At 32.7% G+C, this 122,136-nt stretch overlaps 7 protein-coding genes, 1 long non-coding RNA gene and 3 pseudogenes across 9 annotated transcripts; 5 read left to right on the top strand and 6 right to left on the bottom strand.

The window, feature by feature from the left end:
- The first annotated feature begins 22,370 nt into the window (after positions 1-22,370).
- Positions 22,371-27,077, top strand: LOC114367678 (thiol protease aleurain-like). The gene is made up of 7 exons (XM_028324872.1): positions 22,371-22,743; positions 23,854-23,969; positions 24,737-24,810; positions 24,905-25,169; positions 25,631-25,762; positions 26,219-26,354; positions 26,705-27,077. Exons 1-7 carry the CDS (start codon positions 22,440-22,442, stop codon positions 26,740-26,742), a joined length of 1,065 nt encoding a protein of 354 aa, XP_028180673.1. The 5' UTR covers positions 22,371-22,439; the 3' UTR covers positions 26,743-27,077.
- Positions 27,078-29,192: 2,115 nt separating this feature from the next.
- Positions 29,193-34,780, top strand: LOC114425703 (protein FIP1-like). Its single transcript, XM_028392650.1, has 14 exons — positions 29,193-29,335; positions 29,427-29,514; positions 29,645-29,753; positions 30,613-30,662; positions 30,847-30,913; positions 31,123-31,195; positions 31,868-31,923; positions 32,435-32,531; positions 32,766-32,847; positions 32,973-33,035; positions 33,420-33,479; positions 33,719-33,811; positions 33,889-33,951; positions 34,392-34,780. The coding sequence occupies exons 1-14, from the start codon at positions 29,280-29,282 to the stop codon at positions 34,503-34,505; spliced, it is 1,071 nt and encodes a 356-aa protein (XP_028248451.1). The 5' UTR covers positions 29,193-29,279; the 3' UTR covers positions 34,506-34,780.
- A 1,444-nt stretch (positions 34,781-36,224) lies between these two features.
- LOC114368099 lies at positions 36,225-48,044 on the bottom strand (annotated as a pseudogene).
- A 5,733-nt stretch (positions 48,045-53,777) lies between these two features.
- On the top strand, positions 53,778-57,170 carry LOC114367953. Of its 2 annotated transcripts, none has more exons than XM_028325232.1 (9): positions 53,778-54,297; positions 54,399-54,648; positions 54,793-54,845; positions 55,288-55,324; positions 55,415-55,480; positions 55,650-55,754; positions 55,846-55,999; positions 56,098-56,174; positions 56,787-57,170. In XM_028325232.1, exons 1-9 carry the CDS (start codon positions 54,188-54,190, stop codon positions 56,847-56,849), a joined length of 915 nt encoding a protein of 304 aa, XP_028181033.1. In that variant the 5' UTR covers positions 53,778-54,187; the 3' UTR covers positions 56,850-57,170. The 2 variants fall into 2 exon arrangements, with proteins under 2 accessions (XP_028181033.1, XP_028181032.1); XM_028325231.1 differs by having other exon boundaries at positions 56,095-56,174.
- Positions 57,171-59,754: 2,584 nt separating this feature from the next.
- LOC114368098 lies at positions 59,755-61,978 on the bottom strand (annotated as a pseudogene).
- Positions 61,979-66,090: 4,112 nt separating this feature from the next.
- Positions 66,091-72,208, top strand: LOC114367405 (O-fucosyltransferase 35-like). The gene is made up of 2 exons (XM_028324584.1): positions 66,091-66,784; positions 71,800-72,208. The coding sequence occupies exons 1-2, from the start codon at positions 66,515-66,517 to the stop codon at positions 71,926-71,928; spliced, it is 399 nt and encodes a 132-aa protein (XP_028180385.1). The 5' UTR covers positions 66,091-66,514; the 3' UTR covers positions 71,929-72,208.
- A 7,965-nt stretch (positions 72,209-80,173) lies between these two features.
- On the top strand, positions 80,174-81,812 carry LOC114367404 (O-fucosyltransferase 35-like). Its single transcript, XM_028324583.1, has 3 exons — positions 80,174-80,333; positions 80,577-81,050; positions 81,125-81,812. The coding sequence occupies exons 2-3, from the start codon at positions 80,590-80,592 to the stop codon at positions 81,327-81,329; spliced, it is 666 nt and encodes a 221-aa protein (XP_028180384.1). The 5' UTR covers positions 80,174-80,333; positions 80,577-80,589; the 3' UTR covers positions 81,330-81,812.
- Positions 81,813-83,455: 1,643 nt separating this feature from the next.
- On the bottom strand, positions 83,456-87,173 carry LOC114368976 (MOB kinase activator-like 1A). The gene is made up of 8 exons (XM_028326278.1): positions 87,036-87,173; positions 86,865-86,947; positions 85,611-85,659; positions 85,391-85,499; positions 85,048-85,141; positions 84,468-84,601; positions 84,190-84,353; positions 83,456-83,761 (listed from the first exon to the last, which is right to left on the bottom strand). The coding sequence occupies exons 2-8, from the start codon at positions 86,888-86,890 to the stop codon at positions 83,690-83,692; spliced, it is 648 nt and encodes a 215-aa protein (XP_028182079.1). The 5' UTR covers positions 86,891-86,947; positions 87,036-87,173; the 3' UTR covers positions 83,456-83,689.
- Positions 87,174-89,039: 1,866 nt separating this feature from the next.
- LOC114367359 lies at positions 89,040-89,565 on the bottom strand (annotated as a pseudogene).
- Positions 89,566-95,377: 5,812 nt separating this feature from the next.
- On the bottom strand, positions 95,378-97,125 carry LOC114425759. The gene is made up of 2 exons (XR_003669278.1): positions 96,233-97,125; positions 95,378-95,642 (listed from the first exon to the last, which is right to left on the bottom strand). It is a non-coding gene; the product is annotated as an uncharacterized LOC114425759 (long non-coding RNA).
- A 6,523-nt stretch (positions 97,126-103,648) lies between these two features.
- Positions 103,649-105,009, bottom strand: LOC114367620 (uncharacterized protein At2g29880-like). The gene is made up of 2 exons (XM_028324804.1): positions 104,574-105,009; positions 103,649-104,480 (listed from the first exon to the last, which is right to left on the bottom strand). The coding sequence occupies exons 1-2, from the start codon at positions 104,928-104,930 to the stop codon at positions 103,830-103,832; spliced, it is 1,008 nt and encodes a 335-aa protein (XP_028180605.1). The 5' UTR covers positions 104,931-105,009; the 3' UTR covers positions 103,649-103,829.
- Positions 105,010-122,136: the final 17,127 nt, after the last annotated feature.

Genomic DNA, 122,136 nt, shown 5'->3' with positions numbered 1-122,136 from the left:
AAGCAAGTAATTTGTACTTTTTTTATTGTTTTTTCCTGCGTGTTTGTTCTTCAGATATTGAAAATCATACTTGGTTGGCATGCTTACGACCTTAATTGGATTGGTTTCTAGAAGATGTAGATCTTACATGAATTAATTCATCTTGTTGTTTATAAAATGGCAAAACATCATTTAAATGAATTGGACGGATATGCATATTATTAACAACCAACACAAGGACTTATAATATATAGGCCTGGCATATCTATGGGGTTACCATCTGAAAATGCTAGTGAAGGGAAATTGGAATGAAAATATTAGAGGGTCCACCAAATAAAAAAAGCCTAAATAGATATTGCAATTTGAAAGATGATACAATTCTATAAGAGATATATACTAGTCATACTTTTAATAATATATGATTTAGAATTGATGAAGTTAAGGAAATTTCAAATCTTCTAGGACAAACCTCATTCCTATGTTTCTGACTTTTTGGTTTATAGTGTACCAAGAGGGGATTTTATATATCCCTTCCAAATATTTTTTATTAGCAAAATATATATATATATATATATATATATATATATATATATATATATATATATATATATATATATATATATATATATAATAGGGGTATAAGGAATATCCAACCACATACGAAATAAGAAACACTACCCAAGAATAGGTGCAGTGGTTACAGTATATTTGTTTCATCACAGAATAAATATCGTGTAACCACCTTTGTCAAGTTCAAAATACCCATAAGATTACATGGCATAACACCCCAAGACCTTCAAAACAAGCACGAAAACAGATGCAGAAACCCAGCTAAGAATTCTCGAAGAAGCAGATAGAAGAAATTCTATATATCCCTTCCAAATGAAATTTCCATATGTATAGTAAATTTCCCCCTTTTACATTGTTGTTGGAGAGTGGAAACTACAAATAAGTCAACTAATATGGAGGCTAGGAGAAAAAATGTTGAAAATAAAACACTCGTGTGTATCTCTCTCTAGGCTAATACCACCTAGCGCGTAGAGCGGTTGGTATAACCGTACGAAGCAAATTCTTATAATTTAATAAGTGGTTTTGAGTTTACATTTAGAAAATAAAACTACATAAACAGAAATTTTTTGTTCTTGATGGACGATGGTCCAAACTAGTAACTATCTTAACTTAAATAGGTTAATCAGACATAGAAGAGAGCTCGCATCTACTAAGCCTTTTAATTTTAGTTACACACAACATTGCTTTTTTTTTTTTTTTTCCTTCTGTTTTTACACTAATCTTTCTTTATATTTAAAAATATCACATTGACGTTTTCTTATATGTTTTACTAACACTCTTTTAATATTCAAAAAACATTATACTGACATTCTATTAATTTATACGTTACATTAACATCTTCTACAAAAGAAAGTTTTGTAATAATTAAAAAATAAAAAATATTTATGTAATTTTACAAAACCTAACAATATAATTTTATAAAAAAAATGTCTTCGTACGTGGCCAATTGTAAATATAAAAGTACAAAAATAGGATTAATCTCAAATAAGTGGATAACCTTGTTAATTGCATGTGTGGAGATAAACAACTAGATTAGGGTGGGACCAACATGTAAATGGAGGAATCCGTTTTCTATTACTCTTTCCATTGTTTGGTTGAAAAATAAGTAACGAGGTTGGCATCTTCCAAATAACTTGGGCTCTCAAACTTTGTGTGCGTTGCAAGAGAAAATTTAGGTGATGGTGAAAACCGCGGTGTTACATAATACCAATCAAAACGGTGTGCCAAACGAGGACAATTCCGTAAACACGGGGAGTACGTTACGTGGGGCCATTCCACGTGTCATCATTCTGTGCATTATAAAGTCAATGAACATGTTGTGTGGTCGTTTCCTTAAAAATAATATATATAAAAAAAATTGATTAATTAATTAATTCCATAAAAAAAATAAAAAATTGACGACTTTGTCGACACTGACAATTCAGCGTATCACTTGGCATGCAAGGGAAAGTAAACTGAGCGGCGGAATCACAATAACATTAAAGAAGTCCAGAAAAATGGATAATAATATGCCCTAATAATGTCACTGTGTTATTCTATGAAGTAATTAACATCTGATGTGGACAGTTAAACAAACTGTCGCAGAAGCTGAACATCAATTAAACGAGGGTTAATTTAATTAAGCTAGCTTGGATAATGAAAGTATCTAGAAGCCTTTTTCTTTTTTATGAAAATTAAAGTATCTAGAAGCTGAAATTTCCCTATAATGCAATTTGATCTTATGTACCTTTCATAGAAAAAAAATATAGGCAGTGTGTGTATGGATGTATATAATTGATTAACAATTTAAATTTTAAAATTAGTCCAAGATTATACTAATTAGCGGTAATGATCACATTGCGGATTATGATGCATTGGTTTATCTTAATTTTTATTTGATTCAATTAAAACTCATAAATATATATATGAGACCAGATTAACTTGATTTGTTAATGCAATATATACATGTTAATATTATTTATAATTAAATTATAAAATTAAAGAATATAAATTAAATTATAAAATTAAAGAATATAAATTAAATTAGAATATATTTTATACCTTATAGTACTATCTTTATTTTTATTTATAAAACCCAAATTAAAAACAATGTCTTTTTGTATTCCTTTTTCATGAGAATCAAACCATAATAATGACTTTTTCATTAATTATTTTTAATTTAAAATACTCATATACTAACAAACAATTAGACTACATAAAAAAAAACAATTAGACTGAAGAAACCGGTAATAATGAAAAGAATAGTTTTAAAAAAATAAAATAAAAATTTAAGACAAATTTATTGATCTATAAACTAAATTAAGTATTTCCTTTAATCCTGATAAATAATGTAATTGAATCTTAAAAATAAAAATAAATGTAACATTTTTAAAAAAAATATATCAATATATATCATGTTATACGTAGATTATTATCTATATATATATATATTAACTCGAGAAGTATTCTTATTAACAAATAATTATTAAAAAAGTATAAATTCATCAATATATGCATATAAAGGGGCATACCCCTGCTAGTGCATGATGGGTTATTACTTTTCCCATTTACATATTTTGCTTTCCTTATTTTTTACTGTGACAAATCACTATATAAAGTGGCATACCCCTGCATGATCATCCAACTTTTATGATGAACCTCATAACTTCTAATTGAATATTTATGTATCTGAATGTTGGTTTACATGTGAGACATCAGTATCTTATCATTCGAAAATCCATCCATCGACTACAATTAAGATTAATAGAAGAGGTTCGAGCCATAGTAATAGCTAGTTAGAGCAGTATTTTTTTTTTTATTCCTTTTGGTTTTTATTTATTTTGATTCGTTAATGACACGAGCAGCATGATTCACTAGGTTTCTGATCTACCAATTTCATTTGAGAATAATTTCCAGCTTTTAATAATAAAAAATTATATAACTTTACTTCTTTGTTTTCATTTCTTTACCCTTTGTTCCTTGTTTAAAAACAGATAATAATTTTTCCTTTTAACTTTTATCTTGAAATGAGCCTTTGTTTAATCCCGTTTCTAGGTTCGTTTACGATTTTTTAGGTTTATAATTTAATTTAATATAGGAAGACACATAATATAATAATGAAAATAGTGAAATCATTAAGTAAAAATTAAGAAAAGTCAAAGATATCATAATTTTCTTTTATAAGTATTGTTAAGAAATTAATAAAGCATTTTTATGATCAAGTAAAATAAAATAACATGTTTGATCCATAGATGCTATTCCTCAATGCTCATCGATCAAACAATTTGATTTTCTTTTAATATATAATTAATCTTATAAATAAAAACAAAACAAATATGCAAACAAAATTACCTACTTATGAAGTATCTGTCTTATCTTGACGACTAAGAGGAGAGTAACTTTTGAACATTTTTAAGAGTAATTTTTGAAGACTAATGTATCATAAAATTAAAACAACAATATTATAAGATTTGTTTTCTCATGAGATCAACCACACTTGTAAGATCACCTTCATTTTAATATGGCACACCCTTCACATCATATTTCTTCACCCTTCCTAGATTTGAGCCACCCCTCCCCTCTGACGGCGACAATATTTTTTCTCATTTTTTCATCTCCTTTCCTTATCAACTCATCATTTCCCTTCATTTTCTCCTCTTAATAATTAATAGCACCATAATATATGAAGGAAAGTGTGTGCGGGAGATAGTGTGTTATGAGCAGAGGAAAGAGAGATAACTACACTAAGCTAATATTGGGAAATGATTTCTCTGCATTTTATTCATGAATGAACTTTCCTTTTATACACGGGTCTTACATTGCTAAGGCCTACAATGCCAGCAACTATCTTGCGATAACAGAATAACGACCTAACATAACTGTCTAACGGTCCCTAACTAATTGGTATTCATGCATGCATCTGAAGAGTCTTCCTCCTTCTTCCTGCTGCTGATGCTATCATTATCCCACCCTGGGAAAATCACCTTGTCCTCAAGGTGATGGGATGCAGAAAATAAAACTTGAATCCCAAATGAAAATGGGTGAAGGAATGAGTGGCTGAAAATTGTTACGGAGACAGAGCCATTTGGCAGTTACGAGAATGACGAAGATGATGAGGAGGAAGGGGTGGTCGAGCTCTTTGCAGCAGCTGGAGTGCTCCTTGTGGGCTCGATGATGGTAATCCTGCGGCGGTCAGAGGACACGTGGGAGTTGCTGTTAACAAGGAGGGAAATAATCACAATGGGAAGCGGACCCGACAAGGTTGTGGGGGACGACTGTATGGGTGTAAAAAGTGGAGGTGGCGGCGGAGGCGTCGTGGCTGGTGGAGGTGGCGACGGAGGCATCATGATTGGCGGAGGTGGTACGGTCGTGAATGCGGTGCACATGTGTGATGGAGTTGGCTTGAGCAGGGGAGTCTGCGGCGGAGGCGGCGACGGAAAGGAAGATGAAAAATGTGGAGTGAGATTGCAAGGCAGTCGCTGAAGAAGGTTGTCGATGGTGGTGGCCAGGGTGTCGATGGAAGCGGCGAGGTTGTGTTGGCTGAGGGTAAGTTTGGCTAAGGCAGCCTCAAGGCGGTCCTCGGTGGTGGACAAAAATTCAAGGTGGTGTTGTGGGTGGTAGTGGAGGGTGGTCTTGCAGTTGTGGAGGGCAGCCATGGAGGCTTCGTACGACAGGTAGTGTGGATGGTGGTAGGCGGCCATGGGCGCTTCGTATGGTGAGTGGTATGGGTTGAGGTAGTGGAGGGTGGTATGGCAGCCATGGAAGGAAGTCATGGGCGACAGGTCGGACCAATTGTTATGAGCAGAGGAGAGAGAGAGATAACTACACTAAGCTAATACTGGGAAATGATTTCTCTGCGTTTTATTCATGAATGAGCTTTCCTTTTATACACGGGTCTTACATTGCTAAGGCCTGCAATGGCAGCAACTATCTTGCGATAACAGAATAACGGCCTAGCGTAACTGTCTAACGGTCCCTAACTAACTGGTATCCATGCATGCATCCGAAGAGTCTTCCTCCTTCTTCTTGCTGCTGAAGCTAACTAACTGTCTAACGGCTATTAGTTAGTTAGTTACGAGATGTTAGTTTGTTGTAATGGCACTGCAAAGTAGTTACGCATTGTAGCAGTTCAAGCACAATTGTATATAAAGGCTTGGCTTACATGAATAAAAAGCAGAGAAATATTCCAAGAAAGCTTAGTTTAGTAGGAGGGACCTTGACCTCGAACCAAGGCATTTCATCTTCTTCCTCTCGCTCATAACATAGTGATGAGCAACACCACACTGGATTTTGTGTGCAATCTTCGCTGCAATGAGATGCATAAAATGGTGGTGTCTTTGTACTATCGACTAGGGTGTCTGGTGAATGTGGGGGAGTAGGCAACTCTAAGCATTAGGGGCGGAGTTTCAGGATTTGATTGTGGAGACTGTGAAACTTGTAGGATCAAATGTGAAAGTGAACTAACCAATCGTAAGCCCAACGAAGAATGTGACCTGAATCAATTGATGTGTAAAATATGTTTGCTATGAACAAGTGTAGCTTATGCACTAGTATCGTGAATTTTAAAAGTTCAAATATTGTATCCTAGAGACTAATTATGTTCTCAAATAATTTAATTTACATAAAACTAAACATTTTGGATTTTATGAAAAGTTGAAGGATTTGTGTCAATTATTTTGGCATAAAGCAATATTCTAGAGCAATTAGAGATAGTATAATGAATTTATCAAATAAAAAGGCTTATGGTTATGATAAAATCTTACAATTGAATTCCCTCAATTTTACGTTAATTGAATTCTTAATGTTTATCCATTACTTGTTGAAATTTTAGAGAATCCTTATAAAATATCAATAACTGTTAAGAACACATTACGTTAGATTAGCACGAAGAGTTTTAGGAATACCTGGATTCATAATGATTAATCAACAAACGCAGTGGAATCTGAATTCGTAGGTAACCGGTGGCTTCATGGTTCTTCCTCAATCGAAACTTTATTCCTTAATAGGACTTTCGTAACTCTTCAGATGGGGAGAAGAGAAAAACCATATGTGTTAGCTCGGTATATTGGGGACCATAGCCTTTTTATAGCGTATTAACCTAATAGGATTTTCATTATCTCCTAATGGGCCAACATTGACATCTACTGATTTAAGTTCATATCATCTGATTTGGTTGTCTAACGGACTCACTTAATTTGATCACATAAAATAAAACTCACTAATGATAAATATCTAATATAATTATCTTATAATATTAGCCCACATTAATTGTTGGAATAGAAAATTCCAACATTACTTACTTCTCTTAAGGTTGTTAAAGAGATTTTGGCTAAACACTTTCAAGAGTCTTTCTCTTACTTTAGTTATAATTTGATAAATTAAGAAATAAATTACTAGGAAACATAAGCCCATAGAGAATGATAATAAAAAAATCTCTAAAATGTGTTTGATGAATCATCATTCTAAAAGAATTCATTTGTTCTATAATATTTCATTATGCATACAAAGCTTATCACAAACACACAAATAACTAAAACATAGATTGACAAATTCTAATGAGAAATTAAGCACAATAGAGCAACATAATTGATTAAATAAAGACAATTTCAATTACGTAAATTTGTGATTCATCCGAGAATTATATCATAACCCTAGAAAAGAGAGATTTAGCCAACAATCGGCACAAACAAACAAAATAATAACCTCCAACAATCAGAAGCCCCCACAATTTTTCTCACATTCTTTCCAACCCAAAAGTGCTCTCACTCTATGCCTAGGCCACCGCTGTGTATAATTTTCATGAACAGGACAAAAAAGATCTTGAGAAACTTAATTTCTCTATTTAAGCGCGCCACATGGAGACAAAATTACAACCCATACAAAATAACTGCGCGTGTACAAAGTTGGGATGTGTAAAAAAATACCATGCGCCTACAAAATTACTTAAGTTGTGACAATAATACTCTTTTGTTCCTCCAAAAAATTGAGTTGCTTAAGTCATCCCTGCAAAGGCTCGCTTAAGCCAACTTTGCATCTTCCCAAATCCATCTTTAGAGCTTGAATGACGACTTTAATGCTTTTGAAACATCTCTCCAAATTGTTTTAATTCACATTCTCGATCTTCTCTTAATGATTTTTAGCTCTTTTTCACATGAAACCTCTTAAACACCTCTTGCCTTAGACAAGCCAACCACAATCAATGATTTTTGCCAATAAAAGTGTGCTACAATGAATCAAATTGACATGAAAAATCATTCAAAAACACCATCGAATCTCGATTTATCAGCAATCCAAACTTAAACTTATCTCCACCAATCAAACTCTAATCGAACGCGGTGGAGTCGCGACAACCACCAACCCACTCCCACAACTTTAGGGAGAGCTCCTCTAGTTAGGCTTGCATAGGAAGATGGTGCGCAAGGTGTGGAAGACCAAGTTCCCAAGTTAGGCTCGTGAGGATGAAGTGTTTCAGCTATCATTACTTGGACTCTCTACAATACTTTTGTAGCATATAGAGGATACACAATTTCCTTGTCAATTTACAATAATTATTTTCAAAGAAGAAGAAGATGAAGTTGTTGGAGAGGATGGAGTTGATAAATAATGGATAGGAAAAAAACCTTGAAATCTTGAAGCCGAAATATGACTTGGAAAGAGGGATTATGGAAAGAGGTTAGGAGAAATATGACTTGGAAGGACATATAGTTACAAGATTAATCTAGACGTTTAATATTGTGCTTCATCGTGGACCGCTTGTTAAGATGGTCCATCGTAACATTGCTCTATCATCTATTATACACAAATTAATTTCTTTTCTATCTTTATTTCTAATGAGATGTTAACTAAATAGGTGCTGGGGGTGTCCAAATGAACGGTAGAGATGAAAAATAACTCTATCATTTTGGATTAACTTGATCCCTCATCTTATAAATGAATGGTGAAGATTCCCCTCTTTCACACACACACTTTTACTTAGTTTATGGTAGTTTAAAATTGCTACAAATAATATTTTTGATTAGGGTCCATATTATGATCCATTCATAGAGTGAAAGAATTGAAAAAAAAGAATGAATTGAAATGAAAGTTTTGAATTAAAATAAAGTATAAAAATATGAATTTCACATTATTTTATTATTCATTTCTCTTGTTTTTTACTCGTACAAAAGAATGCACTTTGGATATCACAATTCAACACAACCAAGGACTCTAGCTAGCATCTCTCTAGCAGCAAGGCACTATCTATACAGTCAACTCGTTTACACGTTACCCACATGAGAGAGTGACGAATAAGGCTTGCTACCTCCAAATATGAAATGTCACTGCATCATCTAGGGGTCCATACTGAAATAATTTTCCTTTTTTCCCCAAGTAATATATTCGAGGTTGAAAACTAACAAATACGTAAAGTAAGAAAGTAATATACTCACCATTAATTCTTTTAAAATTAGTTAAGATTATATCAATCGTAAATATATATATATATATATATATATATATATATATATATATATATATATATATATATATATATATATATATATATATATATATAACAATAGATAAATATAAATTGTTATAACCGTTCCTTATTTTTATTTGTCCATTTTCCTCTAAAATGTTTTTACATGTTTAAAAAAAATAACAATAATCATATACAAATGGAGAATTAAAAAATGAAAAATCTTTAATGTGATTTCCATTTTCATCTAATCAATTTTATCTTTTTCTTTCACTTCTACACACTCTCTTTTTTATGCACACTATCTATAAGCATAATTTCATTAGTCCTCAAAGTTCTCATTCAATTTTCGTTTTTAGTTGCTTTCAATTTTTCTCTCTCATGATCCATATTTGTGTTTTTTTCTTTTTCCTATTATTTTAGTGTTGTTGCATTCTCCATTTTTTCTACAATTTTGATCAAAGGTGCTTTCCTTAATGACAATTTTTTTGGTACTAGCACATTTTTCTGTGGTCCTTCTTCTCTTGTCCTTCTCATCACTTTACGTATTTATACTTATTTTTCTTATTCTAACTCATTCTTACACATCTTTCTATATTTTATTTCTTTTGCTTGTTACTAATTATTTTTTTAATTAATTTAACAAGCCTTTCATGGGATATGCAGTTGAAAACTATCATTGTCAACGAGGAGACAATTTATGGAAAAAGGAGAGGGAAAACATTTTTTTAAAGCCCAGATTATTGTGGTTTTCCTATGACCAATTAATTATTTTTATTTTTAGTTGTGCTATTTAGTTTGTTTTTAATTTTTTTCATATGGAGTGTATCATTCATTGAATAGAATTCAAAAATTGTAATTAAATTATTGTAGTATATTAATTTTTGACACAATAGAACAATAAAAATGTGAGCACAAAGACGTGATAGGGCATGTGTTTCCATTAGTATATATAAGAGGAATCTACTTCAAGAGTAACTCTTAGAGTTACTCCTCATCCTCATTATTCATTTTCTTGAGATCTAATGGTTAAAATTAGTTACTTATTATAATTATTAGATCATGGGAAGATGAATGCTGAGGTTGGAATAAGTGAATCCTTCATCTTTCTCATTTTATATATTTACATATTAGTTAAATTTTATTATAATTAAATAATTAATTATCCAAATATTTTATAACTAATGCACTATTTCATATTTGTTATCCCATGCTTTTTAGGGAGATCCCAAACAAGATTAACCTAAGTCCTATTTTGATAAAATTTTCCATAGACATTTACAAGAGAAAGAGAAGAGAACAAAAACATAAAATAAATTGACCTTCTTTCCCAAGCTAAATAAACTTATGCACTTCAATTCTTAGAAAAGTTAAATAAAAGAGTTTTCTTAAAAATTAAATGTATAAATTAATTTTACCTTGAGATAAACTTAATTCATTTTATATTTATATTACTTTGACATTATTACTTATAGAAAAATTTATATAATCTATATGACTGGTACTTCCCAGTACACTTAATTTGGTGAATATTATAGTGGAAGTTATATATCCGGTATTGTATCTTCAATTTCTATGCAATTGTTCATAAATGAAAATGTTGGAGGCTATAACCCACTAAAGGTTTTTCTGTTATGGTTATTAAGGGTTTTTTATTTTTTGGAAACAACATATTCTCATAGTAAAAAATTATGAGATTAATCATCAAGCAGTAAAGATGATCGAAGTGGATTTTGTCTCACCCATCAAAATATTCTTCATATATACAATCAAAAAGTCAAACCTGTGTGAACATACTTAAGAAATTCGGTTAACTGGAGTGATGTTGTTACTAAGGTATTATTAATACCAGGCAAGAAAATCCATTTCAGCATGCACTATTGCGCTTTGCATATTTGCATAAGCCATCAAGTCTCTGGCACCTTATTGCACCGCAGTTGATAAATTTCCGAAGCCTATCCAAGTTGCAAAGGGGGACAACACACTCTTTTTCAACAACTCTTTGTCAATAAATTATAGTCCACTTTGCCGAAGCATTGTTTGAAAAGACATATAACTAAATGTTCCCTATAAATTTTCTATAGAAGCTTTGACCAGAAAGTCAATGTATATTTTTTTACTAGGAAAAAGTCAAAGTTGATATATAAGACCAACGTTTGCTTCTTTCAGAACGCCCATCATTATGTGAGGAATTGGAGAAGACTCGTAGGATAAACAGTTGCTCTTAATTAGGAAAGATATTTGTAGTCTATATAAAAAACTTATTTATTTTTAAAGGAAAATATCATCCACTAATCTTAAATTTAGTCTATATAAAAAACTTATTTATTTTTAATCTCTATAATTAATAAAATCACATTTAACAGTCCCTAGTAAAGGATAGTTGTAGTCTTTTGTAAAAGGCTAAATTAACGTTATTTTTGTAAAATATGGACACTAAAAAAATAAAATCAATACCCGTGATATTTTCAAAAGTCAGACACATATAAACATAGAATTTTTCTTCAAATTCATTGGAAAATTAATTTAATTTAATTTAAATTGGACGAAATTTATTTAAAAGTTAAATTCATTTAAGTCCATTTAATTTCGTTTTATCAAATCTTGTATAAAAGTTAATATAATATCTAGCATCCGACGAATTAGAAATAGAGTGGACCCTTTGCTTGAAGTCCTTGCTCTACCAAGATTCAGCCCAAAACGGGTAGCCCATTAACAACCCACACCACCCAGCAGCTCAGGACCTAAAAGGCTAAAACTAAATGAAAATATTAGGGTTTAGTCTTTGCAAATTTTTAAGTAATTTTTTCGTCCTCGGATGTAATTTAAGTGATTTTTATACCTACTGTCACTTTCTCATTGGCCCATTAGTGAGTTATTATCTTCTTAAGATTTTTAGGGGCTAAAACCCCCATAAAATATAAAAAAAAATGTCACAAATTTTGCATCTCTTTCCTAACCTTCTTTATCTTCTTTCAAACTCTTAAACCCAATAGCCAAAACATGAAGAGAGGGAGAAACAGTGCGTGGATCTTGAGAGAGAGACCTCTGACCAAGGGCGGAACCATAAATTTGGTTTATGGGGGCCAAAAAAATTTATATAATTTTATTTAAAAAATGAAATTTTTGCATGCAGAAAATGTTAAAGAAATTAATATATTATTATATATATCGAATTTCTTTCATAAATAAAAAATATATATATAACTACATTAAGTACAAAGGTAAAAAAATTAGACAGATAAAATAATATATTTTAATTAATTATATATAGGTACCTCAACATTATTAACATTTTTATTAACACTTATAATTTCTCTTTATCCCTTTTGAAAACATTAGATTATGTTAGGGTGTGTTTGGTTTGCATTTTCATTTTCTGAAAACTGTTTTCATTTTTAAAAGATTAGAATTCTGAAAATATGTTTGGTTTGATTTCTTGTTTTCTGTTTTCATGAAATAAAAATACTAAAAATTTATGATATATTGACTTCTTGTCATTTTTTATTTTTAAATTTTCTTAAAACTACATTTATTGTCATCGCAATTTCATTTTACCCGAAATGAAATTTTTGTTTTCAACACGAGATTTTATTATTTTTATTTTCTGGTTGTTTTCTGTTTTCATTTTCACTGAAAATGTTTTCAGAAATCTAACCAAACATATTTTCATCGTCATTTTCTATTTTCAGTAAAAAATAAAAACGGAAAACATTCAAACCAAACACCCCTTTAATTATCATACGTATTTCTCTTCATTTTTTTTATCTTTCTAGTATCTTCTAACATAGTATTTTTTGCATATCATTTTTCTATAATCTTATTATAAATTTTAGGGGATCATTTTTATGTGGGGTCTGCTTTGCACATCTCACCAAATTACCAATCTTGTTTCACATGGAGTCACCTTTGTTGATGGATACAATGGGTATAGAGAGGAAAAGGGCGAACCGGTGAAGAAAAGGATTGGATTTCAATTGGTCACTTCCGGTGCATTAACTTTGGAGCGTACTATTACGGATTGTTATTCAATCAATAGTAGGTTTTTCATTTTTTGCATTTTGTGGTGGACTAGGGATTTTTAATCCCCAAAAATGTTTTTGAAATTTAAATTAAACAACATAGGTTCAAGATATTTGAACATGTGTCTGACTAAAAAATAATAAATTTTATAATTATCACATCATTATCACTATCATGTTATTATCAAATGTCAATTAATAATATTTATTAAATATTTAACAAAAGACTGAAATAAAAATTTTTTAAAACGAGAATACCTAAAAAAAATCTATGCGGAATTGGGATTACACCTATTAATAAATATTTCTTTTATAATTATTAAATATTTAATTATTTTTTCGGCCCTGATCTCTTAACATATTTCTTTTGTTTATATTAGGAGCCAATTTGAGAGCTAATTGACAATAATTTTTTATATAAAGCTATTTTGGTGGAGCATATAAATGAAGGGCAAAAAATCCTCTCTTGAATTTCCACATACTTGTTAATCAATTTAATTTGCAGCGGTTTGCTGATTTAGCTGAGAAACACGGTGATAAATTTACTGGTCTCGAGACATGGAACTGTATGGTTGAGTTTCTATGATTTGATGGATCATGAAAATTATCAAACAGAGGACTGATTTTTTGTTTTACTTTAATTATTTAAGTATCTACAGTGAATTCTAAAAAAAATTTAATAAATAATAACTTTTATATAATTATTTGTTAGTTTCACAAATAAAATTATTATTTTTTATTTATTTCAAATGATACAACAAAGAAATACATGTGTTTATATTTTATAACTCAAACATTTTTTTTATCAAGTTTTGAAAAAAAAATTGATCTCATAAGCATAGAAACAATTAAACGAATCACATAGCAATAATCTCACAATTCAAAAATAAACATATTAAATATAATAATAATTAAAAGTCATCAAATTTCTCAACAATTATATATAATATATATAAATATATTTATAATATAATATTAATAATTAGATATATAGATAAATGAGACTTATAATAATTCACAAACTATAATTAGTAATAATTGATCGAAAGTCATACAAAAATATCATTCTTATTATTATTATCAGAAGAGTTAATTGTGCATCAACATTGCTTTCTTTAACTTGATTTTATATATATATATATATATATATATATATATATATATATATATATATATTTCTGGTTTAGTTAGCAGATATTCAACTGGCAAGCAAGCAGAAGACTCTCTTTGAAAGTTTGCAGGCAGGTAATGATGCATTGAAAACCGTACAAAGATGTTAAAAATTTTATTATATGGATGAAACTGCTAAATTTAAAGCTTATCAAGATTTGAGCATGACTTTACCATTGTGTGCTTACTCTTGCTGCTTTTGAAAAATGATTTTCATGTCTAGATTCATTGTACCAAGATTCCAAACGAAAGGGACATAAATTGTTATATATGCTATTCAATTTAACCCTTTTTCAAATAATATTGTACCTATTTGCTGGAGGAATAGCATTGACATATCGAACTATTACGAAAGCTGAACTTCAATTGGTACACTTGGGTGGTCCAAGCATAGGTTATATCTTTTATAATTCCACAAATCTTCGTTATCCTTTAGAGTTGCTTGTACGACTATAACGCTTAGAAGAATCAATACAACTTATGATTCACAGTTATGATACGTGTATGCAATAGATAAATAGATAAATAACCTATATATGTAAAATACATACCTAAATCGATATGCACAAAAAATCGTAAAACACCGATAAGTATAAATTGCAATTTTACAAATTCAAATTAAGAATATACCTCTTAAATATTACTAGCTAAAAGCAAAATAAAAATTAGATAAATCATTGTCATCATAAATTACTTCTAATTACCTATAAATATAAATAATATGAATTTTATTCCTTGCATAAATTTATGAAAAATAATACTTCTATATTTCTATATTATACATGTTTCTATACACGTGCTTCAATGTTTGATATGTAACTCTATTGTATTTTCAAAAGTTTTTATTAAAGGTTTTTGAATATTTCACTGACACATCTACATATTAGTTTGGATGCAGCAGGGACTATGACGGCAAGATAATATCGCGAATGAAAAATTATATTTGGACACTTGATTTAAAATTTTTTTGAGTGTGGTTGGACGAGTGAATTTAAAATATTAAGAAATTTTAAATTTTAATAATTTTAAATATTATAATTGCATTTTTTTTATTTTCAAAATTTGTGTTTTGATAATAAAAAATTAAAATTGTGAGGATAAAAGAAAATGAGTCACTGAGAACTTAGATTATAAAGGAAATACTTGAATATTTTGAAAGGTTCTTTTATGAAGAGAATTTTAATTTTTTATATTTTATAAGAAAATTAAAATTTCATATTTTTAGTTCTTTAAAATTCTGTTTTAAAATTTTAAAAATTTAAATTCTTTATAAAAAAATTCATTTTAGATTAAAAAAAATTAAATTTGATAACTTAGTTTCCTTAGTTAAAATTTTATATCCAAACGCACTCTGAGAAAAACAAGGAGATAAAGAGAGAAATAATTGAAATAATACATAATGAGTCAGTTTATTTAAACTTATTTATTAAAATAAGTATTTATTTTAATAAAATAAATAATTTTCTGTTTTGTTAGTTATTTGTCTAAATTATTTTTGTTTAAAAAAGTCCAATGATCTATTAAATAATTTTATCTTATTTTTTGGTTCAGTTTAGTCCTTTAATTTTTTAAAAAATATTTTGATTATTTTTCTGTTTAAAAAAATTTAAAATAGTCCCTTTGTTCGCATAATGTTAATATCATTAATAGAATAAACATATTAATGGTTAAAATCACCACAAAATGTAGGTTTCTTCTTTCTTCTCTTCCTCTACACCTCCACCACCACCCACAACCACCGTGCACCCATTATCACCACCCACAACCATCGCACACCTAACCACGACAACCAAGCCATACATCACCACCATCAACTAGCATGACACCATCTTCTCCCAAAATGTTGACACCACCACCATCAACTAGTGTGTCACCATCTCCTCCTAAAACGCCAACACACACCCAACGGCCACCATAGCAACCCAAACTATGCAACCTCCAAGCACCATCAAAACCACCACATCGGTGCACCATCAACCTTAGTCGCCTAGATCTGTCCAAAACAACTTAGATTTGCAACCTCCAAGCCATTGTGCCACCTTCAAGAAGCCCAACAATGCCAATCATGACCCAACCATCCCCAAAAACACCATCACCACCTAGATCCAGCCAAAACAACCACTAAAAGAAAAATCGTTATTACTGACGAAATATTTCCCATAGAATGTATTTTGTCGGAAATGTTTGAATTACCAACGGAATTTACCAAAGAAATGTCTTCCGTTGGAAAATGTTTGAATTACCGACATGATTTACCCACAGACAAGTTTCCCATCAGAAAGTATAAAGTATCGACGAATTTTTACCCATTTATTTAATTTTGTCGAAAATTTAAATATTACTGACGGAATAAGTGTTTTTCGGAAACTAAAATTTTACCCAAAATTAAAAGAATCCAACCCTAACCAAACCCTCAATCACTTCCTTTTGGCAAATTTTGAAAGCTTTCACACTCATGGTCACACCGCTGTCACACGAGCTCCACCACTGTCACACCGTCGTCACACGAGGTGCCCAGGCCTCCATCATAGTCATCCTCTCACGTCACACCTAGGTTGCAGTCGCACGCTCACTACCGTCGCACATCGTCGCGCCATTCTCTCACCCACATTGTTGTGCCCTCACCGTCGTCGCCTACATCGTCGCGCCCATGCCAGCTGATTAGTGCTCTTATTTTTAATTATATGTCAAACTCTTTACTTTGCCTTTATATGACAATCGATGAAGGTTCTCATTGTGAATGTATGAATACATGATTTTGATGATGCCAAAGAATAATCAAACAAGGTTGCGTTCAAGATTACTTCAACAAACATTCAAAGGTTAAACATTGCTTCAAGATTAATACAAGGTTGCTTCAACAAACAAGCATTGCTTCAAGATTAATTCAAGATCAAGTTTTGCCTCAAAACAAAGTGTTTTCAAGACATTCAAGACTGTGGTAATTGATTACAAGCAACGGAACTCTTAAAATTCAATTTGAAAAGTCATGACCCTTCGAAATATAACCGTGTAATCAATTACCAGAGTCCTGTAATCGGTTTACTAGTGAAGAATTTTAGAAAAAACTTATATACTAATTAGTATATATTATAATTAATATGTACTAATTATATGTACTAATTAGTATATATTATTATATACCAATTAATAATATACATACTACTTCCAACAAGAAAATAACATATACTAATTAATAAATCTTATAAATAATATATGTTATATCACTTATTATATACTGATTTTTTTGTACTGAAAAAAATACTAATCTTTTCAATAATAAATACTGTCACTAATTACTACTATAATTTAACCGAAAGTGATATATATACTAATTAATAGATATAATAAGAATAATATTTTTAACATCTTTGTACGATTTAAATTTAGCAGTTTCATCCATATAATAAAATTTTTAACATCTTTTAATTTGAAAAGTCATGACCCTTCAAGATATAATTGTGTAATCAATTGTCAGAATTCTGTAATCGATTACCAGTGAAGAATTTTAGAAAAGACTTTTTGAAAATACACATATCTTCAAACCATTTTGAAAAGACACGAATGACCTATATATATGTGTGTCTGACTTCGAAAAGCAAGAGAGAGATATTCGAAGAGAATTTCATTGCCAAATGCTCTCTCAACAACTCTTGGGCAAACACTTACAAATCTATTGAGAGTTCATCCAGGAATTTTAAATTGTATTATCATCTCTAAAAGAGAGAAATTTCTCTAAGTTCTTTAACTTGTATCATTCTTCTCTAAAAGAGAGAGAAACATTCTTCTGTACTTCAAAGCAAACTATTGTTAATCAAGAGACAGTGAGTCTCTTGATTTGTAAAGTTTCCTGAACACAAGGGAAGGGTATCCCTGGGTGGTTCAGAAGTTGTAAAGGGATTTACAAAGTTAGTGAAAATATCAAGTGGGTTACTGAGTACTGGACATAGGCACAGGGCGTGGCCGAACCAGTATAAAACTGAGTTTGCATTTCTCTCTTTTCTTATCTCAGTTATTTTACTGTTGTTTACTTTGTCTTGCATATTTAAAAGAATATTGTTAAATTGATTGTTTCTTCTTTTTCTTCTATATTCTAAGCCTATCATTTAGAAGGGAGTTAAAAGTTTGTTAGTGAAAAATTTTGAAACTCAATTCATCCCCTCTTAAGTTATTGAGTCTACTTGTCCAACACTCATTTTAGTCTATTATGTGTGCCATGAAGAAAATGGAGTATTACCTAGTCAGTATATCTATTTTTTCATATTTATACTTCTTTAGTTTAAATTTTTGTTTTGGATGGGGTCAAGGCTTAATCTCTATGTAAATGGAGCTTAAGAAATGTTTGCTAGTACATAGAAAAGATTTTTTTTTTCTTTTTAAGTTTGAACAGTCAAGAACGAAATTTATACATAACAATATTGGTTACTTATTACTACAGTCATGTTACTTATTTAATTTTCAATATATATATACATGTTAAGATTTGCAGTGTCATTCTTTGGCCACACTTATTGGATGTTTCTTAATCTATAAAATGGTGGAAAATGACGCACGTTTTAGGTTCAACATGCAAGGCGATCTTGATTGGCATATTACTATGTGCTAGCAAACATTTCTCTTTGATACATTCTACATTGTCCACTGTCACTAAACTGATCTAATAACTCACTACAACCTATAATCATAGGTAGAAATATGGTTTTAAGCTATTGCTAATGCAATTGTTGCCCCTTCCCCCCTCTTCTATGCTCTTGTTCTCCTTAATGAAATCGCGATTGATCTTGCTATTACCGATTGCAACTATTTCAAGACTACACGTGGCTGAAAATAAAACTAGCTAGCAGCGAAATCCTAATATCAATCACCCGCATCTGTATCTTTGACTGAGACTGAAAATAATTTCTTGCAAAATTAAAAAATAATGACAAGTTCAGGACCTAATTGAAACAAAAAAAATGTTTAGAAACTCAATTAATTAAAAATTCTGTAAAAGTTCATGGACCAACAGATTAATTGAACCTTAAAATTACAGGCACTTTGATTAATCTATCAAAGAGATATATTAATTGAAAACAGATATGATGCGTGTGTGAGAGAGGAGAATGAACTGCACTTTGATGAAAAAGTGAAGAAAGCATGAAAAATATGAAATTTATGAAATGCTCTAAAGTTATAATAATAATAATAATAATAATAATAATAATAATAATAATAATAAAATTAAGTAATTACACAATTTACTATTTTGACAAGAACAGAGACAGAAAGTCACTCACACTGCTATCGTCATTCCCATCCTTACTTTATTTAGTTTCATGACCCTACATTTATGTCTGTGTAAATTTACACACTCATTTACTTAAGGAGTGGAAAGTGGAAACTAACATACTTGTTTGCGGGAAATGGAAAACAATAAAGTACTTCTATGTTATAAATTAGAATATATAATTTGAACACCGGAACTTTCATTTTTTTAGTCCTCCATTTAGGTTCTCCCATTTGGATGTGCATTTCGGTTCATATGTTACTTTTGATACAAAATTTAATCTCTCAATTATCTTCATTTGATCTTTTTAATTATACCTTTAAATCTATAAATTTTTATCTCTATCTTTAAATTAAATTTTAATAATTTCTTAAAGAAATTGTTAAAATTTAATTTCTATTATGAGAGGATGGAAGATGACAATCAAGTTTAATAAAGATAGAGGGAACCATTCTTTCTTTTTTTTGACGTTCAACCATTCTTTATTCTTCAATGAAAACCTTTTTAGGCGTTTTTCTTCAACAATAGAGTTTTTAGGAATTTTCTTAACCTTTAATATTTTTTAATATAACAATTTCTTCTTTTATTTTTAAGTTGAATTTTAATATTTTTAAAAAAATATCAATAGTTAAAAATAATCATGTATCACAATATAAATTATATATCATAAATTTAAAATATAATTTATATATTAAAAATAATTATTTTTTATGATTTATAGTTTATATTTTAAAAAATGTTTACGTGTGATTTTGAATCAACGTATCATTCTCTTGACTTATATGATAAACACAGATTTTAAGGAAAACGGTGAATATCAACTTACCCTCACTAGATTCAAGCTCCATTTCAATTATTCTTAAGCTCCACTTCAACTATTCTTATACCTCTAATTGTTCTTTAATTATTATGTCATTTGATTCTTTTTAGCCTCAAATTGATTTTTAAACTTTTCCACATTCTTATCAATTTTTTAATTTAAGGTAGACATGGAACTTGGTTTGCTATATATATCTTCCTAAGGATATTTCTTTGATAATATTTTTAGCTTCCTATGCAGTAACGATGCTTGAAAGAAAGTGGAGGTGAATATTATGCATGTGGATCAAATTGTAAGGGACGCCTTTATGGTATCAGAGATCTTGCTCATACTTATAAATGTGGAGATAACAGTTTCATGCAGCATATGCAAGGATCTTGCAGTCACGCTCAAGATTCAATGAAAATCAATCGACTATGGAAGGAATTTCGTCAATCAAATGAGAAGATGCATGTATTTCAATCACTTATATTTCAGTTCCTATTACCTGAAGCGTGGAACATTATTCATCAACGTCAACAACCTGACCAACAACAATAAGAGAATGACCAACAACAAGAAGTCGATCACCAACCAGATGGCCAATAGCAACAAGACGATGACTAGCTAGATGACCAATAAAGGCACTCTAACACCAAATATTTTAATTAATGACTTAGCAACACTTGTTACAATTGACATATTAGACATTGTGCTATCATTTTGGATTTATTTTGAATTTAAGTGAAATTTTTTTATCATTTGTTTTGGATTTATGAATGAGTATTTCATTAATTACATGTATGTGTTAATTTAAATATAGATGTTGAATTATATAAATGAAAAAAATATTCTTAATTTACCCATGTTAAATGATAAAAATAAAATAATAAATTTTTAAGAAAAAAAGGAATTATCAACAAATTTTATCAGTGAAATATATTCGTCGAAAATATGGAAATGGACAACACCGACAAATATATCCATTAGAAACTTTCCACGGATATTTTTGTGGGTAATTATCGACAGATATTTCTGTCAAAAAGTTTTCACAGATAAATTTGTTGGTAATTTCCTATGGATATTTTTCGTCGGAAAAAGGTTGTTAGTATTTCCGATAGATATATTCATCGGAAATTAACGATGGACATAACTTTCCATCAGCTGATATTTCCTATGACTATTTTATCGATGAATTTTGTTTCTTCAAAAATCCATCAAAAATATTAAATTATCGATGAATTTTGGGAGTTACCGGCGAATTTGTGCCGTCGAAAATACCTTTTTTATAGTGTACTATGCAACCATTGATAATGGTTACTTAAGTTACCCACCTAAATTTGGGTCGAGTGTGAGCAATCCCAAATTAGAAGATGAAACAAAACAAAAACTAATGAAAAAGAAAGAGGTTTCGTTGAAGAAGGAGAATAAAAAGATGGGAGGGGAAAATGGTTTTGCTATTGATGTTACGGATTTTGGGGAGGGGCGGCCTTTGAACTCCAAACGGTGTCGTTGCAACAAGTGAGTAGCAGCGAGCGGATTTCCAAAACCGTGAGATTCCATGATGGCAACAATAACAATTTTGATGAGAAAGAAATTAAGAGCAAGTTTCGATGAGAAAGAGATTAAGAGCCACCCTACTACTATTGCTTCCAAAGAGTGTGGTGTGAAGAAAATGATGAGTTTCCAAGGTTGCTGGGGTGAAAGGGAAAAAAAATTACTTTTTAATGACGTTAATATTAAATGAATAGAAGGTATATTTTGAACTTTTTTTTTAAAAAAAATAAAGAATCAAAATAAACTTTCTAAAAGATAAAAGATTAAATTGAATAAAAAATAAGATAAAAGATTAAATAGGTGATTTGACTTAGAAAATAATTTTATTTGTTTAAAAAAAATTAGAAGAAAGAAAAAATAAATTAAATGAAGTGTTTTTTTTATGGAATGAAATGGAGTGTTAATATAATATTATTGGAATGCCTAAATATCATAACTCAATCAGAAATACCACGTCATTGAACACATCAGCAAGACAGCGACCTCTTAAAAATATCAAAACCAAGAAGACAGGATGGTTACTGTGGTCCCGAGACAAGTAATATTTAATCAATACAATGCTATCATACAAACATAACATAACCCCATTGAAGATTCCACAACAGTGGGAGGGAGATCCAAAAAGAGAGAGTGGAAAAGATGGCGCGGTTGATCACAGTGGTGTGGTGCGCGGTGGCGGTGCTATTATGCGCCGCGGCCGGTGCGTCGTGGGTGGAGGAGGCGGCGAACCCGATACGAATGGTGTCTGGCGTGGAGGCGGAGGTGGTTCGGGTGATCGGGGAGTGCCGGCGTGCGTTGAAGTTTGCTAGGTTCGTGAGCAGGTTCGGGAAGAGTTACCAAAGCGAGGAAGAGATGAAGGAGAGGTACGAGATATTCTCGCAGAATCTCAGGTTCATCCGCTCCCACAACAAGAAGCGTTTGCCCTATACTCTCTCTGTTAATCGTATGTCTTACTTACTCTTTCTCTTCTTATTGTTTCTTTCTTTTCCATTTTCTGGACTTAGATTTTTATCTGACTGTGTGATCGGATTCTCATAGCTAATCGAGCTTGTGACTCAAAGTGTTGACCCTTCACCTACTTTTTCTTTAAATGGAGTATCCTCTAGTTAAGAGATTGAGAAATCCTCTACTAACATTTTATTTAAGGCACAAACATGAAAATGGAGCATGCATCTAATCCTGTGCTTAAGAGATAATATAATTATATGAGAATCATACCATTCGATCTTATCTTAGTTACCGTTGACCTACCATGTGCTTTGGGTGTTGAGAGAAATAATAAAAAAAAATTGGACAAATGTTAAACTTGTTGATTTTTTACACTGTGATATAATTTCTTTTACACTGTGATATATAATCATTAAAGTCATAAAAATAATAATGTTTTATATTGTTTAGAGAATGAAAGAAAAAAGACAATAATTATTTCTTTTAATTATTTGACGGAGAAGTTAAAAGATTAAAAAAATGTAATTATGTTAAATAATATTTGTATTTTTCAAATATAATAATATATAGATAGGTATATGAAGAAAATTATTTTTCAATATTTATTTTATCTCTGCATAATAAGAGAAAATTTTCTTGTATACATACTCACTAGACCGCAATCCGCAGTTTAAAATCTTGAATTTCATTATCGTTATTGAATTAAAGAGTACTATTTCATTACGAGAGTTTTTTTATTTTAAGAAAATAAAAATCTCTGCTTATTTTTATCAACAGTTTCCAAATCAAATAAGTCATTTCTCACATAACCAAAATGAAAATATAAAGCACTTACTTTATTTAATGGGAAATTTCAATAGTTTTTATTCTATCTTTTTAGTTTAACTTTTTTGATTGATTTTCTCGAAATCAGTAATCAGAAATCATCATGAAGGAAAAGAAAAGAAAAGAAAAGAAAAAATAAAAAGCGTGAACTTTACATTTGTGAGTTGAGTGCTCAAGTTTGGTTTTGGTGTTCTAGAAAAAACAGAGAGAGGGAGAGAAGAGGGGAAAGGTTTTTGGTTTGAAACAGGTTTTGACATTATTTATTTATCTTATGAAACAGATTTTGCTGATTGGACTTGGGAGGAGTTCAAAAGACACAGACTAGGAGCTGCCCAAAATTGCTCTGCCACTCTTAACGGCAACCACAAGCTCACCGATGCTGTTCTTCCTCCAACGGTATGCCACATTTTCAAAATTCTACTTTAACTGTATTGTTCCATGCAACAAAAATTTAAAAAACTTGTAAATGATCAAAATAGCAACATCTCATGTTCACTGTCAACCCCTTTTATCACAACACATAAATGTTTGACTTTTGACACAAGTTTAGCAGTTACTTCACACCCTTACAAATTTGTTCCCAACGTCATTTCAATGGTTCCACTCGATAGAAATTGTGTGTTCCTCGTGGAATATTGGAAATTAGGGTGCAGTTGTTGGGTAACTCAACCCAGGCAAGTGTAAGTGTAAATGTGAAGGTCCACGTTGAATTGAAATGATGGTCTTCTCGTGTAGTGTCTAGTTCACTTGTACTGTGTTCGTGACAGAAATCTTCTAGTGTTTTACCTCCTCTTATTCCCAACACAGCACTATCTTTTGTGTGATCTCATTTTATTTTTGATAAGAAAATGATGCTCATTTAATAATGTTAGAAACTAAAATAACATATTTGTAACGTTAAGGACTAATTGATACTTGTGAGTTGAGACCAATTTTTGTCTGACTAATTGATGGTCATTTAATAATGTTATAAGCAAAAAGCACAAGCATTCTAAAAATAACATATTTGTAATGTTAAGGACTAAAAGTGATGCTTGTGACCAATTCTATGTCTGATATTAAGTATTTTTTTCTATTCAATACTTTTTTCTACAAATTATTGATAGGTATTATAGAAGACTATAGCATTACTCAAATTTGTATTTCATTGACCATGTGTACAGAAAGACTGGAGAAAAGAAGGTATAGTGAGTTCAGTTAAAGATCAAGGCAGCTGCGGATCATGCTGGACATTCAGGTTATTTTGGACCCTGAAAAATTCTTTGGAATGAATGAGTAAGGGACAGTGTCTAATTTTTCATGATTCTAACCGTGATATCTTCGTAATGCAGCACAACTGGGGCTTTAGAAGCAGCCTATGCACAAGCATTTGGGAAGAGTATCTCTCTTTCTGAGCAGCAGCTAGTGGACTGTGCTGGCCCTTTCAACAACTTTGGCTGCCATGGTGGGTTGCCATCACAAGCCTTTGAGTACATTAAATACAATGGTGGACTAGAGACAGAGGAAGCATATCCCTACACAGGAAAAGATGGTGTCTGCAAATTCTCAGCTGAAAATGTTGCTGTTCAAGTCCTTGACTCTGTGAATATCACCTTGGTACTGAATTATCTGATTTCTACTCTAAATGAGTTGGGGTTTTCTGCTTTATGTATTCATAGTTTTTTTTGTTACCATGATATTGGTGTGGAGTATCCACCGATTTCGTTGATGATTAATTTTCGCTGGAAAACCCGGATGATCACTTTTAGTGGTATCTTCTCTCCCAATTACGTTTTTGTTTCATCCAAATGACTCGAACCTCAAAACTTGCTTAAGGGGATTAAGTCCAATACCACTCGGACCAACGACTTGTTGGTTTATGTATTCATAGTTTAACATCAGCGACAAAATAACTTGTACTTTATCTTTAAAAAAATGGTCACTAAATTTTGTTACTAATACAATGATTTATTGTAGTGAGACATAGCAGAATCAAATCTTTCTTGGTCTCACTCTGACACCTTGATGACATTACATGAGATTTTCTAATTCTTTTTTATTCTATGTTTTGTGTACAGGGTGCTGAAGATGAACTAAAACATGCAGTTGCATTTGTTCGGCCAGTTAGTGTGGCCTTTCAGGTGGTGAATGGGTTCCATTTCTACGAGAATGGAGTTTTCACTAGTGACACTTGTGGTAGCACTTCCCAGGTGAGTTCTACAAATAATTACCTGGCTTTTGATAATCAAGTCTAGTGTCTAATAGAATTTTCAAAACAAAATAGTTTTCTACAAGTTTATGCTTTGTGACAATTTATATGGAAGAGGAATGTTGTGACAAACACTTTTTAAGAGACTACTACGGGTTAATATTTATTAAAACTACAAAAGCATGAGAGAGACTCCTTATATAAGAAATGGAACCCAATAAAACGGCTTTGTTTCTTTTTAAAAAAAAAACAGTTAATAAGAAAGAGTGTGTCGCTAGCATTTCTGTTACATCAAATATATGTGGTATTTTTTTTTTAATACATCATATGCTTACAACTATTAGCATCTCAAATGTTAGTTAATTGTTTGGATGTGCTCGAAATGTCCTAGTTCCTTGTATTTTGCATGTTTATTTTGGTAATTGAAGAGACATTAAATTCCGAATTTGTTTGGCAGGATGTGAACCATGCCGTTCTTGCTGTTGGATATGGAGTTGAAAATGGTGTCCCATATTGGCTCATAAAAAATTCATGGGGAGAAAGCTGGGGTGAAAATGGCTACTTCAAGATGGAATTGGGGAAGAACATGTGTGGTATGTATACATATACAACCTCCCACTTACCCGAGAAATTATTAGGTGATCCTGTTCCAATCAATGATTATGCAACACATTTAAATTTCTCCTACAGAACCCTGCCCCCAACAAATACCAAACCTAAAAATAACTTCAATCAATTTCCCTTTACAGGTTTGATGATTGGCATAGTAAAGGGCTTCAGATTTTAAAACAAATGAACAATTGAAAATTCTAAATCTTTAGTATCTTGGCTCAACTTTGGCTTGCTAGAGTTGTTGATAGCAAAGTTGAAATTATGGGTTTGTAAAGCTTAGATGAACCAATTGCATTTTGCAGTATTGATTTTGGTAATTGTTTATTTTCAGGTGTTGCAACTTGTGCATCTTATCCAATTGTGGCATAAATTGCATAACAATATGGTCCCTGGTGACTACCACCTTGTCATGCTTCAGAGTTTAGAGCGTATTGCTGATGCCAGTATTGATGAATGATGATTAAAGATAAGTGTAATTGTATGATGAAAATTGCTCCTAGTTGGGTTGGCATGATGTATAAAATAAGCTAGAAGTTGTTGTAAATCACATAAGTATATTATGGCCTTAATTGTGTGTATCACAGACATAATAACGATCATATATTGATAGTTCATAGTTACATATTGTATTGTATTGATGCTCCCGCTTCAAATATCAGTTATAAGATAGCATTGTCTTTGCTACTTTGCACTATGCAACATTATTACTTCTTTCGGTTTAATTTATTTGTCACTTGTAAAATATGTTAGCATCTCAAATTATTGTGCTTTTAAAGTATTAAAAAAACATTAACTTTTATTATAATAATACCCTCAAGAAAAAAATATACTGATTGATGTATAGTTGTAACTGTACAGTGCAATTAATAAAGATATTTTAGTAAGAGAAAATGATTATTTTACCATAAAAATTGATACAATATTTTTTTTAAAAAAATGTGTGCATTACTTTAAACGACAAATAAAATGAGAGGGTGGAAGAGAAACATGTAATATTAACACTTAAAAGGAAACTGAACTTTTTGCTCGTTTGCTAGTATCGATAGTCAATTTTCTTATTAGGTTAGGCAATTTCAATTAGGTTTTCAGACTCTTTTTTCAATTGGATTATTAAATTTTATTTGTTTTTTAATTAAATCCTTTTTGTTTAATTACTAAAAATTAATCACTAGAATCTAATTAAAGAATAAATACAAAATCAATATTCTAATTGAAAAAAATTGATCACAGACCTAATTAAAAATTTCCAAACAATTTAGAGATCTATGGAATAACTTAAAAGTAAAATAAAAATCATAAAAATATCACTTGCTTATAAATACTAACAAAGAGTGCATTTGATACACACTAAGGTACAACATAAGCAGATCAATATAGAACAAATACTTGAGTAACAAAACATTATATATATATATATATATATATATATATATATATATATATATATATATATATATTATTAGGTGGGCAATGAATAACACAAACAAAATAATTTTGAAATTATTAAAATATCTTTTTAATATTAATTATCTTAATAAAATTATAATATATATATATATATATAGTATAATTTTCCAATTGATGATACAAGAGCATGAAGAGTTCGGGTTGACTACTTCTAGTCATGGAAAAATATCACAAAATGTTATGACCCAAAGGTCACAAAAGGTTCAAGGGGTTCAAATCAGTAATCACCTACTCTCCCTGACATGCCATTTTCTAATTTCCCAGTTAAAATATAACAACACAACAAAAACAACTAAGAAAAGGTTGAAAAAGAGACTCCATAGTCTTGTAAACATAAAAAGACTCCATAGTTTATGCTATAAACACAAATAGTTGATCCAACCCACCCAAGGAAAAATATGATAACAACATTGATAGCTTAATAAAATGGTGAGATCAATGGCTTTCGTAAGGTAAAAAAGGGAAATAATAATAAATGGGGCTTGTAGTTGTTAAAGGAATCATAGCATGAAATATGTTTACGGATATGTTTTTTTTTAATTTGATTTACTATGTTGAGTAAAAGAGAATTTCATTTTAATCAAACAACTCAATTAAAACCTCAATACAACTTTCCAACATAACATTTAAAACAAACAACTACAATTTCAGTCCACTCTTACAAGGAAAATAGTTGTCACTACAACAATATGAATATAACACTAATAGAATCATTTGTGAGAAGTGAGAACAATGCTACAATCTTTGAATGTTCAATAACTGGTGCACATGCTCGATGCTCGATATGTGAATTTAGGAGTAGATCATCTAGTGTCCATTATCATGTATACAAACTTTTCTTTTATTAAGTGACCTAAAACAAAAGAAAATTCTTATTTATGTGACATGATAAAATGGTGACACGTGACCTCAAGTGACATGACCAATAAAGAGTTTCTCACTTAATACACTCAACTTAATAACAAAGACAAAAAAACACAAAAGAAAAGAAATCAAGAAACAATTTCAAAAGAACAATAAAAAAATCTATAAATATTATAAAAATAATGATCCCATTTTGTGTCAATTTTTTTTAACATTTGTATCCCCAACTATTAGAAACCATCACCATTTTACTTAAATTTCCAACGGAAGTTACATTCTTTTAAAACAAATCATTATGTAAAAAAAAATTATACATACAATTAATTTTCAAGTCCAGTCTATAAGCATGAAATGGTTATTTTACACTAATATAAATAAAAAAAAACACAAAATTGTAAAGACCAAAAGTTTATTTGTCATAAAAAAAAATAATGCAAACGAAATGAAAATAGTCAACAATTAATTATTTTTTTAAAAAAATTAGTATTAGGTAAACCAGACATCGTTACAGTTTTGGCGAGGGATCGAAGAACCTCCGTTCCGTGACTGAACCCTCTCTTCTCTTCTCTTGTGCGATGGCAACCGACAGATACGCTTCTCCGCCAGCTACATCGCCGGAGGAGAACGCTCTGTGAGTCACACACAACACAACGCTCTTCAAATTTCTGTTAATGCCGCGATGCATAACATAATTCATAATTCACCTTTCGTTTTTTTCGTAGCTTTCTCGATATACTACACGAAGCTCCTCTTTTCGCTCATCGCAAAGCCGCGAGGGTTATCGGGAGCGTTTTCTACTGCATACTACTGGCAAGTTCAAATAATTCTAATTCTGCTCCTTTGGCAAAACATGTTATCATGATGATTTTGATTGCATTCGAATTTGACATTGATTGTGGTGTGAATTGGTTTTTTTTTTTTTTTTTGGTTTCCATTTTAGGCAGGTTATGCTACTTTGGCCATTGGAGCTCACTGGATATTTCGTCCAGTGCAAGGACTCATCTCTCCCGTGCTTTGTAGTTGTGATGTTCTGCTTTTGCTGTTGACAGGTTTGGAACTGTCCTCAATTAGGGTTTTCTTGATTGTTATCTCTAGATAAGCTAGCGTGTTTACTGAATGTGTAAAATAAATCAATGCCTTTTAAGCTTGTTTAAACACTCTTTCTTTACTTATTGTGCTAAGTTTTGCTGCTGTTGTCTCCACTGAGATCTTCAGAAGAATGCTAAAATTTCCTTGTTATGTCATGGCTACTAACCAGTGCCTAGTTGTAATTTAGCTTTTTTCCTAATGAGTGATTTTATATGGTGTAAAATTGTATTTCTGGCTTTTTGGAAATATAATGGTGAAAATCAAACTTTAAACACTATGGATTTTTTGAGAGAGGAGTTAGTGATAAGGAGAAAAATTATATGACTTCACAAGTAATTTTCACTACAGCCATTTTTTCTGGGATGAATTTGATGACTACTTTAGAGGATGGCTTGGCAAAGTGGAAATAAATATGAGAACTACAACTTAACTTCCCTTTGTGCCCCCTCCCCCAAGGAAAGAATAGTTAGGCCAAGATCCATCACTGCTTGCTGCATGCTTCACTTTGAGTCCCTTGATGTTTTAGGAAGCCCAAATCAGATCTCTATAGAATACTGGAAATTTTTATGTATTAACACAGCATTAGTAGTTAAAATTAATTTTCAATTTAGCCATCTTGAGGTTTGTTAATAGAATCCAAACTCGAGTGCAGACATTATTATTATGTATGTATAAAGTTAACAATACTTCGTGTAGCTAAATAAATATTAGTTTACTTTTACTAAGCATTATTATAACCTATAAGCTTCTGCTACTTATACTTAATATTCAGTGCCTACAGTTTTATTATGTTTAAATGCCATATTTTTACTGTTTCAGGAATCTTTCAACAATACCTGGTTTATCAAGTGCAGAAGATACGCTTGCAGGTAATTCTCTTAATGACAAGTACTTCATTTTCACAGCTGTTTCTGAAAGCTCTGCAATGGCATTGGACCTATAAAATAATATAATTACCAATAAATTTTTGTTGCAAAGATTGTTGAAAGCTTTGGTTTGGTGGTGATTTATTGTTTGATTGTATTTTCTTTTATCACCAACGTTATTTTTCAGGGCTATTATAGTTTCAGTCAGAAGTTGAAATTTATTGTCCGCATACCCTTTGCTATTACAGCCTATGGTATGTATTTCAGTGTTTAGACTTTTCTTTCAAATCATACTTAATATATGAAGTCAGTTGATATATATGTCATAATATCAAGAACCAACTCAAGCCCAAAACATAAATTGTTAGGTGGAGGCACGTGAATGTTTTGATATTTTAACAATGTGGATAGTTTATATTATTTGAGTTGTTAATTATAATCTGAATGTTCTCAATAATGTCAGGAACTGCTGCAATGCTACTTGTTATAGTCTGGAAACCTTACACTGGTTTTCTGTCTATCTCTGCAATATTGAGGTATATTCTCCATTTGGTTATACTTGTCCATTTTAGAAATTTTTCTAGTATAAATTAACTTGAATTAAAAAATGGTATACTAACAGGAGTATGCCACTTCTAAATATGAACTACATCCTTAATCTGAATCATGTTATCAATAATAGGTGTCAACTATAGGGAACAGACATTGAGGCCTTTTGTATGTTTGGTCAAATGAATATACTAAACCTAAACCCTTGCCATTTTAAAAGTGATTTATCTAGTAGATAGGGAGGTTCAATATATTTCAATTTATTGAGTTTCTAGCTGCAGTATATATGCTTAGTAGGAGACAGAGAGCTTGATTGACACCTTGACATTTTACAGCTTATAGAATGTCTTTACCTCCATGTCCCCTTCCTCTTGTCTAGATGTGTTAACAGTTGAACTTCTGACATGGCCATGATTTAATGAAATTATGTTATTCACAACTCGCAATAATTTCCTCAAAGATTATTTTATTGTAATTTAAAAAAAAAAATGCTATAACTCTGTTATGCTTATAATCTTCCACCTAATGATAAATTGTTCACTATCATGTGACATATTTCTTTCCTATGCTATTTTTCTTTAGAGAAGGACTGGAAATTAGTTGTTCACGTTTTTACTCTACCAAGATAATTGTCTCATTTTGGTTATTTAAAACTGCAGGATTATTATGGTAGTTGAAGCAGTATCTGCCGTATGTTTTATGAGTCTTTACATTGGTGAGTTTAATATTTTATTTTTGGTAGGGGGGAGGAGGAGACGGAGCTACAAATTCCATTTATGATTTGTTTATACTTTATATTGATGGAGCTAAAATATCGCAACAAATTTAAGAACATTTAAAGGGATATCTTGAATCTTCAGGTGCTACAGCCCCTATTTGGATTAAAAACCTGGGCAAAATGTATTGATAGATAGTACTTTTGGTATAGATAGTTAGATACTATTATATTCAAAATTTAAAAGAATTTTAAGAAATCTGTTTAGAAAGAATTATAGGGATGACTTATGCCTTGTGGGGACTGTGGCCCCCACCTATCCCCCATTGGATGAAAAAACACTAGAAAAATGTATTGCATTCTACCAATATACCCTTTTAATTTAAAGTTATTATTGATATGTTTTGCTTAAATTCACCACTTTTATAATTATAAGATCTCTTCTTCGTATATAGTAGTAATAGAAGTAGTTTAACCTTGTCCTTTCTAACTACATTTTTGGTGCAAACAGGTTACATACACCAGTACAATTCATTAAACTCACATCCAGATGTTCTGAAGTCCTTATACTCACCACTACAACCATCAAGTTCTCTGGAGGGTCTAAGGCAAACATTTTGTAATTTAGTTTCTTTTTTTTTAATTTACTTCATGACATAATATCCATGTTTGATTTTCAAACCCAAAAATGAAAAAGAAAAAAAAAACTGTTCTGCAAACTAGTATTTCTGAATGCATGATGGTCTACCTTTATGCATGCCATTTATTAGATTACATTATGCCAATAGCACAAATCAAACTGTGTGTTCTTTGATTGTGAAGAAAAAGCTTTGATGCAATAGGTACCATGATGGTAGGCTCTCTGATCAGCAAATGGCTTTGCTGCAATATCAGCGTGAAAATCTTCATTTTTTGAGTGAGGAGGTATACAAAGATTTGAAGCACTCATTTACTGTTGATTATATAACTTATAAATGATACTTATAGTGTAGACATTCCACTAATTATATTTCATTTAATTAGTTCTCCATCAATATTTGGTCTTGCAGATTCTTCGATTGCAAGAGTGTCTAAGCAAATATGAGGGAACTGATGATCGGAGCACACCACAGGTAATAGTTAACACGGATAATAATGCTTACTATTTTTTTTTGGGTGAATATGGTACTTAGTATTTTATTCCTTTCTGTTACTTCAACAGTGATCCGAAGGTAGGTTTTTTCTTCTTTTTTTTATCGTACCAAAATTCTTGAGTCAATGGCCTGAGGCAAGCTTCAATTCTGTTCCACTTTTTTTAGGCTAAATTACAAGGAACTGGGCTTGAATTTTAACCAAATAACATTTACATAATTATAAAGCAGTTTGGCTAAACCGTAAGAAACTCATGAACTAGCTTGACTTGTCAAAACTCCTAGACTCAATATTGGTGTCGGTAAATATTAGTTGTTCCCTCTTCATTCTTTCCTTTTTTCGGTAATAAATTGCTTACATTGCAGGTTGACCTTGCCCATCTACTAGCTGCTCGTGATCAAGAGTTACGGACACTTTCTGCAGAGGTAATTACTGTCTATTCTAGTGTTAAATGTCTGTGCAGGCAACTAAATGCGGTCATCTTAATGTGCCTTTATCTTGTAAATAACAATTCCAAATGAACATTTCTGTAATGCCTCGTATAATGAGTCATTTTATCCTTTTGGCAAAATGTTGCTGGTTAGTAACCCCAAGTTTAGGAAATCATCAGATATCATTCAACTCCATCTTCACAAACCAAAACGATTCGCTTAAAATTTTTCAGATGAACCAAGTGCAATCTGAGTTGAGGCTTGCCCGTTCCTTGATTGCTGAAAGGGACTCAGAGATCCAACATGTTCGCACGACCAACAACCAGGTATCTCACTGGATTTACTAATACTGAAAAGTGTATGTGCTTTGACTGCAAGGTGCTTACAGTAAACATCCTAACAGTATGTAGAAGAGAATGAAAGACTAAGAGCTATCTTAGGGGAATGGAGCACCCGGGCTGCCAAGGTATTTATTATTCATATCTGCAATAAATGCGAACAGCTACCAACTGTTACAATATATACTCCATCCGGTCTTAATTTATAAGCAAAAAAGACATGTTTCACACTTATTAAGAAAATTAGTTAATTTTATTAAATTGTGTCATTTTCAATTAAAAAATAAACATTTTCTAAACTATATTTCATTGAAACTTGATATCAAGCATAAAAAAAAGTCTTTGACCTTAATAAATGAAGAATATTTTAGAGAGAATCTCATTAAATAAGACATAGGTAATTAAGATTTGTTTATATTTAAGACACAAAAATAAGAAACATGCCCAGTTCGTGTTGAGCATTTAACACTACAGTATTATATTCGAGACCAGAGGTTGAGTACTTCGGTTGGGTTTTGTTGTTGTGAAAGTATATTCTGCTTAAACCTTTTATTATCAATGATTAAAGCTTGAGCGAGCACTGGAGGCTGAGCGGATGTCAACTCTTGAATTACAAAGGAAACTTTCAACGCTTAGAAGTCAATCATATACAGCAGATGAAGCAAACGAACTTGGAGCTTAACTCACTTGCAGGCAAATATGGAACATGCCCAGTTCGTGTTGTTGAGCATTTAACCTTGTTCTCACAATTTAAAAAGAACACTTAGACGTGTGTCCAAGGTACCGTCACTATTGTGGAGAGATTCAATGTACATATTAGCTTCAAATAGGGTTTTATTTTTGTTAAGAGAAATTCAAATTGATGTAATTTAATTGAGTTATCGTGCGCCATTGTTCTCCATTTTTTGCATCTGCCTTCAAAAAAATTATAATTTTAATCTTCCTATAATTTCTAATATATAATTTTGGTCTTCTATTTTAAATTTTTTAAATTTTGGTTCAATTTTTAGTTTTGCATTTTTTGTTGAATCCTAAATCTAATATATTCACTTAAGATATGATAAAAAGTAATTTATTTAATTAAAATAAAAAATTATAAAAATAAATTTATACAAAATCAAAGAATGATCTAAAATTATGGATTTTAAAATAAAGAATCAAAATCATAAAAAAAAACTAAAATTATGAATTAAAAATTATTGAAAGACCAAAATTACAATTTACTAAAAAAATATATTGTGTTTCATTAAAGGAAGTTAATATACAATTTGACTCATTTCATAAATCAAAAACCAAACGAGATGCAACAAAAATTATAAACCTTGTTTAAAGAAATGGTTAATGGAGGCGATTCGATTACGTAATCAGAATGGTCCAACCTTATGGGTCGTGATGGTAATTATGCCTATATCAAAATGATTATTAACATAGATATAAATGCCATCAAAATACATAGTAATTTTAATGCGTGAAAATAAAGATAATAGTTACATAATTGATTACAGGGTTATAAATTACAAATACTATTAAACGTGATTTTTTAATGAAAAAAACAAGTTCAATTAGATTCTCCATGTTATGCTACTAAATAGACAATATAAGTTATCTCACATTTGTTATTGTAGCTACATATTTAATTAATATAAGATATTTTTTAATTTATATGATAATGTAATATTTATTCCATATAAATATTTTTAATTTGTATAATAATGTGGTATTATATATTTGTCCTTAACACATTTACTCTTAATATATAATTATACGAATTAAAAAGTGTAATATAAAAAAATTCCAAGTGATTTGAGTGTATAATACATGTACAATAATTTAATAATGAGATATGATACATGTACAATCATTCATACATTATTTTATGTGTATCTTTCTCTACCATATCATTTGCTATATTTCAAAATTTTCTCTCTTCTCACTTTTCTCCCGTTCTCCCTCTCTTTGTTGTAAGATTTTGTTGTACAAGTATAATTTCTCTTTAATAATTTATAAATTCAATAGTATTTATGTTCCCATAAACAGAATAAATGAAAAAACAAACGGGAGGCGACATAATTTATAAACCTTGTTCAAATTTGAAAATGGTTACTGGGAGCGATTCAATGAGGCAACGAGAATGGTCGTTGCTGAATGGTGCTCAAAATTGTTTACTTTTAAATTTTACCATCAATAAACAAGGGAAACTATGGCACCTGCGACATTACAAAAACCACTTGGTCCATGAGAAAAAAGGCATTACACAAAGAATGCTGGTGCACCCAACATTAACAATGAAAAGATAAAAATATCCCTTATGGATCAAATTGATCCGTAAGTTAATTTTTAAGACTTACGGATCAATTTGATCCGTAAATATTTTACGGATCAGGTTGATCCATAAGTTGATTTTTAAGACTTATGGATCAAGTTAATCTATAAGGGGAGAAATTAGCAGGAATATTTTTGTCATTTTCAAAGAATGTTGGATGCACCTAACAATACTCTTACACAAACCACTCGATTATATGGCCCAAGCACCTAGATTTGCAATTGTTTATGAAGACTGGATTACAATGGGCTAACCTGTGGAATTTCATTCAAAAAGAGACACATTGTTGAAGAAATCACTAGCTTTGGCAACGCCTCCCTCTCCAACCACAATATCCATGTCATATTTGCAAGCTCTTGTACAATCCGGGCAGTAAGTCACCTGCATAAAAGGAAATACATGTAACAAATAATTCTTTAACGAGGAATGCTGAACTCTCTCTGGTATTCTCAATGATTGGTTAGAAATTATTAAAAATCATTAATTTTAATAAGTTTTGCTTCTCATTTAATACAAATCAAGAGAAAAAATCATTAAATAAAGAACAAAACATATCAAAAATGGTAATTTCTAATTAATTATAACTAATCATAGAAAGAATCTTAGAAACAGAGTTATGCAAGTATTTCTCTTCCAAAATTAACACAGGAAACACATCCTTAACAACAAATCACTCAATATATGACAAGTGGGACTCAAAAAAAATTTGGTATTAAAAAAGGTGCATCAGAAGAAGAGCATTGCTTCATTTACAAACCTCTAGTAACTTAGGTTGAAAAGAGCTGTCCAACATGACATCTACACCATACATTGCCCGAGATGTTGGACTCTGCATCTCAGGATGAGTGCCAGCAGCTGCCTCAAACACTGATCGAATCATTTTCCTTACTCTTGTGTGTATATCCAACCATTTAACTGAAAGAGATACAGGGACAGGAATTTGCATCAAGAACTCATTAGAAATGTAATCCGTGATCTGGAAAGCACTAAGCACTCATCTTAAATGTGGCAGAGGATAAACATGATCCAGTCCCCATTACCTTGATGTTCTTCCTCAAATTCCCTCACAAAATCATTCGCATTCTTATGATTTATTGTTCCGCGATAATTCTGTAATCCATGAAGTGACTTATGTTAAAACTTGTTGACAAAAGGAAACACTGAAATAAATATTTCAATCAAGTTTTCATCCGAATATCTGGCTGCTAAATAAAATGATACTCAAGACATACCATAACAGTGAAGTGAGTTTCATATTCAAACAAACTACTTCTGTCCAAAGAATATTGGTTGTTGGCTATCCTAGCCTGAAAATGAAATGTAAAACCTAAGTCTAGACATATTAAGTTACAAATAGTTAGAAACACAGAACTCAAAAGAAGAAGCAGTATACCCAGAAACAATCTGACAGGAATAACTCCAGAGGATGCATGCTCCGAACCAGTACTATGTAACGGAGATCAAACTTTCTCCCCTGGAACAAAGCAGGTTGTTCAATATACTTCTGACAAATCTTTGGACCAGTCTACATGAGCCGGATTATTGCAGGCAAATTATCAGTCACAGTGGTATCAATAGTTCGGGCCATGTTCCAGGGTTTCAAGATCCAAAGATTGTCTAGTCCTTCCTTTTTGCGTACACAATAGTCACCAATAAGTTGAGATAGGTGTGTTTCAAGATTATAAGTAGGCTGCAACCATTGAGGAGATCCATGTGCCTGTAATGAGGTAAACCAACACCACCACCCAAAAGAAAAGGCCAAGGTTATCAAAAAAGCCTCACTTGGAAAAGAAAATAAATGTTGCATGCCAGTGACACAAGTCAGTCATTTAGATGTTAGTTAACTATTATCACCTTCTGAATTGTCTCTGCTAAATGATGCTTCATAACAAGACTTGCCTCAAAAGGAAATTGATTAATGTATTGCTGTTCTGTAATTCCCACGGCCTTCTTCATATCCTCATCTACCTGCACACTTGTCCATACTATATCTGCATCTTTCGGTTCCTTTGCTGTAGGCAAGAGAGAAGGAGAAGGTCAGCAATACAAAGTATAATTTTGTAGGCAAGATGACAACCATAAAATAAAAACTAACAGAACAAAGAACAAAGAAAAAATTGAGATAAAGTTCAAGCCTGCATGCATTAAACTTGCTGATTGCAAACTTCAGATGTGTCAAGTATTCCTCTACATGAGGTATATTTGTGTAAACACGTAACGGACGCCCACCAGGTTGATGAATAATACTTCTAGTCTCAGAAGACTGAATGGTGGGAGGTATTAAGCTTGGGGACAACAATTTCTGATGGTGCTTCTCATATGCCTGAAAGCAGTGAACTAATTAGCTCCAAAACTTCCTGATATTCTTGTATAATAGATCATTAACCACAAAACAGAATCATAAACTATCTTAGCAATAAGAGAAATACATGGATAATTCTCTGGAGTGTGGAACCAGGCTGTAAGCCTGGCAGAACGTTGTTTATCCTCCCCAATACCAAGAAGAAAATCGCGTGTGCACCTATCACCTTTCTGAACATTCTGTGTTGGCCATAGAATAGAAAAACTGGAGAAAATGGGAGAGTTAATACTTGTATGTGATTAATTTTGACTTATAACAAATCCAGAGGTCAGTGCATAACAAATGCATAAGTCCATTATTTTTATGGGGAGGGGAGGGAGGCAAAGAGAAGTTTCAGATACAGAATTCTCTATCATTAGACATATAGGTAATGAAGGCAGGATACATTAATGAGCCAGCAATAAGAATCAAAACTTACAACAGAATCTTTTATTTATCATAAAAAAGGTGTTAAATATTAAGTACAATTAACTATTAAAGCAGAAGATACATTCGTAGAGCATGGAAATATGACTTTCACATCAAAGCAAAAATCTGAAAATGAAAAATATAGAAGATAACCTCACAGCTGATGATAGATTGCCTTTTGGCATGAACAGAAAGGGTGCCACTCTGAAATTTGGTTCATCACTATGCCGCAAAGCTGAACCTAGCTCATCCATCACATAGCTGAAAAATATCAACAAAAAATGTGCAGTGAGTTCAAGTGGAGGTGTATCATTGGGAAAAACTGATGATTCATGTGACACTTCAATTTTGTTTTTATCCCATTTAAAGTACTAAACCCAACAATTAAGTAGTCAAACATTGATCCAAAGATTAAAGTTGTTATTAACAGATTGGGAAGTCCAAGTGTCGAATCCACAAGGACTTTGGTTATACTTAAGTAAGGCAAATCCAATTATTAAGCAATGAGAAGAAAGAGATAAGAAATTGTAAGTGTGAAATTTAGAGTAAAAGAAAAGAAGAAAGATAGCAAGAAAAATAAACAGTGGACAAAATAAATGTCAACCTATTTCTAGCAATGAATTTATTAAGATACTCTTCTCCAGTTCTTTAGAAAATAATCATTTTTCAATGCGTTACCCTCTAAACATTATATGGATGATCAGATTGTAATAATAAATGAGCACAGAGAAGAATAATGGAAACATAATAACATTAATTAGATAATAGACAGAGAATCACATTACAAGCATTTTGGCCTCCAGGCGCCCAACAATGGGGGGTTTAACCTCTCATAGTCATGAGAGGCTTTACATTGCAAGGGTTAATGGAAGAAAGTGATGGATGACTAATAACAAGAAAATGGGGAATGACTAAGGAAAGAGGGTTTCCCCTAAGGGAGAGGTTCAGGCTTTGGATTTCTGCACTGGAGAGCTCTGAGACAGACTCAATGTGTCTTTTCTTTCTGCCTCTTACTCTTTTTATAGGCCCGAGTTAGCTTAATTTCCAGGTTGACTTCACGCTGAGCGCGCCCTGGGCTTTTCCTCGTGGGCCTTCTTGCGCTAAGCCTGACCTTCGCGCTGAGCGAGACTGCACGGTAAGCGAGAGTTGCACATTGAGCGAGACCTAGCGTAGAGCCTGACTTTGCCCACTGAGTGAGAGTTGTGCTGAGCCTGGTTTGCACGCTGAGCGAGCTGTCCATTTCTTCCAACTTTTCTACAATGTTTTTTCTTCCACATTTCTCATCAATTTCTCTCTAAAGCACTTCAGTTGCCAAAATTGACTATCAATTTAGCTCAGATTTTGCAGTTATCAACTCTCCCAAATTAAAACATTTGTTTGTCTTAAAGCAAAAGACAAGTTCTGAGTGTCTCAACACATGAGATAATTGCGAATCCTTTCAAACCTTTCATTGCTTGATCCAGAACTTGCATTAGTCTTGATCTTGAGTTGGAAACATGAAGAAATAAACATGGAGATGAAAAAGGTTAGCAAATAAGAATTTCCTTAAGGCAAAATACAACACTTCATTCCTCACAAGGTTAGTGTTTCTCTTAGCACACAAGTGTCTCAGCTCAAAATTGTTCTAATTCTAACAATTGAACTAATGTTCCCAACTTTGTACTTCTTCTCAGTTAGAGCAATCATAAATACATATTGTGGATCACTAAGGACTTTTTAGGCTTGTAACGTGGTTGGGCTAACAAAGAACTCATGGTTTTTCTTGGGAAAACTAAGTTAGATTCTAAGAGAGCACCTACCTGATAACCCATGACTTGTATTCCAACGCTCCCACTTTCCTGTCCTTTTTCCTAACAACACTTAAAATTTATTTACATTTAGTTGCTATCAACTTTTTATTTGCACACAAGTTTTTTTTTTTTGGAAACAGATACTACAGCAAATTATCCTACTTTACGTTTGAGGGTGTGCTGCTAGTGATGTTCTTGAAACACAATTTTTCACCTAGAACCAAACATCTAACTCCCCTAAATTAAGGGTAAATTTATCTTGACCTGTGCTCTCCTACAACCTAAAACTTGTGTAGAACCTCTTCGTAAGAGGTTTTTTTTTTTTTTTTTTTTTTTTTTTTTTTTTTTTTATGGAAGAACCTCTTCCGTAGAAATCTTACGGAAGAGGTTTCTTCCGTAAGAGTTTTTTTTTATAATTTTTTTGAAAAATAGTTGTGATGAATTAATTTAAAATTAATGGTCCAATGAGCTAATTACATTATAAAATAAATAATGTTGTTATGTATAACACTAAAATTTCTAATGTATATTTAATGCGCATGTAAATTTAAATAATAAATTTTGTGACAATTAATTTTGATATAAATCATATGAATTATTTAATCCGTATATTTTTTTAAAAATAAAAGATATTTACGATTACAAAATTTAATATATATTATTGATGTGTCATTAATTATTTAATATATATTTAAATTTTGTAATAGTAAAAAAAATTAATGACACATCAATAATATATATTAAATTTTGTAATAGTAAATATTTTTTATTTTTTAAAAAATATACAGATTAAATAATCTGTATGATTTATATCAAAATTAATTGCAACAAAATTTATTATTTAAATTTACATGCGCATTAAATATACATTAGAAATTTTAGTGTTATGTATAATAACATTATTTATTTTATAATGTAATTGACTTATTAGTTCAATTGGTTAGAGCGTTGTGCTAATAACTAAAGTCATATATAATAGTAAAAGTGCAAGATATAAATGCTTATAAATCCAGGAAGTTTTGTCCCTTTTAGCTCACACTTCTTAGTGTTTTTTTTTTGTTTTGTATTTTCAAAAACTCATTTTCATAATATAATTCTATATTAAAAAAATAAAATTTTTATAATGTGACTTTTTTTTATACATTACAAAAACTAGTTTCAAAATATACGTTTTTGCATTATAGAAACTAGTGTTTTGGTAAGCTATAAAGTTTTACATTATGAAAATTAGTTTATATATATATATATATATATATATATATATATATATATATATATATATATATATATATATATATATATGAGGAAAATCAAATTATACTGATGTAACTTAACCAATTATTACATTATTTTACAACTTGATATAAAATGTAATTTTTATCGATCCAACCGTTGAATTATATCTACATATTTTTAAGATTGTTTGTGTCAAATTTTATAAAAATTAAACAATAATAAAAAGGTAATCAAATGATTCATATTTTAGTATATTTTAAAAAGTTTATATTACGTAAATTTTTTTAATTTGTATAAACGAGATAACAAATAATTTTAAATTAATATGAAATTTTGTATATATGATTTATGTGAAATGAACTTTTAATCCAATAGTGAATTTTAAGAAAACATTACCCAATTAAAAACTACTAAACACTGTAATAGTTTATCAAAATTACACCGATGTAATTTGATCATTCTTTTATAAGTGTGTGTAAATCTCCCTAATTGATATACTATAACATAATACATCATGGAAAGTAATTTTCCTAAGAAGACTTTTTAATCTAAAAATTATTTAAGAAAACAAACAATGCAAAAAAACAAAATAAAAAACTAAAAAGGAGTGTAAATAGCATATTCCCATTGATTTTACTATTAACATTGGCCTATGATATATGCATCTAAATGATGAGAAATGATAAGGTGTAAACAAGAGAAATCAAGCCAAAACACACAAAAAGGAATTGTGAGGGAAGTGATAGTGTGTGTTTGGGAAGCAATTGAGTTCAACACCAAAAAAATTTCATGAAAGTTATAACATAATTACTTTGAAAGTTTTGCATTGGAACATGTAATTTTTTTATTCAGCGTGGTTTCAACGTTAATTTAAACACACTCGTAGTTGTTGTTTTCATTTCTCTTTCTCCCTTTCTTAATTCTTCTCTTCTCCTGTCCTTCTATATTTTCTTCTTTTCTTTTTGAGGTGTTCTCTTTCTTCTCTCTTTCTCGCTCTTCCCCTTTCCTTTTAGGCTTAGGTTGATTGATGTCACCATCATCAATCATGACTACATCTCATTTTTTTCCTCTCTGGTTGTTTTCTCTCTTACTCTTTCATCATCTCTCTCCCTTTTCCTCTCCTCTATTTCCTCTATTCCTCTTCGTGTCGTCATAGATAGGGTTTTAGCTTGTGTTTTATTTTGGGACTAAGATATGATGGTGACTTATGAATGAATATGTAAACATGTTTGAATTGGAAAACACAATGATTTTTTTTTCTTTTTTCTTTTGTTTTATTGTATTTTGGGGCTTAAAAATATCATAAAATATATTTTAAAACATTATTCATTTATCTTATTTTTTTGAGGATTTAAGGAAACAAAAAATATTTAAGAAAAAAAAACATATTTTCAAGAGGCATGTCATAACGTAAATGTCGTTAACTATGCCAGTAAAGATGAAAAATAAATTTGTCTCAAAACATATTTAAGCTTTTATTTTATATCTTTCCCTTATAGGGTATATTTAATTAAACATTTTAGTAGTTTATAATTTACTTTGATTAACTTATATATTAGTTTAACTATTATTATCGTATTTTTTGCTAACATATAAGATTCTTATGCGTAAATAAAAATAACACATGTTTAGTAAAAAACAAACATATAGGTCCCTTATCTCTATGACGTATAGATTTCCATAAATGCTAAATAGTTATAAAGATATGAATATACAGATATATAATAGCAGACATGTGTTCCATCTTATCCTCTATTCCTTACTTTGTTTTCGAGTTGTGAACATCAGTCAAATTCAATATCAAATTTGTAACATCAAAACAATATCCACTATTAGTTAAATCCGTTAGAGTATGAAATTAAAGTCAACTTGAAATTATTCTCGTTAGTCCATCTTTCTTCCGTTCATTTATGGGTTAGTTTGTGCATGTTTATTTTTAAAATAAGTATTTTTTAAAATAAAATAAGTAATTTTATGATTTTCTGATATATTTGTCTAAATTGATTTTACTTAAAATAAGTTTCTTTTTAATTTTTCTAAAAAAATAATTTTATTTTTTTAAAAAAATAAATCTTATCAGCTTCTTAAAAAAATTCTTATTTAGCAAAATGTTTTATTTTAAAGTTATTTTTACAGTTTAAACAAATTTACCATATATCTTTTGAGCCACTGATTCACTAACACAATATATATGTATATAAGATTTGGAGATATAAAATTGTCTAAGTGGTTAAAAAGAAGAAAATAAAAAAAAAATCATGAATTCAATCTCTCCTACTAACAAAAACAATATTAATAATTACCGATAACATATGGGATGAAATTGAGAAAAAAAAAAGAGTTGGATATCATCAACAAGTACATATTTTAAATGTTATTTCAACTAATTTTAAAATGACTTCCTTGAATTCTCTACTATATCAGCATTATACTTCATACTAATAATATTGTAATAAAAATAATCTTCTACATCATAAAATTCACCAAAAAAAAAATATATCTTCTCCATTATAAATCATGTAAAAGCATTAATCGATTAACTAGTAAAAGATACAAAACCCTTGGAAATTATAACGTGTAAAAAAATAAAATAAAAAAAAGCATCCAACATGGTTTTTAATATTTCTAATTTAACGTTCAAACTTTTCCAGCATATATAGGATGATGGTGTATCTTTAAAAAATATTATCAAATATCAGTGGTTAAAAAAATCTATTATAAACCTCCAAGTTTTGTTTTAAACTATCTCATATATTAAATTTGATCTGTGGAATAATTTGTCAAAGAGCATCCTTCCTCATAAACATTTTATTAAAATAAAAGGGTATGTCAAAAAGTTACACATGACACCAAAGCGAATAATACCTCAAATGAGATGATCCTAACGGTACTTGAGAATTTGATATCAGAACATTAACACTAGAAAAAGGGTCTAAGCCATTATTGTCCCTTAACCTCGACTAGGAGGTTTATTTTGGTATTGTTGAAGTTCCACATCGACTAAAGATGGTGTCGAGATAAACTATATAAGTGGAAAGTAATTTTCAACTTACAAGCCAATTTTATAAGATTTAGTTAGGCCCAAACTCAATCTCTAACATGATATCATGGCCTACCTTAGATGGGTCCCTGTGTCTATCACCCTCTAGGGTGTACATAGGTTGGGTTGGATTAAAGTTAATAATTTGTTATTAAAGTTTTTAATAATTAATAATTTTTAATTAACTTAATAACTCTATTAATTAAAATTATTTGTTAATAATCTATCAAGGGGACCAAAATCATGGATTTAAAAAACTAAGAAAACCAAAATTACAATTTACTCTTTATTATATTCTTATTAATAACATTAACATTTTTTTATTATATGATCAGGTCGGGTTGGGTCACGACTCACAAGGTGACAATTCGCAACCCATTGCCCAACCTAATATAATTGTGTCTATATTGGGTCAGATTGGGTCTGATCCAAATACTTTTAAAACCTAACCAATATAATTGGGTCAAGTTGGGTCACGGGTCAACCCAAACTCGTGAACACCGCTAGGCAAAAATGGACATGCTGAAGTTCCATATCAACTAAAGATGGTATTGAGATAAATTATGTAAGTGGGGAACAATCCTCACCTTACAAGCCAATTTTGTAAGGTTTGGTTAAGCCTAAATCCACTTGCTAGCATGTATGCCACAAAGTCTCGCATCACTTGAAAATCGAAGCCAAGAGTAATTTACTTTGTGTATTTCTAAGTATTTTTTCCTAACAAAAACAAATATAGGTAGGCGACTTTACTTTTTCAAAGCTTATTATCGTTTTTCTAAGTATTTCATTATGTAAAGTAAGTACTACAAACAACAACTACGAAACAAAGTAGGCAATGCAAACTCACAATGACATAATGTTAAAGCATTAAACACTGACATAGCACACCACGAGAAAACCTCAAAGCAGAAACAACTAACACACGAATCATCCCCAGCTTACCAACCTCGTTTGAATATTGGTTAGTGGGAAGGAGATATGTTACTTCCTTCCGGCTCGGAAGAGGAGTCATTATGACTACCATGGTCTTTGACCCAACAACTCTCATATTCATCTAATAGGTCTTCAAGATTAGAGGTTGAGTCATGTTGGTTGTTTGGTGGGTTATTGTTGTCACAAATTGTGGCAAATTACTCCACAAATGGTAGTGTTAGGTTGTTGTAAAAAATGTGTAACATTCGTCGAACATCAGGATCATCTCCCAGAATAAAACATGTGTACATATATGGTTGTCCTAACTCAAATATGTTAGTGTGGTTCAATGTTTATTTTTTGGTGAACAAGTTCAAGCAATGTGTAAGGGTTATGGTCTAGTTGACCATAAAAGTTTTTGTATTATTACTAATGAAGGTGGTGCCCTCATTAGTGTTGCAGATTTGACATTGTAGTAAACACAAACATAAGCAGTTGGGTGACATATTGTGGTAGGGATTGAGATGAATATTTGAAAGTTCTACGAATGTCTTTAGCTGGTAGTGGTATTTATAGAATTTGTCGGTTGCAAGCAGGTGTTCACTATGCAGTCACACGCACTAGTCCTTATTGATGAATTTGTCAAAAACTCATTTTTTACTTTTTACTCTTAATTTGAGGTCATTGTTGATGAAATAGTTACACGATATATATTTTTTGGATTCTTTGACGTGAAAACTATGATATAAATTTGTCATGGATTTTTTTTAATGTATTGGAGATAAATTAAAAAATTGCATAACATGGTCACTTAAACATTGTTTTAAGGGTTAAAAACATCATTTTTTTTAATTTTTTAGTCTTGATTTGAGGTCCTTGTTGATGAAATTGTTACACGATATATATATTTTTTGGATTCTTTGACGTGAAAACTATGAAATAAATTTGCCACAGATTTCTTTAGTGTATTGGAGATAAATTTAAAAAATTACATAACATGACCACTTAAACATTATTTTTTTGGACTCTTTTTCGGTTGCGTGTAGTTGTTCATTATGCAGTCACATGCACTGATAATTGACATGTGAGACTGAGCAACACATGGCCTCGAGATGCAGTAAAGGGTCTGTGCAATGAGGAATAACAATAAAAAATAGCTTTAATCGTTTGCACAGGCTTTGTCGGTTGGGTGCAGTTGTTCACTATGCGATCACATGCACTAATAATTGGCATGTGAAGTTGCACAACACATGGCTTTTGTCTAAATGTAAGGCCTCAAAATTACAAAGCACGTTAAAACGACTATCTTACTATCATGCCTTGAGATTGCAAAGCATGTCAACCATGAACTTGTGATTGATTATATATTTAAGGGCATCATATCACCCCATACTTTGCATATAGTCGAAACGCAGTTTTCACCAGTGACAACACAAAATCGATGTTGTTGAATGCAACAATGGTGCTGCCAGACATAATCACTGTAATACAGTCATCAATCAAAACTGGTGATGTTTCGTCTGCAATTACTTCACTTTGATCGTTGTCCTATATACAAAATGAATGGACATGTTGAGTATAGGGCATGTTGAATTGTTGACGAGGGTGTTTGGTGCATGTTTAATACATTCACAAATATGCCAAGTGTAATATGTATGGAACTTAGAGTTGAAGTTCATACTTCACCATCACCTTTTCAAGCTATGAGCTAATATGGACAAAGATGGAGCATAAGCTGCATAATTCCATGAAATTAGAATAAACTATGTAACATATTTTGTTGTTGTATTGCTTTTAATTACTTGTTAGTATTTATTATGTATTTGGCGTTTGTACCATGCTTTTCAGTTGTTATTTTCATTTGTCATGAGGGTGCTTAAATAAATTGCAAAGATTAAAGCACTTGAACATGAACATAAGGTAAGTGGATAAGTTGAACATAAAGTAAATGGAAAATAATATTGTCCTACTACAACAAATTTGACTAATTAATCCCCATAATGGTGTTCTATTCCACAAGGAGGACGTCTCCTATTACGTCCTGGATTTTGACGTGGGCGTTGATCTGGTATATCATGCAATGATGGATTATTCTTGTCAACATCTTGGCTAAACATCAAATTGAAACTTGGTGGAGTAAAGTGACCCATTTTGTTTTGTAGGCTATGCATGTATTCACGAGCTGATGCTAGTGTGCCACAATCAGTTCCAAAAACATTGCTCAAGAATTCATCAGATTAGACAATTGGTGGAGTGTAGTCCATGTTCAAAGGACTAGGTGGAACATAATCCGTGATCGGGAGAATTGGTGTGTATATAGGATTACATTATGTTTGCATCATGTTTGTTGTCCTTGAGGATTTGCAAGTTTCTACATTCATTGACGCTCCACTTGGTGGTTGCATATATATAAAAAAATAATAGAATTACTTTGATACCACGCCAGGTATTCTATAGAATGCTTTGCACGGACTATAATCGGTTGTCCCTCTAAAAACATTGATTAGCATTGTCACCAATATCCTATCCATTTTGCATGTTTTTTAGCCCAATTTATGTTAGTTCGACCTCGCATGTCAATTTTGTGAAGTTTGTCCATGTTTTTTTGGGGGATCTAGTATGCCTTGTTGTAGCCGAAATTAAAGTTTAACTCTATCCACTTGTTGTCATTCTACTATTAAGAAACAAATTAGTGTGGTGCAGGATGACCATATGGAGGAGTCTTCAAAAGCTCTCGACTTAATAAGCTCCAAAAAGTGGAGATATGGATTCCACAAAACTGAAATAATACATTTAAATAATTAGTTAATTATTAAAAACACAAACCTCAATGAATTTTTTACGTAATCCATAGTTTAGTATTTATTACCTGTTCAGGCATTATGTTGTCTAATCTTATTCTATAATATCATTTAATTTGTACTTACCATATTTTGTATCTATGAAGATCGATGACAATCTTGTTTTCATAATAACGTTGTTGACTCCATTCTCCCTTTGCACAATGAAAGTTGTTATTAACAAATTTTTTTGCCATGATTCTAAATAAGCTGGTGTAGGGTATTTATAGGCATCAAGAAGTGTTATATGCATGAAGAGGTGTCAGTGCAATCAGTGCGAAATATTGTGCAAACACTGTGTGCATCAGGAATCCTGCAGAGACACTGTGTGCATCAGGAATCCTGTCGGATCATTGGGCAAAGAATAAAGACAATGTGCACTTTAGGAATCATGCAGAGACACTATGCAGCGACATTATACGCGTCAGAAATCCTATAGAGACATTGTGCGTGTCACTGTGTGCGTTAGGAATCCTATTGGATCACTGTGTAGAGACACTGTGCGCGTTAGGAATCCTGTAGAGACATTGGGCAGTGCCACTGTGCGTCAGGAGTCCTACAGAGACACTACGTGTCACTGTGTGCATCTGGAATCCTACCAGATCACCGTGCAAAGACACCATCTGCATTAGGAATCATGCAAAGACACTGTGCGTGTCAGAAATCTTCCAGAGACTCTATGCTCATTAGGAATATTGTTGAATCACGGTGCATAGACATTGTACACGTCATGAATCCTACAGAGATACTGTGTAGCGACATTGTGCATGTCAGGAATCCTATCGGATCATTGTGCAGAGACATTGTGCGCATTAGGAATCCAACAGAAACATTGTGCAAACATTGTTCATGGTATTGTGTATCATAGATTCTAGTGCAGACGTGGTACAAACATTATTCATGGTATTGTAGTTGTAATTGTCGATGTAATCTCGACCGCTAAAAGTGTTGGTGTGATGAATATCATTAGATCTATTAGTACAACATTCTCATATCATCACATTATAAATTACACTCATAACATATTCTTCATAACACATCAAACCCTTCACCAGATAACTTTCAATTCACTATCAAATATATAACTTATTCACATACATCACACCTTAGTATAATCGTGTCAAGCATAAACCAAAAAGTCTTTTGTCGTAGTCCACTATAATGTCTATGTAGCCGATTGTAACATTAGCATAGAGTTTAAGAGTGAAAAAAATGTACTTGTTTCTATGAAGAGAGACATGACCTTGAATGCCTTGAAAAGACAAATCCAACAAAAGATGGGCCTAAACCAAGGTCAAAGCATAATGACAGTAATTTATCGATACACCGTAACTGTCGGGTCAAGCATGTTCATTTACCAGGCTGTTACCATCAATGAGGATGAGGATATTGACAGCATGTTCGACGTCGATAACCGACATGAATGCATAAGTTTCTTTGAGTTGCTCATACAATACGAACAACAATCTTCATCTACCACTAATGTTGAAACAACTAATCCATCATCACAAATTCAGCAAACACAATATACTGACTACCATACTGAAAGCCAACATGAAGGCCTATCTTCTTAAACCCCAAACCCATGCATGCCCACAAATGATTGTTACATCCCTTATTTTGAACCTGCTGAATTTGGTGCACACATTAGCTCATATACACAGCTACTTAGTGGATCATCAGACTATTGTGTGACGGCACCCCAACTTTTGAACCTAAATAAGCCATCCAACCTAAATGTCCAACCAACTACTAGAATCCATGTTGCTCAATCTTAAAGAAACGAAATGTCACACAACTATCATGATGAAAACGGGTTGCCGGATGAAGTAGTTGGTGACTTCAGTGACAATGAAGATGAAATTTTGACAGTCAATGATGAAAACAACATCAACGACAATGATGATAATGACATCCAATTTCTTTTCCAACCAACAACAACTGAAAATGTCTATCGTCCATATCCAAATTGCACTGATGTTGGCGACAACCAAGTGGTTGAGAACCCCTATTATGGGCATTTTTTGGACTTACTACAACAATCTGAATCATAGGATGGCGAGCTATATGTTGGTCAACGATTTCGTCAATTGGAGGACCTTAAACACGCAGTAAAAATGTGGCACATTAAGAACCATGTCACTTTCAAACACAAGAGGTGTACGAAGGATTCATGAGTCTTGTGTTGTCAAGCTGAGGAGTGCCAATGGAAACTTAGAGTGTCAGAACACAAAAATTTAAAACTTTGGGAAATTAGAATGATTGAAGGGCCTTACACATGCGTCATGCCCACCATTTCACAAGATCACAATAAGATGAATTCCAAACTCGATCATAGGCAAAAATATCCTTACAATGGTTGAAGAAAATGAGCAACTAATCATTCCAACATTCATCGCATTCATTAGACAAGAATTCGACTACACCATAACATATCGAAAAACATGGCTAGCAAAACAATAGGCCTTAAGAAGGTATATGATAGTTGGGAAGAGTCATATAACATACTTCCCAAATGTCTACAAGCATTGCAACTAATCGTTCTTGGAACAATTGTCAAAATTCAACCAAAACCTGCACTAGACGAGTCAAACCAACCAATTCCAAACAAGGTTATATTCCATTTACTTTTTTTGGTCATTCAAGGCATGCATTGATGCGTTTGCATTCTTTAAACCCATGGTGCAAATTGATGGAACATGACTTTATGGACGATACAAAGGGACACTATTAATTTCAATTGCATAGGATGGGACAAACAATATATTTCCATTAGCATTTGCCATTGACAAGGGTGAGACAACAGATGGTTGACACTTTTTTTTGGCAAAACTTGAGAACACACGTCACACCATAACATGGTATATGCCTAATCTCTGATGGGCACGAGTCAATCAAAAGTGCATGCAGACACCTAGAAAGTGGGTGGACAACAGACAACTCATCGCATGTGTTCTGCATTTGACACATTGGGAAAAATTACAAAAAAACAATTTAAAAGTGAGCACAAAAGAAAAAACATCTTGAGTATGGGTAAGATATTTTTTAAAATTTTAATTCACATTATTTTATTATTTAAAATATAACTGACAATCAGATTTACATTTTTTTAAACAATAGGGTATGCAATGACCCAACCAGAGTTTTTTCGTTACTACTAGTTGTTACAAGAAGACAACCCACACGACACTGCTTGGCTTGATCAAATTCCAAGGGAACAGTGGACTTTGGCATGGGATGATGGAAAGCGGTGTGGACACATGACCACTAATTTGGTAGAGTCACTTAACTCAGTTCTAAAAAAATGAGAAATTTTCCAATCATTGCCTTGGTGAAAGCCATGTATGAGAAGTTGAACAAATATTTCATTGATCGTGGGACTCAAGTTAATGCAATGATTACCTCCAGATAAGTTTACACACTCATTGCGGTAGAGACACATGACCACTAATTTGGCAAAGTCACTGAACTCGGTCCTAAAAAAAATGAGAAATTTTCCAATCACTACCTTGGTCAAAGCCAAGTATGAGAAGTTAAACAAATATTTTGTCGACCGTGGAACTCAAGCTGATGCAATGATTGCCTCCGGACAAGTTTACACACTCATTGCGGCCACGTTCATCAATGAAGAAGAAACTAGGTCTAACACTCATTTTGTTCGACAATTTGACCGCCAAAGATTTGAGTTTCAAGTTGAGGAAAAAGTGAACTCGAGAGAGAAGCACCACATGAGAAAATTCACTGAGGCTGAATCAAAGAACATGTGATTGTAGGAAGCCTTAAAAGTTACACATGTCATTGCTGCATGTAAGCACATCAATATACATTACTTGTAATATGTACATCCAATGTACACATTGGACTACTGTTAAGTGTGTACAGAGTCCTGTTAACAGGCATGTGTTATCACGGTTATTGGTAATCATATGAACGATCATAATTATTTGTCAATCCAACCATGAGGAAAAATAAAAAAGGTCAACCAAAATCAATTAAAATATAAACTAATATGGATGAGAGAGAAAGAGGTTAACCAAAACGTTGCTTAATTTGGGGTTTTAGTCAAGCAATTTATTTTTTCCTTTTTTTGTTTACTATTTATGTTATCAATGTATTTAATTTCACTATATATAAATTAAAAAAAAAATTCTTCAACATGAGTGTTTTTAACTATTTTTGAATTAATTTTTTTTATTTATATTATTTTTTTCTTTTAAAAAAATTTAATTTTTTCTTAAAAATAAAAAATTACATGTTGAGAATTCGGGTTGGGAGACCTGAATTCTCAACGTAAATTTGCAAATATTTTAAGAATCACCATGTAAATTCAGGTCTCTCCAACTTAAATCTATACAATAAATAATAACGTTGTATATATGTGTTAATAAATGGGGGTATGTATGTATGTATTTAATTGTTTTTTTATGTATGTTTAAACCCCAACTTGTTTGACTTTTTTATTTAGTCGGTTTGGTCCAACTCATCAATTAGGATAGGTGGCTTGCCACTTGCATGTTGGTTGTTGGCGCCCGCGGGAAATGATTAATTATAATCATAAAATACTAAATAATTAGTTTCTTTAAAGATCTAGATGTGAATATTCTTTCTTGAAGATTAATTTGGAATCACTCACGATATAAAACAAATGTTGCATATACAATCATTAATACTGTATAACAGTATTTTTTATGTTTATCTTTGGTATGCATCATTAATTACATTACATATCATAATAATAAAGACAAACACAAAAATAATAATATTGTACAAACTATTTTATAAATTAACTGATAATTCATTAGTTTAAGTTAATTCAATCCTTTTAAATAAGATTTTATATTTAAATTTTATAAATAAAAAATATAATTAAAAAAATCTTATTAAAAGTGATTAAGAAATTGTATAATAAAAAATTAAATGTCATATTAATAACACAATAATAAAAAGAAATCTGTTTTATAAATTATTGTAAAAAAAAAAAAAGTGTAACCCGAATCATAAAAGTGAAACAAAATAAAACGGATAGACATATAACATATCCATTGTCGTGACTCATGACTCAAGTCATAGCATGCCCCACCACATCAATACCATCAATCCAGAACTCAAGTCCTGGCGTACAACTACCATGAAATGAAGTGCCTTCACCATCAACACCAATTCTCAATCTTATGAAGAACAACAAAATAGAGGGTAATTTTCCACCTTCTTCGCTACAAACCATACCATAAGGGCCCCCTTTCAACGCATGCTTTCCCTCCCAAATTCTTCACCTTTCTCCCCTCTTTCCCTTCATTTTTCTATTTTCTTACATGTTGTTGCATCCGTGCCAAAAGGGGTTTGTTCCTGCACAATTAAATTCAACCCCTTAGGCTATAAAAAAAAAAGATTTTTCATTTTCATTTCTTTGGAAGGTTTCAATAATAAGAAGCCCTTGATTCTAGAAGAAAAACATGCCTCCCATGTCCACGATTCCAATTCACAGACCTGAATTTTGTACCTTATTCTTCAATGGGTCTCCAAGCCCTTATAAATGCCCCAGAATTACTGCCTCATGGATCATGTGAGTTTCAATTTTCATTTTCATTTCTTTGGGAACTTTTTTTTTTTTTTGGTTAGGTGGTTTTTCTTAGCTTGTTTCTGTTCTATTTTTGACATGAACAGGGCCATGGATTCGAAATTTTCTTCAACCATCAAGAATAATAGTGATAATGATTATAATCTGAAGAAGAAGAAGGATGAAGAACTCTCTGTGCAGATTTCAACCCCACCCATTTCCAAAGTTGAAACTTTAAACTCCAATGACCTCCAATTTGATCGATTGCAGCCATCGGATCAAGAATTGGGTCGAGTCAAAAGGTTTGAGTTTGGGCAATTTGTCGCACGAGAAACTGTGCTTGATGAAGAGTATTGGGTATGCTATGATAAATTGTTGGATAAAGAAAAAGAAAGAAAAAAAAAATGAAGTGTGTGTATTATCATGTACTATAATTTATGATGCTGGCATCTTTTTTTCTTGTATTTATTTATTTGTTTTTTTTTTAAAATTTTGTGGTAGACAGCAGCATGGTTAAGGGCAGAAAGTCACTGGGAGGATCGACCATTCGAAAGGTATAAAATGACACATATTCATAGATATCTTTTGGTAGTGATAAACAAGGAAATGTGAGGAATGAATGTGAAACAATTTATTGCTTTCATTGTGGTTCAGCTTTTACTTAATAGCATGGTGTATTATGTAAACACGTATAGCAGATTACATTTGAATTCAGAGGGGACAATTAATCAGATCAAGAGGTATTATGTCAAAAATTGATTGAGCAGGGTGCGTGAGTTATTGAAAAACTTCCTGTCACTGTCTTCGATTCCCGCTGATAAAAAAGAGATAGGGGACAATTAATCAGATCAAGAGGTATTATGTCAATAATTGATTAAATGATTGCAGTAGATTACAGGAAGAGGTCTATATAACCTGCTAACGGTGGGTCTAAATCATTTGCTTTGGTTCACAATAGATGATGAGTGCAACTGATTCTCCTTATGTTTTGTCCAGATATGTTGATAACTACAAAAGGAAATTTGCGGAGCAGGTAGGAGTTGATGTAGTTGCTGTGTGTGTGTGTGCACTGTATAAACAGTGTTGTTCATGAAAAATCTTAACAAGAATTCCAATTGTGTAGGAATTTAATGCATTAAAAAGGCGGTGCAAGGTGCAAAATGGTGATAGCTGCGCATGCATCATCACGGTAAATTGATCTCATCTTAGATTCTGGTTTACTCGAGAATTTCAGGTTTATAATATATACTTTAAAGCTCTGATTTGATGATTAAAAATGAGAAGGAACCTGGCAAATAGTTTGATAGTTGATTGTCCTTAATGTTTCAACTTATGGTGTTTGGAGTCAAGTTTAACAGGTGAGGAAGGAGCAGAAAAATGCAAAGCACTCAATATTAAAAAGTGTTGTAGGAACCCTTGATTTGAATATCCGATATTTGCTGCAAGGGGAGACTTATCCCGGGGTATTACTATTACACATTCTATCTCATTTGTTGCTTTGTCTTCTATACATTGATGGTGTTGATACATTTTGCAACTCGATCATTTCTGCAGGAACGGGTAAAGGCCCCTCTTTTTTGCAGCATCAACAGAACACCACCAAGCAGATATGGCTACATTGCAAACTTATGCGTTATCAAATCAGCTAGGCGACAGGGAATTGCAAGTAACATGATGTCTTTTGCTATTGAAGCTGCAAAATCTAATGGTAATATGAACAATGAAGTGAGAGTAACTTTTCTTTGTCTGATATAACTTATGAAATAAGAGACTAAAATTTCACATATTCATGAATTCATTTAGCAGGTTTGACACAGGTGTATGTGCATGTAGACAGAAATAATAGGCCTGCACAGATATTGTACCAAAAGATGGGCTTTGAGGTAACATTGTTAGTTCATGTGTATTTCTCATTGTCTATGATGGATTGAATAAACCATCAATTTGATCCTCAAAGTATTACCGTCTCCTAAGTAATCCTTAAAGTCATTCGAGAAATACTAGGAACACTCTTTTGAACACAGTCTATCCTATTGGTTGAAATTTATTGGAAATCACAAATTTTTGTGGGTCTCACATCCTATTTAATTACTCTCTCCTTATTTTGTAGTTTTTAATAAATTTTAACCAATGAGTGAGAGTGTGTTTGAAGGAATGTGTTAGAGAGTGTGTTGTAAGGAATGTGTTAGAGGTGTGTTCCTAGCACTCCTCAAGTCATAAAACTATGTAAGTAACTCCCCAAATATTGAATGTCTATCAGTTTAGTTCCTATGTTGATATATTTACTAATGTTCAGAGATCAATTTGAAGGGCTTTCCAATATTTGGAGAACTATTTGACATAATTTCTTATACTTAAAAGAATTACTTATATAATTTTTTATTTTTAAAAAATTTTTAGGGACCATTTAGGAGAGAGAATCCTTTAAGGATGAAACTAAATTGATGGTTTATTCATAATGTATTATTTCTACTCGTGTTCCTCTTCCTTCTCAGATGGTTGAAATGGCAAACTCCCGGTTGGTAGAAGAAACATACTTACTACGTTTACAGACATAAAATACGAAAGATTACTTACGCTTCAATTGGATAGCTTTGGAACAATTGCGAATTTCAAAATTTGAATACGTTCCTGTAATCTTAGAGGTATAAGCTTTTAGTTTATGTACATGCATGTAGGTGTCCAGGCTTGTACCTATGGTATCAAGTTTCCATTATTTCTCCCTTTTCATTTTCAATGCATGGGTATTTAATTCTGCAGTTTTTTTAGGTGTCCTGTATTCTTCCTGAAATTATATTTAACGGAAAAAATTGTCATCTGAAAAACAAACTCTGATTGTATTGGATTTGAAGAAAGTCAAGTTATTTTTTATTGCAACATTTTTGTCTTTTTTATTTGTCCAAGATTTAATTTCGAGGTCAAATGATCATATTCCTCGATTAAAATGTCTTCTTTTCCTATGATTTACTTAATCTGTGTCAAGCTGTTTCCATTTGACATGGGTCTAACGAGGTACAGAATTCGAACCAACACAATAAGTAACTGTCCGCTTTTCACTAGACCGCTGTTAAATATGAAAACAATACAACTATTTTTAATGTTATACTACTACTAGATTGCAATGCCAATTAATGCCGTACCTAATTATTTAGGTGTCTTCGCTTAGTTGATGAATTTAACCAATATATACTGTAAAATAATTTTATACTGAAATTTTTTAATTAATTTATAAAATCTATTATTAAACTTCCAATTCTAAATTGAGTTTCGTGTTAACAATTGGGAAACATTATGAGCCGGTTAACTGAGAAGAAATTCAACAGCCAAAATCGCTTGTATCATTCTAAAATTAATTAATTAGTATTAGTAATAGTGAATGCCTGATAATCTGAATACGTACAATTACCAAAATTTGATGCTCGGTACACAAAAGACGATAAAATAGCAAGGCTATATATATATATATATATATATCTTTGTACGAAGGCTGAAAATTAGTTGGTACATATACTCTAAATGTTTGTAAAGGAAAAATGTAATATTCACTATTAGTTAAGAAAGATTCCTTTAACAGGCATCACAGAACGGGCAACTCAGAGACGACAATAGTTAAAACCCCTTTCAATTAAAGGCCACGTTTGTAGAAGGCTTTCGTCTGATCTAGGATTACTGGAAATATCTTCGTAGACATAGTTATGCTAAATGCCGCTACAAATTTAGATTCTGATCCTAATTTATACCAAATCTATGGAGACTGATGAATAATTCAAAGCACCTTGATGAGGATATGGCACTTTAACATGTTCCAACACAAGAGACATTTTCAAACCAATTATCTGGATCTATAGGTTTGAGTGGCCATTGAGAAAAGCATATGTTACCTTAAAAAATACATAGCATTTCTTGTATATACTCGGATGAATCATAAAATTATGTAAAGTTTTAAGTCAAAAGATAAGGTGCATGCATATTGAAAATTGAATTTTTATCATTAAGGTTTAGGTGACTTAAATGCAAAGTAAAAGATTGAATTTTACTAGATGAACCTTAGTTGAATAGATACATTAAAAGTTGTTTTTATTTCAACTTCCAAGATAACTTATTTATCATAATTGGTAATATTCTTCACTATAAATAGAAAAAAGAATTAGTGGAGAAATACAACACATGAAGAGAGAGAGTGCGTGAGGAGAGAGATTATGAAACAAAGTTAGTTTGTTGAGAGAAAAGTGTCTTTGTGTAAGAGTGTTATCATTTCTTGTAATCATTAAGTGAGATATTCGGGTTTGTAAAGTGATATTATTTGGGGTGAGTTTTAATCTTGTAATCATTTTTGTGACAGTAAAATACCCTTTTGAGATGGTTTGTGAATGTAGACACGATGTGTCAAATCACGTTAAATTCTTATATTTATTATTATTTCTCTACGGTGTATTTCCACGATCTCTTTGATGAATGTAAGTAATCTTATTTGAAGAAATGTTAATTAGCCAACAATAATATTAGAATATTGATTTCCCAACACATTACAATATACACACAACCATAACAAAAATAAACAAAGATAAAAATAAGTGAACTACATATTTTTATACGACCACAAATGTTTTTGAGGTGAGGTTTAATGATAGATATATACCTGACTGCATCCAAAAAAGTTTAAGTGACCTCAGCGCCAAGCAGCTATCCACAATCAAACCCAACGCATTGTCTGTCAAATTTCTGCACGAAGATAAATTTAGAGAATGCAAGTTTTTCGCATGATTTGCAAGTGACAAGGTTGTGAGGTAACCAACCTGGATCAAACACAACAAGGTACTCGATAAAACAATATACCAAAGAAGACGATGTCTAAGGTGGGAAAGTCGGATAGATGGATATATTAGTTAAATATTCAAAGATCAGGATTGTTTAGTTGTTACTGATTGCTTCAGTTTTTAACATTTAATTTTATTTTGCATATTATTTTTCATATTATTCACCGCCAAACAACATTATTGGGGTTCAACTCCTGTCCACCACGGTCAATAAGGCTAATGAACCAATCCAAAGAAAAAGCAAGAGCCCCACCAGATTTCAAAGCAATGTAAAGCCCAAAACACAACAATTTGTAATACTAATCAGGAGGCAAAAAAACATGGTAGAAGAAACAAAAATCTGTCACCAGAAGATTCGCCGAACGCCAGTGTCGGAAGCCATTTCTTTCTCCGATAGTCACACCCTAGAAGACACTGAAGTTGTTGCCCGGTGCTTCCTCCATTTTGATCTACAGATTTGATTCTCAATCAAATCCAATTTGCACTCAGAAGTTAGAAGAATATTGAGCAAGAAATTAAGGATAGTTTGCTGATACTTCAAGTTTTTTACAAGCTATTGATAAGCTCAAAATAGGTTAGTTAATCTCTTTCCAATCACGGAGCAGCTCTTCCAGCATGCCACAATGTTAAAGTTCTATCGACCCGAGCATGTCTAGCTGTTTATATAGAATATGCGCCCATAGTATATACCCCAGCAAACAAATTGTGATAAAATCATGAGGCCGAAAAACAACGTACCCTCTTAATGTTGTTAAGTGACAATTCTTTTAAGGACCCTCCAGTGGTCTCCACAAATGCAGCAATTGCTTCATCACTACAACAAAATAGTAAGGTAATTTATTCATCAGTTGGAAGATATCATCATGATTATATCCAATAAGCACCATCCAAGCATACCATACATACATGACAATATCATGGAATACTAATTCTCAAATCCAGAATATGATAGGGCACTAGAGATTAATTGATAAAATATATTACTGAACACATGATACATAATACAACAATTTGCTTGTTAATCTCCTATAAAGAGTAATCTCTGTCCACAAACTGCAGGTAACAAATAATCTGTCAGTTGTTTTCAACATGTAACTGCTACTAGCAGTTTCCTACTATCGCATGTATCCTTCGGTGGCTTGGCGGGTTTGTGAACCAATGAATCTACCTGGTTTCCATCAGAAAACAAAAGTAATATTGGTATCCAATACTTGTATTCAAGTAGGGAATCATTCATCAAGAGAGAATGAATCCTCTTTGTAAGTTTTTTCATATGACAGGTAATTTATATAGAGATAGCCAGACTCTTAATGCCCTGCCAACAAAATTTTGGGATTCTATTTAGGGTTTGTGTCTATCTCTTTAAATGACCCTACCATGTGGAAATCTTTCATGCATGGATCAATTCCCATTAATTGCTTTGTGCAAAGATCAGATTGATCATAGACGAACAAGCAAGTGCAAGATAGAAAGTGAGGGTAACACAAGTGTCATATGTTAAGGAAAAAACAAAGTAGAGAACAGGAAAAACACCTGAATGGGTTACGGCAAAGTTTCAGTGTATGAAGTGCACAACAACCATTTGTAAGATGTCCTATAGATAAATCTGTTAATTTGTGCAGGTTCATAAGATCAAGCACAGATAATCTTGGACAGTGCTCAACAATGGCTTTGATTGATGCATTAGTCAAGTTTCTGCACAATAGGAAATATAAATCAACAAATTTAAAGGACTAATAACTTTTAAAAATGAAGGAAAATAAGGAAATTGCAATTTCAAAAGAAATAACCAAATTCACAATTAAACCATGTTCAAAGAATGATTAACAATTAGCCAAACACTCATACACTAAATTGATTAGCCATAAATCCTAACTTGGATTAAATTTTCCTTCAATTGGAAATTTGTTCACCAAACTTTCTAAAATGAGTTCTCAATGAAAATGCTTCTGTGAAAGTAATCAATCATAGATTAAGGAGACAGTCATACTTACATACAGTCCTTCAAAACAAGCTCTTTCATGTTTTGCCCACGAGCAACAATGTAGTTCTTGACAAATTCATCACAAACAATTTGAATACCAGCTACTGACAACACTTCTAAATGTTCAAGCTCAATTAATGCTGGCAAAATTAGTGCAGCATCAATGCCTTGGCAATCATCAAGGTGCAACTCTTTCAGAAGAGATTTTGATGATTCAGCCAAAATATATATACTAGCAGAAGTGAGAAGGGAGCACTGGCTGAGATTTATCGATCTAAGAGCTGGAGCAGAAGAAACAAGTGCGAGCAAACCTCCATCTGAGAGTCAACATGCACCACTGAGGGATAGAGTAGTTAACCTAAATAATGCCTAGGTGACTGTGCCAAAGTAGCAACTATTACATAATCAGGCAAACAGCGCCCACATTGGTCAAGTTGCAGTACCTAAAACACAAACTTGTTATTATAGGATTTTGAAAACAGAAGCTGACAAGAAGCTAATCAAATATTCAAAAAGCAAAACAGTAAATACAAGGGAAAAAATAGCCAGCAAAGCAAGAAAAACACACTGAAAAAAAACAAAACAAGTCAACAAACACCAAAGCTTTTCCCACTAGGTAAATGCCAGTTAAATGTATGAAACAGAACCATAATGTCAGTTTTGCTTAATGTTTGACTTAGTCTCTCTAACTCTAGCAGTCAGACTAATCTTCTCCTTAATGGCCTTTTCAACAGCTCTTCTTAACACGTGCTCTTCTTAAAGCATGCTCAAATCACCTTATGCAAGTTTCTACTTTCTACCATCTTTTCTATACATTAGCACCCATCCGAACGTTCTCCTTAATGCTTTTAATCTTAAACCTATCTTGTCCAATATACCCACTCATCTAACACAGCACATGACCAAAATATACAAGTATTGCACACAATGCTAATAAAGATTTTAAAAGGAAAGCAAAAATAATAGAAACTATGCAGTTAAATTCAAAATATAAGCCCTAATCTAGGTTCTCCATGGGAAGAATAATGTTTTACTAGGTGCGAGACACTGTCACCCTCTCTTTTTGCTCTATGTAGTGGTTGCTTAAAATGCTAAAAGCCTAAGCATGATATTTAAATGCAGTAGAAGTAATCAAGGTCACAGGAAGAGGTAGTCATTTCAGCCATTAAATGAAATTCAATATCCAGCAAATATGCTAAATTATATACGCACACATTAAGTACCATGCCTAGGGGGTGTCAACGAAAAAAATAAAATGAACAATAGACAATGCAGTCCAAACAATGAACAAAATGCTGCAAAGCTAAATACCAGATCCTTTTAATCAGAATCACAATCATAAAAAAACCAAAGTAATTATCTCAGTGTATATAACATAAAACCATCCTTAAAATAGAAATATAATGTTATGTTACATAAGCATACATATTCTAATTTATGCAAAAATAGAATTTAATCTTATATATTATATTTTAAAAGATAATATATAAAATTATAAAAATATAATAAATTAAAAAAGAATAAAATTTTAATTCAGAACTATTTTCGTATATAACTGATATAAATATTATATTTTGCATAAAATATTCAAATTGTTATGTTAGTATAGTGGTAAAAACTGTCATTCAATTTAAGGATCATGCTTGGGTGAATTTTGAAATATAAGAAGACTCAAATAGTGAATTAAAAAAATAGGAGGATCGATTTGGTGAAATAGGCAAAATAGGAGAACAGATTTTACAATTAAGTCTTAAAATTATGGATAGAATCATCCACACATAACATAAGTACAACACAAGCCACACATGAGATTGTTAACTCGTTGGCAAGTATACTAATTTATCACAAGTAGTAAAGTTTAAAACGGAAGTCTGAGTGTCTAATCTACGGGAACTTTGTTTGTACTTGCGTTGATAAATACCCAATTTGTAAGCAAGAGATAAAGAATTGCAATGGATTAGAAGAAAGAAAGAATTTGAAATTAAAAAAGACAAGAGTAATAAAATAAACAAGATTAATGCAAAAGATAACTTCAAAATTTAAATATGTTGGGGCCTAGCATGCCTAACTATCCTTGATGCAATATTAATGTTTTTCTCTATTAAATGTTTTCCTAATTTCCACTCACATTTACTAAGACACTCAACTTTGATCCCTTACGGTGAAGAGCCTAATTTATCTATTCTTTCTCCTAAATCCCTTTGCAAAGATTGAATAATAAATCGCATTAAGCATGAAGATGTATGCAGAGGCAAAACAAAGTCACTCTATCCCTATAAATGAATTGTTTAGATTTCATTTTCCAGTTCTTTAGAAATTACCATTTCCCAATGTATAATCTCTAAAGCTAATGCATGGGTGATCAAACCATACAATAAAGATGAAGAGCAGAAAAGAAGCAATAGAAATAGAATTTACATTCAATAGATAATAAGAACAGTTACATTACAAGGGTGTTGGCTTGCCAGACTCCCAACAATAGGGCTTAACCTCTCATTGTCATGAGAGACTTTAGACATTAGAGGATGATGTGGATAGAAGAAGAGGGATGGATAAAGGAAGAGAAGGAGATAATGGACATAGAAAGATGATTTTTCCAATTAGAGATACTCAGACTTAAGATGTATTTATTAGAGAGCTCTGAGTCTCCGGGGTGGTGTCTTTTCCTTCTACTTCCTACTCCTTTTATAGGCCTAAGGTATCTTACTTTTCATGTTGACTTCGCGCTTAACTTGGGTTTTCACGCTAAGCGTGCCTTTGGGCTTCGCTGTGGGTTGTCTGTGTGCTAAGCCTAGAGTGCGCGCTGAGCAAGCTGTCCAATTCTTCCAACTTTTCTTCAAGGCTTTTTCTTTCAGTTTTTACATTAATTTTCCTTTAAAGTACTTGAAATCTTCTTCTTTTGACTTCTGCTTATCAAAAATTACAAAGATGTTAATTTCTTCATTATTTCATTAAAAACAATATTAAAGTGAAGAAATTGCAATCATTATTAGCTAAAGTTGACTATCAAATTAACTCAAATTCCACAGTTATCAAAGATCCACTTCTTAAATCACACAAGTTAGACAATTCACAAAAATGCACATATGCAATGTGATGTTAATTTCTCTTTCCTCATATGCATGTTGTACCAATAAAACATTTGCAAAAGAAGCTCGAAAGGATATGTAGTAACGAACCCACAGGATTCCATTAGTACACTATCATCGAGACGATACTCCCAAAGGACAAAGCATACTTCAACTCATTCATGCCCTGCTCGGTTAAACTCGACCACTTCCCTCAACTTAAAAACAATGCACATTTATGATGCAGGATCACATTGGATGCACATGGTTTCACTTATCAAATCACATGGAGACTCATATCCCATAGGGACTAGGTTGTCTAAAAATTCAAATCTTACTCATGTACCATGGCATCCACATCTCATACACATTACACGCCACTCATTTCAATATACATAAAATCATGTTGATAATCAAAAGAAACAATGTTCTCAAACATAATTCAATCACAATAATCCTTAAGCACACATGGCTAAGTAGTACATTATTCAATCCATCCAAATTCTATATCATTTTCCTATTATAGTAATTATCTATTAACACCTATAGTCTGTATATCATTCCTTAAGTTCTTGGAGTATTACCTCCTTTATTTACTTTTATGTTCCTATGACCTTTGTACGATGTACATGATATTATATTTGGAGTTATACTAACTTAATAAAGTTTATTCCTATCCTGTTTGAAAGATAAGACAATTATCTACAACTTTTATGTTTAGCTCAAAAGCTAGTTCAATCATCTACTGTGCCTAAAATTAGGAAGAACATGAACTGATTGCATAAGTCCAAATTACATGAAACCAACATTATTAGTTAGCTAACATATAGGTTTATATTTCTTATAAAGACAAGTCTAGTTTGATCATCTTTTTAACTCATTTTTTCACATTAATATCACGTTTCTAGTTACTCTTTTCACATCTCTTAGTTTCCATATCATTCTCCTAAACTAAGATAAGATAAAATACTTACATCAAAAGCTAAAGAAGAAAATAACTTATAAAGGATAGGAAAACACTCACTTGGAAAGCATAGAGACAAATTCTGACTAACCTTTACTATTTTGATGGTGTTGTCCACCATGACCCCCCAATTCTTACTAAGGCTAAAACATAGTTATGGTTTAAAACATAACCCCATGTTGCCTATATGCCCTAAATTTTGAAACTCTAAAGGGAATATAAAAAATATTAACTATGAGGGGCTTCACATTTAACGCTAAGCCTACTTTAATCTATGGTGCTCCTAAGGCTGGGTCGTCTTCTCTATATATAGGGAAAGAAAGGAATTCAAGAGGTTATTTTGCCCGATGTGAGACCTAAGGTGTTTTTCATGATCAAGTGACCTATTTAAGATCCAATTTTCTCTAAGATTAAAGCTTATTTTGGTTTATAAGGTGTAGGGATGAACTATAATTTTTTCAGCAAGCTTTCCAATGACACAAATAATAAGGAAGTTTCATGTGTATTAGACAATAAAATTAAGGTATTTATTAATATCACAAATATATTTTACCTTAAATTCAAATTCAATTGTATTATTTTTTAAAAATATTGTACTTTCTTTCCTATTATACCTATTTTTTTCAACTTTTTTTCTCTTTAAATGTCAACTACCATAGTACTAAGAATATCTACATCATTTTCCTATAAATAGTGAGGCAACTCGCAACTAGCAGCTAGAAGCATCCCACCATGTGCGTAGTTGATAATTGTATGTGATTTGTCGATCTCAAGCGAAATCATTACTAACCACATAATTACAAACCATAATTGTTATATACTATCATCTCAAATAAGTTGGAATATTTCTTTACTTTTTTGTCTTTTTTTTTTGTCTTTAAAAAAAGTAGAACAAGACAAACAAACAAAAAGTAACCGTAAAGCAAGAACACTTGACTAAGCACCGCATAAGTCATAACATTCAGATTCAGGACACGGAGAAGGAAGAGAAAAGAGAAAAAGTTGGAATAAACAGATGGATCAAGTGTCTTGAGTTTAAATTTTAGATATATATATATATAGTTGTATTAAATATTCATACAAAAGTTTTCTCGTTAGTATTTTATCTGATTTCAACATGAATGATAGGAATGGAAAACATTGAGCCGCACCTACAATCACTGCAACTTTAATTGCTACAATACCTGAACTCAATATTCAGTAGCAGCAGCATAAAGAGACGTGATGAACTGATGATGTGTGAATTATGATGACATTAATTTTTTTTATTGACAATTATTAATTATTAGTTTTTGTTAGCAAAGATGGAACCACATTGTTTTTCCTTCTTCCCTCCACCACTACGGATGGCGTTCCTCACCGAGTTAACAGCCCGCGTTACACTGGGTCGATGACTCGTCCAGCTCACTCATTCAAACGCAACAACAACAACAGTGAGATTGAGCTTCAAATCAACTCACCCAGATCACCCTTGGTTTCTGCTGAAGGGTCTGTTTCAAAAAGGAATCAGCATCATCAAAAGGAGAAAAAGAACAAATTTGGTTGTTGGGTGTTCTTGCTCTTCTGTGGGGTGTGCTTGTTTCTGGGTCTTCTCATGATTTGTGCTTCTGCCTGGTGGTTCCGATCTAAAGTACATAGTACACATGAATCCATTATTCAGGTTTCAATCATGCCATAATTTTCATATTGTTATTATTATTGGGTTAAAGTATCATTTTGTCTTTTCATTTTAAGTTTTAGCTCCTATGCCAAAAAAAAAGAACTATTAAGTTGTAGTTCCTATACAATTTTTGTAGCGGTTTTATACTTCTAGATATTGTTGTCTGGTGTTAGCGACAAGGATCAAGGCTTAACTTTTATGTATGTGCAGTGACTAAAATTTACAGTTTTCTAGTATAGGGACTAAAACTTAAAATTAAGACGACTATAAGGACAAGTGATTAGTTTAACCTTATTATTATGATGATGATGTTGTTGTTATTGTTATCATCTAAATGTTTATTGAAAGGAGAACTTATAAATGGGAGCGTTTTGTTTTCATTTTTCATGTACTACTATTTATTGATGATAGATATTGCACCAAATTGTGAAACCCCAGGACAAAACTTAGGTGCTTCTAATGTTTTTCTTCAATCAAAATTAGAGTTCATCTCGATGACAACCTATGCCAAGTTTAATTTAAGCCTTTATCATGTAGATTATTGAGATAAAACTTCAATAGCGCAGTTCTTAAGCGCATCTAGTTTTGTTCTTCAATCAAAATTAGAGTTTCACTTCAATGATAACCTATGTCAATGTTTAATTTAAGAGGAGTGTTAGCAATTCATTTTCTAATACACTCCTTCTAAGACTCTCATTAGTTAAAATTTATTGAAAACTACAAATTCATGAGTTAAGGAAAGGGGCCCTGTTATGAGCAAAAACCAAAATGCAGCAAATACAGAGCAAGATACAAAACTGAACAAAGAAAAGGATAAAAGGCCAAAAAGGGAAATTAATAGACCATGATACCTTGAGGACTATGTGTAGCTAATTGAGAAAGTAGTGGTTAAGCTGACAATTGAGTAGTGATATTCTAGAAACCTTATCGACCAAATATTCCTTGCCGTTAAGGATTGTCTCCCTTGTCGTTGCATTTGAATTCCTCTAAGGCATACAATGCCAAAATCTGTTAGAATTTTTCTAGAATTTGTTAGCAGAACATCTATATATAGGAATGATGTAATTCTAATGGATAAGCAGAAATAAAATCTCTTTTCTCCTCACCTTATTCTGGAGGCCCTAGATCTCGAATACTAGGAATTTGCTCTGTAGTTCACAACAACTTGTTGCTTTCTCTAAGAGAAGCCCCATGGCTGAATCAACCCGATCCAAATCTAACACGGAACGTTCTGAAGAAGATATGGCCAAATTAGCCTCTAATCAGCTTCACGTCATAGAGAATCTTGACGAACTCATTCATCGAGTAGTAGTTCTTGAAAACACCTCTCACCACTTAGCCTCACCTTCATCATCATCAGCCATACCCACACCAACTAACCATACAGCCAACCCACCCAGAATGAAACTCGAAGTGCCGCGATTTGATGGCTCAGATCCCTCGGGCTAGGTATTCAAAATTACGTAGTTTTTTGAATACCATTCAACCCCTGAGTCATAATGGCTCACCATTGCCTCTTTTTACATAGAGGGCCCAACTTAGCGTGGTTCCAGTGGATGATGCGAAACCACCAACTCACCACATGACCCAGCTTCTTGCAAGCAATAAAAGCTCAATTTATGCACTTGTCGTACGATGATCCTACCAGAATACTCTTCAAACTAACACAGAAGGGTTCAGTGAAGGATTACCTGACCCAATTTGAAGCGCTTGCCAATCGGATTATGGGGTTGCCGCCACCATTTCTTCTGAGTTGTTTCGTATCTGGACTGGATCTTGATATCAGACACGAAGTGCAGGCTCTTTAGCCTCTGACCTTGGTGCATGCATCCGACTTAGCTCGCCTCCAGGAAGAAAAACTCCTGGAAAATCGAAGGGGCCTTCGCGGTCGAACGCTTACTGGACCCAATTTCATTCCACAAACACCTTCAACCACAACGTCACCTCCCCCGAATCTACCACTATTACCTTCACCAGCGAAACCCCCTCCCTTACCATTAAAACGACTCACACCATAGGAACTAACGAGTCGAAGAGAGAGAGAGAGAGAGAGCTATGCTTTAATTGCGATGAGAAGTTCACCAGGGGACATCGTTGTGCCTCATAATTCTTCCTTTTCATCGCAGATGAAGAGCAAGGAGATGAAGTTCTGAACCCTAAAATAGCTAGCCAGTACCCACAAATAGACGATCTGACCCGAACTAACCCACCCTAAACTGAACCGCCCCAGGCCTAAATCAGTTTGCACACTCTCTTGGGAAAGTCAGCCCCGAAAACCTTGCGAATGATGGGCCGGATTCCAAACTAGAATGTGATGATCCTGATTGACGGAGGAAGCACGCACAACTTTGTGCAAGAATGCTTAATCAAGTCCTTGGGCTTGAACGCTCAGCCCACACCAACCTTGACAGTGCTTGTTGGAAATGGCAATGAAGTTGAATGTTGTCAATTATGCATGGGTTTCGCGGTACATGTGCAAGGACGCATGTTCACGGTGGACCTCCATGTACTTCCACTGTGTGGTGTTGATATTGTTCTAGGGGTCCAATGGCTTAAATCGCTTGGGCCGGTGTTAATAGATTACAACGACTTGACCATGAAGTTCGTTCATGAAGGAAAACTAATTGAACTAAAAGGAAACTTAGACATGGCTCTGCAGGCAGTCACTCCTCCACAACTTCATCGTCTGATCCAGACCAGAAGCGCTAGTGAATATTTTCATATCAGGGTCTGTTCCCAAGCTTTACCTTCCCAAAACACTCACCCAGATATCATCACCTTGACCACTCAATTCGCCTCTCTATTCCAGTCTCCTACGACCTTACCCCCTTCGCAAACAACCATCCACCCTATCCACCTTTTACCCAACTCTACCCCGGTAAATATACAACCCTATCGATACCCTCATTTCCAGAAGCAGGAAATTGAAATGCAAGACACAACGATGCTCCAAAATGGAATTATTAGGCCAAGTACCAGCTCATTCTCATCGACAATATTACTAGTCAAAAAGAGGGATAGCTCTTGGCGCTTTTGTGTGGACTATAGAGCTCTTAATGCAATCATTATTAAAGACCGATTTCCAATTCCGACGATTGATGAACTACTGGATGAATTGGGAGGAGCAAGCTAGTTTTCGAAATTGGACCTACTACAGGGATATCATCAAATTTTAATGGCGGCTGCTAATGTGAGCAAAATTGCATTTCAAACCCATCATGGACATTATGAATTCCTTGTAATGCTTTTCGGCCTCTACAATGCACCATCATCTTTCCAAGCCACTATGAACAATACCTTTGGGCCCTATTTGTGTAAATTCATCATTGTCTTCTTTGACGATATTCTAATTTACAGTAGATCCTTCTCAGAACATCTCGAGCACTTAAAGACAGCTTTTCAGATCCTCAGAGATAACAACTTCTTCCTCAAATTACCAAAATGCTCGTTTGTAACCCAACAAGTAGAATATCTGGGTCATGTCGTCTCCAAATGCGAAGTGGAACCAGTACCTACGAAAGTCGATGCCATTCAACAATGGCCTACACCACAGTCTGTTTGAACTTTGCGAGGTTTCCTGGGTCTATCGGGATTTTATCGTCGTTTCACAAAAGGGTATGCTACGATGGCAGCACCTCTCACGGCACTGTTGACGAAGGATCAATTCCAATGGACTAGCGAGGCTGACCAGGCTTTCACCAAGTTGAAGGATGCTCTGTGTCAGGCCCCGGTCTAGGGACTACCGGACTTTTACTTGCCATTCGTGGTGGAGACAGACGCGTCGAGGGTAGGCATGTGGGCGATTTTATCACAACAAAATCACCATATTGCCTTCTTTAGTAAACCCTTTTGCTCGAAATTGCTTCACGCATCCACGTATGTGAGGGAACTTGCCGCAATCACGGTAGCGGTCAAGAAATGGCGACAATTCTTGTTGGGTCACCATTTCACGATCTTAACAGATCACCGAAGCCTCAAGGAACTCATGGTGCAAGCAATTCAAACTCCAGAGCAGCAGATATACCTCGCACGATTACTGGGATACGACTATATTATCCAGTATCGCACCGGCAAGTCAAACCTAACGGTAGATGCCTTGTCGCGACGATTGGAAAATTCCCCGAGAGAATTCTTTGTACTAACAACTCCCAATTATATTTTTTTGCAGGAATTAAAAGCAAATTTATTGACCAATCAGGAACTTTTGGGGTATTGACAGAAGATAAAGGATGAACCCCATAATCATCTTGACTATGTTCTCCGACATGACTTAATTCTACAGAAGGGTTGCATTTGGTTGCCACATGGAGCTCATTCAATACCAACTAACCTCGCAGAGTTCCATTCAATGCCCACCGGAGGTCACATGGGAATTATGAAGACATTGGCACTGGTCGGGGAAAATTTTGTTTGGGCAACCATGAAAAAGGATGTCCATCAATATGTCACCAGCTATATCACCTACCAACAGACAAAGTACAATCACCGTCGACAACCAGGGCTACTATGTCCCTTACCTATTCCGGCACGACCATGGGAAGATCTCTCATTAGATTTCATTGTGGGCTCACCAGTTTTTTGAGGTCATTCAGTCATTCTGGTAGTGGTGGACCGCTTCTTGAAAGGAGTACACTTAGGGTTGTTGCTGCCACATTACACAGCATCCGGCATGGCAAGAACCTTCATTGACATTTCGGGGAAAATTCATGGCATGCCCTGCAGTCTAGTATCGGACCGTGATCCTCTCTTGATCAGTAGATTCTGGCAAGAATTGTTTAAGCTGAGTGGCACGAAGCTCCATATGAGCTCAATCAATAGTATGTTAGTATGTTGATAATATTTCTCTTAATTTAAACCTTTATTACATAGATTACCAAGATGAAACTTCAATTTTTGATTGAAAAACATCAAAAGTGCCTAAGGAACTATATCTAAGTTCTACTATTTTTCAAGGATTTAGGTAGATTAAGAATCAGACAGGTCACACTAAGTAAATTATTTCACCCTTTTATCAGGAACTATCTGACTCCATTACTAGTCAAAATCTAATGGATCAAAGCTCCCATGGTTATGCATATAGGGAGGGAGCAAATGAGGTTGACCGAACTCTAAAGTTGGTAACTACAGGGGTGATTGACGGCTAGGCTGGCACGACTGAAGAAAGCCTCTAATCGTTGTCTCATGTGTTTAGCTATATTATTCTGTTATTTTTTGTTTGGTTGTCAAATAAAATGACAAGGTATATGGAATGAACAACAAAAGGTGATTTATTGGTGTATAAATTCAAAGATGTTTTAATCTTTTTATTTATCAACATTTGCTTTGTATTTAGGAACAGGTGTCTGGTCTAGACCTAACTATGAAAATTTCACCCAATGTATAGACCTGCCAAGAAATCATAAAAGTATGAAATTTTATTATCAATTGTACTCCTTTCTCCTACTCATATTCCGAAATTTATCTCCGCTAAACTTCTGAATTCTTTTTTGTCAAGCAAGATGAGAAGACCAATGGCTACATTCTTGTAAATTCTAATGGTGGCCTGAATCAAATGAGATTTGGGGTCTGGTTTTGTGGTTTTCTAATGAAATATTTGAGAAAGTTAGGCAGCTAGCATAATCTAACGTGTTGATATATTTTGAATGTAGATATATGTGATATGGTTGTTGTTGCTAAGATTATGAAGGCAACACTTGTTCTTCCTTCTCTTGATAACACCTCTTATTGGGGTGATGCAAGGTTGGTTTATTTTTACCTTCTCTCGTATTGTGGTATTGGAAAATTGGATTGATTGGTGTAAGCATAATTTCCTTGTTTCTTGCAAGCCCAAAACTTCATTTAGTTTAACTTGAGGCAATGCAAACAACAAAACTAAAGATGATCAAATTTCTGTAAGAAATGAAGTTGGGGTAAATTTAGCCTGTTGGAACTTCTACTACACTTTTGAGAAATGGCCATCAATTGCAATCTTACAACCATCATCTTTTTATAGACAATTTTCATTACTTTTACCTTAAATGACAGAAGTGAAGATGCAAGAAAGATCTAGATGGTCCTTTGAATCTCTCCCTCCCATATATTTTCCCTTGAGCTATCATTTTTTTACGTTAACAGATCAATTGACGGGTTTCCAATTTAACAATTGCCCCTCAGATGATGTTTTAAGTTGCAAATAAGCTTCAATATTCAATACTTTTACTCTGTAGTTAATTTGTTTTGATATATTTGCAGTGGCTTCAAGGATTTATTTGATTGGAAATATTTTATTGAGACACTGAAGGATGATGATATCCACGTAGTTGAGACATTACCACCTACCTATGCTGAAATTGAACCTTTCTCAAAAACTTCAATATCTTGGTCAAAGGTCAACATAAATTGCCTATCTCCAATTACATCTTTTTTAAATCCAAAATTATGCTTCTTTAATCAATTTATTGTATTCTTGGGAAAGGTTAGCAACCCATATGATCCATTTTAGGTAACCAGCTATAGTTTATAAGAAAATGGGAGTATCAAATGATAGACATATACATTTGTCATCATATTCGTTTTGAGTTGCTTTGTGTCATATAATGACAATGTTTTTTTCGACCTTTTTTCATAATGTTTTATCAATAGTCAATTTACATGCTTTTTCACAAGCCAGTTATTACAAGACTGAGGTTCTTTCTGTAATGTGAAAAATGTAATGTTCAAAACTGTGCACCAAATGAAATGTGCAAAAATGAAGAGACGGAGAAGAGTACGTATATTGACTGAAATTAAGACTCACTTCCAGCTAGAGTTCTGGAAGGAAATTACACATATGCAAATTCTAGGAACAAGAGAGTATGGGAGAGAGAATAGAATCGAGATAATTCTCACAACTTGCTTAAAAAAACAATACTATCAATTATTCTTTATATACTAGCTCAATTGCATACGTAGTCCCTCAACTTGGTGCTAGTCATGCGATTCCTCATTCTTTTCCTTTGCCTCATCATTTCCCGACCAATGCTAACAACATTATTCCCTTTTTCTCCATGTGGGTCCCTTTTAGCTGACTTGGTTGAGAACGTGCCTTCCCTATTTTCCTTCATTGCAATACCATCCCCATTTATGACAACCTTGTCCTCAAGGTTGAAGTTAGGGAAGCTGTCTAACATCTCATTAAAACCTCCCATGTGGCTTCAGTTGGAGTTGTGTTGTCCCATTGCACAAGCACCTGTGGTATAAAATTTGAGCCTTTCTTGATGGACCTAGTTTGCAGAATGGCAATTAGGGCAATTACTGGACCTGTATCGGTTGTGATTAGAGGCAAAGGCATGTACTGTTCTTGTGGAATTCCTTTGAAAGGCTTCAGCTGAGAGATGTGAAAAACTGGATGTATTTTGGCCGCATCAGGTAGTTGTAACTTGTAAGGCACGCTACCTATTTTGGCCACAATAGGAAATGGCCCAAAATATCTCATTCTTCTGATTTCTTCAAAGTGACAGAGTGTTGCCTATATGGTTGGAGCTTCACTAGAACTAAATCTCCCATTGCGAAGGTGATGTGCCATCACTTTCCTCTTATTTCTTAACCCTTTTTGTCATCATTTTAATTACTGATTAGTCTTAATTGTCAAATTAATTATGCAATTTTATCATTTGGGCCTACTGGACTAATTTTGTGTTTTTAATTTAATTTCAGGAGAATTATAAGTAATTGGGCTTGAATCCGGAATTGGGCTTGGACTTGAAGAGAGCAGACAATTTTATTCTACCAAATCTTATCTTATCCAGATTTTATCTAATCTAGATATTATTTCATCTAGATTTTATCTTATCTTATCTTATCTAGATTTTATTTCATCCAGATTTTATTTTATCAAATCTTATCTTGTCCAGATTTTATCTTATTAATGGGCTTGGACTTAAAATAGATTTGTAAGCTTTGGGGGCTGAGAACCTATATAACAGCACCAAGGTTTTAGTTTATGGAGTTTTTTTCGTTTTGTGAGAAAGAATAATTTTAGGTTTTGCAATTCCAGTTTTAACTATTCACGTAGCAATGCAATTTCGTTTTCTGCTTCAATCTGCAATTTCATTTTCTACTGATTAATGGAAGGTTAAGTCTCCAGCGTTGTTTTCTCTTGAGGATCAAGCACAACTCTCTTTGAGGTTTTATTATTACTATTGAATTCTGATCAAGTTTTCCTCTTCACCAATTACTCTGTATTTGTTGTTATTAATCCATGCATGCTTAGTGCTTGATTAATTGTATTTGCGCTTAATTTAAGTCATGCTTAATGATCAATTTCGTTCATGATTAATTGGTGTATGTGTTGCTTAATCACATAATGACAGCCTTATGTTAATTTTCACTTAGTAATTTAATTTAAGGTTGGATTAAGTGGTTGAACTGATTAAGGATAAATTCTCGTAACCTAGGATAAGAGACTTGCTTGTAAATCAAGGGGAAACAACATATTTTTAATTCTGTTATTTTCTAATTCAAATTTGCTTGCTGTTTAATTTACAAAAACAAACAACCCCCCCCCCCCATTCGTTACTGTTTTATTACTATCTGTTATGAACGTTTGGTTGACCATTGCTCGTTGGGAGACGACCTAGGATCACTTCCTAGATACTGCATTTTTAATATTTATTTGATTCGGGTACGGCCTCGATCAGAAGGACACATCAGTTCTCTTCTTATCAGCTTGGTTCTTCATATATACTTGAGCTCTTTCCAATTGTTGTTTCAATTGTTGTAAAATGCTATCCATGTTGATCAATTGTTCCTGTAGAGTAACAGGGTCTGATGCCTGTGGATTGTATCGAGTAAGAGTAGGTGGATCTCTCCCATATAATGGTTTAAATGGTGCCATACCAATGCTGGTGTGAAATGATGTGTTGTACCAAAACTCTGCCCAGTTTAAAGCCTTGTACCAAGCTTTTGGATTGTGAAAAGTGAAACACCTGAGAAACATCTCCAAGCACTTGTTCACTACTTCTGATAGGCCATCGGATTGAGGATGGTAGGCTGAGGACATGGCCAATGTGGTACCCTGCAATTGAAATAAGTTCTTCCAGAAATTGCTAGTAAAAACCTTATCCCTGTCAGACACTATTGACTTAGGCATGACCACATAAGTCATGAATAACTCAGCTACAGACCTACTCGTGTAATCCCCTTCGAGTGCTATGAAATGACCATATTTTGATAAACGGTCTACTACTACCAGAATAGTATTGAAGCCATACGAATTTGGTAGGCCAGTGATAAAATCCATTGTTATATCCTCCCATACTTGAGATGGTATAGGCAGTGGTTACAGCAGTCCAGCAGGTTTGGTATGTAAAGTTTTTTCCTATTGACAAATTGCACAAGATTGAACAAATTATTGCACATCATGCTTCAAATTTGGCCAGTGAAACTGTTGTGTCACCCTTGCCAAAGTTCTTTTTAACCCGGAATGTCCCCCAATTGGTGAGCTATGAAATTCCTGTAAGAGTTGTTGTATCAAGTCCACATCCTTATGAACAACAATTTTGTTTTTCCAATATAATAATTCACCTTTCATTGAGTAATGGGGATGCAATAAGGGTTGTTCCACACATTGGTGCATAATAACTTGTAACTTGGGATCTCTCTGCAGTGCTTTTTTCAATTTTCTAACAATGGAATGCTCCGGCTCAGACCATGATAATGACATTACTCTAGAGAGGGCATCAGCTACCAAATTATCTTTTCCTGGCTTATACTCTATTGTGAAATCATATCCCAAAAATCTATGCAACCACTCTTGTTGCTTTGGGGTTTGCAAACTTTGATCCATCAAGCTTCTCAAACTTTTCTGATCAATTCTAATAATAAATCTATGGCCCAGTAAATAGTGTCTAAACTTAGAAATTTCTTCTGCCATGGCCAACATCTCTCTAAAATAAGCGGACTTCTTTTGAGTGTGTGGTGCAAGTTTGTTTGGAGAAATAGGCATTTGGGTGACCATTTTGATGTAACATTGCACCTATACCAATCCCTGATGCATCCGTTTCTAAGATAAAGGGTTGTTGGAAATTAGGTAACCCCAGAACAGGTGTTGTCATCATAGCTTCTTTGAGTCTAAGGAATGTTGTTTCAGTTTCCTCAGTCCATAAATAACCATCTTTCTTGAGTAATTCAGTCAAAGGGGCATCAATTTTGGCATATGCTTTGATGAAACGCCTATAGTAGCCTGTGAGACCTAGAAATCCTCTTAATTGTGTCACATTTGTGGGTGGTGGCCACTCATAGATTGCCTGAACCTTACTACTATCCATAGATACTCCTTGTCCGGAAACTATGTGTCCCAAGTATTCAATTTCCAATACTCCAAATGAACACTTGGACAACTTCACAAATAGTACATGTTGTTGAAGGACTCATAGCATATTTTCCAAATGTGTCAAATGTTCCAGCCAAGTAAAGTTGTATATAAGGATATCATCAAAGAAAACTAGCACATACTTTCTCAAGGCATCATGAAAAATTTGATTCATTAAATTCTGAAAAGTTGTTGGGGCATTGGTTAATCCAAAAAGCATGACTAACCATTCATAGTATCCATGATGTGTCCTAAAAGTTGTTTTGTGCCGCTCTTCAGGTTGTACCAAAATCTGATGGTAACCTAATCTTAAGTCCAGTTTTGAAAAAAAAAAATTGCACCAAATAAATCATCTAGTAATTCATCAACAGTTGGCATAGGAAAACTATCCTTTATTGTCACAACATAGGCCCTATAATCAGTACAAAACCTCCAACTATCATCTTTCTTTTTCATCGGTACAATGGGTGAAGAAAAAGGACTAGTACTAGGTTGTATAATACCTTGGTCTAGCATTTCATGCACCATATTCTCAATTTGTTCTTTTTGGCTATGAGGATATCTATACGATTTGACTTTAACTGGTTGTGTACCCTCCAAAAGTGGAATAGCATGATTCTGACTTCTAGGAGGTGGTAATGATGTTGGAGTTTGGAACACTGAACTATAAGTGTGCAGCAACAGGGCAATCTCTGGAGCTATATGTTGTGGTAAATATTTCAAAGCATCATCCTCAGTGTGGAATTGAAATAGCTGAACGGTAAATGAATCAGCAATAGCATCAGTATTTCGCATCATTCTATAATGATTGAATTGAGCCAGTTTAGGTGGTGTGCCTCTCTCTCCTTGTAATGCCACAAATTTTCCTTTGTTGAAAAATTTTAGTGTCAAAGCTGCATAGTCTGCCACATGTGGGCCTAAAGTAGCCAACCATGAAGATCCCAAAATAATGTCAGCTCCTACCACAGGCAATAAGAATACAGGTATTGTCAACTCATGTCCTTGTAATGTGATGGACAAATTAGGGACCACTCCCTCAGCAATCATAGATTGGCCATTTCCCACCAAAACTTTGAAACAAGGACCTGGTTCCACTGGGAGTTTAATAAATTCAGCAATTCGGGGTTGTAAAAAATTGTCTGAACTTCCTCCATCAACTAAGACTTGTACACTGATTTGCCCAATTTGGCTTGTGAATCGCAAAATACCCATGCTATCGGTCCCTTTCATTGCATTTAGAGAAAGATGATGGTCATTTGTGGCTAGGTCAGGTTCAAGGTAGGTCATATCTAGTTGGGTTTTTCTGGTTCAGGTTGGGTATCCTCTTCAGGGTCATCAAATTGTAGCATCATGATTTGACGGTTGGGACATTTGTGGGTTAGAGAAAATTGGTCATCACACCAATAACATGATTTGATGTTTGGGTTTCGTTGAGCAAGGTTCATGGGTCGTGTTGGTGGGGTTTGGAGTATAGGAGTAGGATTGGTTTTGTGGTTATTTTCTAGCTTAATTGAATTGAAGGGTGCTCTGTGGTTGTAATAATTGGATGAGGTGAATTCATGTGGTGTAATGGTGGATGTATATTTTTCTTCATAAACTTTAGCAAGGGACACAACTTTAACAATAGAAATAGGTGAGTGAATCATCACCTCTCGTCAGATCTCAGGAATTAAACCACTAATGAAACAGTCTATCAATGCATCATTACTCAAGCCATAAACTCTGTTAGCTAATGACATAAATTGCAGATAATAATCAGCTACAATACCAATCTGACTTAATTTGAATAATGTAGCTCTTTGACACTCATAAATGGAAGGTCCAAAATCCAGCTCTAAGGCTCGAGTGAACTCGACCCAAGAGTGAAATGGGTGAGAGCACTACATCATCTAGAACTAAGGGACTACCTCCTTGTCCAAGTGCACAAAAGCAATGGTTAATCGATCTGGGTCTAGTGTACCATAATAATCAAAAAATTGTTCCGCACGAAATATCCATTCCAAGACATTTTTGCCATTGAAACGAGGGAATTCGAGTTTAATGTTCCTCACCCGAAATGATTGTTTGCTTGAGTTATTGTCATCGTGGGAAGATTTCTTGGGGCTTTGGTTCAGAAGCAAATCAAGCGCATTGTGGATCTAAGAAAATTTGTTGTTTGTCTCTGTCTGCATCGCTTCCATCCGTGCAAATCGAGATGCATTCGTGACTTCCATTTTTTCAATCTGCTCATGGAAATCGTTGTACATCTTCTGGATAGTGTCAGCGTTGCGCTTGACATCGGCAATGAGCTCCTTCATCCGGGTATTCTCTGCCATGGTGAGATGAAAGCACCAAATGTAATGTGCAAAATTGTGCACCAAATGTAATGTGCAAAAATGAAGAGACGGAGAAGAGTACGTATATTGACTGAAATTAAGACTCACTTCCAGCTAGAGTTCTGGAAGGAAATTACACAGATACAAATTCTGGGAACAAGAGAGTATGAGAGAGAGAATAGAATCGAGATAATTCTCACAACTTGCATAAAAAAACAATACTATTAATTATTCTTTATATACTAGCTCAATTGCGTACGTAGTCCCTCAGTTTGGTGCTAGTCATGCGATTCCTCATTCTTTTCCTTTGCCCCATCATTTTCGGACCAATGCTAACAGCATTATTCCCTTTTTCTCCATATGGGTCCCCTTTAGCTAACTTGGCCGAGAACGTGTCTTCCCTATTTTCCTTCATTGCACTTTCCCTGCTAAAGCATCACAAAGTGATCTATTTCACCCATACCGATTCTAGACTTGCTAATAATGGAATTCCTAGTTCCATACAAAAGCTAAGATGTCGTGTAAATTATAGAGCATTGAAATATTCAGCTCTCATTGAAGAATTTGGAAACAAATTAATATCTAGAATGCGACAGAATGAAAATCCTTATCTCACGCTTCATTTGAGGCAAGTTACAACTCTAATATTTTAGTACAAGAGGAAAAGTGGATCTTCTTCTCTTATCTTTCATCCCCCCACTTTTTACTCTTTTTCATTTGTCTCTAAGTCCATCTGTAGTTTTAAAGTTGAAAGACTAGTTACTATGGCGATATTCTGTTCTTGAAAGAAAATAATAAGTAATGTGAAAGAAAGTCAAATAAACAGAACTCATTCCATTCTGGCTTTTTTCTCTATCAAACCAGCGAATTTCTAAACTTTCACAGGCAGAGGAAAAAATACGAGGTACTTTATTGCTTAGTCTGGCTTGCATAGCTCAATTACCACCAAGTTCTTTTGGGGATTAGATCATAAATTATTCATTTATAGTTTAACTGTATGATTGAATCATGCTTAGAAATAGTTTTCTGGTGGAGTAAGACTATAAGAGTCCCAACTATTAGGCTGGTGTTAATATTTATCCTGTCAAGAACTTTTAAATTATATATTTTGCTTTAAATCACCTTGCTCTATTTTCTTTTGTAACAGGTATGAGAAGGATATGCTTGCATTTACAGGTTGCAGTCACAATTTGACCGCAGAAGAAGATGAAGAGCTACGACAGATGCGAAATGAAGTTGGTCACTGGAAGGAGGAGATTAATGGGACTGAGAGGAGATTGACTGGAGGTTGCCCATTAACTCCGAGGGAAACTTCCCTATTGCTTAGAGCACTAGGTTTTCCATCACAAACCAGGATTTATCTGGTAGCTGGAGAAGCATATGGTAGAGGAAGTATGAAATATCTTGAGGATGATTTCCCCAACATTTTCTCTCATTCCTCTCTCTCTTCTGAAGAAGAGTTGAATACTTTCAGGAATCACCAGAACAAGTTAGCTGGCATAGAATATATTGTTGCACTTCAGAGTGATGTATTTCTCTATACTTATGATGGAAATATGGCAAAGGCAGTACAAGGCCATAGGGGCTTCAAAAACTTCAAGAAGACTATCAACCAAGACAAGTAACATATTCTTAACCTAATCTTCTGCATCACTTCTTGCTTGACTGTTTGATCATATTCATTCTGCTGTGCAGGGTAAATTTTGTTAAACTCGTTGATAAGTTGGATGAAGGAAAAATTTCTTGGAAGAAGTTCAGCTCCAAGGTAAAAAGGCTCCATGAAGACCGAATCGGTGCTCCATATCCTAGGGAGCACGGAGAAATACCTAAGCTAGAGGAAAGTTTTTATTCAAATCCTCTGCCAGGATGTATATGTGAAAGAAGGTTAGATACTTCATAGTAGGTTGTCTTTCATATGATTGATGCCATGCTGAGGGTTACACGTACAGAACATTGTGGCTGTGCTACCTTCAGTATTTCTGTTTTGAGAAGGTGGGAATGTGAGTCTACAAAAGCTTGGTTGTTTGATAAGTGTTATGTGTTGGCCTGGATGATGGACATGTTTACATGGGGCCAAGAAAAAGGGGTTAAGAAATAAGCCACTCAGCTTCATCACAATTTACAAATTGAAGGATCAAGCACAGGCAGGTCAAGTATACTACTATACTATATACCATTCACAACACATGATAATCATTAATGATTAAACACCATACCTTGAGGGGCAAACCTCATCCTTAATCACACTACTAGTGAAGTTTTTTTTTTTCATTTATATAGATTTAAAATTATTCAATATCTTTTCATGCCAAGAAAAGATGGCGAGACTGAATAAGCTGTATTGTATTGTATTGTTATAGTTCATTATTCAATAATACAAAATATTCTGGCTTTTGTGCATTATCAATTCTTTTAAGCAAGTGTCCTTAGATAAGACATTCATTTTGGTCATTTTAATTAATCTTTAGATATGTCCCCTTAAGATGTGAGTCTTCATACAATTTGGCTGCTTTAAAAGTCAGATTTTTCACAATTTGTTTGATGAAAAAGAGTTAGGTCAAATAGACAGAAAATTACTCAAAATATAATCGTGATTGAAGGGCAGTTAGAGGTCAAAATTTGAGGAGTTATTAGTCTATTTAAAAGCTATTAAGCATATCAACTCATTAATAGAGAACTAATTGTTAGGAAAAGAGTTAGGTTTAGTTCTTTAGTTATCCAATCACAATTGAGGTCAAGCTTTACCTTTTTCGCTGAAGACACTTTTTTTTTTTTTTGCTGAAGAAGCTTTATCCTTTTTGTTAACCATTCCTTCCATTTTAAGTATTCTATCATCTTAATTTCTTTTATTTGTTTCAAAATATGTTATTTTAGACTATTAAGAGAGTATTATTCTTTTCCAACAATGGCATTATTTATTACTATCTCACCTAAATACTAATTAATTCACATGTATACTTGAACTCTTTTAGTAAAAGAAGTGAAAGAAAATAATTTCATCATAGTAACTAGTGCGATTAATAATTTTCTGAAGATATATGTGTATCGCCTTTATAAGTTAGAAGCCAGATGATTTGAATCAGTTTGGGAATAGGTTAAATAAAAAAAAAGTGGATATTTTAATTAAAAAAATGTATTATTTAAAGTTTGAAATGCATTTCTATTGTGATACTTGATAATAATAATAAAAAATAACCAATATTTTATCCTATGCAATGCATAGTATAAATATTCATTTTATATAAATAAAGTTTATAATAAATAAATACTTTTAATACATAAATTATATTATAGTTAAAATTTACAATAAATGAGTATTTTTAAATAAGCAAAATTGCATTTTTAGTCCTCCTAGTTGTCTTTAATTTAGATTTCAGTCTCTTTTTAAATTTATTCACAAATTTAGTCCTCCAATTATGTTAAATCTCGTGAATGTGATCTCCAAGTCCAAATTTAAACGTTAATTGTCACAAAAAAACTTTGACTACAACGTATCACATTTTGATTGAACATGAAAAGGTGCGTCCAAGAGCTAATTCTATTTTTTTTTTCTGTTCACTGTCCGATCAAAACGTGGCACGTGACCGTCAACGTTCAAATATGAATTTGAAGATCATATTTACAGGATTTAACATAATTGGAGAACTAAATTCATGAATAAATTTAAAGGAGAACTAAAATCGAAATTAGAGACAACTAAGGGGACCAAAAATATAATTTTACCTTTTAAATATATAAATCATATTTTAATATCTAGCTAGTCAACTTGATATTAAACCACCTTGGTATTTTACATATACTGTTTTAGCTTTCATGGTTTTATTGATGACATGAAAGCAGTTCTCAAGATCAATACAGACAATCCAAAGAAATTGAATAGTGAATGCGATATCTTGGTGAAGAAATTGGATAAAATCTCCAATTGCTTGTTCTTTTCAGAAAGCCATTATGTTCCCCTAGCCTTTATTAATTTAGGGGGAGGGGAGAAAAAAAAAATAAGGACTTTATAACATTTGCCAGAATATATAAAGCGTCAATTGCATCTATTATTTCCCTTGCCTCACAAGGAGGTTTTCGCTAGATTCACACGATTATTATTGTTATTGAGCAACCATCACAACAATTAAGAGCCAAATACATAAGGGGTTGATAAAGATTTTTCATTTAGCAAGTATTTTACAAGGGGTCACAAAAATGTATAGCCAACATTTCCAATGTTTAATCTCTCCTAAAAATCAGGGAAAGAAAACACCAACAGCACTATAACTGAACAATAGATTCAACAAGGTCCTCAAGAGGTGCCAACTCTGCTTTGTCGATCAAACGGAATTCCTGCAACACAAGATAGCAGCATATCAGCAAGAAAATAAAAAAGATGGCAGCAGTCAAGTTGGATAGAAAAGCATACTTCCCATATTTGCATTTGAATGAGATTTGAACTGGCAACATCTAGGTCACAAGGCAAAATGACCTTACTGTTGCACCAGGGCTCACCCTCATGAGAAATTATTGTATAGTCCGAAATCATCATGTGTTCATGATCCCGACTAATCTTCACTTGACACATAACACAATTTTATTAACTCTTGTAAATTAAAAAACTAGACTACGTGTCACGTGGAGATTGACAAGATCATAGTGGTGGTCTAGATCATGCAATAATTTCTCCACCCTAGCACAACCAACCCAATACAAAACCAAAAGATGAAGAAACAAATGCATCATTGAACTTCTTTTTTTAATCTTTATAACTCACTTACCCAAGTAAATAAAACAAAATGCTTGAAGCAAGTATTAAGGTGAGCTTCTTCCTTCAAACTCACTATTTTCTGAAAATGTGAGTGGTAAATGTGAGCATATACACGGAATAATCGCTTGAAAATTGTCTTGACAACATCTCGGAAATTGGTTGGAAAGGGAGCCCCTATAGCAATGCAGCAATTAATTAAAATAGTGCTATGATGCATATTATTAGCAAATAACAATCCAGAAAATTCAGCTAACTGGCCAACTAGCTTTATCAATATGTCAAACATACCCAATCTTTGAGGGAAAATCGTTTCATCATCTAGCTGAGATTCAATCCAGTCCATCAAATACTCAACATATTTTGGAGCAGACACCTCTATTGGTTTCTTTATAGTAACACCATCAGCCCATCGATACTCATACCTGTAGAGTTTAATATGTTAAATACTTGTCTCATATATGTATAATGTTGTTTACAATGATTTAGTTTGTCATTTAAGAATATGAAGCTACAGATAATTGACTCACGGACAATGAAAAAGAAAAGGAAAATTGGCACAAAAAAGGTGAAAAAGGGTGATACAACCTCAAGGGACTTGGTATGCCCTCTTACTCACAATGTTTTGTGTAAAATAAATTTTCCCAGTTTTATAGTTATAGTCGAAATCTGTTTTCCTTTTACCACTCCCTATGCATTTAGCTCTCCTAATCATCTTAGAATATTTATTTAGCAACACAAAGTCAATTGCTGTAAATACATTGCAGACAAGCCAAAAAGAGAAAAGATACATATAATAGCCAATCTAATCTAGCTGCAACAATACTATGTAAGTAAAATAAGAGGAGTTGGTTGAAGGATCAAACAATACTTTGGTCCTGCAGTCATTGAAGGGCAGTTACTTGGCGTGCAGAATTCTGTAAGAGTACCAAACAGGATATTCACTTGATTAAAGAAGTCCACGGCTGCACATAAAAAACAAAATATAAATGTTAATGTGCAAATTTTTTTATAAGCAATTTTGCAGTGAAATATCATTTACCAATGACTAAAAGTTACCAGGCAGTGTAAATACAACACCAAACAATGTCAATTATATAGAAGAGGTTAAGAAGATAAGTCTTGTGAATATGGAAGAGAGACAGGGCAGAACACAAATTTAAGTAGGAAACTCAAGCACTGTATTCAAAAAGCAAAATACTAAAGATACTTACTGTTTACAGCTAGCCATTCATTAATATCTTCACCGGGAGGCAGTTTAACAGCCTCCCTCAAGTTCCCACTACCCAACGTGGCATCGATGTGTTTTTGAAGTTGAGCACCCTGCATTTCATAATCAAAATGCATAGAAGGCTCAGTTGGTTGAATATAAACCATAAAGAAAAAATAGAAAAGAATCCAGTAACCAATCCACAAGTAAAAAAGACCACCAACCTTACTTCCAGATGGAGCACTCTTTTTTGGACGAAATGTTTTTTGGTTTCTGCATGGATCAAAGTTTGATAATGTATGAGTAGTCATCGACAAAAACAAAAGTATACCAAACTATCAACCAAAAAATAAAAAATAAAAAAAAATAAAGGGGATTAACATATCAGACAATTCATTTTACTAGAGGAAAAAATTGCAGACTAGAGCAATTTGGCTCATATAATTGTTTCTACCAATGATCTATGCCCTATAAATGGTACATACGGATTCAACTTTTGTCTACTAGTTTTGAAGCATTTATTGTTGAAGGTAGCTTTACATGCTCATAAAACGTTACAAAACTGGTTTCTATCTCCCATTTCACATAACAAAAAAGTTCTGAAAAATTCAATAGCACAATTAAACTTTGATGGCATAATATTTATTATTCAACTTTTGTAAGCCACCTATACAGCGCAGAAGCAGCTAAAACTCATCAAAAGCATCATTGTAACATCAAGTCAAGTATGACCAGCTGAGAATCATACATGCATACACAAGATCATAGCACTACCCAGCCAACAGAGTATCCTTCAAAGACCCAAAATTCCATTCTTGGCATGACCAAACCCATTAGTAACATCACACGCAGTTTAAAAACATTTAACATACTGTTTGGTTGGAAGAGAATAGAAGAAGGGATGAAAGGAATTTCGACCCTTGCTCGGTTCAAAAGTTGAAAAGGGTCAAAATTCCTTCCTTCCAATTTTTGCCTCTCCCCCAATATTGGGAGATTATATTTTCCTCCTCCCCCATCCTTTGATCCAAACATCACTTATTACATTATTAGATGTATATTTGAATTCTCGGTCATGAATCACTTGATCAATTCCTATTAGCCGCTTCAGAATGAGACAAATTCTCATTGCCATAACACAAAGTAATAATTAAATTAAAGCATACAAATTTCACAGCCATATTAGCAACACAGGTTCAGATAACCGTTATGTCTGTTATAGTTCTATCATATGATGATCAACCGTCTCATTTAACAGAACACAAAAGACAACTATGTAACAAACATATCAAGAAAACACTAAGATCAAACAAAGGGGATAAAAATTCATCCAAAAACAAATCAAGGGCAGCCTCAAAATCAAAATCCCAGCTCACCCTCAAAAGGGTAACACAAAAAGACATTTTTTTTACATAAAAAAACACAGAATCTAAAAAGAAAAGATGAAGCGGAAGAAAAGGAGAGAAATTTGGATGAAGAACCTGTTTCCAAGACCGAAGAGACTCATGGTGACGAAATCCCAAGGGTCTCTCTTTCTTGAAGATCCAAACACCAAAGGGTCGTCCTATCAAAATCACAAAAACCAAAAATTTGAAGAATGACCAAAACGACTTTATATAAATATATATAGAGAGAGACAGAGAATGCTTAACCTCCTTAATGCCAGTCTGTCACTTCCTCCGTCTCTCTCTCTCTCTCTCTCCTCCCAGTGAAGAGAGAGAAAGGCAAAAACTCCATTTGCCAACCTGCATATGCTTACCTGGCTGGCTATGCCTGATGCTCTTTCTTTTTCTTTTCTTTCATTTTCTTGATTTTCTGACTTGTTCTTATCTTTTTAATTTATTTTTAGCGTATATTCTTATCCTCTTCCTACTATTATTTTCCTTTTCCTTTTTTTAATCCTCTTCTCTCTCCTTTTAATTTTAAGAGTTTAATGAATGATAGTCTTAAAAAGGATATTGTAACAGTTGTATGTGAAGGATTTAGGCATCAAATTAATGGTGAATGGAAGCATTAAGATGAGATATACTTTTTTATTCTTTAAGAAAATTCTATGGTGGTGGTGGCCTTTTTTAAATAAAAAATTGGTTTTTTTTTTTTGGTTGAGTGGTCTGCTTAAATTTGAAATGTTCTGCTAGAGATACGTTAATAAAAATAAGATTCTGTGTTTAACTAAGAATTGTACAGATTGTCATTTTTTTAATGTTCAATGTACACTCTATTTGTATAACACAAAAATGGAAGGAAGCAAAAGATAGGAAGAAAAAAAAAGAAAAAAAAATTAGAAATGTGATAAATAACATAATAAAAAAGAAAGAAAAAAAATAATGGAATATATGTGAGATACAAAAGAAACTTAATAAATAAATAATAACAATAATTCTAAATCTTTTATTTTAACTGTTTTTGGAAAAAACAATTATACGTACAATTAAGATTACAGTCGTATACTCAAATTAGATAAGTTCGACATCATGGCAGGAAAAAGAAATTGACTAATTTGTAAGTGGCATCGACAACTTTCTTAATTTATATGTACTTAAATTAGAAAATGCATTGCGTTGTTTTTTATTTTTTTGGCAAAATATAATTGTCAAAAACATGTTGAAGGTTCTCTGTCATCCAATCCTTTACAGCTTGATGCCAACTTTATATAGTACTATACATTTAATTTAAGTATTAATTGGAATGAGAACATTCATAATAATATATGTTTATTGCATTTTCTATATGAAAAATCATGCGCCTTTTGATTTTCATTATATGATTTTATCCTGAGTCCTATTTAATTTTAATTTTAAGGATGCAAGATAAGAAATTTTTCATGCTTTTTTTGCTGACTAGAAATTTTTCATACTCTTATAACATCTCTAAATTTCTCAAAAACTTAAATTTGGATCGGCAACATTTTTACAAATAATTAAATCAAACAAATTTCATTGAAATTTCAAAGCCCAATAATAATCATAAACGTGATGAAAAAAGTGGTAGAAGAGGCTGGGGGGAAGAGTTGAGCTAAAATGTTTGAGGACTTTCGTTTGTTTTCCACTCTAAAATATCACTGTTATTTGTTGTGCTAATCGGCTAAGGCACCGTTTACATTGTGGTGAGGGAAACTGTTTATTGTTGTGCAAAAGCCAAACCAAATTTCGCATTTAGATAATAGGCCCAAGAAATAAATTGATGCAGTAACTCAAAAGGTCGTAGAAATAATTAATTTGTTTGTATTGTTAGTACTTTGTGGTGATTTTGTATCACATTCACACATTCTGTTACTGTTTATTATAATATTATATAAAGCCTTGTAATCGTTGGTGCAACCAAAGCATCGGTAATTAAGTTTTTAATTCCTCAAAATTTTCAAATTCTAATCTTTCTTTCTTTTGTTTTTACAATTTTTAGTTAACATTTTTAGTCTTTTTAGAACTTCTTGTCCACTTTTAGTTTCTCTTTTATTTTTATTGATTAAAATTAGTTCTTATTTTGTCCATTTTTAATCCCTTATTTATTTTATATTTGAATATAATTTTGAACAATAAAAATAAAATAAAAACATGAAATAGGCAAAAAAATATTAAAGAGACTAAAAATATTGATGAATTTTTTTAACAACCTTTTTTATTAAAAAAAAAAGAGAGATTGTAAAAAAAATTAGAGAATAAAAAATAAAATCTAAGAAAGTTAAAGAAATACAAATTTAATGAAAAATTCTAATCATTATCCTAGAATACATAACATAACCCATAGGGCCAATAACATCTCGGTGCTTTGGTTGAGCATTAACAACCCTTGAGGGTACACCATGACATCACCTTTTTCTAGGGTTTTGAGGTACACAGTGTTGTCCGAAGCAATGAAGCCGGTGCAGATTTTTCCCTTCACAACAACAGTAGTTCTGAGGCTCCAGGGTGAGTGTGGAGTGGGATGACTCCACCAGGTGCTAGGTCTAGGCGCGCAATGGAGATTCCCAGGCCTTTTACGCCGGAGAATTGCGCGTCGTCGAAGGCCGGCGTCACCGCGACCTTGATGATGTTTGAGGTGTTGCCGGTACGCAGAAATCTACCACGGAGGCGTGGGAGAGGGAGAGGAGGGATGAGATGATGAAGAAGAGGGTTAGAATCATCCTCATTTTTGTTGATAGGTTTTTTTTAAGTGTGTGTTTTTTCTCAATTTATCACAGTGACTAAGGTTGGGGTTTAGTTCTATTATATATATATATATATATATATAAATGTGTGTGTGTGTGAGGATGGTGAATAACTTGATGGATTATTTTTTTAAAAAAACCACGTAATTAAAAATCTTTTGGCTAATAAGTAAAATCTTAAGATATTTTCATAAGGTTTAATTGTTTTTTGATCAACTATAAGATTAATTATCTTTTAAGACTTAATTAATTACATTTAAAATTTATAATTCATCTTAAAAATTATATTCTGCGGAAATTAAACTCAAAAAAGTTTTTCTTACTAATTCAGCATATATTGTTAGATGTGCTGCACTCATGAACTGCTTGATGGATAACTAGATACCCTATATTCACCTTTTGCATTTGAGTTGCTTCGATGTGGTTAGACATATGTGGATAGAATTTTCTTACCCTGTGCTGTACGTGGAAACAGATTTTGAGCTAAGTTTGGTGCCATTGAATATCAATTTTTTTCTTCCCGGATAACAACAAGAAGTGTATTTTGGTTTGAATGGATGAGAAATACAGGATCTTCTGCGTATCTTCTATAAAAGAAAACATAGTTTCTTTGGAGTAGCCCGCAGCGTTACTCAAGTGTGTAACCCAACTAGGGGTGGAAAAAAAATGGAAGACTCAAGATAAATTTTAATTGGGATCAAAATAATTTATTAATTCATTTTGACCCATTAAAAATTTATTTGAAAAATTTGATCCATGAATGATTCATTTGATAAAATTTCATCCTGTTCATCCATTGATAACAAACCCAACTTACACTAACAGGGGGTCGTATACTGTGGATTTCAATTGAGACTAATTTTTTGTCAATATCAGTCAGTTATTATTTTTTTATTGACATGAACTCAGGTCGCTTGTGTTGGTTGAAAAATTGTCTCGACCAAAAACTTTCTCCACTTAGGTCAGCGCCAAACATAGTCCCAAGTCTCAATCAAGGTTAGTAAAAAAAAATTCCATGCTAATGTTGGTCAAAAAAATAATCTTGATTAATGTTGATCAAAAATTTATCCAAATTCTTTAACTATATATTAAGTTAGATCAATTTTAATACATTAAGTATTCCTTGAAAAATATGTTGGATTTTGAAAATAATAGATAGATCATTAATCATTCATAAAATAAATGATTGGATTAATCCATTTTATTTTTTATTTTGTTAGTAATGGATGGATAGATGAATTTATTTATAGATAGATCGGATGAATGATAGATAATTGAATTAATATCACAAATGTTAACAACACACTTTTTACTGTACTTTTTTATTATATCGTAGTTGAAATTTATTAGAGATATATTTAATGAAGAGTCTTTTATGCGAGAGCCAGCGAGAGAGATAAATGTTGACTATTATATATTATCTATATTTGATCTTAGCTATGCAAGAATACCAATTTTAAAGTATCAGATACAGATCCATATGAAACAAATGAAAAAGATTGGTGCATCATCATAGTTTAATTAATTCCACAATACAAAAGAGCACAGCTGGCCACTTGGCAACACGTACGAACCTGTGCATAATATTCCAGTAAAATTCTTCATGGAATTTCAGGGGTGCAAAGGTAAAGAAGATGAGGATCGTATGGTCCATGCACAAGAACATGGCATGGGCAAGAAATGACGGGCATAAGAAGACGTTTTGACAGCTAGTAGAAGGACCCCTATATGCAAGTCACGCTGACTTGCATGGGCACATATATTTGTGGTCATCTTAAATTCCCCATTTTTTAGGGAACCTTATTTTTACTGTACTAAGTTAGAGAGACCATAAAATGGGTCTCAATATTTTTTTTTCTCTTGACATGAATTAGGATCATTCTGTATTATGCTTCTGGCGCTTACCATTGGTTCTTCTCTATAACATATAAATTCTGTTGGATGTTCACTCTGCAGCGAAGGATAAGATTTTCATTGGCCATTCATTCCATTTAGAGCCAAAAAGGGTGTGTCATTGATGTCATTATCTTTGCCATAACGTTGGTGTTTATATTGTTTGTCTCTGAGGTACCAAAAGTCATCAGAGTTACTCGTTGCATAATTCTTGGATTCCTAGATATTTTTGAAGCTGAAACCGACATCTCTGGAATAAGGGGCAGATTGTGATTGAGATAAATGTACAAATTACTGTTGCCATGCGCTTTCCTAATTTGTTAACTTTCTGAATCCATATGGTAAGTTTTCAAATTTGAACATGCAAACAATGAGTTTTGGTCATTGTGTTTTTGTAAGTGGTATTAGTGCGTGTTTGGAATATTTCCGGTCGCAATATATGTTTAAGTCAATCTCCATTTTTAAGAAGCATCACATTTCTTGCTTTTGCAGTGAATGTGCATCGGATTTTATATGTCACTGCATTTCAACCGACAAAGTAAACATACTCTAAGAAATCGATGTAATTATACTTTCAACCATAAGTATGGAGTGAACTAGATTCGTTTCTAACATTATTATTTGTTGCCGTCTAAATATATTTTTTTGGTAATAATTTAAAATTCCCAAAAGTTGTATTCACAAAATTAGTTTGATTTTAATAATTATTTGCGGTTTCTAATCCCACAAATGGCAAACATAATGATCCCAACTTCACAAATTGGATTAATAGACTAGGAGGGATTTAAACTTTAATGTTACAGGTACAAAACACCCACCTGAGAGACTCAATATTATAAATTGCAAATGTAATGACCTAAATTGCACATAATTATCAAATCCTATCAATTCACTAACCCTACAATCGGACACTCCTAAATCACCCCCAATTAGACACCTAGAACCCATTGCAATCATCAACCATAAACTCCTCTCACTTTCAAGCATTGATGCCCAACAATCAAATTCATAGCATCTTTCACTACTACAAAATTGGTTTTTTACATCGGTTAAATTCGCATTTTTACATCGGTTTTCACGCGTCATTGTAACCGGCGTTGTTGAAACAACCGCGTCTTTCTACATCGGTTGAATGACCGTCTTAGAATGATGCAGTTCAAAGACGAGTCATGAGCCACACCAGTCTTAGAATTTTGATCATTCTACATCGATTGTCAGGACAACCGATATAAAATGTTTGGTGTTCTACATCGGTTGTGGTTGTCAAACGTCGTAGATTGCTACCCATGGTAATGCATTCTACATTGGTTTTGCGTAATAACCGATGTAGAGTATCCACCAATACTACATTGGTTGACCTAATAACCGATGTAGAATTATTAATTTTTTTCTTTTTTCTTCATGAATGGCAATAACAATGCAAATATAATTAAATTTTTCAGAATTGAAAGACGTATACAAGACATAAAGCACACATTCACATAGACAAAAGCACACATTGACATGTCCATTACCAATTTTCCATTTGGCTCCAGCTTAATTACATACAAGACAGAAAGCAAATATGCAATTACACATTATATATTTGCAATAAGAAGTGAGACTAAAATTGAAAGCACCTTTGTAATTATAAGGGAAAATATTACTTATATAAAAGAGTTCAGAAGGATGGATCAACAAAGCATTACACACTATATATTGCATACAGCAAATATGCAATTCGATCCAAGGTATGTCCTCCAAGGTGCGGCCATTTCCTTCTTCAGCTGGGTCAGTATGTCCTCCATAGCTAACTGTGCCATCTCCAATGAGTTGTTCACCACGTTCAAGCTCCTCCAGCAATCTAAACTTCCAAGGAACTGCATTTAAACATACAAATATTTAAGACAAAATGGGCCAAATTGTAGCTTAATTGTTTGTTGGGATGAACTACAATCCTATTGGGGAAGGGAAGGGGGGGTGCTAAACAAAATTTTAGTTTATATATAGTTTAGTCAAAATGATAAACTAAACTTCAGAATAATTGTAACTAAGTATATGTCAAAATATACAAAACTTAACTAACAAATCTAAAATCTTAGCTAAGAGCCTAAGAACATAGTTTGTCCAAAGCCTCATTAGAGCAGGAACATCTTCATGATGAAACTTGATCAATATTCAACAGCAAAAGAATACGACAACAAGAATAGTAGAGCAAAACATGTAGAATATATGTAATTCAAATGCCCAAATCATCTTCAAGATACTTGCATGATGATTTGTAAATCCATTCCCCAATTCCCGTTAGTCTACAACAATAAATAAGCAACTATAAGTCTGAGATCATTTGGCAACAGTCTGGCAAGACTTTAGTTGAAAGAAAAATGTAAAGATTAATAATTATTTACAAGCTGCAAGTAAAAGATATGCAAAGAAAAATGAACCAAGAGTTAGCAATTAACTAAGAGAAAATTAACAATATAAATCTGTCTCAATCTTAAATAAGAAATAAAAATGTTAGTCTTCCATAGCTAGTCACTTTAAATCACAACTCAAATGTGCTTTAAGACAAAAGTCAGCAGAGATTTCAAATAACCACAGATGTTTTAAGTGGTATTAAAGCATACTCCAATTGATCTAGCCTGTGCAATCAAAAATGATATTTAAAGACGATATATCATCCAAATGTTAGCAGAGATGTCCCCTCTTAGAGTATACCATCCAAATGAGATTATTAGACTCTCTAGTCCCATCAATGGACTTTAAAAGCACTAACCTGTAGCTATGATTTAAATTGAAAATAAAATGCTTTATCTTATTTCACAAACAACAAGAAGAAATCAAATTTTCAATAAAAGTGGGATAAGAATAGCAAGGAGTAAAGGACAATTTTATTTTTTTTCTTACATATTGTAATGTCGATAATAGGGAGCATATGTTTCCTTCTTTCCCTTTAGACCATTGTTTTATCTTGTTAATCATCTACATTGTATGCAGAGATATATACTGGTAGCTTTAAAATTTTCAATTCCTTTAAGTTAATACTACTAGCACTTACGTATAGTAGGAGTTTGGCTTAAATAAGCTCTATTAAGATTAATTATGATTTCTTATATTTATCTTGTATTTTATATATCACATTACTTATCAAATTTTTTGGCTTATTTTTCCCCTTTTTTTACTTCAGGTTTAAACACCGCAAGGAATTAATGTTACCTCAATCCGCTGATCATTATTCCTACTAAATAAAAGAGCAGACAGTAGTCGGAAGCCCTTACAACAAGGGAAGGAAAGCTTGTTGTGTGTCACTGCAATTGCAGTGTAGGTATGCTAAACTATGACTTGTTACTTTCTCTTTTATTAATAATTAGAACCAAGATGAGGTGGCCGATGATTCTTTACTTTCTTTGAATGAGCTTGTAAATGATAGAGGTGAAGTGATTGGGTTTTCATGCACCATACCAAAGTTTTCATATGCTAATAATAAATTCCTACATAGCTAGATTCACCTAGGAGAACTGCAAAACATCAAATAAATAATTCAACTATTTAATTGTTGATTTAATTGTTACATGACAAACAATTGCTAACAAAATTTGTTAATGTAAAATTATTTGTGCCTGATATGGTCACAACTAATTCTTGGAGAAATAATGTTGTGATTCATATAACTTTGGAAAAACTATTTGGTGGTTACTTATAATTTTGTCTTGATTGATTTAATTAGGTGGGAGCATGATTCCATAACCTTTAACCATAAATTTCTTCTACCCCACCATTCTTGGGCAGTTTGGGCTTTTGCTGATAAGATTTTTAAAGGTTCTTCTAGTTTTGGGCTTCCAGTATGTATTGGGCTGCTCTTTTGAGTTGATGTGCAGCCTAAAATATTTTATCCATCCAAGAATATCTTAATCCTCCTACTGTTTTTTTCTTTGTTCTACGTGAACTCTATTATAAAAAATGGAGAAAACAAAAAGCGACAACCTACAATATTTTATCCATCCAAATGATAATGGTGTATAATCCCAATGTGTCAGAAAAGTGATTTAAGTAAACAAAATGGAAAGTACCTCTTTACAGCAAGGTAAAATCACTACTTTAAAAAGATCATATAATGATTTTCGAACCACTTTATCATCATCACCAATACGCTCACGAAGTTTTTCTACAGTAGCATATTTGTGCAACTTCTATTCAGTTGGATATCTGGTGAATAAATCCTTAATACCAATCAATGCATCTGTAATTTAAAGGGTGGAAAAGAAATAGTATTAATATGAGGATTACCAAATTTAAATGAAAATTTGAATGCTTAACTAGATTAAATAACGCAATGACATTAATATGTGATATTACAATTCAAAAAGAATAAGAGTACATTAGGAATAGAAACCAAGCCAAGACATTAAATCAATCAAGACATGCCATTAGATTAACTTTCATAAAATCCAAGTAATATAATTAATGGTTGCTTAATTTTATTTTTGACAGATTTGGAAATAATGATTAATATTGACACAGTGCCCATGGTACTGATTTTTTGGCTTCAAGCTTAAACTCGAACCAACTTGAGCTATCATTCCTCAAAAATTTAAAACTAATCCAGAACCAAGGTTTTTGTTTGGTGTTTCAGCTCCAAACCAAGGTTCATTGTTATTTGAATTCATAAAATTTTGTTCAACTCAGCTTATCAAGAATAATATTTTTGAAGATTTTCTGGGTTTAAAACATACAAAATTTGTTCTATGGTTCTGTAGAGGATTAATGACACTAATAAGTACATTTAAAGGCAATTAGATGATTACAATATATTATAAAAAATAAATATACCTCTACGAACTTTTGGATTGTGATGAGATGTTTGCTGGAGAAGTTCTTTTAAAGTCAAACCTTTCTTGTTTACAGCCAAACCTGCCTTCTCTACCGCACTTTGAACATACAAGTCATAGATGAAGAGCTATACCTTCACTACTATCAGAGTAGCAGTCAAATACCTTAGGTTTTCAATGACATTTATAGCATGTATTGGCATGTCCATATGGGGATAATTTGAGTTATCTTTTCTCATAAAACAAGTATAGGTCAGGTTAACGATAAATGAAGGTGGTTCTACCTGATTATCTGGCAACAAGTCACATGGAAAAAAAAATCAAGAAAGAGCCACAATCGATGGTGATCATTTCTATAGGCCTAAAACTAAATGTACATTGATCAGAGGGTGATATTACAAAAGCATAAAGAGGATTGCAGATAAATCCCATCCCAGGACACATTTATATTAAATAATCAATCAAACTGGTTCTCACCTAATATTGACAAACTCAACCATAACCTTTCACTGTCCTAATTACTAGCCAACTATAAAAATGATGACTAGTCGTCTAGTCCATAATTCTACAAAATCATACTACACTATTTCAGTAATTCACTGCATACGGTTGACAATCCTTTACTTTTAACTATTTTCTCATAAACAAAACAGCATGAAAATTCCAAGTTAACCTGATCAAAATTACCATAAACAAGGAAAGAATATAAATATGCCAAAGAAATGGCTAAAGAGGATTTCACCAATAGAAGCTGTTAACCTAAAGAGGTTGCTGCTAATCTGAACTTTGGTGTCATAAGTTGCTCCAGCTTCCAATTAGCAGGGTTCCCATAGGACCTCAAGAGGATTTCACCACTGGGTGGGTTAGCAAAGTCAAACACGGCCCCATAGGACCTGCGCAGTGGTTCCCATCTTTGTTGACTCTTCTGCACAACATTCCAATAACCAAATTAATTGCAACTAAAGAAGGTTTTATTTAAATATTGAACTTGAACTATCAAGTCAAATTAATAAACGAATTTGTAAATATAGCCAATATATATACATACCAAAATTGCTATTTCAATCTAATAATTTAGAAATTGTTACATTAAAAATTGTAGGTATGACTATGAGGTCAACCAAATATATATAATGCTTAGCAAAAGTATACTTAGACATGATCAGACTCCAAATACTAGTCTAGCATATATGATTTTTTTCCAACAATTTTACTAAAAATATCTTCACTTCCCCGCATTAATTTTGACTATGGGATAATAAATAGTATTGATTCTAAAAAAATTATTAAAATTAGTAAAAAAATCACAAAATCAATAAAATTTATATAGGAAAAAATTAGTAAAAATCACAATTCTTACCCTTTAATTTCCCTTTCTCAACACCAGCCAGTGAGAAACTCCATGGCTTTGTAAGTCCTTCATTCTGACAAGCAGTGTCAGCTAACTGTTACAATTTGCTCAGAGACTCTTTGATGCCGAAATCCTAAACATCGTTCTTGCACTCAACGCCTACGAGGTATGCTTTTTCTTCAAAGACCTGAAAATGCCAAATAATGATAAAATTGAAGAAGGAAACCGAAAAACGAAGAGAGAGAGAGAGAGAGAGTAGAGACCTCTCTTTCGTTGTGGAGCTTGAAGCGGTTATCAGAAAGGATGTCGTCTTCTTTCTTCTTTCGAAGCTTCGTTGTTGCTTTGTTTTTTTTTTTGTGGCAGAGAGTGACGGAACGGGAAGTGGTTCTTCGTAGAAGAATGTTCCAGTTCCACTCATCTCTTTCTTCAACCTTCCACCATAAGCTCTTCTCTTTTTCTATGTCGAAAACAGAAGACAACAAAATCCAAAAAATGCATATTCAAATAAAAATGATTAAAACAAGTAGCCTGTGAAATGGAATAGAGAAAGAACCTGCAAGCCTTGGGGAGAAAGCATGTGAATCTCGATGCGCGTGTATTTCTTGGAAAAAAAAATGAAGTGAAAGAGTAAATAAATGGTGATGAAAATGAAAGAGAAGAAAGGAACCCTAGGAAAAGAGAAATGAATGCGCAGTGAATGCTATTAATTAGCACTGGTAGCGGCGGGGAGTAAAGAGTGAGAGGGGAAGTCTAAGAGTTTGAGTATATGAAACAGTGGAGAGAGAAATGAATTTTTTAAAATAATGAAAAATATTCTAAAACGGTTTTTAAAAAACCATCTTAGAATGATAGTCTTTTAAGGCGGTTTTATAAAACTGTCCTAGAATGACAGTTTTCTAAAGCAGTTTTCGTACGACCGTCATAAAACTTTTGCATTTATTTACGAAAGTGTCATCGTGTTTCTTTCTAAGTCGATTGTTGATCAATGATGTAAAATCAACGTCGTAAAATGCGCTTTTCCTAGTAGTGCTTGGAACTCGAAACCACTTTGTCGATCCTAATTCTCGCATCGTTCACTAAATTATTATGTTTCACAGTGCAAATATTGATCATAAAATGTAATCAACTTATTTCCTATTACAATAATTTTCTTTTTCTATTTTTAAGTAAAAAAATCCAACCTCTTTTTTTTCCTTGATTTCTTCTTGACATGAAATGTCATTTGCAAGGTGGGGAAAAACATTACTCAAAAAAGAACTTTCGACAATAATTTTTTGACACATTTAAAGACGGTTCAAAAATGTCTTTGAAGCCAACAAATACTTTTCACGACAGTTCCTAAAAAATTATCTTAGAAAAACTATTATTCTAAGACAACTTTTTAGACAAATAATTGTCTTAAAATGGTGAAATTTTAAGTTGGTTTTCATTAAAAAAAATTGAGAATTCTAAGACAGTTTTTGGAAAACCGTCTTAGAATATTTATAATCTAAGACGGGTTTTCAAGTAACCGTCTTAGAATGTCTTTTTCAAAATAAAAAGTAAAAATAAAAAAAAAATTATGATTCTAAGACAATTTTTCCAAAAATTGAATTAGAATGTCTTTTTAAAAAAAAATTGTTGCCATATAAACAAACTCTAAATCAAAAAATGAGATTTAGTTACATAATATTCTCAAGCAGAAATAGTTATTCATGATTTTCATAAATAATTTAAAAATATGAGATATCATGTCATATAATTTTCCCAAGCATAAATAGTTCTTCATCATTTTCACAATATGATTCAATACCAAATTTACATACTTTTTCTATCAGATGCTAAAATTAATACAAAATTTTGTATGTAAATTAATGTGATAAAACTTCAATTCAGATTAAAGAATAACACAAAAAATCATAGAAAAACTAATATTATAAAATCTCAATTAGCTTGATAAAATTAATATTAATACAACATTGGCAAATGATAAAAACACATTCGTAAGCATTTTTACAAAATGATTCATGCAAAGTGTAGAATTATCCTGAAAAACAAAAACAAAATGTAGATTTTTTTTATATAGGGAGATCAGAATAAAAAGTAGTGTTAGGAAATAAAAGCCAAAATATTTAACATTTTTTTAGAACTAACTGGTCATTCTCATTACGCTAGTTTGCAACCAGACAAAAAAAATGGGGTTTTGTGATCCTTATGAACCTGTAGAACATTATTTTCTTAAAAGTCATAAGAATTAATTAGTGAAAATTTGGTCAATAGAAAGTATATAAAACATACGATCTTGTTTTCACCAGTCATACTAGATTCATCAATTGCAAGTGAATGGCCCATCATTAATACTCTATCATCAGGAACCTAAGTATGCCCATAGAGCTTTGGGGCTTAAAATCAATTTCGCAAAGAGTAGTTTTGGGGCAATCGGGAAGTCGAAACAATCGAAAAGGTTGCTGCAAATTACTTGAACCATAGAATGTTGTTTATATCGTTCCTATACTTGGGTATCCTGATTGGGGCAAACCCAAGGTGTAGTGAGTTATGGGATTCTATTATCAAGAAGTGTGAGAGAAAGTTAGCAAAATGAAAACAAAAAGACATTTCATTCAGGGGGAGAGTGACTCTTATAAAGTCAGTTTTAACATCCATTCTCATTTATTTCTTTTTGTTTTTCAGGGTCCCCAATAGAGTTGCAAATACGTTGGTGAGTTTACAATGTCGGTTCCTGTGGGGAAGAGGACTTAAGAAGAAGAAGATTGCATGAGTCAAGTGGGATATAATGTGTCTACCAAAGGAAAAAAGAGGGTTAGGGATCAAGGATATCAAGAGTTTCAATTTAGCTTTGCTTGGAAAATTAAGATGGAATCTATTTCATCATCAAGGGGAACTTTAGGCTCAGGTGTTGGATTCAAAATACGACAGATGGAGGATTATGGATGACAAAAGAAGAGGTAGCAACAAATCATTATGGTGGCAGGACCTAAAGTAAATGTTTTGACCATCGCAGGAGGGTAATTTTTTTCAAAATGGAATAGTTTGGAGGGTGGGGTGCGGAGATAAGGTGAGTTTTTGGGAGGATTGATGGAATGATGATGACATTTCGTTAATGCTAAAATACCCTAGGCTATACCACATTTCCTGTAAGCAAAAACAGCTTATTCAACAGATGGGAAACCCCACAGTTGCAGGTAGGGAGTGGAATTTTATATGGAGGCAATCTATGTTTGACAATGAAATTGACATGGCTGCTAGATTTTTGGGGGATATAGAAGGCAGCTTTATTCACCCAGATCAACAAGACAAGCGCATATAATCTACTATTGGGAGAATCGATAGATGAGAATCAAGATGGAGTATCTAAGGAGCTATGGAATCTAAAGATCCCAACCAAAACATCCTTCTTCGCTTGGAGATTAATCAGAGACGGCCTGCCAACAAAATTAAACTTGTGAAGGAAGAACTTCGAAATCAATGACCTCCTTTGCCCATTCTGCAGAAACAATGATGAGGATGCAACTCATTTATTCTTCAACTACAGCAAAATCCTCCCTATTTGGTGGGAATCAATGTCTTGGTTAAACATTTTGGGTGCTTTCCTGCAAAACTCAAGACATCACTTTCTCCAACATGCTCATGGGGGGTATGCTGGCCTAAGGGTTCACAGATGGCAGTGCTAGTGGATAGCATTAACCTGGACTATATGGAAGGATAGAAATGAGATAGTTTTCTCAAATGATAGCTTTAATGCTAGCAAACCGATGGATGATGCAATCTTTTTGTGTTGGTCATGGTTTAAGAACATGGAAAAGGGTTTTGGAATGCATTTTAATCAATGGTCGAGTAATCTGAGAGAGGGATCTTGTAATCAGGGGAGGGAAGCATACATAAGATCTGGGTAGCTTATAGCTTACAATATGAGTAGCTTATGGTTAGTTAATTCAACTTTTCAAGCTTGTATTAGGAAACCCTATGTCTACTAAACTTGAAAATTTTGTATTCTCAGTATCCCTGGTACTTTATATATATATATATATATATACTACCTTATAATTTGCTGGAAAAAAAAGTATGCCCATAAAGTAATTGGTGAACAAAGAAAATACTCAATTAATTTACAGACAAACTCAAATAACCTGTAACAAGTTCATTAGTATTTACTTCATTAAATATTTAAAAATTAAATTCATGTGAGACTTAAAAATTATCTAAGGGGGGTGTATTGGATTGGGATTTTGAGAGAATATTTTGACAAAAACAATCTTGAAGATTTTAAAAGATTATGTGGGATTGTATTGATTTTGTGGGATTTTGAAAGATTTTTTTTAAAAGACTTTTTACAATCAGGATTCTTAACCCAAGATTTTAATGGATTTCTAACACAGATTTTTAAGATTTCAAAGTACTTTATGGATTTTTAAGATTTTGAAAGATTAATACATTTTAAACAAAAAAATAACGGAAGTTACAAAAGTGAATGAAAAAGATGATAAATAAATTATAATGTTTGAATAAAGAAAATAAAAACGATAGAAATTTTAAACCTTTTAATAACAAAGTCATTATTGCCTAAAAAAATAATAACAAAGTGATTCTCACTTCATGTTCGCCTAATTATTAGCATTTCTCCACATATCTGAACCTATATTAGTCCTCCATATATTAGCATATTCTCGTTCCTGCTCTTGTGTTTGAACAATGGGTTCATGATCATTGTCTTCGTAATTTGGTAACACTGAAGATGAAGATGAAGACTCGTCAGTAGGTTCCACTAGAAATTCATCAGAACGACATTCTTTGCGAAGAAAATTATGAAGTGCTGCACATGCCAACACAAGCTCTGCTTGTGTTTTAAATAGAAATGGAGGTGCTGACTTAAAAATTGTGAACCGCGATTTAAAAATACCAAATATCCTCTCAATCACATTCCTTAAGGATGCATGCCGAAGATTAAATAATTCCTTTTCATTTTCAGGGTCATTACCGTGACCTGCAAAATCTTGTAGATGATATCGTACACCTCGATATGGGGCTAAAAATTTGCGTCGATTAGGAAATCCACAATCCACCAGATAATACTTACCTTGGAGCACTTTAAGTCCATTCTTCCTTGCCAAAGCATCACTTAACACCTTGGAATCATGTGCTGAACCCTCCCACCCGCTAAGAACGTACATGAATTCCAAATCAAAGTTACAAGCAGCTAATACATTTTGTGATATATTTCCATGACGATCACGATAACTGCTTACATCTCGTCCTTTTACTGATGCGGGAATATGTGTACCATCAATAGCTCCAATGCAATCCTAAAGTGTGTGTATCAATAATCATAAATATTATTATAATAATCACAATTATAATTATAATTTTGTTATAATTAGATAATGATCACATACCTTAAAATAAGGATAAAACCTTGTGCTTTCCCTTATTTTTGTAGGCACAGTTGAGCCTGGTCTAACCATTAAATCAGGTGCTAATGAGTTCAGAGCTTTCAAAATCTTGTGAAAATTTTCACTTGTAGCAAATTGTGATCGGCCAAATGTATTGCGGATTACACAATATCGAGTGTTCTGGCCGACAATCTGTAGGAATGATGCAAGCATTTCTTCAACACAAATAAATCTTGTATCCTCCAAAGGTGTTTTTTCTCTTATAATCGTGCACAACTTTCGAAATACATCAGGATACATCCTATATACTTGTCGAAAGATTGCAAGATCATCGTTTAATGCTTTGTGTATATAGTCATATCCCCGACTAGTAATTTGTCGTCGAGTTAATGGACGTTCAATATGTTCACCACGCATCATATTCAAAAACTGATTTAATATATCTATTAAAGCATAAATTGCCATCACATATGTGTATGTGGCTTCATAAAATTCTTCATTTGTTTCCTCGTCATCTATATCTTCATCATTTGTATCTTCATTATATATATCTCCATCCATTTCTTCGTTCTTTATGTCATGGTCATGGTTATAAGTCAATATCAAAGTTAATACAAATTCATATATAAAATAAATATAACTAAAGTTTAACCACAACAATTTAACAAAATATATAACCTAAATACTTCAACCATAATAGTTCGACCAAAAAACAAACCAAATATTTCAACCAAAATACAACCATAATAGTTCGACCAAAAAACAAACCAAATACTTCAACCAAAATAGAGACCCAAAAGATATAGTTCAACAAACTCACGATGTTTAAAATAATATGTTAATAATAGATGATCAAAATATTAATTATTCCCTAACTTAAAGTTTATCCAAGATGAGCGTTCTTCCGGTGACATCTTCAAGAAAAAATCCTTTTTTGCTTTAGTATTTAACAATTCAGCTGTCTTGAAACGCGTTATGTCATCCAAATTTGGAATTTCTTTTATAACATCCCAAATAATACCCTCGAGCTCTCTATCTCTATCTCTATCTTTTTCTCTTTTCTCCATCATGTTGGATATTTTTTCAAAATTCACAGCAATAGTCCCAATGCCAACAGAAAGATTTTCCAGAACGTTGTCTTGATTGTTGATCCCAACAGCGCTTGAACTCCCTCCATACTCGGATCTCCTTCGCTTGTGACAGTTTTGTTTTTCTATGGGAACCTCTGAATCTAAAGGGGGGTGGGATGGTGGACTTGGTTGGTTTGGTGATGGAGGCTGATATGCTGGTTCATAGTTATTTGGTGTTATGAATGTATCACTATTAGGATCATATGAAAATTCTTCTATCCCAACAGTTCTATTTTCTGGCTCAAAAGTTGTTGCATCAGTATCATCTGGATCGACTGATATAGAATTATTCCCGCTAGAAACTCCACCCCCAACAACGATCTTCAAATACTCATAATCAACCATACTTTTTCCTCGAAGTTTGCTGTGACTTGGGTGGGACTAAAAAAAAATCATTGTTAATATACTACAAATATTATAATTTACTAAATTTATAACTATTAATATATTTAAAAGATTATGAACTTAGCTCACCTTTAAGTAATCTTTCCATACATCCTCATGAGCAGTGAAAGTTTTTCCAATTGGGTCCCATCCAAAGCCAGAGTTGTTGCGCATAAGGGTTGACATCATGTTATACTGGTTTCGAAACCACTTCATCCGACTCAAATAATGACTATAAGTTTTAGGGAATTTAGTTTTTGCATTGAGTTGAGGAAGTATTATTTGTTCTACATTTTGTTTGCTAAGTGACCCATTGGCATCACACAATCCCCTATTCATAGCATCCACCAAGAGGTGCAACAACTCATTGGTATCCTCCATAGTCCAAGATACATAATTATCTTTGTCTCTACTCTTTCCTTTGTTATTTTCTTGTGAATCCCCCATTTGATCGCTAATATATATATAAGAAACTAGTTATTTGACAAAAATAGTTATTGTTTCCTAATTGTCAAAAGTATAGTGACTATATCCCAAATAATATACAATTCAATAGAAAAACCAATAAAAAACTACCTAATAATAAAATAAGGGTCATGCTAACATGCGCACTTAGGGCACATGTTAAGGATACTTCCAATAGTAACTATGTCTTAAAAGTTGTAAGAGAATGAACCTGGTAGTGGTTTGTGTCTTGTTCGGCAGGAGAAGAAAAAGTCTTTGAAAGATTATGAAAAGTCTCAAGGGTTTGGGTGAGATTGTTGGAGGAGTATTTTATGTGTATTTCTAACTAAAAAGTCTCTCAAAATCCATTCCACAAAAGAATCCATCAAAATCTATTTACTTTTGAATACCAAAAGACATTTTAAAAGTGGTAAGAAATCTCAATTGAATACCAACAGATTTTGTTGCCCTGAAAAAAAAATCTTTATTGTCTTAATTGAATACCACAAGATTTGTTTATATTTTATAAAAGTCTTGATTGAATACCACAAGACTTTTTAATCATAAAAAAGTCTTTTAAAATCCTTTGAAATCTTAATCCAATACACCCCCTAAGATTCTAAAATGAGATATAGAAGTTTAAGAGTTAAATTCCAAAGCATTGTAACCGTTGTGCCTTGTGGGGGAGGAAAATGGAGGATGGTGACGTTCGGCATTCAGTGTTGGAGTACATTCTCCGGACTGATGACCCACTCCTTCCTAGTACCCTAATCAAGAAAACCCTTCTTCTCGGAACCCTTCAAGACCACTTGTACCCCGGTGCCGGTGCTGGGGAGGGAACCTTTCTGCTCTCGTTGGAGTTGGAGCAGTGGAGGAGCAACATTGAAGCTTCCCTTTCGGACTTGCAAGTGAGAGAGAGGTTTGCCTTCGTTGATACCAGAAGGGAGGCCGCCGTCAAGCTTGAGCTAGCAGCGTCGGAGCAAATAAACAACAATGTCGTAGCCGAGAACCGATTGGAGGCCCAACACCAGGAGAGAGGAGGTCAATTTTGTTAAACTGTGATGATGCCAAACTGTTTTGATCATAATGGATTTCATTTTGTTGTTTAATGCTTAAGTAAACAGTGTATCTATTGATTTTTAACCTCACCCAGGGGAGTAAGGGTATATGTGACTTTTAATCATAAACAACCATGTGTGATAAAATTGAGAATCATAAACATCCATGTGATAAAATGGAGATATAAGGTTGGTTGGGGGTTAAGAAAGAAGGAAAGCGAGAAAAGCTAGAAAAGATCGTGGGTTCGATCCCTATTGCTAACAAAAACTAACATACTAACAATTAACATTTGCCAATAAAAAAAACATGTGATGAATTCGTTGACTGTAACAATTATTTTAAAAGTCAGGTATTTGGTAGTTTCATGTTGAAATTGAAATAATTTTAGGTACATTTTCACATGTTTGAATTGATTCTAGTCTAGAATTGACTAGGGGTTTAAGCAACTCTAGGAGGTTTGTGCTTTGAATTTAAAAAATGTTATTATATTGAGTAAGCTCATGAGTCATACCATGAAATTATGGGAAAGAGTGATCGAACGGAGATTAAGAAAGGAGACTCAAGTTACTGAGAATCAATTTGGTTTCATGCCGGGAAGGTCGACCATGGAAGCGATTTATTTATTACGGCGGGTGATGGAGCAATATCGCATGGCCCAACAAGACTTGCACTTGATTTTTATTGACTTGGAGAAAGCGTATGATAGAGTGCCTAGAGAGATTTTGTGGAAAGCTCTAGAGAAGAAAGGGGTTAGGGTTGCATATATTCGAGCTATCCAAGATATGTATGATAGGGTATCGACTAGTGTTAGGACATAGGGTGGAGAGTCAGACGATTTTCCCATCACAATTGGTTTACATCAAGGGTCAACCCTTAGCCCCTACCTTTTTACCTTAATTCTGGATGTCCTCACGGAACAAATCCAAGAGATAGCGCCGAGATGCATGCTTTTTGCAGATGACATAGTCCTCCTTGGAGAGTCGAGGGAGGAGCTGAATGAGAGGTTGGAAACTTGGAGACGAGCTCTAGAAACACATGGCTTTCGCCTAAGCAGAAGCAAATCGGAGTATATGGAATGTAAGTTCAACAAAAGAAGGAGGGTTTCTAACTCAGAGGTGAAAATAGGAGACCATATTATCCCTCAAGTCACACGGTTTAAATATCTTGGGTCTGTAATACAGGATGATGGGGAAATTGACGGGGATGTGAATCATCGCATTCAAGCAGGATGGATGAAATGGAGAAAAGCATCGGGGGTGTTATGTGATGCAAAGGTACCGATCAAGCTAAAGGGAAAGTTTTATCGGACTGCGGTAAGACCGGCGATTTTGTACGGAACAGAATGTTGGGCGGTCAAGAGCCAACATGAGAATAAAGTAGGTGTAGCGGAGATGAGGATGTTGCGGTGGATGTGTGGTAAGACTCGACAGGATAAAATTAGAAACGAAGCTATTAGAGAGAGGGTTGGAGTAGCGCCTATTGTAGAGAAGATGGTGGAAAATAGACTTAGGTGGTTTGGGCATGTAGAGAGAAGACCGGTAGACTCTGTAGTGAGGAGAGTAGACCAGATGGAGAGAAGACAAACAATTCGAGGCAGAGGAAGACCCAAAAAGACTATAAGAGAGGTTATCAAAAAGGATCTCGAAATTAATGGTTTGGATAGAAGTATGGTACTTGATAGAACATTATGGCAGAAGTTGATCCATGTAGCCGACCCCACCTAGTGGGATAAGGCGTTGTTGTTGTTGTTGTATTGAGTAAACTCTTAATATTTTTAGTGTGTACAACAGAAACTGAGAAGTGCATCCCTCAACAGCTGTTGAGTTTCAAAAGGTTAGGGAATATGATTCTGCGGAGTTACAAAAGTTGGCTGATGATTCTCTACTCAATTCATTGGAAGTGAATGAGGAGGCACCTACTCAAAGTAGAGATGCAGATGTACCTTTCCCACATGTTACTAATAACAATGAGGAATGATGATCATAGGCCAAGTTTAATGGAAAGAAATAGCACCGCTTGTATTTACGAGGTAATTATGTTTTGTAATTATAATTTCTTATTTTGATTGACTGATGATTCCTTTTGACTCCTTAGAAGGGACTAGCTGTTAATTTAATAGCTCAACTCTTGGACACTTTTTTATTGTCTCTTTCTCCCTTTATAATTTTTTGATAATCATTCTTTATTTAGATGTGTCTTTAAATTAATATATTAGTTATTGGTTCTTGTTTCAGTGGGATGATTCGATAGACGGCTTGGAGGATGGAACATCAAATCATGCAACTAGATTTCATTTGCCTAGCCCCAAGGGGACAAAAGTTTCTCCATTGGAAATGTATAAACCAGAAAGCATTACATAGAGTAGAAAAGTGGAAGAGGAGACTCTAAAGACTGCCATAGACAAGTATGTCCTTGTTCTAAATTAGTCAAATAATAATTTTTACTGTGCATTTTGATTATACAAGTATTTTGTTTTTCTGCTGTTTTACCTCTGCAAGTATTTTGAGTTGCTTGCTGCTATCCTTTCCACTTCATTGAGAGTGTAAATAGAATTAATTATGGTTTCAATACAATTTCCTATTCTTGTTAAAGTTTGTTTTATATGTACAGGTTTGGCAGGGGAAATTGGAATTTAATCCTATATTCTCACAAAGATATATTTGAAGAGAGAACTGAAGTTTCTAAAAAGTTGTTGATATTTATTTTTCGTTTTGAACTCATGCTTTTGATTCTGATGAAATTATTTTTTTCAGGTTGATTTGAAGGACAAGTGGAGAAACATGATGCAGTGAAAATGAATCAGAATGTTCATATCTCTTTGAGTGTTTTAGAGAGGTATTTCCTTGTTTTATTTGTTGTTGCTTGAGATTGTATAGACTGTTAAGCAGTGTGAACAGTAGAGGAGGTTATGCATCATTGAAACTGAATGGTATTATTACTAGAAACTAGAAAGGAATAAGGAAGGTCATGGGAATTTAGTTGCTAGATTTTTTAAGATTATTAGCTTTTGTAGAAGGAAGTGCATTTTGTAAAATCTATTTTTGTTTCATTGGTGTACTGCAACATGGGGATCACTTGTGCAGTTGTGCCTACTTAAAAGATCATCTAAATTTGTTATCTTTTTTAACGTTTGAATAGCTTAAGAAATAAGTTTCAGAATTTGTTTTAAAGGAAAAACCTGAGTTTGAAAAAAAAAGTATTTGAATTGGCCTTGGTGACTTCACAATAACTTAGTAATGAAAAAATTGACCCTTGTGACTTCGAAGTATAACATTCATTTCTTTGAAAGGGAAAAAAAGGTAGAGATTAAAGCAAGGAAACATATTGACAAAGGAGAGATTGTTGTTAGTTTAATATATATATGTTCATTATCATGCACTGACTAAACAGAATGTGTTTTGATGATGTTAAAGATGATAGATTGATCTTATATGGATAGCAGATTGGATCCAAATTATTATGATGGAATTTCAATTTGTCAGTTTTTCTCTATTCTAAATTTGCCCCAGTTTACAGCTTCTTGACTTAACTGGTTGTGAGGGTGGAGAATGTATTGCTGAGGTTTTAAAGAGATGTTGTGAGATAAAGCACTTGAACCTGGCTTATACAGGAATTGACGCGTTTGAGATAGGAAACTACAGGGCGTTCATATAGCCGAATCTAAAGAATTGTAGGTTTGTTGATTGTTTATTCAATGATAATTAGAGAGTTGGTTGGGAGCTAAGATAATTCGAATTTGCTTATTGTGTAATGTTTTTGGCAGTACACTATTGTGTTTGTGACTTTATCTGATATTTAGTATGTAGCTATCGCAGTTTCAGAAAGCCAAATACTACAATTGTGTTAAAGCCTAATAGAACTTAATGCAGTTTTTTGGTTGGTTACTATTAGCCTTTTTTTCAGTCTTTGTCTTCTACCTCTTAACCTATAATTCCAACATGGTGTTAGTCTGTTAGATCTGTACCATCCTTCTTGATAAGGATCTGTCTTTTTTGCTTTGTTTAACTCTTCAAAACTGTGTTTTCTGATCTATGCTTTTTTATTTTAATCATTAATCTAATCCTTATGTTCAAGTGACCGGGGGTGGTTGCTGGAGTTTGCAAGTCACTTTAGGTCAGCTTGTATGAGACAACAACCTGCTGACTATGTGTAATCAAACTTAGTAATAGATTTCTGTCTTATCAAATCAAACACATGACTATATGTAATATTCTATATTCTAATTTGTACTTTGTAGGATGAAAACTCTATACTAGTCAATAATTCCATCTAGTGTTGATACTATAATTTTTTTCCTTGAATATAACCCTGTTTAATTTTTATTTTTTTTCTGATGGTTAATTATGTTTCTAGGTTTGAAAACACTTGAATACATGAAAACTATACTAGTCATTACTGATACAATGGCTTTTTGTTGATGCAGGGATAGATTATGAGAATGACATTTTGCTTATATAGGGATTACTTTTCTTTAAAAAAAAATATCTTTTCAAACTATTATCTCTTATTTTGATATCTTGGGTTGTATTATGGATTCAGTGATATTCAAACTATTCTCATCTTTATACTTTTTAATGTCACTTAATGATGGTAAAATGATAGGAATTACTTTGTGTATGCTTTTTTTTAGTTTTTCTTTCTTGTTGGAATATATATATATATTGGATTTTTTTTGTCAGCATATGCTGGCAATCCCAACATAAAAAAGGTCACATTATCCAGTACTATTTTTATCCTGATATATTACTCAATTTTATCTATTTTGATCGATCTAAATAGTGCTTAAAGTAATTAAAGGGACTCTAGATTTTTATTTTAATTATAGTTTGGATGCTCATATAAAAAAGAAAAACTAACTGGATACGATTTTCATTTTTTAATTTTTATATTAAAGTTAATTTGACAAAAATATTCCTACACAGAAAAATATATATATTTTCACCATAACCGGTACCTGGATTTTCTTGATGCCATCATCCATATTTAGCTTCAACCATCCCGAGGACCAGCATATGTAAGAAAATGATGGTCCTCCCTGCCATTTAGCTTCAACCATATATTTTAAATTTTTATATTAAAGTCATGCATTTACAAGTGTTTGTAATAATGGTTAAAAATAGGTTAAGCTAGTATGTTGATCTTTCAACTATTCAGAAATTTTCAAATAGGTGTCTAAATATTTTTTTTAATTGAGTCCATCACGTAAATTTGTTAGTTGAGTCCTGAAGTTTTTAAAATCATCACAAATTTTTTTTTTAACAATTTCAAGCTATCAAAAAATAATTCAATGACCTGCTTTTTTAATTTAGGAATTCAATTAAAAAAAATAGTTTAAAGACCTATTTAAAAACTCTCAAAATAGTTCAGGAACTTGTTAATAATTTAACCTTAAAATATTTATTTGCCTCATAAGCATAAGAAAGAAAGACATTTCACTTCTATATTTATTTGCCTAGTAGGAGGCCTGCCCAAGTCTCAAATTTCACGCGCGTCCAATCCATTTAGCTGTCACGTGAGTTTCTATATGGGCAATCACTTAACACACCCATTTTTTGCTTGATGTACTCCCAAAATTTATAAAGTTCTCATCTTACCCTTTTCATCTCACTCACTCTCTTATTCTCTTTATCTTCCTCTTCATTGTTGCAGCCACCATCACTGAGCAGAACCTGTCCTATGAGCATCAACATTGGACTCAATAGAAACACAGAAGGAAGGAAAAATGGTCTTAGCACACATAGCAAGAACACATGACTTGAGGTTGTTCTCAACCACGTCCTTGGATTCATGGAGAATGGTGGAGGTTGATCGTCGACTTAACCCCAAGAAACTTGGAGTGGTAGTGGTCAAAGTCAAAAATAGTATTCAAGCAAAAAATTGTGTCTATTACATATTGAACAATATGTAATATATTTGTTTTTATTATGGATTGTTCAATCTATAATACATTTGTATTATGGATTTTTTAATCCATAATACATTTGGTTTCTATTACAAATTGCTCAATATACACAAACAAATGCAATATAAATTGAGCAATTTGTAATAAAAATAAATGCATTTTGGATTGAAATATTGATAATACATTTGTATTATAGATTACTTAATGCATAATGCATTTGTTTGTATTACTAATTGAACAATTCATAATACAAATTTTGGGAGTGCACCAAACAATAAATGAGATGTGTTATGTAATTTCCTTCTATGTAACAAACGACTACAAGCTAGCATTAATACAATCAAAGCCTTAACTCCTCTTTTTGTGTGAAGGTACTCTATTAGGAAATATCTTCTACATGATTGCAAATATGCTGTGTATATATTTACTTTCCTATGTTACCTTGATTCTATATTTATTTACCTTATAATGCATAGAATAAATCAGATGCCACTGATTATGGATCACGTCTGTCATGCCTTAGAATTGGTATAGAACATTCTTGTACATGTATTATATATATCATGCAAAGGATCAATGAAATAACAATATACATATTCTATTTCAATTTGCCTTGCTATTATCATACCCTACATCTTTACATTGCTGTCTTAAGATGGTATCAGAGCACGATCTAGAAAATGAAATACCATCAAAAAATTCACCTCAAAAACAACCAAATAGCAGTAGCAACAATTCAAATAACAACAGTTCTAATATGGATTCCTCAAATCCATACTATATCCATCCTTCAGATCACCCTGGTCATTTGCTTGTCCCAATAAAACTGAATGGCACCAATTACCCATCATGGAGTATATCGATGATCCATGCCCTCACAGCCAAAAACAAAATAGGCTTTATCAATGGATCCATCAAAGCACCATCAGCAGTAGATCAATCTGCAGAGCATGCCTTATGGAATCGGTGTAACAGCATGATTTTATCATGGCTCACCCATTCTGTAGAACCCGATTTAGCCAAGGGAGTCATTCATGCCAAGACTGCGCATCAGGTTTGGGAAGATTTTAAAGATCAGTTCTCACAAAAGAATGCTCCAGCAATATATCGGATTCAAAAGTCCTTAGCCTCTATATCCCAAGGCACCATGGCTGCCTCAACGTACTTTACAAAAATCAAAGGCCTTTGGGATGAATTAGAAACATACCGCACTCTTCCTACTTGCAACCAGATGAAAGCACATGATGAACAAAGGGAAGAAGATCGCTTGATGCAATTTCTCATGGGTCTTAATGATACCTACAGCACTGTTCGCACCAACATTCTCATGATGTCACCATTACCCAATGTGCGACAGGCCTACTCTCTAGTCATTCAAGATGAGACACAGCGCCAGATGACTTCCGAAACAACGGAGAATTTCTCCATTGCCGCTGCAATCCATAGTCATCCAGACAGCCTCTCCAACAAATTTGTCAAAGACAAACACTGTGAGCACTGCAATAGAGATGGTCATACAATTAGCAATTGTCGGACTCTAAAATTTTATTGCGATTTTTGCAATAAAAACGGGCACACAGAGGATCGATGCAGAATTAAAAATGGGACTTACAACACAGGAACTCAAAGCAACAAGCACATCCAATCACAACAGCGACAACAAGGGCCTCGAAGCACTGCACCTAGGACTTTCTCTGCTGCCAATGCAGCAGATTTTTCCAAAAATGCACTTGAGCTATCTGCAGAACAGCTTCAGCAACTTGCCCGCGCATTGAATATGATGTCTCCAAACAATACCTCTGGTAATAGCAATGCTCATGCAAATGCTGCAGGTCTGTCTCTTTTCTCTAATGCCTCAATTAATTCTGTATTCACCAAGCCTTGGATTTTGGACAGTGGAGCTACCGATCATATCACATCTGATTCTACATTTCTCTCTAAAACAAAATTTCCATCCATACCTTCTGTCAATTTACCTACTGGGTCTTCTGCTCCAATCACATCTATTGGAGACATGTCATTCAATTCCAATATAACCTTAAAAAATGTTTTGTGTGTTCCTTCATTTCGGTTAAACTTGATGTCTGTTAGCAAGCTCACCAAATCTCTAAATTGTTGTGTCATTTTGTTTCCTGACTTTTGTGTGTTGCAGGACTTGGCTACGGGGAAGACGATTGGCTCGGGTGAACAATGTGGTGGTCTTTATTACATGTCTCCATTACAAAAAATACCTGTCTCTCATCAAGTTTCTCAGCCCTCAAATATATGGCACATGCGTCTTGGACACCCATCTACATCTCGCCTCAAATTATGTTCTCCTTTATTGTCTCCAAACAACATATCTTTTGAGAATAATTGTAATGTTTGCCCTATGGCTAAACAGACTAGATTTCCTTTTCCTTTAAGCACTATATCAACTCATGCTCCTTTTGATTTATTACATTGTGATATTTGGGGTCCTCATAAAGTCCCCACACATTCAGGGGCACGTTTTTTTTTAACTATTGTCGATGATTTTACAAGATGCACATGGGTATTTCTTATGCGATACAAATCAGATTCTCAAAATATTTTGAAATCCTTCATTAATTTTGCTTATACCCAATTTCAAGCTACTGTTAAAGCAATTAGAGTTGACAATGGTTCTGAATTCATGTCCATGAGAGAATTCTTTCAATCTCATGGGATAGAATATCAACGAACTTGCGTTTACACACCACAACAAAATGGAGTTGTAGAACGCAAGCATCGTCATATTCTAGTTGTGGCACGAGCATTACTATTTCATTCTCATCTACCTCTTGCATTTTGGGGAGAATGTGTATTAACTGCTGTTTACCTTATAAATCGTTTGCCATCCCCATTGTTATCCAACAAATCACCTTTTGAATTATTATACAATAAGCCACCATCATTTGATCACTTGAGAGTGTTTGGTTGCTTATGTTATGCTACTATTGTCCAACCTACACATAAATTTGATCCTCGTGCAAAAAGGGGTATCTTTGTTGGATATCCTACTGGTCAAAAAGGTTATAAAATTTATGATCCTGAGACAAAGACTTTCTTTGTGAGTCGTGATGTCAAATTTTGCGAAACCAATTTTCCTTCCATTCCAAACACATCTGAACCCAACCTAACTTCATCTCATCCTTCATATGAGGCCATTGATGATTGGCCTTCTCCATCTCATCATCAATCACAACAAACTGGTATACCTTCTGCACATGAGCCAAATTATCCTTCACACCTAACTACCGAAACATCTTCCGCTGCCTCACCTATAGTTGAACCAACTCTACCTACTTCCCACACTTCAAACACTCCAACTCCCTCCATTCCCCAAGTTCGGCAGTCTCTCCGTGACAAGAACCCCCCGATATGGCATAAAGACTACCACATGTCCACACAAGTCAATAAATCTCCCTCAGAGCCAACTTCTGGGTCAGGTACTCGGTATCCTCTTTCACATTACCTTTCATATTCACGCATTTCTTCTTCACATTGTGCTTTTTTAGCTAACATTACAGCCCACACAGAACCACAATCCTATGATCAAGCTGTCCATGATCCACATTGGCAAGATGCAATGAATGCAGAATTAGAAGCATTAGAACAAAATAACACATGGAGCCTTGTACCTCTTCCTTCTGGTCATAAGCCCATTGGTTGCAAATGGGTATACAAAATAAAGTACAAATCTGATGGCACGATAGAGCGCTATAAGGCACGCCTTGTTGCTAAGGGATATACTCAAGTTGAAGGCATTGACTATCAAGAAACCTTTTCCCCTACTGCCAAGGTCACTACTCTTCGTTGTCTTCTCACTGTTGCAGCTGCTCGTAATTGGTTCATACACCAATTAGATGTGCAAAACGCCTTTCTTCATGGCGATTTGCATGAGTTAGTGTACATGGAGCCTCCACCTGGTCTTCGCCGACAGGGGGAGAACGTTGTATGTCGGCTCAATAAGTCACTCTATGGACTCAAACAAGCATCAAGAAACTGGTTCTCTACTTTTTCTGAAGCCATTCAAAAGGCTGGTTATCAACAATCAAAGGCTGACTACTCCCTCTTCATCAAATCTCAAGGTACTTCACTCACAATTGTTCTTATTTATGTTGATGACATACTTCTCACGGGCAACGATCTTCAAGAAATGAAACGCCTTAAAGAGTTTCTTCTCAAGCGTTTCCGTATCAAAGATCTTGGAGATTTGAAATATTTTTTGGGCATTGAGTTTTCTCGTTCCAAAGAAGGTATCTTCATGTCTCAAAGAAAATATGCTCTAGACATTTTGCAAGATTCGGGACTGACAGGCGCTCGCCCTGATAAATTTCCAATGGAACAAAATTTGAAACTAACTCCCACAGATGGAGTGGTACTAAATGATCCAACCAAATATAGAAGGCTTGTTGGTAGGTTAATTTACCTTACTGTCACAAGACCTGACATTGTATATTCTGTCCAAACATTGAGTCAATTCATGCATGAGCCAAGAAAGCCTCACTGGGATGCTGCATTGAGAGTCCTCAGATACATCAAAGGCACACCTGGACAGGGCTTACTATTTTCATCTGCTAATGACCTTACCTTAAAGGCTTTTTGTGATTCAGATTGGGGAGGTTGTCATGCCACTAGAAAATCTGTTACAGGATTTTGCTTTTTCCTTGGAAATTCTCTCATCTCATGGAAGTCTAAGAAGCAAGTTGTCGTCTCTAGATCATCAGCCGAATCTGAATATCGAGCTATGGCTAATACATGCTTGGAGTTGACCTGGCTACGGTTCATATTACAAGATTTAAAAGTCCCACAAGATGCTCCAACACCATTATTCTGTGACAACCAGGCAGCTCTACACATTGCGGCGAATCCTGTATTTCATGAGCGTACAAAACATATTGAAATTGATTGTCATATAGTACGGGAAAAACTACAAGCTGGGATGATCAATCCTTCTTATGTGCCAACAAAATTCCAGCTAGCAGATGTGTTTACAAAAGCTTTGGGAAAAGATCAATTTGTGACATTGCGCAACAAGTTGGGACTTCACGATATTCACTCACCAACTTGAGGGGGAGTATTAGGAAATATCTTCTACATGATTGCAAATATGCTGTGTATATATTTACTTTCCTATGTTACCTTGATTCTATATTTATTTACCTTATAATGCATAGAATAAATCAGATGCCACTGATTATGGATCACGTCTGTCATGCCTTAGAATTGGTATAGAACATTCTTGTACATGTATTATATATATCATGCAAAGGATCAATGAAATAACAATATACATATTCTATTTCAATTTGCCTTGCTATTATCATACCCTACATCTTTACATTGCTGTCTTAAGATACTCCTAATTAATTTCGGGGCCTATCGAACAGGCAAATATGGGAAAGAGGGTAATAGTTTCGTTTGATTTTATGAGAAAAAAAGTTCAAAATTAAAAAAAAAAAAATGAATGTGTTTGGTTTGGTAATGGTTTGATTGCATAATATATTTTTTCATCAAATTCAAATGAAATCGACTCGGTGAATAATGAGTTAATTTGATTTGAGAAAAAAAATGTAATATGCTGGAAGTCTAAAATGATTTTACACAGTTAATAAGAAACTATCATTTATAGTGAATTTGTTAATGTTTACAAAATTATATTAAAAGTTATATCAATAGTAGTTAAACTCATTTGATTTAGTTTATGGGATTTGAAATATATTTTTATTTTTAGAAATCAGAGAATATGTTTTAAGTTGATTAGTTCAAATAATTATCTACATTAAAAATGATGTCATATAAAAATTTAAATTAAATTCAAGAAAAAGACTCAAGTTTATTTTGATAACTATCTCGTTTAATCACAGTAAAGTTATAATAGTGTAAATGTAAGGAAAAAAGAAGAGAAGAAGACGAACAAAGCAAATGGGATTGTGAATCTATTTGTATTATGAAAAATTAGCACCAAGAAACTTTAGATTTAGTCCACCACTATCCTCTAATTTTGATCAATTCTAATCCCTTATTCAGGTCAACTATATATACATGAATTAATATTTATTTTATTTTATTTAAAGTATGATAATTTTTTAATATTAAACTAAAAATTTGTCAATGTTTAAATTATTTAAAATTTTATAAACAAGACTATTATGTTAAAATAATGTGATTTAACTATTAAATTGATAAATTTAATGGTTATCAAGATCTTCTTTGACCCTAATCCATTTTTCGTTAATCCGCAAAATTGTAAATATTTCTCTTTAATAGTTTAAATGATCAGTTTTCAAAACATTTAAAGAAAAGTTATAATTTGTCAACTGTGTCGTTAAATGAAGATAAAAAATTGTTCCAAGAGGCAAATTCTAATATGGTGCAAGAAAAGAGAATCACATGAACTAGCAATTGAATTTTTCCAAAGAGCAACTACTAAAGTTGACTTGATATATATCTTATTTTCAACCTTGTACAGTTACCTCTCTATTTTGATGCTCATGTAGAAATTTCATGAAAGTCTGTAACACTAAGATGCATCATTGGGACTAAAAGGATCTAACTTTTCTCAATGTGGACCACAAATAATGTGGATAGGTATGAGGCATGGTGGTATAATAGTGAAAAAATAAAACACCACCTTATTTTATTTATTTATTTGTTTGTTTTTCTTCTTATTTGACTCGGGTTCAATTATGGAGCCCTTAAAAAGGTGACACGTTCATAATTATTCGATGCACCGCATGTCGCAGAAAGTGGTTAGTTTCATGCCATTTTTCAACGCAATGTGCCTAACACTGCATGCTCTTGATAAAAGGAATTGACATTGAAACAGTATTGGTCGGAGTGGGAGGTTCAGACTTTCTTTTAAAACAAGTGTAAGGATATATGTCTTTGATTTAATTATGAGATTCATGTGAAGGAAAAAATATTATTATTATTATTAAGAGGAATTCCTATTTTACGTTTCATAGTATTCCGAAAAACTAATGTGATGGTATCTAATGAAATACCATCTCTATTATCTCTAAGCATGGAGCGTTATTAATAAGTGGTTGGTTTGAGATGTATTTAAGTTTGATTTTCTTAAACTATATATCGAATTCAAGTTTTGTATGTAAAAGATGTATTAGAAAAAAAGATCTTATTAAAAGTGATTGCCAAAGTTACACGACAAAAATTAATTTATCAATAAAATTAGTAAATATTTCATATCAACCATATATCAATAATAAGATAATTAAAAAAAAAAAATAAGCATTGAGGGTTTGAGGAGGCTCTGTTATGTGTCTAAAAACCTGTTGACATGGGTTTGCTCATGGGGACGAAATGAGCGCATGATGCCCCCCACTGGGATGATACGGTTTCACAAGTAAATTAATTAAAGGTTAAACTCTAGTTTTTATAGTAGTTGTTTTTTTATAGTATATAAGAAAAAATTATAAGTTTTAGTTATTATATACAAATCAAAGTTAAGCTTTAGCCTCTCTCGAAAACACTCGATCGAGAAATTTATTTTACAGTATCAAATTGTTACAAAAACTTTCTGACAGTGATAATTACTATTAAAAAATTGTGTAAAGAATGAAACTTATGATTTTATCATATAGAAAATAAAACTTAAAATAAAACAACTACTGGATCAAATGAACAATTAACCTAAATTAAAGATCGAGAGAGATCATTCCTCCCCTAGAAGAATTTATTTTTTCCTATTTTTATTCTTAAGTAAGATAATAATTAAGACTGTAATTTTTAATAGTTTACTAATATACATAATTAAATTAATAATAATTTGAAAATTTTAAATTGAGTGTAGCCCAAATATATTTCTTTAAATAATAAGTTTAACCTACTCCTATATTATAAATCTAAATCCTCATTTTTTTTAATGGAAGTGTTTTTAGGATTATTCTCAAATAAATGAGAGTTAGTGAGAAATATTCTTGAACGAGCTCATTTTTAAGAGTTATTCTCATGTTCAGTAAATCACGTGTCTTATTGGTTGGGGATCAATCCGCATGTCTTATCCAAATTTTATATATGAAGCATGTAGTTTTATGGAGAGAAAAAAAATTATTCTTTTCAAATACATTTCTTGATGTAAATTTCTAGTTTAATTTGATTTATTAATGAGAATTATTTTTTCAACAATCTCAAACTGATTTCCTTTTATCTTTATCCATATACTTAATTTTTAAAAGAATTTGCCAATGATTAAAAATAACCTTGTATAATTGTACCAAAATATATTGTTTATCGTAAATACAAATATAACTATTATTTTAGCATGTATATAATAATTGTTTTTAAATAACTAAATACGTACTTCTAAATATATAAATTATATTTTATATTTATGATTTATATTGTGATACAATCTTATTTTTAATATTGTTAATTTCTTTTATAAAAATATTAAAATTCAAGTTAAAAATAAAAATATTAAAAATGTTAGATTGAACAAGATGAGATGTTAAAAAAAATCTAAACATGATTTCATAAAAGAAAAACTTCTAAAAATACTTTTGTTGAAGAATAATAACAAAAAACACTCTCGTTCAAATAGTTATTCCAATTTAAATAAAGAAAATGATTTATACGTTAAAAATGTTTTTCATTAAAAAATTAATTATAATATAATTTATATTAATATTTATTTTTATAAATTTTAGTTAATAAAAAATAATCATTTATGTTGTATATTATATAGACTACAAGTCTACAATACTAACTTAATCCTAAGTATTAGTAAAAGTTTTCAAATTAATATCCGAAATATTTGACAATTACTCAAGTCAACAACGCAGTTGCTAAGAATTCCTAGTTTGTTAAATTCCCACTAGGACGCTTCATTTGACCGTGGAAGAAACAAAACAGGATTGAAGGCATTGAAAATCGGATCAATACTTGTTTGTTATAAAAATATATGAGCATACTAAGAAGATTATAGTTTTTTTTTTAACAGATTTGAGAAAATGACTAGAGCAATATTTGTAAAAGCAAATAAGATTCTCAAGTATGGGAGTTTTTGAGAGATGGAGAACCTAAACCTTGTCATTTGGACAAAATGGACATAGCATTTATTATAGACATTGTGGAAAGACTCAGGGTGTCTAAGATCTTGACCACTCTCACTTGAAGGGGGCAAAATATGATGTTATTTTAGTGAGAAACTATTTTTTTAATGATTTTCTTTTTACATTAGTGAAGAAATAATGGAAGAGATGGAAGAAGAAAACAGTTCCTCATTTTATTATGTACACTTATCTCTTCTTTTTTTTGGTTTTCTTTTCTTTTAGTTAAGTTAAATGATTTCTAAAATAAGCTCTTAAAAAATAAGTAAAATACGAGGAGTGTGTTTGTTTTTTAAGAGAAAAATAATATTGGATGGAAATTTTGTATTTTTTTTTAAATGAGATTCATACTTTTTACATTTTACTTTAATTAAAAAATTATTTTTTATTTTCATTTTTTTTATTTCCATCCTCTAAACCAAACACTCCTTAAAATAATGTGTTTGATTTAACTTTTTTGAGTCACTATTTAAAAACAAATAAATAGATAATAAGAAAGTTATTTTACTAACTTTAGGGTCACAAAAAATTAGTTGACAAATTTTTTAATAAACTATATATAATTTTTCTGTTATTAATTTTAATTTTTCTTGTAATAAGCTTATATCCTCCTTAAAAGAAAAGTTGAATTAAAAAAATTATAAAAAGAACTCTTAAAATAAAAGTTGTAAAAAAACTTTTTTAATTAAATGAGTAGGGGAAGCCTTTTTTGCAGCCTATGAAATTTATTCACCCAGTTCCCTCTTTAAATCTTAACTCATCCTGAAATGTCATTTTTTATTTATTATTTATCTCTGAATTCCCAATTTAAGATATTGATTTATTTTAAATTATTTATTTTAAAAAATAAGGTTACTATTTTCTCTTTTTTTTAAATTTTTTTTATTACATGTTATAGAAGAATATTATTGAAATAAGAAAATAGTATTGTTAAATAAAATTTTTATATTTCAAAATATTTATAATTTTATTCTAAATTTTTTATATTTTCGGTTAGTTTTTTTATAACAAATTTGTGGTTATTTTTTAAATTCTTAATTACATACTTTTATTTATTAAATGATTTTAACATTATAAATTAAGTACTTTTTAAATATTTACATTATTGTTATTTTAAAAAAAACAATTTCTTTTAACATATGCTTGGTTAACGAGAGTCTGAGTTCTATGTTGC

The sequence above is a fragment of the Glycine soja genome, chromosome 9, assembly GCF_004193775.1.
Source record: "Glycine soja cultivar W05 chromosome 9, ASM419377v2, whole genome shotgun sequence".
NCBI classification, from domain to species: domain Eukaryota; kingdom Viridiplantae; phylum Streptophyta; class Magnoliopsida; order Fabales; family Fabaceae; genus Glycine; species Glycine soja.
The sequence above is the reverse complement of the archived record's forward strand: the minus strand, read 5'-3'. Positions and strand labels throughout refer to the sequence as shown.

What these genes read in the sequence shown, in the direction of transcription:
- LOC114367404 (XM_028324583.1), top strand. Translation starts at nt 80,590, where the DNA reads ATGCTTGCATTTACAGGTTGCAGTCACAATTTGACCGCAGAAGAAGAT. An exon ending in AAGACTATCAACCAAGACAA is followed by an intron (nt 81,051 to 81,124) that starts GTAACATATTCT and finishes TCTGCTGTGCAG; the next exon opens with GGTAAATTTTGTTAAACTCG.
- LOC114367953 (XM_028325231.1), top strand. Translation starts at nt 54,188, where the DNA reads ATGCCTCCCATGTCCACGATTCCAATTCACAGACCTGAATTTTGTACC. An exon ending in ATTACTGCCTCATGGATCAT is followed by an intron (nt 54,298 to 54,398) that starts GTGAGTTTCAAT and finishes TGACATGAACAG; the next exon opens with GGCCATGGATTCGAAATTTT. An exon ending in GCTGCGCATGCATCATCACG is followed by an intron (nt 55,481 to 55,649) that starts GTAAATTGATCT and finishes CAAGTTTAACAG; the next exon opens with GTGAGGAAGGAGCAGAAAAA.
- LOC114425703 (XM_028392650.1), top strand. Translation starts at nt 29,280, where the DNA reads ATGGCAACCGACAGATACGCTTCTCCGCCAGCTACATCGCCGGAGGAG. An exon ending in TTCGCACGACCAACAACCAG is followed by an intron (nt 33,812 to 33,888) that starts GTATCTCACTGG and finishes ACATCCTAACAG; the next exon opens with TATGTAGAAGAGAATGAAAG. An exon ending in GGAGCACCCGGGCTGCCAAG is followed by an intron (nt 33,952 to 34,391) that starts GTATTTATTATT and finishes CAATGATTAAAG; the next exon opens with CTTGAGCGAGCACTGGAGGC.
- LOC114367620 (XM_028324804.1), bottom strand. Translation starts at nt 104,930, where the DNA reads ATGGGGGATTCACAAGAAAATAACAAAGGAAAGAGTAGAGACAAAGAT. An exon ending in TATGGAAAGATTACTTAAAG is followed by an intron (nt 104,481 to 104,573) that starts GTGAGCTAAGTT and finishes ATTTTTTTTTAG; the next exon opens with TCCCACCCAAGTCACAGCAA.
- LOC114368976 (XM_028326278.1), bottom strand. Translation starts at nt 86,890, where the DNA reads ATGAGTCTCTTCGGTCTTGGAAACAG. An exon ending in CTCTTCGGTCTTGGAAACAG is followed by an intron (nt 85,660 to 86,864) that starts GTTCTTCATCCA and finishes TGATCCATGCAG; the next exon opens with AAACCAAAAAACATTTCGTC. An exon ending in TGAATGGCTAGCTGTAAACA is followed by an intron (nt 85,142 to 85,390) that starts GTAAGTATCTTT and finishes TTTTATGTGCAG; the next exon opens with CCGTGGACTTCTTTAATCAA.
- LOC114367405 (XM_028324584.1), top strand. Translation starts at nt 66,515, where the DNA reads ATGACTCGTCCAGCTCACTCATTCAAACGCAACAACAACAACAGTGAG. An exon ending in CACATGAATCCATTATTCAG is followed by an intron (nt 66,785 to 71,799) that starts GTTTCAATCATG and finishes CCCTTTTATCAG; the next exon opens with GAACTATCTGACTCCATTAC.
- LOC114367678 (XM_028324872.1), top strand. Translation starts at nt 22,440, where the DNA reads ATGGCGCGGTTGATCACAGTGGTGTGGTGCGCGGTGGCGGTGCTATTA. An exon ending in CTATACTCTCTCTGTTAATC is followed by an intron (nt 22,744 to 23,853) that starts GTATGTCTTACT and finishes CTTATGAAACAG; the next exon opens with ATTTTGCTGATTGGACTTGG. An exon ending in ATTGGGGAAGAACATGTGTG is followed by an intron (nt 26,355 to 26,704) that starts GTATGTATACAT and finishes GTTTATTTTCAG; the next exon opens with GTGTTGCAACTTGTGCATCT.